Genomic DNA, 144,179 nt, shown 5'->3' with positions numbered 1-144,179 from the left:
CTTTTTTAATGTAAAATACTCTTCTGAAATCAAAGAAGCCTAGATGGCATTATGCCCCATGGTCAGAGATGCAAGATGCTATAATGTATCATTTCCTTTGGAGGGGATGTCCTGACATGGTCAAGATGACAGAAGCCCTAAAAATTCACTCATATGGCACATCTCTGAATCTTTGTATTATGTAAAAGAAGCCTCTAATATACTTTTCTTATTGAGTCTATTTTAAATGGCCTCAAAATAGTAGAAAAATGTGATCTATGGAATGTCTCAATGATCCAAATTCCTTTGGATATATATTGTGACAAACAGTGAAAGATTTAACAGGCCGACGGACAAGATCATGATACTCTTTCTTTTCCTCCATGAATGTGAGCTATTTCTGGTTTTCCTTCCTGATAGTGAGAAAATACATGCATGAGATCAGTGGCAACATACTATGTACTTGAGACTGTGTTAGCCTATGATAACAAAGATTGCTGGGTCATGCCTAATAGCATCATTTGGTTGTTTTGGTGGTTCACTGTTATCCTTTAGAATCCTTCTGGGTTTTGTTGTGGCCAAACTCCATATGGTGAATACATGGCAATATGATGAGAATCACTACCCCTGCACACTCTAGTTCAGCTCATTTCAGTTGCTCAATCGTATCCGACTCTTTGAGACCCCATGAATCACAGCATGCCAGGCCTCCCTGTCTATCACCAACTCCCAGAGTTCACTCAAACTCATGTCTATCGAGTTGGTGATGCCATCCAACCATCTCATCCTCAGTTGTCCCCTTCTCCTCCTGCCCCCAATCCTTCCCAGCATCAGAGTCTTTCCCAATGAGTCAACTTTTCGCATGAGGTGGCCAAAGTATTGGAGTTTCAGCTTCAGCATCAGTCCTTCCAATGAACACTCAGGACTGATCTCCTTTAGAATGGACTGGTTGGATCTCCTTGCAGTTCAAGGGACTCTCAAGAGTCTTCGCTCACACCACAGTTCAAAAGCATCAATTCTTTGGCAGTCAGCTTTCTTCACAGTCCAACTCTCACACCCATACATGATCCCTGGAAAAACCATAGCCTTAACTAGATGGACATTTGTTGGCAAAGTAATATCGCTGCTTTTCAATATGCTATCTAGGTTGGTCATAACTTTCCTTCCAAGGAGCAAGTATCTTTTAATTTCATGGCTGCAGTTACCATCTGCAGTGATTTTGGAGCCCCCCAAAATAAAGTCTGACACTGTTTCCACTGTTTCCCCATCTATTTCCCATGAAGTGATGGGACCAGATGCCATGATCTTAGTTTTCTGAATGTTGAGCTTTAAGCCAACTTTTTTACTCTCCTCTTGCACTTTCATCAAGAGACTTTTTAGTTCCTCTTCACTTTCTGCCATAAGGGTGGTGTCATCTGCATATCTGAGGTTATTGATATTTCTCCCAGCAATCTTGATTCCAGTTGTGCTTTTTCCAGTCCAGCGTTTCTCATGATGTACTCTGCATATAAGTTAAATAAGCAGGGTGACAATATACAGCCTTGATGTACTCTTTTTTCCTATTTGGAACCAGTCTGTTGTTCCATGTCCAGTTCTAACTGTTGCTTCCTGACCTGCATATAGGTTTCTCAAGAGGCAGGTCAGGTGGTCTGGTATTCCCATCTCTTTCAGAATTTTCCACTCTCAGGGTGGTCCTAATTGTTTCCGTCTTCTCATGATGCAATATTGTTCATGCTTTTCAATTTTGACTAGAATAGGAGCAGTTCCAGAAATTTCCATTTCACCTTCCCCCCTAGTTCATATTGTCAGCTCAAGGAACCTGTGGAGAGATTCCGTCAGCTACTAAGTATTTCCAATGATGATTGAGTAGCTCAGTGTGAGTTCAGTGGGTCAGGACTCTGATGCCTAGGACACTTGCACCCTCCACCCTAACATGGGGCCATTGTGAAGCTTCAGGTCAATGCGTAATAATGTTAACCTAAGCCTTTGTCTGAGAGTCTCAAATGCCAGCGTATGATTACTTAAGTAAATGTCTATAGGCCATAGGTAAGAGCTAGGGGTTATGATCTATCCTGATCTTCACTGAGACGGCTCCAAATCTGAGACTATCCCCAGGAATGATAACTAGACTTGAGATAGTGACATTTTATTTTAGCTGTCACCCTTAGCCTTTTGGTCATATATCTGGGTGTTGTTGTTTTGTCTTGATTGTATGGTATCTTTATTTGCTGCCCATCTAATTTGGTCCTGGGAAGACTGTTCTACTAACTATGTCATAGCTCTATGTGGGAAGCTTCACAAAGAACACTTGTTTCCCAAACCACCCTCCTCTAGCCTGACTGCTACTCTGACAGTGCCATTCATTACAATAACTGCAGAAGCTACCTTGCTTCTGCCTGGATTTAGTGCTTCTACCTGGGCTCTGTTATTTGGGGATCCAACCATTTTTATTGCTATTAGAGAGCCCAGGTCTTTTAATATTGTCTCCTACCATCAGCCCCAGCCTATAAAGAATGGACATTACTGTGATTATTGATGCTGGTAGCTTTGTTACCAGTACATCCCTTGTTGCCTTGGTAAAGAAACTGTCTTCCATGGAATACAGAATCTGCTGGGTTTTCTGACCTCAGATAGTGTATCCACTCTAGAAAGCTTACTTCCTTGAGCTTCTCTGCCAGGTACCATGAAACACTGAGCATTTCTACTCAATTAGCATGGACTATCACTTTATCTGAGCTTTCTGGTGGCTCAGAAAACAAAGAATCTGCCTGCAGTGTGGGAGACCTGGGTTCAATTCCTTGGTTGGGAAGATCCCCTGGTGAAGGGAATGGCAACCCATTCCAGTATTCTTGCCTAGAGAATTCCATGGACAGAGGCGCCTGGAAGGCCATAGTTCATGGTGTTGCAAAGAGCCAAACACTACTGAGTGACTAACATACACACAATACTCTATCCAATCTTCCTGAGTTATCTTAGGAGCATTGTTTCCCAATGTTCTTGCTAGGGTGTTCAATTCTGTATCATGGGAGAATGCTGCCAAATTGGTAGCCTCTTCTTTATCCAACTTCAACTTCATATTTCATTCATATTGATCAGCACCTTCAAGATCCAGTTGCAAAAAAGACTGTCTCACAGGATTCAGGCCCATATGCACAACCCCAAATCCTGCCAGTACATGTTAGCTAAATCCTACAGTTCCTTGAGTATTGTACCATGATATCAGCCCTCTTTCCTTTAGTAGGTTCAACGCCTCCCTAGCCAGGTTTTGTTGCAATTTGATTCTAGTTACTGGCCTAGTATTTAGAAGTGGTGGTAGCTCTCAGAGGACCTGTCATCTTGTAACACAAAAGCCTCTGCATTATGTTTAAATAAGGAATGAAACTAAATTTTAGTCAGTAAGCCTGGAATTCTGCAGGAAGCTCAGCATGCTTATGGGATCCTGTGAATTCACTACTTTTAAGAACACGGCCCAGATGTTCCCTCCCTTAGTCTCTAAGTCCCACTCTTAACCTTGGTAGCAGCCTTGGCAGCATTGGGAATTAAACCTTATCTGGGGCTCTGCTTCTGTTATAATTAAGTCTTGGGTCGATCCTCAGCTCTTTCTCCCCTTCGCCTGTCAAAGAGGAGAGGCCATAGGAAGGCCTTCTGACTCTCACACTTTGCCTTATGTTGATGATTAACCACCTTTACCCTTTAGTTGTCTTTCTCCAAGGCACGATGATTGCTGGTCTCCAGCAACAGACATCAGATTCCTTAGTCCTCTCTTTATTTCCCTAGACCTCTCAAAAAGCTGAGGTATTACATCTGCAATGATGAAAGTTTGGGCAATAGTACTGTAGTCAAATATGGGGAGCTGACAGTGCTTGACTTGCCATTTGAGATGAGGGACTCATCACCAGCAAGCTAGTAGGTGATCTGGCTCCAAGGTTCTGTTTTAAAATCTTCCCTAGGCTCCCTTCTCGTATCAACAGTCTTAAGTTAGGTTCCCTGAGACAGAGACTCAGAATTCCGTACAGAAATTTTGATAGGCTCCTGGAAACAATACCTGAGAAGGGACACAGGTCAGGGCAGAGGGTGCAGTTGAGTAAAACACAGCAACACACCAGAGCCCTCCAGCCATCCTTGGTGGGGTTCTGGAGCTAGGATGACCCCTTGTCCCCCAGCGAAAGCAAGGGAACTGGACCCTTATGTCACCATATTGACCAGTTTTTGGATGCATGCTACCCCGGGGAAAGAGGCATAACCTCAAGTGAAGCATTTCAACAAACTTTCACTGGAGAGGAATTTGGCTGTGAGCCATCAGCAGCCTGAGACACCGGGGACATGTCCATATACCTGGGATGGTGACTGCCTTGGCCCTACACAGTTATCTGGGATGTGCACTTTGATGGACCTAACTATTTCCTATGTGTTTAGGTATTTTTATGTGTAGTTGCATGTATTTGTATATATTTCTTCATAGCTCTTTCGTAGCAACCATCTGGACACACAGCCAAATAAAACCACTCATTCTGCCCAAGCCTGATGCGTACATGGATACATTTTTTTAACCTATTTCAGCTTTTCAGTCATTTCCCTGGTGTTATGACATTACCCAAATAGCAGGCTGCAGAAACTAAACAGCATGGCTCAGAGGGGGTGGATGTGGTTGTGCACCATAGGAATTTTGCTGGCTCACAGCTCCCTGATGCTTCTGAAGTGCTTTCGTGCATTGCTCTGCTGCAGAATATAGACTCTAAAACACCTCTATCCTGGAATAGATCCACCCAGGAAAAAACTCTTGTATCTGGTTTTTTTTTTTTTTTTTTTCCTTAACAATCGAAAAGCTGTTGTATCCATGAAGAGAGTTTTGTCATAATGGTTGTGTCCACTGGGATGCATTTTGGGTAGGGAGAGGTACATCGGAGTAACATTTAAGGAGATAGGATAGTACTTTCAAGATCAAGGGACATTCAATAGAAGGGACATTTTTCTAAAGTTCAATTGGTAAATCTATAAAAGTAAGAAATAGTTATAGGAATCCTACTTCCTAGCATGGCATTATGGGGATATGAATTAATCAGTGATTTTCAGCTTCTTCAATTTTCTTTCTTATAGAGACCAGATAACATAAACAAACAACCCCTCCCCCCATACTCAATCTCAAAGATTTAGCCTGAAACAAATAGTAAGTTATCTCTTTTCTTATGTTTTCTCTGTTTTGTGCACAACTTACTAGTGTAACTAATAGAGAATATGGGTCATGATTTCTTAATTGGAGTCCCCTTGCTTTCATCTCCCTTACCACCCAACAATTAATTGAACAAACCAGGTCCAAGGCTTCAGTATTTGCTCATTTGCTATAAATTAGTATCTGAATCCTCAGAGCTAAAATAGACCAATATAAAAATCATACTCATGACTGGTTCATCACTGATGTTTGTCTGTCACTGGTTCATGTTCGCTCTTGACTTCCTCCTTCACCAGAGTCCACATAAACAGTGTATCATGACTCATGAATACATATGAAGACCATCTGCTGTTTTAATAAAATAAGTGATGCACTTAATATGACCCACATTTTCAAATATAATTATTGTTCTGTAAAATGAAATAATAATGTTTTTAAACTTTTTATCAGTCATTCTGAAGTCAAGATCAGTGTTGAAAGTTACCAGATGCCAGGTGTTATTTATCATATAACATTAAATGACTGAGGAACTGAATGATATATTCCAAACATTTAGGATTTGCAGACCTTTTTCTCTCCTCTTTACACAGTACTGCTTGGCTGAAGTACACTGTTCTCCTAAAAGTGCATCCCGATTCTATTTTTTCATCCCTCATCTCTCTTCTGCTCCCTCAGTACACTGACAGATCTGTGACCAAAGTCCTTGAACAATGACTACTGGTCCTGTTCTCCACGACCAGGTATCCTGGATGCTAGAAGCTTGAGCTAATCCAGTCTTCCAATTCAGCAGCTATGAAAGTCAAGATTTTAAGACAGACTTAACTGTATATAGAAATTAAGCATATATAGAAATGAGGTAATATTTAGTAGATGAGGGGGTAATTAGAGAAGTAATGATGGATTTCAATAAATGGTGTGGAAAGAACTGGCTACATAGAAAATGTAAAATTAAATCTTTGTTTTGTGTCATACAATAAAATGAACTACAGATGATGAAAAGATAAAATATGAAAGGCAATGTTTAAAAGCTTTTAGAAAAAAATATGTATGCTTATAATGATATAGGAAACAATTTCTGAAACAAGACACAAAAGTATCAAACCGTAAAGATGATTTTTATTATATTTTGTTACCATTGAATTAGACATACCATTCACAGAGTTAAAATACAAGCCACAGCCTTTGACAGATTTCACAATTGTATATAGCCTGCGAAGATCAGGTGCCTGGATATGTAAATAAGTCATGCAAATCAGTAAAAAAGAGGTAAAGCAAGTCAACTAGAAATGGAACAAGTGGCACAACTAGACACCTTTAGGAGCAGTAAACTGGAATGTTTAATAAGCATGAAGAGAGGCTCAAACCATCATCATCCAAGAAATGCAAGATAAAAATTGAAACAGCCACACCTCTGACCCATCAGATTAGGAAAATCATACGAAAGTCTGACAATACCAAGTCTTGGGAAGACTGTAAAGAAGCAACATACTATTCATATTACACTTATAGGGAGGAGGGTTTTGGGTTGCAATCATGTTTGATAGTGATTTGACAAGATCTTAAGCTAGTGGTGTTATAGGTATCCTACACCTCATAAAGCAGAAAAAAATTCCTTCTAGATGTAAGTATGTAAGTAGAGAGCCACTCTCAAGTATGCGATGTGGAGGGAAGTTCAACTGAACATTGCTTAGTTTAGCAGAACATTGTGAGTGACCTGAATGCCCATTGTGGAGTGGATAAATCCAGCTGCAGCTCATACATATGATGAATCCTGTGCAACTCTTTGATAAGTGAACTCAGGCAATGTGTCAATGTAGGAAAAAATTAAAAATCAGGGGAAAAAAAAAAAGTTGAACGGGGTTGTTGTATTAGTCTGCTAGGTATTTACCACAACCAACTACTATAGACTGGATGACTTAAACAGTTATTTATTTTCTTATAGTTGTGTGGTCTAGAAGTTCAAGATCAAGGTGTAGGTAGGTATCATTTCTCCTGAGACCTCCTTCCTTAGCTTGCTGGTGGCTGCCTTCTTGCTGTGTTCTTACATGGCTTTTTTGCTGTGCCCCTCGCTGGTATCTCTTCTTTTTTTCATACCACCAGTCAGATTGATTAGGGCATTCCATCACAGCCTCCTCACCCTCAATTCCTTAAAATCCTTATCTCCAAATATAGTCCATTCTAAGGGGCTGGGGGCTAGGGCTTCACCATATAAATTTGGAGACAGCAAAATTCATCCCCAAACTTGGGTACCATCACTTATAATTTAAAAACACAAAAAGCTCAGCTGCAAATTGCTTATTAGGAAAAGCACTTTACCAATAGAAAACTTTAGGAGAGTGGTTCTCCCTCAGGATGAAGGTAAAGAAATATCATCTGTATCTATACCAGTTTATTTCTTAAAAAAAAAAGAGAGATCAGGAGCTAATACAGCAAAATATTAAGATAAGTAAAACCAAAAGAAGGTTACAGATGTGTTTCTAATATTATTCTCTGCATGTTTATACCTTTAAAATTTTTCATTAAGAAACTGAAAATGACCAGTGAGTGCTCCACATTGAACAGCAGAGCTGTGATTGAGGGGAGAGAAAAAAGCACACATTTAGACTCCACCATGACTTTCCTGGCTTGGTTCTGCAGTTAGACGTCAGTAAAGCAAATTTGCTGTGAAGGTCAGTAGGAGACATCTCAAAGACAAGCGGTAACATTCCTTCATTCTTCTCAGATCTTGAATCTCCATTTTTCATTTTTTACTGAGAAAAAAATTTTTCTATGCATTAAAAAAGCTTTAAAATGCAAAAACATAGAACTTTAACATGATGGAGTGTTGGTCAAGGTTTCAAAGTTGCTGCCAATGCTTTTTGTGTTTTGATTAGGTAAGGGAGAGCTTTGCAAAGCAGGCAAATGTGTTGTGTTTGGAAGAAAACGAAGTTGTGAGTTTTGAGCCTGGAAAGAGGAACAAGAAGATTTGCATCCTCTCTCTCTCTTTTTTTACTTGATAAGTCTAGCTAAAGGTTTATCATTTTTGTTTATCTTTTCAAAGAGAGGCTTGAGATGTCATGGAAAACTGTCAACTTCACAACTATTGTTGGTTGCTTTGTTTTTATACACTTGCACCCGAGAAAATATAAACTGTGTGCAAATGCTTTCGGTGTCCAGCAAAATTACAGAAACAGGCATGTTCTTCAGACCCTCACTCAGCGCTGACCTCAACCCTTGACAGTCTGTGCCCTCTGGCAGAACACCACCAAGAGCACGCCTCAAGGTCAACCTGTACCCACAAGGTCCTCCAGGGAAATCCACGGGCAAGCACAGTTAATTATGCTAACAGCCAAGGAATTTATATTGGCCTACTGTGGCTTCATAAGATGAGTATCTTTCTTCTTTAGTCACAGGGGGACGTTAATGGTATTTTTATTAACTTGTGACCTGTTGACTACTATTAGAGTATAGATTGTATGCATAAACCAGGTCGGATATTACAGATATGATTATGGGGCAATTACTGTAGCAGCCACTGGACTTCTAATCGTTGTTGTCACAGAGAATTTGTAAGACTTGAAACTGCTTTTAGGAGTTCTACAAGAAGAAACACTCTGGTTCAAAGTTGATATTGTCTCTTTGTGTCTTCTTGAAATTGCAATTTCTGATTTTTATGATTAGACTGGCAAACAAAGGCAGAGTTTAAAAGAGAAGAAAACTACAAAGGATAGATGATGATAAGAGTCATCTTAGATTTCTGCAGCTCAGGGTTGAAAATTGTTCTTATTGAAACTGTTTTTGATTAGAAATATATGCAGTTTGCTAGCAGTTCTGTTTACTCAGTTATCCCTGATAATCGGTGACAAGATTATATTCTGATATTATTTTAGTAATGTGAAAATTCCATGTGATATGAAATATAGCATTAGGTACTTTAGTCATGTTCTTTACAGTCACCTATTAATGGTAATGCCATCAAGGTTGCCCAAGTGTCTTCAGAGTCGATATCTAAGGATGTTGATTTATATTCTGCAAAGTGCATTATTGATAATCGCAAGCCTTCTCTCCCTTAGTGGAAGGAGAGTTTATGCAACCCCTTTTAAACTGCTGCCTTTGCATGCAGGAAGGAATCAGAAGGGGCAAATGGTACCATTAACACAGTAAATTACAGTATTAACTGACTTGACTAGAGGCAGGAAATACTGTATCTGAAATCTCGCCAGCCTAATTTAGAAGTCACAAGTAGTTGAGATAAAAAAGAAAAAAATAATAATAATTTGCCCTTCCAGGTTCTTAGCGCAACTAAATGTTTGAACTCTCTGAGCTAGAGTTAGTTCTCCGTGAACTTTAGACTGGCTACTTTCAAATGGGACTATTCAAGAGCGGAGAGAAAGGAGGTATTGAAAGCAGAATGGGATTGCTTTTGAGTCCCTGGGGTTCTGGGCAAGGAGAACTCACAATGCAGACAATTGATCTTCTGTCCCAGGACTGACACTTTCACTGATCTCTCCATGACTGCCATTGTAACCTTGCCTCTTAGGTACACTGCCAGAAATCAGATAGTCTTGGAGACAAAGCCACTTATTTGGGGATAGTTTGCATTAGAAATGAAGCTGTATTTTCTGCTGTTAGTGTCCTGCTGAGGTAGCTGCAGTTTTCCAAGTTTTTAAAAGAACATGTCTTATTTTAAGGTAAGTTTATTTTCACTGCATCAAAAGTGATAACATACGTAAAAAAAAAAAAAAAACTATGATAATGTGTAATAATACACATGTACTTTTCAGGACAATGTATTGGAAAAATCATGGACTTTGGATCAGACAGCTTGGTTACAGTTTTGATTTTGCTGTATATATAAAAATGTGAAACTGAGGATGTTATATAACTTATCTGCACCTCAGTAAAACTTATCCTTTTACTAAAAAATTATTCTAAAAATTAAGTGAACAAAACATGGAACACACCTGCTAGCTTCTGGGATATAGAATACCCTCAATTCCGCAAATACACTTCCCTTTCCAGCTCATATACCTTTCTCTTGCTAAACTTGAAAGCTTGGTGTCCATTGGATGTCATGTTTTAAATGAATGGCTGGAGGTTAGAAGGAGGTCAGATGGATTTTCAGCCTAATTTTTAAGATGAAGTAGAAAAACACATCTGCAGAATGAAAAGGAAACCAGAGTAATTAAACTTTAATTGTGCCTACTATCTTCGTCTCATTGATTATTTTTCTCTTTTTGTATCTTCACCAAAACATCCAGGGACAAGTTATTCACTTCTTTTGAACTTTGGTCATAATAGGGACGTAAAGAGTATAGGTGTCTGATATTTTCAAAACTCCTAATATTTGAATGAATATCTTAACTGATTTGGTTTTACCTCTTTTATTTACTTTTTTTTTCTGGTGCCTACTATCGAGTAAATTAAATAATCAGACGGAAGTTTTCAGAGAAAAAAGTAGAGCCCCAGAATGCACAGATCCCATGAAGCCCTAGATGAGGGAAGTAAATTTTACACCAATAGTGGCATAAATAGGAATAGTCATCTCATAATTATTTTAGTCCCCATTAACATAATTGAGTAGGATATAATATCATGTACAAACACAATTTACTCTCTCATGATTATTTTTATTTACCCAGCTTGTCTACAGCCCTGCAGGAAGCCTTTTAAAACAAAACAATCAATTAATTCCCTTAGTACTAGGAAGGTGAAAATGAGGAAGGCTAGCACAATATGGGACCTTGAGAAGAGAAGCAAATGGGATTAAAGAATTAGTGAGAATTTGATTGGGCAAAGGACCCTGTTAGGTTCAGCTTTTATAGGTCAAGTCTTCCCTCGTGGCTTGTGTGTTATATGTGTTTATGTATGTTATGGATTAGTGATTATCAAATATACCACAACATGTTAAGTATATTGGCCTGTTCTGTGAATTGGGGTCTGTCTGTGCCATTGCTGCAGGGCTTCTCTTGTGGCTCAGTGGTAAAAGAACTCCTCAGGCAATGAGGAGCCAGGGCTTCAGGCTCTGGGTCTGGAAGATCCCCTGTAGAAGGAAATGGCAACCCACTCCAGTATTCGTACCTGGGAAATCCCATGGACTGAGGAGCTTGGCAGGCTACAATCCATGGGGTTCCAAGAGTTAGACACAACTTAGTGACTAAACTAAGATCTGCCATCACTGCCTTCCTACAGATCCTGCACCGGAATGAACGTTGTGTTGAATTGAAAAAACCAATGATCTGGTCAGCAATACACAGAGAGGAATCCTTCTGATTCAGCAGAAATTGCCTTCCCATCCCAGAAAAAAACAGATTAGTGCCAAAGCATTTCAATCATATCCTATTGTCAAATCTATTATGTTATGGTTTTTGCATTTAAATTGTGAAAGTGGATTCAATATAGGGAAAATGAGTAGGCAACTAAACCAGAAGAAAGGATATCCACAATGAAGGTATGACATTGCTCCCAAGAGTGAAAACTCTCTGCCAGTCTGTCCTCTTAGTGCTCGCTCAAGGACCTGCCGTTGAGGAAGTTATCCCCTGTTATGAAGAGATACTTAATTCCTTTTTGTGACTGTTAGTCTCCATTTCTGCCAAAACGTCTAATACTGGTACACGTAGAGGGCAATCTATTTAGGCTCATTCCTCAGCCCCTATCTACCAAAAATCAGCTCAGGGGTGACAGTTCATTAACATTAATTACAAAGAGCCTGTCATTACAAATGACAAATCAGAGCTAGGGCATAAGAAAAAAAAACAATACATTCTATATTTCAATTAAAATTCATAGTGTTTTATATTTCCGTTGGGATTCAAACTGTTCTTTGACTGTTCAGTTCGGTTGCTCAGTCGTGTCCGACTTTTTGCGACCCCATGAATCGCAGCACGCCAGGCCTCCCTGTCCATCACCAACTCCTGGAGTTCACTCAGACTTGCGTCCATCGAGTCAGTGATGCCATCCAGCCATCTCATCCTCTGTCGTCCCCTTCTCCTCCTGCCCCCAATCCCTCCCAGCATCAGAGTCTTTTCCAGTGAGTCAACTCTTCGCATGAGGTGGCCAAAGTACTGGAGTTTCAGCTGCAGCATCAGTCCTTCCAATGAACACCCAGGACTGATCTCCTTCAGAATGGACTGGTTGGATCTCCTTGCAGTTTGACTGTTAAGTTTTATTAAATCTTTAAATTTTATTCCCTTTGCTTTTATCTATGTAGTAGACGTACCTATTGATCACTGTCATGTGAATGCAGTTTTAATGGGCATATATAATAAGGCCAGGCCAGACTTTGGGACCTACAGCTTTGAATCATCAGCCATCAAGCAAGACTTATGTAATTGATTGTAATAATGAGTGTACATGCATGAATGACCATTTTGTTTATCTGTAATGGAAATGTCCATGCCAGAACATGACAGCACATACTTTAACAAAGCAAATATTTTGAATGCTTACAGTCAGATCATTGGTTTCTTTGTCCTTTTTTTGAGACCCCAACATTAGAGACAGATACACATAGATGAATACTTGCTAAAATACCTAGGAGAACTAATTCAATGCAGAGTGTTCATGCTGTGTCACAAATTACCCCCCAAGTAAATGGGTGTGTGTGGGAACAGAAGGTAATTCTACATTTTACATTTACCCTATCCATCTTTCCTGTGTGTTTTCTGGTTTTCTGAAGGTTGAAGTATCAGATGTTTGGCCATCTTGTAATATCTTGAATAAGATAGGGAACCTTGAAATGACTAAGCATATTGCTGGCATCACTTCTAGTTTATATTTGCAATGTCTTCACCTTTCTGTGACATTTCCCGTTTCCCACATATATCTTTTTAACATAATAGATTTTTATTGAAGTAGAACACTCAGCAAAGTAAAAAAATCATAAGTGGACATCTTGATGAATTTTCACCAAATTAGCAGACTCGTGTAATCACCCCTGAGACCAAGAAAAACTATTGGGTTAACCAAAAAGTTCATTTGGGTTTTTCTGATAGGAAAAAAAAAAAATCTAAATGAACGTTTTGCCAACCCAATACTTTACCAGCACTTAAGAAATCCTGTCTGCCCCCTCCCAATCTTCACCACTTATTCTCTCCATGGACTGCCACAGCTTTGATTTCTGATTCTATAGACTAGTTTGACTTATTTTTGCACTTTATATGAATGAAACAGTATTCACTGTGTTCTTTTGTCTGGTTTCATTTGGTCAGTGTTGTGTGTAGCAGCTGTTCATTCATTTTCTTTGCTATGTAGTATTCCATTGTAGAATCTAACACAACCCATTCATCCATTTATTCATTTCCCTATTTATGAACAGTTGTGTTTCATGAGAACAGCCAAACATTGGGACTGTTATAAATGCTATGAACATTATATTTATCTTCTGTACACATATATTTGGTACATACCTAAGAGTGATGGGAGAAATATCAATAACCTCAGATATGCAGATGACACCACCCTTATGGCAGAAAGTGAAGAGGAACTAAAAAGCCTCTTGATGAAAGTGAAAGTGGAGAGTAAAACAGTTAGCTTAAAGCTCAACACTCAGAAAACGAAGATCATGACATCCAGTCCCATCACTTCATGGCAAATAGATTGGGAAACAGTGGAAACAGTGTCAGACTTTATTTTGGGGGGCTCCAAAATCACTGCATATGGTGATTGCAACCATGAAATTAAAAGATACTTACTCCTTGGAACGAAAGTTATGATCAACCTAGATAGCATATTAAAAAGCAAAGATATTACTTTGCCAACAAAGTCCGTCTTGTCAAGGCTATGGTTTTTCCAGTGGTCATGTATGGATGTGAGAGTTGGACTGTGAAGAAAGCTGAGCACCGAAGAATTGATGCTTTTGAACTGTGGTGTTGGAGAAGATTCTTGAGAGTCCCTTGGATTGCAAGGAGATCCAACCAGTCCCTCCTAAAGGAGATCAATCCTGGGTGTTCATTGGAAGGACTGATGCTGCAGCTGAAACTCCAGTACTTTGGCCACCTCATGCGAAGAGTTGACTCATTGGAAAAGACCTTGATGCTGGGAAAGATTGAGGGCAGGAGGAGAAGGAGACAACAGAGGATGAGATGGCTGGATGGCGTCACTGACTTGATGGACATGAGTTTGGGTGAACTCCAGGAGTTGGTGATGGATAGGGAGGCCTAGCATGCTGCAGTTCATGGGGTCGCAAAGAGTCGGGCATGACTGAGCGACTGAACTGAACTGAAGAGTGACATTGTTGGTTATAGATGTAAGTACATTCAGATTTGTTCATGTTAAACAGTTTTTCAAAATGGGTTTACCAATTTATATGATGTTACTGCATCTATCCTTGATATTGCAATTGGCAGTATTTCATTATGGCTAAGTAATATTCCACTGGGTCTTCCCAGGTTGTGCCAGTGGTAAAGAATCTGCCTACCAATGCAGGAGATGCAAGAGATGTGGGTTCAACCCCTGAGTTGGGAAGATCCCCTGGAGTAGGAAGTGGCAACCCATTCCAGTATTCTTGACTAGAAGATTCCATGGACAGAGGAGCCATGGGACCACAATGAGCTAGACACAGTTGAGCACAATATTGCATTGTGTATGTAGACTTATATATATATATATATATATATATATATATATATATATACACACACACACACACACACAAACTTAGATGTTTTACAGTTAGCAGTAACACAGTAGTAGTACTATAGATCACTGTACTCTGTAGATATACCACTACCTTTTCTCATCATGGTCCTTTCATTCACTTTGTTAATATTTATTAATAATAATCTCCAAAATTTCCTCCTCATTATCTCTTCTTCCCCTAATTCCAATAATTCTCTGCATTTTCACCCAATTTATTTCTCTAAAGTATGTTCCTTAACACACACTCATCTTTTCCTCAAAATCCTCAAGTTCTCCAGTTCCCTTCAAATAAATCTTCCTTAGTATCTCAGCTGGTAAAGAATCTGCCTGCAATATAGGAGACCCAGCTTTGATTCCTGGGTTGGGAAAATCCCCTGGAGAAGGAAATGGTTGCCCACTCCAGTATTCCTGCCTGAAGAATCCCATGGACAGAAGAGTCTGACAGTCCATGAAGGGTCTGACACGACTTAGCAACTAAACCACCACCCTTCAAATAACAACTTCAGGATATTACCAACTCCTCCCCCCAGAACTTAGCTACTCTGTCTTTCAGTCAAAAGCAACCACTCTGTCCAAGTGAGCCAAAAGCTTCCCCACACCCAATGATTTGGACATGTGTACCCTTTCATGGGGTTTCTTCCTTCCCTACAACCCACCCTCTCCACTTCACCTCAAATGCCATTTCTCTCAGCAACCAGATATGCTTTCTTTCCTCCATTCAATCTTCCTGGCACTTTGTTCTGACAACACTTAAATCACCTCCTTTAAGTTATGTCCCTTTAGTTAATAAGTTGTTCCGGTACCATCCTATTAGATGATAGGTATGTTCATTCCTGAAGGAAAGAGGTGAAGCATCACACAAAGCTTTCCTTTTAGAAGGTACCCAGTAAATACGTGTATAATTGAAGTGAACATATACAATGTGTATACATTTTACTGAAACTCCCTGGATTGTTTGAACATGAATTAATCCGGTGAAGAGTGCCAACAGTCTCTGAGTATGAGAGATGAAGCAAATTTAGCCAAAGAATCTGTTCAAAATCTGTTTGAATGATATAGTCCACCCTGTCCCAGATTGCTGCTTCTTACTACCCCAAAGGGATCTATATTTTCCATGGAAATTGACTTCTACAAGGAAAAAGATGGATCTGGATCAATTTACCAATTTGTTCTCATCCAAAATGATACTGATTTGTATTGGATTATCTTCAAAATTCCCTTGGCATAAGTAGTTTTCATTAGACAATGTCAACGGAGTGACGTTTAACATACTGAGGATCCCTGCAAGTTTAGCAAGTAAGCGCAGCATGATTTGCCAGACTGTTGGAGGCATTGTTGGAGACAGTGTGGTGGAGTGGAAAGAATGTAAGTTTAAGAATCTGATAGACATGGTTGAAATATTAACTATGATTCATGTAGCAGTGTGCACTGAGGTCAATGACTTAATCTCCCTAAATCTTGGTTTTCGTCATCCATAAAATGGGGGTAATAATGTATAATTCTTAAGACTTCTGTGGAAATAAAATAATGATAATGATAATATACCCAAAGCAGTTAATACAGTGGTTGGACCTTAGCTTTTCTTGCTTTTTCAGGGAGTCCTCTGTGACCCCCCTAACTGTGTTAGAGGTCCCCTTATATTCTGCTTTCCTAGCACACTGTATTTTTACTTAAAAATTTTTATCAAAGTATATTTATACAGTTATTATTTTAAGTACTGTAAGCACTGTGAGAGTGGTCCCATGTGATAAACAGTCTCCTGTTATATAGCCAGTATAGAGTTCATGGTCAAAAAAAATTATTAAGAAAAAATGTATTAATAAATGAATGATAGTTTCCTTTCTTCCACCTATATACATGATGAGAATATAAGATACAAAGGCTGAGGTCTTTTTATTTTACACAAAATAGAATTTACATATTAATATGAATTCTACCCTTTCAGTTCAGTTCAGTTCACTCAGTCGTGTCTGACTCTTTGCGACCCCATGAACCGCAGCATGCCAGTCCTCCTTGTCCATCACCAACTCCCAGAGTCCACCCAAACTCATGTCCATTGAGTCAGTGATGCCATCCAGCCATCTCATCCTCAGTCGTCCCCTCCTCCTCCTGCCCTCAATCTTTCCCAGCATCAAGGTCTTTTCAAATGAATTAGCTCTTCACATCGGGTGGCCAAAGTACTGGAGTTTCAGCTTCAGCATCAGTCCTTCCAAAGAACACCCAGAACTGATCTCCTTTAGGATGGACTGGTTGGATCTCCTTGCAGTCCAAGGGACTCTCAAGAGTCTTCTCCAATACCACAGTTCAAAAGCACCAATTCTTCAGTGCTCAGCTGTCTTTATATTCCAACTCTCACATCCATACATGACCATTGGAAAAACCATAGCCTTGACTAGACCTTTGCTGACAAAGTAATGTTTCTGCTTTTTAATATGTTGTCCAGGTTGGTCATAACTTTCCTTCCAAGGAGTAAGCATCTTTTAATTTCATGGCTGTAATCACCATCTGCAGTGATTTTGGATCCCCCCCCCCCAAAAAAAAATAAAGTCTGACACTGTTTCCACTGTTTCCCCATCTATTTCCCATGAAGTAATGGGACCAAATGCCATGATCTTAGTTTTCTGAATGTTGAGATTTAAACCAACTTTTTCACTCTCCTCTTTCACTTTCATCAAGAGGCTCTTTAGTTCTTCTTCACTTTCTGCCATAAGGGTTGTGTCATCTGCATATCTGAGGTTATTGATATTTCTCCTGGCAATCTTGATTCCAGCTTGTGCTTCTTCCAGCCCAGTGTTTCTTGTGATGAACTCTGCATATAATTTAAATAAGCAGGGTGACAATATAGAGCCTTGAAGTACTCCTTTTCCTATTTGGAACCAGTCTGTTGTTCCATGTCCAGTTCTAACTGTTGCTTCCTGACCTGCATACAGGTTTCTCAAGAGACAGGTCAGGTGATCTGGTATTCTCATCTCTTTCAGAATTTTCCACTTTCAATCCAATCATATTTGAAAGTGCTATGCCTATTTTCGTGATCTTGGCAAGGCTCAAACAATTGTTGAAGGGTCTCTTAAGGTCATACCATAAAACTCCAGTCCCCATTATGTTCATGTCATCAAACATGGTGAATCTGTCTGCCAAGTGTAGATTTTATTTTTAAGAACAGTTAGATATCATTTGGGATTAACTGTGGCAAATTAAACAGTTTTATATTTCATCTGAAACAAAGTTTGACAAAGTATTAATAAAATGACTTTTTTCTATCACCATTCATTTATAGACTCATTCCAAAAAAAAGAAAACTTTCATAAATGAGTAAGGAAAGGCATCATGATCTCCCAAAGTATATACTGGGAAGGGAAGTGCTTTTTAGAGTGGGTATTCAGCTTATTTGTGAAACTAGCAAACACATACAGAAATACACACCCATATACACATGCATAACAAAAATAATCCCACCCTTGTCTCCTCTGAAAATTGCATTTTTCTTTAAAATCATATCTGATATAAATTTCATTTAAAACTTGTTTCCCACTGGATTTTATAAAGAGTATGATGAAAATAGTAAATATCTTTCAATGAATAAAGCACAATACACATTTAATACCATTACAATTAGTGCCTTCCACCTCCCACTGGTGCTACACTACTTCCCAAAGAAGTAAAATTTTTATAATGTTGTTATTATAGGGATTTTACATTTAAAATGTGATCTGAATAATTTTGGCCTTAAATAAGTTTTGTCTACAGTGTAATATAGAATAGGAAATTCTAGTGAGAATTGTGTAACCCATACATATAGACATATGATTTTTAGTTTCTAACAGTGAATTACTATGATACTATGTTACTAGGATTACCATTTATGTTTTGAAGATGGCTGCCATAAACTGAAAATTAAAGAAATGTCAACACTATCTGAAGCCTCATCTTGAGTCTATCTGAACTGTACATCCAAAGGGAACGTTTCTATGGTATAAATGCACAATATTCTCCCTTCGGGGCTTCCCTCATAGCTCAGTTGGTAAATTATCTGCCTGCAATGCAGGAGACTCAGGTTCAATTCCTGGGTCGGGAAGATCCCGTGGAGAAGGAAATGGCAACCGACTCCAGTATTCTTGCCTGGAGAATCCCATGGGCAGAGGAGCCTGACAGGCTACGGTCCATGGGATCGCAGGAGTCGGACACGACTTAGCGACTAAACCACCACCACCACCATTCTCCATTCAGTTGTATTCCATTGACAGCTATGTTTGCAACTTCATTGACTACTAGAGTATGGGTGTTGAACAAAACAAACTGGGTTTAAAAGGTGGGGCCAAAGACAAGAAAAATGGAAGAAAGAAGTTGGAACCAGGGTGCTAATGAAAAAAGTTGCGTGCAGCCTGACATAAATTTCCTCACTTTCATCAAATTAGCTTAACTTCCTGATGAAGTCATTGGCAACACCTAGGATTATAGGGTTTTATTTGCAGAGTAATTTCCAAATCATTGGGTACCCAAAATTAAATGCCTCTCTTGGCAATATAGGTGAGGGCTGAGCTATGACTTGTAGTAATTAATCCTTGAAAGAGATCACTTTGTGCATTTCAGCAGTTGACTACCATCTTCAAAAAAACATGCTAAGAAACGTTTTACCTATGCTTTCTCCACCAGGTGAAGTTTGGGGAAACTTGCATTCTGCCGAGCCTCCTTTCTTTTGTGTTTACCTGAACTTATTTTTTTTACTTTTTTTTAAAAAGAGGGCACATTGACTGAGACATTTAAAATACAAAATGGTAATTAAGAATGTTGGAGGCAGATCCAGCTGGCTTTGGAATAGCTCCCAGTAGGTAGGCTGACATTTCCACCCTCTAAAAGTCCCTGCTTGGATGCGGTTTTAGAGCAGCCAACCTTGATTCCACCCACCATTTGATTAAACAACAGAGAAACTGCAAATAGTAAAAGTCACTTCTCTTGGGCCAGCTTAAACTGACAGCAAATTCAAGAAACATGAGTGATGAAAAAGAGATTATGAATTAGAATAAAAGCTAGTTGTCAAATGGCATTCTTCAAACTGAGCATCTAGCTGGTCAGTGAGCCTTCGAAATGTAGAAATGGCATTGGCATCTCCATAGCAGAGTCTCCTGAGAGTCCTCTGAAACATAGTTTAATTTTCGCTTAGAATCATGCCCAAGTAAGGATTGAGATAAACAGCTACCTGTCTGCAAATCTTTAGGTGGGTACAGTTTACATGGTGACGGCAAGCCTGAGGTGTTAATGGGACAAGATGACAAAATACCATGTAAGACAGGGTTTCTGCCTCCTGGGAATTTAACAAAGTAGTTGAGAAGATAGAAGTTGTTCATCTGGAACAACTATGTAAAAATAACAGGTGCTGTATGATTAAATATTAAAATGAGTGTGTGTGTGTATATATATCCCTGGTGGCTCAGACAGTAAAGCAGTAAAGCACCTGCCTGCAATGTGGGAGACCTGGGTTCAATCCCTGGGTCAGGAAGAGCCTCTGGAGAAGTAAATAGCAACCCACTCCAGTACTCTTCCCTGGAAAATTCCATGGATGGAGGAGTCTGGTAGGCTACAGTCCATGGTGTCACAAAGAGTCGGACAGGACTGAGCAACTTCACTTCACTCTAGATAGACAGCCCATCACATATCAGTTTTGGAAAATAAATGATAGCAATTGCATTACGACCCAGGTGAGTAATAATGTGTTAGACTTACCACTGTCTAGTAAGCATAGCAACTTCTGGGGTCTTTGTTTTCTTTTCTACACTGTTGATAGAGTGATAGAGGACTTGTTCTATGGATCCACTGAGGTCTTATTAGGTTACATAGATATTTGAACCATTGAATGTGTGACTAGGAGGATGTTACTTGGAAAGTATTCAGTAAGATCATTGGGAATGTAGGAACATTTTTCCAGTAGTCATGTATGGATGTAAGAGTTGGACTATAAAGAAAGCTGAGCAATGAAGAATTGATGCTTTTGATTGATGCTGTGGTGTTGGAGAAGACTCTTGAGAGTCCTGTGGACTGCAGGGAGATCAAACCAGTCAATCCCGAAGGAAATCAGTCCTGAATATTCATTGGAAGGACTGATGCTGAAGCTGAAACTTCAATACTCTGGCCACATGACGCAAAGAACTGACTTAGTGGAAAAGACCCTGATGCTGGGCAAGATTGAAGGCAGGAGGAGAAGGGGACAACAGAGGATGAGATGGTTGGATGGCATCACTGACTCGATGAACATGGGTTTGAGCAAGCTCTGGGAGTTGGTGATGGACAGGGAAGCCTGGATGCTGCAGCCCGTGGGGTTGCAAGAGATGGACATGACCGAGTGACTGAACTGAACTGAAGGAGTGTGATCTTTACTGGGTCTTGACTTTGGCTTAAGTTGTCTAGAGTGAGGAAACGAAAAACTTCAGTTTTCCTGCAAAATAACCTAATGACAATGGCAAATAATTTCCCCTCCCTGGATTTCAGTTTTCCAGTTCATAAAATGAGAGTTCTGGACCAGGCAGTCTCTTAAGGTGTGTTTTCTATGATGTATGTCTGTCCAGGTTGATCTCACCTGCCCCTCCTAACTGCAGTGGAAGCCCTTCTCTAGATACTGTAACACTGAGACCGGTTTCAGGGCCTTTATTGCAGAGTAAATTTTCTAGACGTTCAGTGCTGGACTTCTCAGTTCCTTATTTCCTATCTATTTATCCATGTTCTCTGTTTCTCATTTCCGACAATTATTTTTCCTTCTTGTTACTCTACTCTTCATTCATCCACAATTCTTGTCTCCTTTGGACTTACTTTTCTTCCATACCACTTTATCCTCTAAAATCTTCTCAAAGGATGAAAGGATACAGTGTTTAAAGTATTTTAAAATGTTAAGTAGAGCTTTCTTTGTGCTGGGTTAAGGAGGAGGCAGACAGGGGCCGAAGCAGGTCAGCTGAAGGGCTATGCGATCAAAATACTGCTTCAGTGGGAGAAGTGGAACTGGTGCAGAAGGGCGTACATTACAGCGATGCCGAAACGTGGGGAAAAGGGAGCGGTGGTCGAAGACGCGGAAGAGCCCAAGACTGAGCCAGAGGCGAAGAAGAGTAAGGCAGGAGCGAAAAAGAATGAAAAAGAGGCAGTAGGAGAGGGCGCAGTTCTGTATGAAGACCCCCCAGATCAGAAAACCTCACCCAGTGGCAAATCAGCCACACTCAAGATCTGCTCGTGGAATGTGGATGGGCTTCGAGCCTGGATTAAGAAGAAAGGTTTAGATTGGGTAAAGGAAGAAGCCCCAGACATCCTGTGCCTCCAAGAGACCAAATGTTCCGAGAACGAACTACCAGTTGAACTTCAAGAACTGTCTGGATTATCCCATCAGTACTGGTCAGCTCCTTCAGACAAGGAAGGGTACAGTGCTGTGGGCCTCCTCTCCCGCCAGTGCCCACTCATCTCTTATGGCATCGGTGAGGAAGAACATGATCAGGAAGGCCGAGTGACTGTGGCTGAATATGAGGCGTTTGTGCTGGTGACAGCCTATGTGCCTAATGCAGGCCGTGGTCTGGTGCGCCTGGAGTATCGCCAGCACTGGGATGAAGCCTTTCGCAAATTCCTGAAGGGTTTGGCATCCCGCAAGCCCCTTGTGCTATGTGGAGACCTCAACGTGGCTCATGAAGAAATTGACCTTCGCAACCCAAAGGGAAATAAAAAGAATGCTGGCTTCACTCCACAAGAGCGGCAGGGCTTCGGGGAACTGCTGCAGGCTGTGCCCCTCACTGACAGCTTCCGGCACCTCTACCCCAACACGGCCTATGCCTACACCTTTTGGACCTATATGATGAATGCGCAATCCAAAAACGTTGGTTGGCGCCTTGATTATTTTTTGTTATCTCAGTCTCTGTTGCCTGCATTGTGTGACAGTAAAATCCGTTCCAAGGCTCTGGGCAGTGACCACTGTCCCATTACCCTATACCTAGCTCTGTGACACCTCTTCCAAATCACGTTGAGCCTGGGAAATAAGCCCACCAAGCTAGCTTTAAAATTCTTACCCCCAAACTTCTTTAATAACTGCTATCTGGAGAAATCTGCATTGTATTTCCCTTCTAAACTGAATCCTTTAACCAGGCTTCTAATAACAGATGTAAGTTCTCAAAGAGGGTGTTTGTGTAGGGGTGGTGCTTTTTTCTTTTTCTTTTTTTACATTAAACAAAAGCTACTGATATTTCCTTTGAACTGTCCCTGTGAAAATAAAGAGCCATAGTTTCAGCTTTAAAAAAATAAAATAAAATAAAATAAAATGTTAAGTAGAAAACACTACCACAATAGTAACTTCTTTTTCATCTTTTTCTATTTTGATGAGTATCTTAATGTGCGTTGGTTAATACTGTAAATTAGATACAAATTGCTAGGAAGATATTCCTCCATGCTAGTGAACAGTCTTTTAACTATATTAACCACAGGTTGGAATTTATAAATACTGCAAGAGTATTTAATTAACCTATTCATATTTGGAACTGGCACATTCCGTAAATAGTTTGGCTGGATGAGTACAAGATGTTTAAGGAAGCTTGTGCTAATTATGTTGCATATCTGTGAGGGCTAAAGCAGTTGCAGTCTTTGCCTTTACATATTGTATCCTTCCTTTGTTGTATGATAGTTATACTCTAATTATGTAGAAAATATAGTTTGGTCGTATGGTTCTCTCCATTGTAGAAAGGAACTTTTTCATCTTTTTAATATTCAGAATCACATGGACTATTCCTGGAAAGTCAGCACAGCATTTATAGTCAGCATCCATAGGAAATCTTGCCTTTTGATTTCCTTAAACCTGCCTTCCACCCTTCTCTTTGCCTTGGTTTGCTCTTATCACTAGTATTGCTACCCTGGCCACACTCAGAGATTTTGTCTCTATTTCTGGACATTGTAGCCTTTCTTTTCATTAGATTCTACTCCTTTTTTAAAAAATTTTATTTTTTGGTCAAACTACATGGCATGTGGGATCCTAGTTCTCTGAGCAGAGATCATCCCTTGCCCCCTGACTTGGAACTGCAGAGTCTTAACCATTGGACTACCCTGGAAGTCCCAGATTCTTCTCCATCTTAATTCTTTCCTTAACCTGGTATATGTGCACTCCCCTACTCCTTGCCATATTTTATTAACACCTCCTTGTAAATACATCTTCTTTTGCTGACTTGTTCTCCTTTACCACTAACTGGAAAATCTCGGAATCACTTTTTAATCTATTAATCCATCAGTCTATTAATTTATTGATCTATCTATCCACATGCATTCACCTGTCCATCCACCTATCCATCTTCATATCCAATGAACTTATCCATTCTTAGTTAAAACTATAATTTTCATGTTTGCAGTTCCCAAATCTTCCACTAATTTTATATCTTCCTTCCTCTATAAGATATAGTGACTGGGAAGTTTCTCTAACTTTAAATCTTACTGTGCCTATAACCAAATTTAATTCCCATTTTAATAACGTACTTAGATATCAATAGCATGTCAATTTTAAAAGAGGATTTGGAATGATTTTACAGAAGTACATACAAAATCATCATATGTGCTACTAGGAACATAAATTGGTCAGTCTGAATGGAGAGCAGTTTGACAATAGTTATCAAAAACACAAACACACTTATCCACCAGCGATAAATTCCACTTCTAACAGTCTAACTTAAAATACATGTACACACATGCTAAATGATATAAATGGGCTCCTTGCAGTGCTTTTTTGTAATTGTCATTGTTAGTAACTACATTAAAAACAAATATGCAATGGTAGAAAATTGGTTAAACAATAATTTCCATCCACAGTGGGCCATCATTCAGCCATGGAGAACGCTGAAGAGGCCACATACTGGTATGGAATGGCCTTCAGCAAACTATGTAAATAGGGAACATATTTGGGAGAGGAGAAGCAGCTAGCTAGATAGGTGGGTAGATCAAAAAAAGACATGTCAGTTTACCTTTATGCCTCTTGGGGTATTATAGATCTTTGAGAAGATTCACAAGAAATTGATTGTATTAGTTGATTTGAGAGAGACCTGGATGGCTGCAGGACAGAGATAAGAGGGAGACTTTTGACCATACACCCTTCTGAATCTATTGGATTTTGAACCATGCAGCAATACTATCTCTTTAAAAATCATAAAAAATAAATGATACCATGAAAATATGAAAGTGAATTGGAACAATGGGAATTAAGTATAGAAAAATATGATGAGATGATAAGATAAATACAGTGGTAAGGACAACATATATAATTTCTACCTTATTTTCTCTCAGGAAAGTTAGACCCTTTAATTTTGATGTTTCCATTTAAAAAAAAAAAAAAGAACAAGTAAGATCTAAACATACAAGAGCTCTTATAAATGAGATATTGTGTGAGATTTTGTACCAGACTCTCAAAAAATGCCTACAATGAATAAAGTTCTAAATTTCATGAGGTTTATTCTTATAAAGCCTCTCAAAATATTCCAAAAGTATAATGCCTAAGCTCAACTCAATAAAATCAAATCTTTGAGATGCTACACAATGGGATATAGATTCACAATGCAGTAATAATTTTGATTAACCCAAGAAGAGATTTAGAAATGTTTTTCACATTGTGGGTTGACACCATTTAGTGAATCATAAAGTTAACTTAGTGAGTCACAACTTGTATTTTTTAAAAAGAAAGAAATAGAAGAGAATGCAATATAAGGGGATATCAGTTTTTATAACAGTCAATGAGGATATTTTCATGAAATGTGTGTGCAGCTTGCACATGTGATAGTTACATAAGGCTTTTCTTATTGTAAGCTACAAAAACCTTTCAAAGTGACTGTATTTAGAGGGGGAAGAATGAATTTCATATTCCCCAGGTTTTTATAAGTAAAAATGAATAGACAATTTGAGGTCCATATGCCAATAATAGTAACATTTATTGAAGATGTATTATCTTAATCAGTCCTTATGTTATGCATTTTATAGGCAAGATCTAATTTAATTTTTACAGCAGTATCATGGGATAGGAGATATTAATGGTAACAATTATTTTGAAATTAGAAAACTCAGGATAACAGAATCTTTGCAACTTGCCAAAGATCTCAAAGTTTGCACTTTGGAAGGATCCCCTCAGGCCTAGGTAATCTGACTTCCTAGCCTGTGTTTCAAACTATGCTTCTATGATGTTTTTAGCCTAAACATATTCTATACGTTAAGGGCCAGTGTCATAAATCTTTGATGTTGTTTATACCATTGTTTGGCTGTCCAAGGGGCTCACTGATAAAGAATCTGCCTGCCAAGCAGGAGACGCAGGTTTGGAGATTCTATCCCTGGGTTGAGAAGACCCCCTGGAGGAGAAAATGACTACCCACTCCAGTATTCTTGCCTGGAGAATCCGATGGACAGAGGAGCCTGGCGGGCTACAGTCCATGTGGTCTCAGAGTTGGACATGACTTAGCAACTAAGCAACAGCATATTAGTGTTTACAGCCTCTGTTGATTTTTACCCTGCAGTGTTTAGATCAACCCTCTGCAGCAACAGTTCACAGCTCTAACTTCATCTTTGAACTACCACAGGATTCTTTTCTGAAGCCTCTCTCTCCACTGATCTAGCCGAAGTGTTGACAACAGAGTGTCTTTCTCTAGAGTCATTGTAATGTTGTCATTCTATAGTAATAGCACTGAGTGTCCTAATTGCCTCTTTTATCAAATCACAATACCATGGGAAAGTTGCTAATTTCCTTGCATACAGTTATGCCCCTCTGTAAATAAAGATAATATTATTTCACAATGTTTAAAGGATCAAAAAAGAATGTATGTAAAACAACACACTGCCTGGGAAATGGTAGGGACCCAGTAAACAGGAACTACTTTTACTAAGGTAATAGAATATAATATACATTTAATACTAATTTATCCAACATACATTTAAGTACCTATTCTTAGTGATTTCTTTACCTAATTGTGCTTCCTGGCAGGCCTTTTATTCACTTCTCCTTCTTACCTCTTTTGGTTTTTGTCTCCAAATCTATTAACTGGCCTCTGAATCTGAATTTATCATTCTTGACTTTGACCTTCGAAATGTCTAGTCTGACATGTTTTCTTCACTGTGGGCCATGGTTCATTTCATTTAAAGCTCTATCCAGAACTCAAGGCCTTCACAGAACTTCCCAGCTAATAGCAATTTCTTCAGTAATTATAGCAATTTCACTGCATATGTCTGTGTGTAGCTGGGCTTAGCTCTAATTATATCTCCATATGCTGAAAGCCATGAAAATATTCCACGTGGCATGTAGTTCACTGAAGTTTGTCAAGCTTTTACATTAGATTTAAAATTCCCAGAGAAGGGTCATGTTTATTAGTTATTTATACCTTTTATGGGATTCTATCCAGTTTTCTGAACAGCAAAGTTATCCTTCATAATTCTCAAGCCCTTGGTGTTTCTGTAATGTTCCTTCTTGAGAAGGATATAAATGGTATCACAAAATCTCATTTCCCTTATTGACCACCAACAAGGACTCTGATTTCATTTTCAGATAACATATTCTTATATCCTTCCTTGAACTCTTTTACCACTTTATTCCACCCTAAAATATATGCTTTTGTTCCCTTCTCCAGCAAAGGAATGACATATAAAATAACATGATGTTTTTAATGATTGTATTGATATATAGTCTAATTTTTAGTATTAGGTATTTTGTGATCACTTCAAGAAGCTGTGCCAAAAGGTTGTGTGGGCAGCATGAATCTCAAGGGGCTTCAGCAATATTATCTTGGTTTAGAAGAATAGCATGTTTATTGACTATTTCTCTAAGCAATAGAAAGTCTTTATTGAGTAGTGAATACTTTCAATGTTGCATTTCATATCTGCAGGATTAAAAAGGTTATATGCAAAATAAATCTGGCAATATCAGCTTGGCTCTGTCCCATCCCATAAACCTCAGCTCATGTAAAGCTGCAAGATTGATTTCTCAATATTCAATTTCTCAGTGGAGCAAATAGTCAAGACATGCATTAGACTTTCTCTTTTTAAAAAAAGGCTTTAGCATTTGCCTCTTCATGCATAATGATATTGGCTAGACCTTAATTTGCTTTGGATTTTCCCCATCTTTTCCATGTCCCACATTATCTCCACAGTCAGTGAGAATTTAGTGCATGGAAGAGTCACAGAGGTCTACCACAGAACAGAAATCTATGTATTTTTTTAAAGTCCAAGGTACTTTATAAACTACAAGGCTTAATTTTACCACCTTCTCTCAGGCAACACTCCCATTGAGATCAGTGGGAAGTTGGTTCAATAGGAGCCAGTGAAATCCAATGCAACCAGCATGGAGAAATAACTTTACCTGTTATTCCTGTGCTAATACTGAAATCTAGCTACTTCTGATCTGGATGAAGACATACCAACACTGCACAACAGGTGAAGGGAAGAAACAATACTATTTTCAGTGCTTTTTCAGTATGTTTTATACTTTGAGCTACAAAGTGCCCAGGGAGGTTTGTTTCTTCTCAACACAAAATGAAATTGGAAATATGTTGGAATGCAATTTGCTAAAGGCACAGTATACTGTTAGAACACATTATTCTAGCATTATCATTTATGTGTAGTTTATGTGTAATATCTTAAACCATTCTAGGTGCAGCTTATTTGTACTTTTAAATTCAAAAGCAGTAATTGTTTTCTGTTAAAGATTAAGGGAGCATGCAGTAGCTACTGATGACTTCACTATTTTGTACATATTTGTAAATATACATATATATATGTATATGAATGTTTATATATTTAAAAGGGGACATAGCCTTACAGTCAGAGAACACCCTAGGCAGGAAGGAACCAGTGATCACAGCTGCCTTGTCTCTCCTCCAGGGGCTTCACCTTTCTGTCTGTCTGAGCCTCAGCCTCAGCAGCTGCTGAGAAAGGAAAAGAAGAGCAGTGAATGTTTTCCAGCTGAGATGGCAGGTGCCATCACCTCGCCTGTGCCCTCCAGCTTTCTAATCACACGGTGGAAAATTTTCAAGGGGAAGTTTACTAGAAAAGTAGAAGGAAAACAAAACAAAGCCCCGAGTCAAGATATCAATATAAAGAAACAGACACAATTCCAGAGAAGAGCTCCTTTTAGTCTTAACGTCTGTCCACGGATTGGCATTTCTGGCCTTGACCTCAGCAGCACAAGCCATGCCTCTGCTGAAACGTCTATCCAACCAAACTGTATAGGCCCAAGTCCATTTGTCTTGTTTGCTGTTTGATCCGAATAATTATCCGGACCTTCTTGACTGTGTGCGTTCCCCGCTCCCCTAGCATGGGGACCTTGAATATTCTTCATTAACTCAAAAGGATCAATGCTATGTCCACTTGTTTTTACTTTCTACTTAGACTTCTAGCATCTTCTGTAGGACTTGGCGCAAAGGAGGAGGGAACAGCCCATTCTGGTCCACAGTGTTTTCTTCTTGGGCTTCAGGCCACATGAGATGAGTGGTTACCACCATGAGTGTGCTCCCAGCCTTTATTTTGTCAGATAATCTCAGAATTCTTAAAATTCCTGCTTTATTTCTGACCCTTTTAGGACTTCTTGTCCAGTTGTTCTGAAGTAAAGTTGATCATCTTACTCACTTTGTTCCTTATCTTAGTCCTTGTAACCTGAGTTTAATGCGTGGCTTCAACTCAATTTCTTCATCTGAACTTGTCAGTAGTCACCTGGATTTACTCTCATGAATCACAATCCCAGCTTGTATAATAGCTTCTTCTATCAGACCTTGTACAAACGGTTGGATCATCCATCAAGGTCTTTATCCTTCCCAGAGAAATGCTTCTAACTGTGACTACTTCTGCAGATTTGCTCAGGTAGCACATTTAAGCCTCTCTGCTCGATTTGACTTGCTTTAATTCAGAGCTTAAAAAAAAAAAAAGAAAGAAAGAATGCCATTCTAAAACTCATTTTTTCTTTTTAAATTAAATTGTAATGTGGTGAAACATGATATTTAGAAAGGAGAAAACTCAATACAAGTGTGAAATGTAGATTTTGTAAGGCAATTAGTTATAGGTACATTTTGACACATGGGATAGAATCTCATTTTAAGTACACAGACCCTTGATGTATAAGATTGGACCCACTAGACTTCTCTTAACATCCTTATTTTTGTCCACATAGAAAGCTAGACAAATGTTAGACCTGAAAGTATGGGGATGGTATTTTAGTCAATCCAGTCCTTCCTAATCTATGTTCAATCATAAAAAATGTATTATTATTATTTTTCATTCTAAAGGCTTCTCTTAACCTTTTAAACTTTAGTCCTCTTGTGATGACATTAGTCCTGGCTCTTCCCAAACCCTTCTAGACATTTTCCCTGGCCTCATTTTATTCCTTGCTTTATTCTTTTATTTATATTCTTCAGTATGTCCTTAAAATCATGACTTTTATATTGTTCTTTCAGTTATCTCCATTCCCTAAAGTATTATTTTTTAACTATTTACACTGAATTTCACTATCTTTCCTTTGCCTTAATTATGTTTCTCAATATACATTATGATGTCAAGTCATAGTATTTGTGATTCTCCTTATTCTGGAACAAAATACCTTTCCAGATTCATCTCCCAGGTTTCTTTTATTAGACACCTTTTATATTTCCATTCATATTTGCCATCTCTCATCCATTCAGTGAGTTTTTCTTCCTTTGCTGCCATCACCCTCTAACATACATACCATCCCATTCTCAATATACACAAGTGCTACCCCAGCTAAAAGTAAACTCTTCATCCTCAGATGATAAGGATAAAGATCTTATCATACTCTTCTTTGTATTCCCTGTGCTTAGCAGAGTTTAAACATGCAGTAGGTTTTCAAAATGAAAATAAGATGATGCATGAACAAAAAAAAATAATTATGAACATTATGTTGGTTCTAAACTACTCTGAAAATATGACTTTGGCCTCTCAGCCTTTTCTCAAGCTCTTATTTCATACCCTAAATATGACCTCCTTCCTCTGATAACCTTGGACGAACTCAAGACCCATCCTTCTGTAAAAACTTTTCTTACTGTGCTTCATCATATTCCTTCTCTGCTTCTGCATAAGCTGAGGCATACCGCATGGTCTTGCCCTTGATTACGCACTGTCTTTTATGGTTCTATAATTGTTTCAAAGTATGTAAATCTCAGCTGCTCACATTGACAGCTCTATACCTTGTCAAGGGCAAGGACGGTGTCTGCTGTCTGCCACACACATCTATTGCAGTGCTAGATCTACAGAGGGAGACAGTTGTGGAGATGGCCCTCCAGCTGAATGAGGTCAACCTTCACAGCTTCTAAAAACAGAACGTTGACCTTGCCAACTGAGAGTGTGGTAGCCAAAGCAAATGGATGGCTCTTTCTTCAGCAGCAGGGAATAGCTGCACTCCAGGATCTGGGGAGCATGTGTCCTTGAGGCGACTGCTGTCTGGCTCCTTTTAAAACTCCATTTAAGTGACAGCATATTCATAGCAAAAAATCTATGGCAACCATTCCCAGATTTAGGTTTTTCTCCAGCTACATTAGAACATTTGGAGACCTTTTTAACATATAAATTCCAAATCTATGCTGACTCACGGGCTTCCCTGGTGGCTCAGAGGTTAAAGCATCTGCCTGCAATGCAGGGGACCTGGGTTCAATCCCTGGGTCAGGAAGATCCCCTGGAGAAGGAAATGGCAACCCACTCCAGTATTCTTGCCTGGAGAATCCCATGGATGGAAAATCCCATGGATGGAGGAGCCTGGTGGGCTACAGTCCATGGGGTCACACCAGGAGATTTCTCACCATGACTTTGGTTTCCTCTATTCCAAGCTTTCCTGGATTTCCTTATAAATGTGCTTCCCCAGGTTTCTATTTTGGGACAGGAGTGGTTGTGGTGTGTGGTGGTCAAGAACATTGCCTTGGAAGTCTCACTGTGGGTTCAGCTTCTGTCTTCTTCATGAAATAGCTGCCTACCCTTCATCAAGATACCCAGCTTAAAAGCCTGTTTCTTCATTTGTGTAAAGGGGATATTAAGTGATTGCTTGTTGCTCAGGGACAATTTACGAAAAAACACTTAACCTTGTCTCTCTTCAGTTCAGTTCAGTTCAGTTCAGTCGCTCAGTTGTGTCCAACTCTGTGACCCCATGAATCGCAGCACACCAGGCCTCCCTGTCCATCACCAACTCCCAGAGTTCACTCAGATTCATGTCCATCGAGTCAGTGATGCCATCCATCCATCTCATCCTCTGTCGTCCCCTTCTCCTCCTGCCCCCATCCCTCCCAACATCAAAGTCTTTTGCAATGAGTCAACTCTTTGCATGAGGTGGCCAAAGTATTGGAGTTTCAGCTTTAGCATCAGTCCTTCCAAAGAAATCATCAAGTGTAGTGTCTCTCTTAGAGAGGGAGTTAGATAAAGGTTAGCTACTTTTTATTATCTAAAATAGCCTTATGACCATTTCTTACACTAAAATAACTAATCTTTATTTAATATGAATATGTCTTGTATATTCTATAGAAGTATTGCTGACATTACTACACAGTAAATTTTAACAGAGGAGGAATGATCTTCTTAAATTTTTATAAAACTAATAATGCTTCTACATAAAATCTGCCATAGGTTACAATAATTGTAATAGATTATAAAAAATGATGGTAGGCTGTTTTATCAGATGATAAAAATTAGATAATTCAATTTAAAAAAATTCTTTCTTTTGTTGTCTGAAAGTTTGTAATTAAAGTTTATGATTACTCCCTTTATCTATGTTAACAGGGGAGGTGGAGATACTTAACTTCTCATCCACCTACATGGATTATGGTTTTATTATTTTTAGTATGTCAGTCTTGTTCTCATTTCCAAAAACTTTTTTAAAGAATAGGCTCCCTTACGAAAACATGAATAGTTGTTGAGGTGAATCTTAGTTTGTCAGAAGGTGGTCATTTAATTAATTTTTAAATTTAATTTCGAAAAAGAGATCAGAGATTAGAGATTCATCTAACTAGAGAAATTAAAGTGTAACAATAAAATAACTTCCTCTTCATCCAGAGTCTCCTCTGCCTATTTTTTCTATCCAGTCACAAATAACTATTTAATTAATATGTGTCAGTATACTTTCAAATGTTCCTGATATATATAAAAACAATCATGACTATATATCATTGGATGCATTTTACATAAAAAGGCAAATACTGTGCTATTCTGCACAGTGTTTTGCATCTTGCTTTTTTTTTTTTTTCTGGAAGATCTTTTAGTGGTTTAGGTCATGCAGATCAGTGCATGCAAAACTACTGCATTCATCTTTGCAGCTACATATTATCTCACTATATGGATTTCCATTATTTGTATAGTCAGTTCATTTGAATTATTTACAATTTTGTGTTATTATAAACAACAACATAATGAGTAATTTCATACATAAATCTCTTTTATATGCACTTATATCTGCAGGGTAAATCCTCTGAATTAGAATTGCTGTGTCAAAGAGTATACTCACTTATCATTTTGATAAATATTATTAAGTAGCCCTCAATGGAAGAACACACAAGAACATTTGTCTGTTTCTTCAGACTCACCAAGGTACTATTATCAAACTTTTGGATTTTGCCAGTTAAATGGGCTTTATTAAAAGTAAAATTAGGCATCTATTTATATATTTAAAGGTGATTTGCATTTCCTTTTTATTAACTGTATATTTGGCCTTTGTCCATCTTTCTGTTGGATTGTGAGCCTTTTTCTTGTCAGTGTCTTAGGAGTCCTTTATTATTAGAGAAATTAGCTTTCAGTGATGAGCAGCAGGTATGTCCCCCTTGGTTTGTCATTTGTCTTCTGATAGTTTTTATTTTTAAAAGTTGCAGAAGTCTGTTGTTATTATCTATCATACACTTAGGAATTGTTCTAATGAATTTAGTCAAAGTCAGTAAACTGTGGAACAGCAGATTTTTATCTCAGTTGTATGAACCCTTAGGGTTCCATAAGGCGTGTCTATGGAGTTTCTTGAAATATAGTATGATCATGGTTTAGATGTTAAAAATGTGTGTTGTCTCCATCAGATCACACTACAAAGCAGTACCCAATGGTGGAATATCAAAACATGAAGGTATGTAGAAATTTACACAAGTTGAAAAGCAATCTCAAAAATATGATACATCTCTAAATTATGGGGAAAAGGATTTTAGATTCATTTCATTTCAAATCCTCCAGTTTTATGTCTGAATAGTCTGCTAGACCCCAATATTACCTTTTGTAAAAGCATTTGAGCTTCATTTTTAAAGGAAACTTTACCAGGAGCCCTAACGTGGAACTCCTGTGGTTGGGAGCAGAATGTAGGCAATGGTTGGCAATGGTTCCTTTGTCTCTCCTTTATCTCTGTTCTTTCTTTTCCCCTTCATCTTCCCGTACCTGGCAGCAACTGACTCACTCAGAAGGACCAGAAGACCCCACTGATGCAATTTCAAAGTCATGGCTCTAGTCTACCTTTTAATCCTAAGAAGAATGCAATTTAAGAATAAATCACATTAATAAAAGGTGCCAACTCTTTTTAAAATCTATCCCCAAACTTTCTTTGCTTCTGTATCCTCAAATCTTTCTACCCTTGCTTAATGGAAATCCTTCTTTGGGTATAATCTAAAGCACAATTTTTGTATAATTATCTTCTTAATCTATTTTTATAGTAACCAGTTTCATAACATTTCAAGAGGTTTTGTGGTTAGGGGGATCTTTAGGACTACCACATAAAGCTGCTAGCAATGGAGGAATCGACTCTGCACTGCCGCTGGTCACAGTCACAGTCTAATCATACAGTGTTAACGGCCTCTCAAGCAGCTGCTTTCATGCTGTAGGTCTTACTCCTGGAAAGTTCCCTCTCATATTGAACCTTCCTGTGCCTTCTACTCATTAATCTAACCTTGGCCCTCCACTGAGTAACTAAATGACCACGTGGTTTTAGTTACTGGAAGAAAGGAATCACCTTTTTTCAATAAGGAAAAATTATCATATCCACACTTTCATCCCATTTTCCAATTTTCTGTTCACCAAAGTACATTTTGTTGCTCCTGCCACCATAGTTCAAGCTGGAGAGACCCCTCACATTCCTGATTAGTGTCCCATAGGCTCACTTTGGTGTGCAGACCACTCCTTTCAAAAGCTGCAGGGCCAAAGGAACACAGTACTGCATGTGGGTACTGGCCAGTGCAAAGATCATGGGGTTGGGTAATCCACGTGGTCTAGATATTACCTTTTCTGTCCTTTTAAATTTTTTTTCCCCATCTTTTCTGAGTCTTTAGTTTGCCTTGAAATCTGAATCATCTAAATTTGTCAAGGAGTAGTACATAAAATCTAGTCCATACAGAAGGCATCCCATCCTTTTAAACTGGAAGGGTAGCTAGTGGTCACTTAGTCCATTAGTGGTCATATTACAGATGGAACTAAAGTTTAACAGAAGGTACAGGGCAGGAGAACTTTCTGAATGTTCATGTCTTCCTTAATGGCTGTATACAACAGAGCATTCAGAAGACCTATAGCCATGTGTCTTTTAACAGCAACTTTAATAGCTCACTCGCCCCATTGCCATATGTGGTAGGCAGAATAATGACCCTCTACAGATAAAAGATATCTGTGTCCTAAGCCCCATTATTTGTGAGTATTTTACCTTATATGGCAAAAAAAAAAAAGACTTTTCAGATATGACAAGGTTCAAAACCTTCAGCTAGAGTGATTATCCTGAGTTGTACAGGTGAATCCAGTCTATTCACAAGAATCCCTAAAAGGAGAGAAACTTTCCTAGCTGTAGTCAGAAGATGAAGAGAGAAATAAGCATTAGAAATTGCAATGTTGCTGGCTTTGTATCAATAGATGCAGTAAGCGAGCCAGCCAGGCGCCAAGGAATTGGGCCAACACCTAGAAGCTGGAAAAGGCAAGGAAGCAGGTTACCCCCTAGAATTTCCATAAAGAAAAGGAGACCTACTAACAACTTGGTGTTAGTTTAGTGAGACCCACATGAGACTGCTACCTTACAGAATTCCAAGATAATAAATGTGTGCTGTTTGAAGGCACCAAGTTTGGGGATAATTTGTTATAACAGCAGTAAGAAGCTAATATACCAGAAAAGCGCCAATACTAAGCCAAATGCATTCACAGCTTTTTAAGCCTCAAGCATTAAAAATATGCAGTGTGTGCCAAGTACTATGGAGCCAAATTTGCTTTGTTTGATCACCATATCCTCATAATGAGCGAAGCTCTTGTAGAAATTGCATTAATAACTCAGAGCACCATTTAGTTATCATTACTTCAGTGTGTTAGCTGTTATCCTGCTGCTGATGGCTTAAATCTCCTAAGTCATTCCCAGGGAATTGCTCCTGTGTTGAGAACAGTATCAATTTACATTAATCTTTCATATGATCATTTTTAGAAAGCATGTTTATAGAGTACTTTGGAGCCCTCTCTGTTTTACACCTGGGTTCACATGGTGTTCACTTCCAAAATAAAGGCCAATTTATACCAAGTAAGTACATCTCTAAGCCAAGTTAGGGTTCTGTTAATTTAGAAAATGCTTGAAGATAGCAAAATTTTCCCTGAGAAGTTGAGAGCAACTGAGACTGCCTCAGAACCTTTTGCCAAAAACATTGTTTTGTTAATGCACTGCCACCTGGGTACTCCATCCATGAATTTACACGATCCAGTGGCTTGTGGCCTTGAGCTTTCAAAGAAAACTAATTCTTACTACTTATTGAGTAATCATTTTATACTGGGTTAGGGGCCAGTGTCTAAACATATAGTTGCACATTTAATCACCAGAACTGTATGTAGACGATATTATTAAGCCTTGTTTCACAGATGAGGAGACTAAGACTTGGTGAGAATAAATGGCTTAACTCAAGTTCACAGACTTTATAACTGTTGAAATGGATCTCACACCATGGCAGGTCTGACCTCAGAGCCTGTGCTAATTCGGTTTTTGCATGCTGATTCAATGTGTGTGTGTGCCCATCACATCTTTTTTGATAGGTTTAGAGCTAGTCATTTCACCATTCTGCAGTCTCCGGAATATGGCGGAAATTTGGCAAGGTTTATTGAATGGATGCATGAGTGAATCAATGAGTTCTTGAAGCATAGAAAGGGATAATGAAGAAGAACTTGTGCTTGGATCTTCACAGTAGCATCTGGGAAAGCTGGCATTTTTGATTAGGAAGATCAAATTAAGCTAAAAGAAAATTAAACCAAAAAAAAAAAAAAAGAAAGTAATTATTTTACATGTAAGTTTTTATACCTGGATTTTATCCTCTCTCTCCCAGTCCTGTAAACATACCCACCCCCCACCCCCCACCCCACACACACATACGGTTGGTGAAGTACAGTGCAGGCCTCTGTAAGAGACCAATTCCTTATCCCCATTCAAAATACATAAATAAGATTCCTAAGCAGAGGAGGATGCTTACTTGGTATCTGTACTAAAAAGCATATAGGATTTAGCATTAGCTTTGGAGTAGTCCTTGACACAATGCTGAAACATTAAGCTGCTATAAATTTTGTGTGACAGGTAAGCTTCAGAGATGTTAAAGTTTTTCCTTTAACCAGATTGTCACCAGAAGTCACCAGATTGAACCTTTTTACTGCTGGGATTTTCAACCTGTTTGTTTGATTGATTTTTACCATCAGAATGCACCCTCAGTTTTTAGACAGTTTTTTCAGAATCTAGGCTATAAGACAGATAAAAGAAGAGGAGCTGCTTTGAATGAAATGGGGATGAGGGACCCGGGCCCACCCATATTCAATTCCAACTTCCAAACTGCCTCTGTTGAAATCCAAGTGTTCATGAAAGCCTGTATAAAATCTGCTATAGTAATAGTTTTATCCTTCTGCAAAGTTCTTCAGACTACCATGAGCAGTTGGAAAGTATTGTGTAGGGTTTACTGCATCATGCATTTTATAATCCATTACTTGGGTTATATAAATGTATGCATATTTCACCAGCATAAGTTAAATATTTGATATTTCTGAGGTTTATTTTATGATTTGCTTTTCTGCCTGGAGATCCCAGGAATCAAAGTGAAGTGGCTGCTCTCAGATAGCTACAGTCTGGGTCACATGGAGATTTTTGGGAGGTAGGACCTGCATTGGCACCCCACTCCAGTACTCTTGCCTGGAAAATCCCATGGACGGAGGAGCCTGGTAGGCTGCAGTCCATGGGTCGCCAAGAGTCGGACACGACTGAGCGAGTTCACTTTTCGCTTTCATGTACTGGAGAAGGAAATGGCAACCCACTCCAGTGTTCTTGCCCGGAGAACCCCAGGGACGGTGGAGCCTGGTGGGCTGCCATCTATGGGGTCACACAGAGTCGGACACAACTGAGGCGACGCAGCAGCAGCAGCAGCAGCAGCAGGATCTGCATGCAAAGTTGCCTTAGTAGTGTCGGACTATTTGTGACCCTATAGCTTTGTAGCCTGCCAGGCTCCTTTGTCCATGGGATTCTCCAAATGAGAATACCCGAGTGGGTTGCCATTTTTTTCCTCTGATCCAGGGATCGAAGCCACGTCTCTTATGTCTCCTGCATTGGCAGGTGGGTTCTTTACCATGAGCGCCATCTGGGAAGCCCAGGATGTAGGTCCTACTTCTTCTGTAATGTCGACACTTGGCACAGGCAAACACACAGGAGGAGGAATCCTACCCACTTGTCTTATATACAGGAAGTTCTCAGTTCAGATTTGATGGGTGGATGATTGAGGTCAGAACCCTTGTTCTACGGTGAAAAACATTAAGAATCAAGTTCAACAGTGAATAAATATTTTTGTAAGAAAATTATAATTGATATAGTTTTTCACCCCTTCATTATGTGTTCAATATTGAGAATAATAGGGCCTAGTATTTATTGAGCAGGTCCCAAACATGTCAGAACCACACACTGGCCTATTAGAAATTATATCCCATGATCCTCACAATAACCTTGATAGGAATTACAATTACTATTCGCATTTACAGAAGAGAAAACAAACTAAGAAAAGTGCCCACTAAGTAATGTGCCCAAATCTAGAACCCTGTACTCTGACAGCCTCCTTGCTGAGTCAGGGCATAATTTGTGAAGAATTCAGTGTTCTGTTTTGACTTGAACCATGCTTGGAATTACAGTTATGCCAAAAAACAGCAAAAGAAAATTCTCATCAGTTCAAAGAGCATATCTGATCGTTTATGAAAAGAAAAATGTATTCTAGATTATCCCAAATGTGGGGAAAGACCTAAATCTTGTTAAGTCAATTGTTTACCTTTTCTCTCTCTACCATTATACTCTCTTTCTCTAGAACCTAGAACCATTCTACTGAATTCTAATGCAAATTCTGATATATGTTTTTATGGACCCTGAAATTAGACTGTTTGACAGAAGACATGATGCCCATTATTTTGAAAACCCAGCTGCATCACTGGGTTCATGTAATCCCTTCACATGCAGGAAAACGATGGCATGTCTTTGCCAGTCTCCCTGTTTCCATGGATGATGAAACTGCCCCTAAATTGTCCTGAAACACAGAAAACTCATTAACTGCTGTTGCAGCAGGACTGGGGTGGCCATGGCGTGCCCTTCTGGGAGGCTGGGGGAAGATGGTCTTGCCTGCTGAAGAGAGACAGCAGCGGGACTAAAGTGGCAGCTGCCTGTAACTCTGGAGACTAGCACATTCCCACAGCCTTACATTGTTGTGGCAGGACAATGTGTCCATTGGACTCAAACAATGCTAGATATGCCCTTTCAAACTCCGTGCTGATACTTAATACCCTGAAATTGGGGCAGAGTTTATTGAGCTCATCAAATAATGAGAATGATGCCTTTATTTAAAAGTTTCACACTTACAGAGCCCTTCAAGGAAGGAAAGAGAAATCATACGAGTGGACAAGATAATCCCAGTGAGCGTAGCCTTGTGATTGTTCCCCTCCTTTTCCTTGCTGCAAGAGACACCGAGATGTCTCTCCTCTGCCTTCACATACCGAGGAGTACGTGGGTGGTAAGCGTCTGCTGTGGTACCCAGCAGACTGGCCAGTGTGAGTGGTACAAGGAGACCAGAAGCTGAGATGTGGCAGGAGCAGCTTGCAGGGTGTTGGAAGTCTGGAGTTTTTATTGGCCTTTATGAAAAAGAGTAAAAAAGGGCTGCATCTCTGCAGCCATATTGAACTGTCCTCATAGAAAATCTAAATCCAAGTTTGAACTCAAATCCTCCTCTCTCCCTTTCTCCCCATGCATCCTCCGTTTTATTTTGTTAAGCCTTGTGAAATCTCTTGTCCATCATGTTTTATAGACTTCCTCCTAACCAAGGACATCTCCTTGCCCCTTTGAACCACACAAATATTTGCAGTACTTTATGGAGTCAGCCCCCTTGCCTGGCTTTGGTTAGCAGAATACAGCCTGTCACGATGATAGCTTCCGGTCCCTGGCTTCTCATTCCTGACAGGCTAAAAAAAAAAAAAAAAAAAACAGGTTAGAAAAAACAGGCCCCAAGAAACAGGCCATGCTAAAAATAAAGCAACTAAAATGTAATGACATTCTCCATGCAGATTCACAACATACTATGGACAGCCTGTTTTGATTTTTTTTTTTTTTCAGGCTTTGGAGTTCTGTCTGTACTGTGTTCCTAATAGGGCCTAACAAACAAGTTGCTTATGGGTCTGGAGTCCCAGGGAATAGAAATGCATTTTCAACACGTCTTATAGAAAATAATAAACCACAGGACAAAGAGAAACTAAACTCTTTTAAGAAGCAATGCTGTACCTTTCTTCTTTAGAAAAATCACTTTAGCAATGATTAGGATAGAAATTACTTGAGTAAAGTAAATCTCAAACAAGAAGCACTTACCTATCTCTGGATGCATGAAAATAACAACATTGTGAAGACACCTGTCATGGCTGTTTTTAGAAAAAGCAGCCTCATAATAGCCTTAAAACAGAGGTTCATTAAGTATGAAATTCTTCAAAAATCAGTTTTCTTATCATTATTTGGATGTAAACATTGGCTCTGAGTTTTTATAGAAAGCAGCTGCATTTTTTAAGTAGAGCATTTTAAATCATGACAAGAAAGGGCTGAGAAAGTAGAATCTTGGCCAGAATTGACAAGAGGCCACTTTCTCTTCCCTACTAGAGAGAGCTAGATATTAGAAACAAAATAACAAAATAACAACCCCCCCCCCAAAAACAAGCAAACAAACAAACACTGGGAGAGGTGAGGGAGTTTATAGAGAGTTCATTCCTTTTTCTGCTTTCTTTTCATTTTATTTGTTCCAGCTCTAAAACAGTATCAGTAGATGGTAGAAAGAGATAGCTCTAGTAAGGCATGATGACCAAGTGAGACTGCTTTTCTTTCCTTGCTTGGATGGACTTATCACATTGGGGAAGAGTCTGTTTTAATTATTTTGCTTTAGTAGGCATTTATTTCCATTTACAATTAGTTATGATCTTTCTTAAACGATTTCCGAGTTCGAACATCTTTCAAATGTGGGGATCCACTTGCTTTTGAAGGAAGAAGATAATAATATGAAGAGAATAATGATGAGGCAGCTCTTCTCTCTGAAGAGACTTGAGAATCTAGGCTCGCTACAACATAAAAACACGAAAGGAACTTTTTTTTAACAAAAAGAGAAAGGCTATAGGGCTGATGACTAGTGAATAAGTGGCATCATGAGACCTTTCTCCATTGAGTTCTCTGCCAGCAGACGTGAGAGGTGCATTGATGGGCACCTGATGATGTCAGCACCCTGCTGACTAGGGGGCCATTGATTCTCATGTAACCGTTAGTCAAACTTCGTCTTAGGTGGGGTTTGTCAGAGCCCTTTCCCCTTGGGTACCCATTAAGGATCTGACTAAAGAGCTTCAGAGTAAAAATATTTCTGGAACTATCCTGTGGTCTTTATAGTTATTTCCCCAAGGAAGGAGGGAGAGTGAACTTCTCGGCCACCATTATTTAACTGTTAATGTTGCTTTTCCTTGCCAAGAGAGGATTGAGACAGGCTGGTTTTCTGAAGGGCTTTCAATAAAATATTGGATGGATGCATTCTGCTCCTGTATACCCCCTCTAGCACTTGGCTTTTAATTTTTACATCTGAATTATGAAATGCTACCTCTACCAGCTACTGCCAGGAGCTGGGAACATTAATAATGATGTCCAGAAAGGTTAGAAGTGCAGCTGTGGGATGATTTAAAGATAAAAATTATCAGGGATAGCATCTACGTAAATAAATTCAATATGCAATGTGCTTACCTTTTCACCCCAAATTTTAAAGGGAGTTTCTTTTTAAAGAAAAGAGAAAAATCAACATATGATCTGAGTCCACTGAGTCTAGCATAGAAATGTTTCCCTCATTCCACCCACACTCACCTCTCATCATAAACATGTCTGATTGGCACAAGGCTGCATGCAGCAAGGTGTGTGCTGTGGTGCCAAACATGAACAGAAAAAAAAAGGGAGGACTAGGAGAGATGTAAAGGCCAGATTTGGACAGGATATGAGTTCCCTTGCAAGTGTATACAGTGTATAACCACATCAGTGTACAGAAGGCAAACGGATGCTTACGATATTTGGGAACCATCTGCTGAGCCTAAGGCAAATTTCACATTAAAACCCTATTTCAGTTGTGACCTAAAAATGAGGAGAAATATTGTGTTTCTGAGAAAAGTACACTTTGAATGTCATTTCCCTACCCTCAATGTTGCGAACTGAAGCTCCTGGGACGAGGAGACCTAAATGAAACAAAAGCCACAGGAGGCAAACACAGAGCTCTTCGTCCCCCGGTCACCACTCCACGATTTGCACAGCTGTGGCCAGGTCCACAAATCAGGCTCAAGCCCTGATGTAAGAAATGATCTCGAATCTGCTCAAACAGCTCTTGCTCAGTGGAGCAGACCGTTGCTTCTTTGCCATTTCCAAACATGACTCTACTGCGTATAGTTTGATTTTCCCGTCAGGAACAAAGGTTAGGAATCCTCATACACTATGGGAAAGCCAAGAATAGTTTTTTCTTTGGGAAAACCAAAGCCCAAGAAATGAAGGCTGAAGTAGATTTGATTCAAAATCCCCTTTTAGTAATTATTTCTTTGAGGCTCCCCTACTTCCCATTTGGGATTAAATAAGCAGTAGATTACAATGTTCCAGACTGAAAGGTGCTAATCATGAGGAGATAAATACAAAACAATAGAAAGTCTATGAACATGCTCTGGTACTATTTGAATAAATCAGTGCATAGGTGTGTGCTCAGTCACTCAATTGTGTCCAACCCTTTGCGACCTAATGGACTATAGCCTGCCAGGCTCCTCTGTCCATGGGATTTTTCCAGGCAAGAATACTGGAGCGGGTTGCCATTTCCTACTCCAAGTACACAGATATATGCCTGTAAAATGTCTTTAGAATAGGATGGTGGATCAAAAATGCTTTTATAGAAAATGTAACCATCTTAAAGAATGCAATGGATATATTTTAATGATGCCAAGTAAAGGACTTGCACATCAAAAGTGACCCCTTCTTCACTGCCTGAGGAAGCTTTGCTTGGCCCTTGCATGACCACAGTGCATAGAAGAAGGCTGCAGGAACCCAGTTCAGTCTCACATTCAACTGTACTTCAGAGCACCAGCAAAATCAAGTGGTTGACATGATCATCAGTGTTCTTCTTAGTGGCTCTTCTGTTTTAGTACCTGAAGGAAGCAACTAGTCAGATCCCCGCAGAAATCATTGCCTTCCAAACCTGACTGTGTATGAATGATTCAGGGATTGTGCTAAAATGCGGATTCTTATTCATTCGATTTGGGTCAGGCCTGAGGCTCCACATTTCTAATAACGAGCAGGTGATGCTGATACTACTAGCCAGTGGAGCACATTTTGAAAAGCACAAGTATAGGACCAACAATGAATTACTTTATATAACTCTGAAAATTTCTGTATCAAAGTGGTGTGTATGTGTGCGTGCCTGTGTTAAGCTAGTGATGGTGCTGGGGGAGCTAAAATTGCTGAGCCAGATGTCTTTTGAAAGCCTGAGCTGGCCAGGGAGAACTATGCATGGAGTCTATAGCGTTTGGTATCCCAGTTCCCCCTATCAAACAATAGCATTCTGTTTGGGTCCAAGCCTGGAGTTTTGTACAGGGAGTAACTGTGATACTTTTATTATTCTCTTTTCCCCTGAAATCTCAGTAGAGCAAAACTTGGATTGTATTACTAGATGAATTATGACTAAAAATTCTATTTCTTTTTCTGTAGCAATATAAGTGTGCTCATAACCCCTTCAGAATTCACTGCTGCATGTTTGGGCAGTTTCTGCAAAGCTGCTTCAGGGTCTTTCACAAATCTATATAGGCCTGATCACAGGGGATTCTGTTTCAAAGTCTGGTTGTTAAGCTTTTCTAGGAGTTTATTTCACAATAGAGCATTTTTGTGGCTTTTCTGCTGTTTCAGCGTTCAGCCATTCAATAAGGACATACTAAAGACCTACTTTGTGCAAAAAAGTTCCGAAAGAGTATGAAGACACATAAACCCAGTATGACCTAGGTGTAAATTTCAGTTCTACCACGTAGAAACCACTGGCTTTGGAAAAGTTTATATGGCTTAAGCCTTAATTGTCTTATCTGTAAAACTGGGATACTGATGCCTTTTGTTGACTATGAGGGCTACTCCATTTCTTCTAAGGGATTCTTGCCCACAGTAGTAGATATAATGGTCATCTGAAATAAATTCCCCCATTCTGGTACATGCTAGTTCACTAATTCCTAAAATGTCGATGCTCACTCTTGCCACTCCTATTCTACCACTTTCAATCTACCTTGATTCATGGACCTAACGTTCCAGGTTCCTACGCAATATTGTCCTTTACAGCATCAGACATTACTTCCATCATCAGTCACATCCACAGCTGGGCATTGTTTTGCTTTGGCTCCATCTCTTCATTGTTTCTGGATCAATTTCTCTACTCTTCTACAGTAGCACATGGGGCACCTACCGACCTGGGGAGTTCATCTTTCAGTGTCATATCTTTTTTGCCTTTTCATACTGTTCATGGTGTTCTCAAGGCAAGAATACTGAAAAGGTTTGCCATTCTCTTCTCCACTGGACCACATTTTGTCAGAACTCTCCATCATGACCCATCCATCTTGGGTGGCCCTACATGGCAGCCTTGTAGTTTCATTGAGTTAGACAAGGCTGTGATCCAAGTGATCAGTTTGATTAGTCTTCTGTGATTGTGGATCCCATTCTGTCTGCTCTCTGGTGGATAAGGATAAGAGGCTTGTGGAAGCTTCCTGATAGGAGGGACTGGCTGTGGGGGAATCTGGGTCTTGCTCTGATGGGTGGGTCCATGCTCTGTAAATCTTTAATCCAATTTTCTGTTGATGTGTGGGGCTGTACTCCCTCCCTGTAGGTTGGCCCAAGGCCAAACTCTGGTAGGGGTAATGGCAGTAATGGGGACCTCCTTCAAAAGGACTTATGTCAGGACTGTTGGATTCAGTGCCCCTGACCCCACAGCAGGCCAGTGTCAACCCATGCCTCTGCCAGAGACTCCTGGACACTCAGAGAAAAGTCTGACTCAATCTCCTGTAGGGTCACTGATGCTTTCTCCTAGGTCCTGGTGTGCACAAGGTTTTCTTTGTGCCCTCCAAGAGTCTGTTTCCCCACTCCTGTGGAAGTTCTATAATCAAATCCCACTGGCCTTCAAAATTAAAATCCCTGGGGGTTTTCAATTCCTTTGCTGGATCTCCAGGCTGGGAAATCTGTTGTTGACCCTAGAACTTTTGCAACAGTGTGAGAACTTCTTTGGTATAATTGTTTTCCAGTTTGTGGGTTGTCTGCTCAGTGGCTGTATGGTGGCTCTCACATGCTGCGCCTCCCAGGTCTGCTGCAACCAGACCCCCTGTCCCCACAACAGACCATTGCTGACCCATGCCTCTGCAGGAGACACTCAAACACGCAAAGGCAGGTCTGGCTCAGTCTCTTGTGGAGTCCCTGGGTCTTGGTGCACACAAGTTTTTGATTGAGCCCTCCAGACATCTCTGATGGCATGGAGTTTGATTCTAAATGTGGTTTTGCCCCTCCTACAATCTTGTTGGGGCTTCTCCTTTGTCTTTGGACATGGAGTATCTGTTTTTAGTGGAATCCAACATTCTCCTGCTGAGTTGTTTAGCAGTTAGTTGCAATTTTGGAGTTCTCACAGGAGAAGATGAGCAAATGTCCTACTACCCTGCCATCTTGTGCCAAATGCAATCTCAAAAATGACAGAATGATCTCTGTTCATTTCCAAGGCAACCCATTCAATATCACAGTAATCCAAGTCTATGACCTAACACCAGTGCTGAAGAAGCTAAAGTTGAATGGTTCTATGAAAACCTACAAGACCTCCTAGAACTAACACCAAAAAAAAGATGTCCTTTTCATCATAGGGGACTGGAATCCAAAAGTAGAACGTCAAGAGATAACTGGAGTAACAGGAAAGTTTGACCTTGGAGTACAGAATGAAGCAGGGCAAAGGCTAACAGACTTTTGCCAAGAGTACGTAGCAGTCATGGCAAACACTCTCTTCCAACAACACAAGAGACAACTCTGCACATGGACATGACTAGATGGTCAATACTGAAAGCAGATTGATTATATTCTTTGCAGCCAAAGATAGAGAAACTCTATACAGTCAGCAAAAACAAGACCAGGAGCATACTGTGGCTCAGATCATCAGCTTCTTGTGAAATTCAGACTTAAATTGAAGAAAGTAGGAAAACACACTAGACCATTCAAGTATGACCTAAATCAAATTCCTTAAGATTATACAATGGTAGTGACAAATAGCAACCCACTCCAGTACTCTTGCTTGGAAAATCCCATGGATGGAGGAGCCTGGTAGGCTGCATTCCATAGGGTCGCTAAGAGTTGGACATGACCGAGCGACTTCACTTTCACTTTTCACTTTCATACATTGGAGAAGGAAATGGCAATCCACTCCAGTGTTCTTGCCTGGAGAATCCCAGGGACGGCGGAGCCTGGTGGGCTGCCGTCTATGGGGTCACGCAGAGTTGGACATGACTGAAGCGACTTAGCAGCAGCAGCAGTGACAAATAGATTCAGAGATTAGATCTGATAGAGTGCCTGAAGAAGTATGAATGGAGGTCCATAACATTGTACAGGAAGCTGTGATCAAAACCAAGAAAGACCATAATCCCCAAGAAAAAGAAATGCAAAAAGGCAAAATGGTTGTCTAAGGAGGCCTTACAAATAGCTGGGAAAAGAAGAGAAGTGAAATGCAAAGGAGAAATGGAAAGACACATCCATCTGAATGCAGAGTTCCAAAGAATAGCAAGGAGAGATAAGAAAGCCTTCCTCAGTGATCAATGCAAAGAAATAGAGAAAAACAATAGAATGGGAAGACTAGAGATCTCTTCAAAGAAATTAGAGATGCCAAGAGAACATTTCATGCAAAGATGGGCACAATAAAGGACAGAAATTGCATGGACCTAACAGAAGCAGAAGATATTAATGGTAAGAATATACAGAAGAACTGTACAAAAAATATCCTCATGACCCAGATAACCATGATGAGTGTGTTCACTCACCTAGAGCAAGACATACTGGAATGCAAAGTCAAGTGGGCCTTAGGAAGCATCACTATGAACAAAGCTAGTGGAGATGATGAAATTTCCAGCTGAGCTATTTCAAATCCTAAAAGATGATGCTGTGAAAGTGCTACACTCAATATGCCAGCAAATATGTAAAACTCATTATTGGCCACAGGACTGGAAAAGGTCAGTTTTCTTTCCAAACCCAAAGAAAGGCAATGCCAAAGAATGTTCAAACTACTGCACAATTGCACTCATCTCACACACTGGCAAAGTAATGCTCAAAATTCTCCAAGCTAGGCTTCAACAGTATAAACTGAGAACTTCAGATATTGAGGCTGGATTTAGAAAAGCAGAGGAACCAGAGATCAAACTGCCAACATCTGTTGGATCATACAAAAAGCAGCAGAATGAAGCCTGGCATGCTGCAGTCCATGGGGTGGCAAAGAGTTGGACATGACTGAGTTATGGACTGACTGACTGACTGAATGCCTTTTTATGTGTAGGAGCTCACCAGATAATGTATATAAAGTCCTTAGCATGGTATCTATAAAGACTAAATAAAATTAGTGATGGTGGCAGTTATATTATTTTGGTTTACATAGAATAATAACAAAGACTTAGCACTAGATCCTAAATTCTACAAACATTTTAGTAGCTCTTTGTAGGAAACATATTCTGAGATATACTCTGCTTTATATAAAGAGTGTGTGTGTGCACGCGTGCATGTGTGTGCGCATGCGTGCGTGTGTGTGTGTATTTCCTCTCATCTCTAGAAACTGACATATAGTCTTATAATCTTGTTTAATATTCAGAGGAAAGATTTTATTTGAGAAGAAAAATGACTGGGAAGGGGAACACTTGTTTATGAAATTAATTATGTGCCACAAGGTGTTCTTAGAAATGTGGAACTCTTAAATTCCTAAAGTCTTATCTCATTCTTTATTTCTTCCTACAGTTAGACAAAAGAATATGCTGGCATTCAAGCAGTAAATGTTTATTTTGGTCTTATTAAGGTAACCTAATTGAGGAAAAGATAATTCCATAGGTAAGATGTAAAACCTGATGAACTAACCTAAGAGAGGTGGGACACTGTTGTTTATTCCACCTTATCATTCCCAATATCTAGCATTTGGTGCCAGGACCAAATTTACTTAAATGAGTTAAACTAGATTTTTCACTCATGATTAAAATATTTATTTCATTTAAAACCTGTATTTCTGCATTTAAGCTTTGCAATAATTTAAATGAGCTTCCCTGGTGGCTCAGATGGTAAAGAATCTGCCTGCAATGTGGGAGACCTCTGCTCTGCTAAGTCATTTCAGTCGTGTCCGACTCTGTGTGACCCCATAGACGGCAGCCCACCAGGCTCCCCCTTCCCTGGGATTCTCCTGACAAGAACCCTGGAGTGGGTTGCCATTTCCTTCTCCAATGCATGAAAGTAAAAAGTGAAAGTGAACTCGCACAGCCGTGTCCGACTCTTAGCGACCCTATGGAATGCAGCCCACCAGGCTCCTCTGTCCATGGGATTTTCCAGGCAAGAGTACTAGGCTAGTATAAATCTTAAGAACCAGCTAAGAAAGTTCAGTAGCAAAGAATCTGCCTCCAGTGCAGGAGACATAGGTTCAATTCCTGGGCCAGGAAGATTCCCCTGGAGAAGGAAATGACCACTCACTCCGGTATTCTTGCCAGGGAAATCCCATGGACAGAGGAGCCTGGTGGGCTACAGTCCATATGGTCACAAAGAGTCGGATGCGATATAGCAACTAAACCACCAACTACCACCACCTAAGGCCTTAAAAAAAAAGCTCATTTGGGCTTCATAAAGTAACAGCTTTTTTACTGATGGAGAGACAGCTAAAAATGGGGCATAGGAGTAGAGCAGACCTGTGTGGAGCCTGATTGTTATGATAAGAGTCTGGAATGACATCTTTGGACAAAGTGAGTTTTCACTCTCAGAAACTGCTCATGAGAGATCCTCCACCAGATATGTGAATTTGGCCCTTTTGGGGGGAGGGGCGGGTGGTGGCTTCAGTTTTCCCATGTGTTAAATGAGAGGATTGTACTAAAATGCATACACGTTTAAATCCATTTCTACCATTAAATAATTATCATATTTTATGTTCTATTGGGCAAGGTATTTTGAGGATTTAAAACTTCTATCCTCACACTATTTTTGAGTCTTCAATGCAATGCCTAAGACTTATTCATCTAGATGACCATTCCTATATCACTAATGTAAATAAAATACAATAAGTAGAATGTTATCAAAGATAGTTAATGACACTTGTGGATACTATTATTATTGTTTCATTTTAACAAGTAAGGAAATATAAGTAGGTGAAGTAAGTTGCCTAAGGTCATGCATCTATAAAAAGGTGATGTCAGAATTTGAATATGAGACAGTTTGCTTTCAGATACTACACTTGAAACCTGTTTGCTGTTCTGACTCCTAAGTTTTTCAAGGCAATGGTGGCAAATCAATACAAGAAAGCACACTTTGTTTCAGAGGTACCAAGTAGATCAGCTTGGTCTCAGTAGAATAGAAATATTAGAACATAATGAGAAATGATAAAGTGATGCCAAAAGGAGATGACAACTAATGGATAAAGAGTATGGTGGAAAGAGTAGAAGTTTATAATTAGGCAGAGCAGAACTGCAAATGCTAGTTTTGCCACTTCCTTAGATGTAGCATCTTGCAATGGTGTTTTAATCATATCTCAGACCTTTTATATGTAAAGTAGTCATACTATTATAAACTGCTCAGAATTACTATGAGGATTAAGTGAGATTAGGTGTGTGTGTGTGAGTTAGTCACTCAGTTGTGTCCAACTCTTTGCAACCCCATGGACTGTAGCCCGCCAGGCTCCTCTGTCCATGGAATTCTCCAGGCAAGAATGCTAGAGTGGGTTGCCATTCCCTTCTCCCAAAGGAGATCTCCCAACGGATCTTCCCAACCCAGGGATCAAACCCAGGGATTGAATCCAGGTCTCCTGCATTGCAGGCAGATTCTTTACCAGCTGAGCCACAAGGGAAGCCCAAGAATACTGGAGTGGATACTGCAGATCTTCCCAGCCCAGGAATCAAACTGGGGTCTCCTACATTGCAGGTGGTCTCCTACATTGCAACTGAGCTATCAGGGAAGCCCACGAGCCACTACCAATGCCTGCTATGTATAACACTGTGTGTCATATATAGAACATATATACTCATTATGTCATTATATACATCTGTTCAGTTCAGTTGTTTACTCATGTCTGACTCTTTGCGAACCCTTGGACTGCAGTACACCAGGCCTCTCTGTCCATTACCAACTCCCTGAGCTAGCTCAAACTCATGCCCATCAAGTGAGTGATGCCATCCAACCATCTCATCCTCTGTCGTCCCCTTCTCCTCCCACCTTCAATCTTGCCTAGCATCAGGGTCTTTTCAAATGAGTCAGTTCTTCACATTAAGTGGCCAAGGTATTGGAGTTTCAGCTTAAGCATCAGTCCTTCCAATGCATATTCAGGACTGATTTGCTTTAGCATGGACTGGTTGGATCTCGCTGCAGTCCAAGGGACTCTCAAGAGTCTTCTCCAAATCACAGTTCAAAAGCATCAATTATTTGGCACTCAGCTTTCTTTTGGTCAAACTCTCACATCCATACATGACCACCGGAAAAACCACAGCTTTGACTAGATGAATTTTTGTCAGCAAAGTGATGTCTCTGCTTTTTAATATTCTGTCTAGGTTGGTCATAGCTTTTCTTCCAAGAAGCAAGAGTCTTTTATTTATATGTGTGTGTGTGTATATGTGTGTGTGTGTGTGTGTGTGTATATATATATATATATGCGCCTGATATAATTATATGTTGTCATTATATGTCATTATACAAAATCATTATGGAATGCAATTATATATCATTATATACATATATGACTGATCTAAGAGTGTGCATACTCTCCCCATCGGTATTGTAAATCCCTTGAAGACAGAGAAAAGCCCTTCCATGGTCTGTGTCCTCACAATAGCAAGGTGGTACTAGATACATGACAGTAATAAGTTAATAAATACTTCATGAGTGATGTTTTGAAGGCATGCCTACATATCTGTGTATTGAAATGAGGCAGAAAGAGACTGGGAAAAAGGAATTTAGCCAGGGGTTGCTGGGGACAAGAGAAACATTTCCACTTCAAACTTACCAAGTCAGCAGTTCAAAATCTCTATTGATTTGCTTTTGAAAAAGAATATTAATTTTCCTTTAAAAATGTGGGTGAGAGACTAAACAAATTGGACCTTGGATTTATTTACTAAGATTCAGTCCCTGATTATTCTCCTCTTTAAATCACCCTGCTGGCATACTTCAGGCCCTTCCAAACATTAATATTCATGTTGCCTTGCTTCTGGTCGAGGCTGGTAGATATGGCATTTCATAATTCAGAAGCAAAATTGTAAAGGTTCTCACAGTTTCAACTCCAGTGCTTTTACTGTACCATGCAAGGATAGGGGAAATTGGAGTATACAAAAGGGTTTCAGTTCTAATGAGGTAGATGAAACTGGAGCCTATTATACAGAGTGAAGTAAGCCAGAAAGAAAAACACCAATACAGTATACTAACACATATATATGGAATTTAGAAAGATGGTAACGATAACTCTGTATGTGAGACAGCAAAAGAGACACTGATGTATAGAACAGTCTTTTGGACTCTGTGGGTGAGGGGGAGGGTGGGATGATTTGGGAGACTGGCATTGAAACATGTATAATATCATATATGAAACGATTCGCCAGTCCAGGTTCAATGCATGATACTGGATGCTTGGGGCTGGTGCACTGGGATGACCCGGAAGGATGGTACAGGGAGGGAGGAGGGAGGGGGGTTCAGGATGGGGAACACGTATATACCTGTGGCAGATTCATGTTGATGTATGGCAAAACCAATACAATATTTTAAAGTAAAAAAAAATGGAATAAATAAAATAAGCATTATTACATTAAAAAAATAAAGAAATTAGTATTTTTCTTAAGATATTTAATCCCTTGTGAGAACGTTCCAGATTTCTGTTTGGTCAAAAGAATGCTCAGTGTCAAGTTTTGGTTCTAATCACATTTGTGTAGATGTATTTTAATACTGCTTCTTTTAATTTAATTCATTCTTTCATTCATTCATCCAACAAATATTATTCTGTGCCTGGGATTCACCAAGCTGAGGATAGCTGTGAACCAAAGTCCCTGCCTCAGGCACAGTTTGAACCTATTCCTCTCAGTCTAGTAGAAACGAGCAACACAAGGTCAAACTGTAATTAGGGCACCCAACTGATGATAATTGAGTGCCCACATAAATCAGGTACTTCTCTGAGTACTGGAGTTATCTACCAATAAATAATGTGGGATCTCCCTCATCTATCAGTATAGTGGAGGTAGCTGACACGCAAAGAGAAAACAGAGGGTTATAAAAGGTATCCTGGAGAGAAGTAGCAGCTAGTTAGGGGACTGTCCAGGAAGGTGGGAGGGGAAGGGTATTTCAGTACAAAAAGTATCATTTGAAAAAGATGACAACACAAGAGTGTGGAGAAGGCTAATAGAGAAACAAAAGTAAGAATGCAGAATGAGTCTAAGAATGGAGTGTCAAACCCACAGGAAAGTGGTCTAGGAGGTTGGAGAGATAAGAAAGTTCTGGAATGTGAGCCTGGTGTGCCACATCAAGGCATTTGGACTTAATTGTAGGAAAAGTTTCTCCTGTAGTGCAGGAATCAAGCTTGTTCTGCTTTGTTTCTGTGCCCTTGATGCCTCATAAATCCTAAATAAGTCCTGAGTGAGAGAGTGAAAAGGCTGAGTGCAGAGCTGGTCAGGCAAGGTGTGGGGATGGTGATGACTTAAACTGGTTTTTGTTCAGAAAGAGTGTTCTGTGTGGAGGATGTGCTCATGGGACCCAAAGCTGAGGCCAGCAAGCATCTTAGCAGACTGTTGCATTGATCCTAGCAAGACAGTGTGCTGTGTAAACTAGGATGGTGATGGTGACAAGAGGGTTTTCTGCCAGTTGGGAGTACAGATGCTTCTTTGCTGTCTTCTATGTAGTCTTCATATGGTTGAATTTTTTGCTGTTGTTTTTTATTTAATTTCTTTATTCATTGTTGTTTGTTTTGCAGAGTTACTGAATTTTTATTTCTTCCCTTTTTCTCTCTTCCTCCTTAGAAGTCCCACTACCTCCAAAGTGGCCTTGCTTGGTCTCAGTATCAATGTTAGGCACCCAGGAGACACTCTGAGGACAAATTGTGTTTTACTAACTGAGTATCATCTTGAAGTATTTAGTCTTCAGTTCCACAAACATTCCCCTTTTATTGTCATTTAGACAATCAATATTAACTTGGTATTGAGCTGTGATTCAGAAGTCCTTGCTTACGCTATGATCTTTAGTCCCAAATCTATATTAACAAAACACTTTTTCAGGCCCTGCTTTCCTCCAGTAGGATCTGCTTCTTGGTTGCAGAAGTGGCTGAGTAGCAAGCATCTCTCTATACACCTAATGTCCTGTGTCTGTCTTCCCTTTGCTAGCTTGTTTCCCATTGATAAAATACACATTCTGTGTACTCCCTGATAATGACAAGGGAATCAGAAAGTTCTTGTGGTGGGGAGTTACTTCCTGTTCGAAGTCCAAACTGTCTATATTTCAGATTGCCATGAAGTTCTCCATGTAAACCTACTACAAAATGTCTCTTGAGACACTCAAAGCAAACTATTAGGGCCAAGAGGAAAAAAAAAAAAGTTCTAGGGGGACTTTGCCGAGAGTCTTAAAATTTCTTCCCTCAAGTAAATTTTAATCTTTCCACAAAATTAAATATCTGTGCAGGTGATATAAATGATATCAGGTTTAACAGAGAGAGATCATATCCTACAGTATTTGTAAGAAGGAACGGGATGTTGTGCTGGCCTTTGATGGATGGGGTGCTTGGTTACTGAGCATGGGAGGAGAGGAAGGAGATGGAGCAGAGGGGAGGAGAACATGAGGTTCAGTAGGATGTGGCTGTAGGATCAATGTGGACAATGGTAGGAGGTGGAATAGAAAACTATGTTTTAGGTGATAGAGTGGAGGGTCTTGTGTGAAGGACTGAAGGGTCTGCTTTTAATTAGCTAAGAGTAGGTGCAAAGTGGAAAAGCAATACTGTGGGAGAAGCAGTCTCTATGTGCTCTGGTTAGGAATAGAAAGTTCCATGTGGGAGATGGGGTCTTCATAATGGTCCTTGATGGCTGACATAAAGCGTGAAGCATTTCACCCAGATGGCAGAATAGCGTGCTGAAAGACCTAGAGGTGTCTGCACACCAGGTACTCTGGGGAATGTTTAAATGAGCGTTTGCGACCTCCATGTGGGATTCCAAGATGGTTCAGTGGTAAAGAATCCACCTGCTAATGCAGGAGATGCAGGAGACTCAGACTCAGTCTCTGGATTGGAAAGATCCCCGGAAGGAGGAAATGGCAGCCCACTCCATGGAATAATCCCATGGACAGAGGAGTTTGGCAGGCCACAGTTCATGGGGTCACAAAGACTTGAACACAGCTGAATGAGCATGCACGCAACCTCCATGTACACCTCTCTGTGCTTGAATCTTTGCAGTCCTTTTATTTAGTGAGCCAGAAATTTGAAAGCTAAGCAAAAAGCCAGAAGCTCCTGGCATCAATTCAATTCAGTTCAGTCACTCAGTCGTGTCCAACTCTTTGTGACCCCATGAATTGCAGCAAACCAGGCCTCCCTGTCCATCACCAACTCCCGGAGTTCAGCCAAACTCATGTCCATCGAGTCAGTGATGCCATCCAGCCATCTCATCCTCTGTCGTCCCCTTCTCCTCCTGCCCCCAATCCCTCCCAGGATCAGAGTCTTTTCCAATGAGTCAACTCTTCGCATGAGGTGGCCAAAGTATTAGAGTTTCAGCTTTAGCATCATTCCTTCCAAAGAACACTGGTTGGATCTCATTTCAGTCCAAGGGACTCAAGAGTCTTCTCCAACACCACAGTTCAAAAGCACCAATTCTTCTGCACTCAGCTTTCTTTATAGTCCAACTTTCACATCCATACATGACCACTGGAAAAACCATAGCGTTGACTAGATGGACCTTTGTTGGCAAAGTAAGATCTCTGTTTTTTAATATGTTATCTAGGTTGGTCATAACTTTCCTTCCAAGGAGTAAGTGTCTTTTAATTTCATGGCTGTAATCACCATCTGCAGTGATTTTGGAGCCCCAAAAAATAAAGTCTGACACTGTTTCCACTGTTTCCCCATTTATTTCCCATGAAGTGATGGGACCAGATGCCATGATCTTCATTTTCTGAATGTTGAGCTTTAAGCCAACTTTTTCACTCTCCTCTTTCACTTTCATCAGGAGGCTTTTTAGTTCCTCTTCACTTTCTGCCATAAGGGTGGTGTCATCTGCGTATCTGAGGTTATGGATATTTCTCCCAGCAATCTTGATTCTACCTTGTGCTTCTTCCAGCCCAGCGTTTCTCATGATGTACTCTGCATATAAGTTAAATAAACAGGGTGACAAATACAGCCTTGACGTACTCCTTTTCCTATTTGGAACCAGTCTGTTGTTCCATGTCCAGTTCTAACTGTTGCTTCCTGAACTGCATATAGGTTTCTCAAGAGGCAGGTCCCTAAATCAAGACAACGACGTTATGATAACAGGTTGGGGTGTTGACTGCCAACATCTATCTCTGCCTCAGTCATCAAGTGTGATTGTGCCCTGGGTTCCCTGATATGTTGACTCAAAATCTCAAACATTTGCTTGTCATTGTTCTCTTCCACTGATGCCTTTTCTTTATTTACTGCCCATTGCCCCTTCACCTCCTGTCACCTCGGCACAACGTCCCCTCCTCCTGGGACTTCGATTTTTTTTTTTTTTTTAACCACCTTTCTCTCATTTGGGCCTCATATGACCCTAACTCCATGTCTATAATGAGGCCATGCTAATCCGTGCTGTGAGCTGATGAGTTTTGTTTAAACATAGAAAGAGGTCATGAGACCTGGCAAAGGGATGTTTCTTTCTTCCTCCAGCTGCTGCCCTGGAGGTCTGACCGATTTACTCTCTCACTGTCCTTCGGCGGCTTCCTGGATAATCGAATGGCCAGATCTGTGTTTGGGTTACAGGCAGGAGGAGGCTGTACAGGGATGGCAACTGCTGAGAATGGGAGTAGGGCAGGAGCTAGGTGGGACCAGGGGCAGTGCCATTCGGCCTATTGGAATGCCATCCTCTCTGTCAACGAGCGGCAGAGGCCAACAATTTGCATGACAATATTAGTACAGGAAAGCAAATTAAACAGTTATTAGAAGGAGGCAATCAATTGGTACCTGGCAGTAGGCTGTGAGAAGATCTGTCAGCCTCCTTTATTAACTGAAGAAATGCCTTCAGGAGAACCCTTGCTAAATATGCTTACTTAGTTACACTGAAGGACCAGTTTCTTAGCAAGTAACCTATCATTATTATTAGCAGTAACACAATAATAATAATAAAAACAATAATATTAATAGCAAATATTTTCTCTGGAATGGTAGTTCTTATAGAGTATTTTATTACTATTATGGTTATTATTGTTATTATTAGTGTGAGAAATGTACCTCTCTCATGCTGGGCTCTAACTGCCATCTTTATGAATACGATACTGTATTCTCATACTTAGGCAAAAGGATTTGTTTGTGAGGGGACGTTCCCCCTTGTTGCATCACTTCTTTGAAACTGAACTGTTGATGAGAGAAGCATGCCGGACTAAGAGGAGGTTGATAAATGTCATCAGTGGAGTGCTGCACTCTCGAATAATGAGTGAGGCAGCTGCAGTGTCACTGAGTGCTTGGTGTATGCATATGAGCATGAATTTTGAGGTTTCTTTCATTTGTTTCCTCCAAGCATAAGCTGGGCAACGACAAGCTGACTTGTGGCAGGAATTTCAGCATCAGATAAGAATATGAACTGGTCCTTTAGGTTCCTTCTAACACTGAAAATCAACAGTCCTCAGTTTGATGGAGCCACATGAAGAATGCCCAAGTGATCAAGAAAAATATGTGCCACTTCTGGAAAAATAGCACTGTTGGATTCTTGCTTCAAATAATCAAAAAGAGAGCTTCTTTCAGTGAGCTTCTTAACCCTTGGCCAGTGAGGGCAATGTTAGGGAGACAACCTCTATCAAAACTAATGCTTGGGCTAAGGAAGAAAGTGGAAGATTATTCGCTTGCTGCTTAGGACATCATGTGAATAGCTAAGGTAGGAATAGGTGTCTACATACCCAGCAATCATTTGAGAGGAATTTCTAGCAGCTGGGAGATCCAGAGTGGGCTGGAAAAATACAGGTTGAGGGGTGTGTGTGTGTGTGTGTGTGTGTGTGTTTGTATGAGATGGAAACAGACACCCAAACTCCTCTCTTTTACCACCATCATTTTCTCCTGTCTCCAAAGAAAAGTTTTTAACCCCAATTTATGAGCCACTTTCTTTCTTTGTCCTTTGTCAATGGAAAGAGTCACCTTCTAAGCCAATGCTTCTCAAGTTTATCTCAATTTTAGTGTGTATATAAATCACTGGGGACTTTGTTAAATGGAGGTTCTAATTCAGTGCTTCTCAGGTGGGGCTTGACATTGTGCATCCCTAACACACTCTTAGGTGATAGAGATAATGTTTGTCAGTGGACCACTCTTGAAGTAGGAAGGCTTTAAACCAGCTTAACTGTCTCTTTTATTTTGCCTTTTCTAAAGAGTGACTAAAGAATAAGTTGACCTTCCTTTCCTCTCCTGGGCCTTACCAGAGACCCAGTAAGAGGAACAGCTACATGGCTAAGCCTAAATGATTCACTCAGGAGGAAACAGCAGTGAACTAGGGTACCAGCTCACAGGTCTGACTGGTGAAGATGGGAGACAGAGAATGATTCAGCATTTTGTCAGTTCAGTAACCATAATTGTTGGTGAAAGTGTATTAATGCCCTAAAGACTTCAGATTCTGTAAGCCTACACATCTGAAAGCCATATTGGCAAAAGATCTCAAGACATGTGTGTCGGGGTCCAGCCCCGGTGGATCCAGGGTGATTCAAAGGTGGGAACAGAGTCGGTGTCCTGAAAAAAACTTATTTAATTACAGATATAGAGGGAGATTAGAAACAGATAGTGTAGTAGGAAAATTAGTGGAGAAAAGAGGCTGAATAACTTGTTTACATGGAATACCAATCACCACCTACATAGGCCACAGGCGTCTTTCCATTCTCCCAAAGGAGAGGAGGCACTGAGGCCTCCCCGGTCTGATCTCAGAAGCCCAGGCAGAATAAGCAGGCTTGGTTGAGTACCCACATTTCAGATGGGAATTCAGCCAGGAAAGCGGGGAGCGAGAAAGAAACGACACGGGGGAATCAGTCTTTCCAGAAACGGATCCGATTTCTTTATTTTTCAGGTTTGTTTATATACCTTTTTGTTATACATAAGGATGAATACAGAGTCACGTGGGGGTTAGCAGACCTGACCCTTGTCACAATCAGGTGCTTCATATAAAATTATACAAGGTCTTATGAGTTTCATCATCTTTTAGCCATGAGGTCTGCTGACATTTTATGGCCCTTTCTGATACTGGTCAGTTAACCAGAAAACTTATTTTTCCAGGGGTGATTTTTTCTTAAATCAGGCGCCACCCTCCAAATAAAGTTACATTCCTATAGGGTGAGGGTGTAGTGAGTTACAACCAAGAAAGGAATTTACTTAACCTAAGGTTTAACATGATTAATCTTAAAGGTTAATACTTATTTTTCCTATATGCTAGTTATATTCATTATAAGGGCAGGAATATGGAGATTTAGAAGCAAATATTGGCTCAACAAATGTAAACCCTTCACCAATGTTCCCCTTAAGATCTATTTTGTTTTAAGATAGTGATAAAGTTACATAGCATAGTGATTTATAGTGATTTATAACAAAGTACAGTGATCTATAACAAAAGAGAAGATTCATTAACTCAAAAGTCTAGTATTGCTAACATCAAAAACTACTATATTTCCTTTTCTATATTCCAAATACATTGATTAATATATTCCCAGGTGCCTAAGGATATGGAGGCCTGATGGCAATCATTGACTCATCAATGAAAAAAGCCCTACACTAATACTCCAAACTCTCTGTGCTGCTTATGGTTGAGAGGTTGTCACACAAGCTAGTCTGTCAGCAGAGAGGTTTGACCTGAGACATCCTTGTCACACCCAGGGCAGGGAATTAGCAGTAATTATTGGCACGACAAATGAAAAAAAACCCTTCACCAATATAATTCCTAATCAACCCACTATACTATACTAATCATCTTCTAACTTCTCAAAAGAGTCTGTATTTAGAAAGTTTTAAAACATCCCGTGCCTCTCACAGTTGGGAGGCTGTAAACAATCCCATGCGGCCGGACGAGCCTGATCAGGCAGGCCAGAGAACCTTCAGAGTTCGTAAGTTGAAACACTCCTATCACGCCCAGGAATTTTTATTAACTGGAGCTGCAAGTTAACTCCTCTGAGAGAAATGGTTATGGGGGAGAGCTCCCCGTAAAGTACTCTGGTTTTGGGGTGGATGCTCAGGAACAGGGGGTTTCCTGAGGCTTGATCACGCCTTTGCGTATGCCAAGCTTCCTTCCTCATGACCTTTGCCATGGGCAGAGTTCCTCACGCTGGCTCCCAACACATGTGTTTTATTATGTTATTAAGAAGCAATCCTCTGTAAAACCCTTACTATCAGTTTATAGGAGATTTGACAGTAGGTGGTATGTTCTGCCCTGTAATTTTATTTTTATATGATCTTAAACTTCTTTTGCAAAGTACACAAAAGAATTGTGCAGAAATAGAGACAAAAAGTGGGTAGAAAAGTTGTACCTCTTGGACTTAAATTGCTACTCTGGGTGATGAGAAGGAATAAGGGATCCAGCTTTAGATTACAGAAATTCAGAGAAGGTAATTCTCATTCTCTATAGTGAAACATCTATGAAGGAGTAACTCAGGGGAAAAAGATGGAAACAAGGACTATGGGAGGTTGGTGAAAGTTCATGGAGAGGTGGAATCTAGGGGCTGATGCAGAAGAGACGAATTCAAAGGAGAATACTCTGCCTTACTTGATAGCAGCCAGTTGATAACTTGCTCAGTAGGTGAGAGAGACCAGGTTAAAGAAATGAGTTCCCATTTTAAAAGATATGTTTCTGCATATAACATTTTGTTTCAGTAAAATACATTAAGCACAAGAGAGTCTCTTACCTTAAACTTGTCTTTGGGTCCCCAGAACTTAGGATGGTACTTGGCACATGCTGCTGCTGCTGCTAAGTCGCTTCAGTCATGTCCAACTCTGTGCGACCCCATAGACGGCAGCCCACCAGGCTCTGCTGTCCCTGGGATTCTCCAGGCAAGAATGCTGGAGTGGGTTGCCATTGGATGCCAAATAATTGTTTGATAAGTTAAGAGTAGATAAGTGGATAGTGATGAACCATCAAAATTCTTGGTGATGATCAAATCTCAATGCATTGAGTATTATTAAAATGGAGCAGATTTTTGAGCAGGTACTTACTATTGTTATTCTCATAGATTGATAGGTAAGTAAGTAGATAGATATTATTCTAATGTAATAGAATTTAATCTGTCTTGATTTAATATGGGTAAAGTGTTCAGGAAAATCAGGATGACTTGGAAACTGTGTGGCTTAAAAAAAGCAGATACTCATGTTAAATGGTTTTACCACATACACAGACGAGAAACAAAGGGGCAAAAGGAAACTTTGGGGTTGATGGATATTTCTTACCTTGATTGTAGTGAGTTTTATGGGTGTATGCAAATCTCCAAGCTTGTTAAATTAAATGCATTAAATATGCTTTGTATATTAATTATACTCAATAAAGCTATTTTTAAAAGTCAAACATAATATACAGGAGAAATGTATATAGAATTCAAACCAAGAAAATAAAAAGTACTTATCTTCCTCTTCCCCCAGAAAACTACCTTCCCCAGATACTTAGTAGTGGAGTATGCATGCTCAGTCATGTCTAATTCTTTTTCACCCCCATGGACTGAAGCCAACCAAGCTCCTCTGTCCATGGAATTTTCCAAGCAGCAGTACTGGAATAGATTGTCATGCCTTTCTCCAGGGAATCTTCCCAACTCTGGGATCGAACCAGCATCTTTTATGTCTCCTGCATGGACAACGGATTCTTTTGGTGCTTTGTTAATGATCACAGGTATCAAGGAAATAGAAGAGGAGTAGGCTTCTTATTTTTCCTGCGGAAATAACAAGGAAGGGAGTGATCTCTGGCTCTCTACTTCTCATTTTTTTGAAGGAGAAGAATGACCTCAAGGTGTCTGCTCTGTAGCCCTTCAAAAACTCTTTATCATGCTAGAATGCTGACATAAGACTGTGGCATAAAGAAATTTCAAGAATGTTGTTTGGATGTAAGTTGGAGAAATCAGTCCAGATGGCAAAGATTCTTGCTAACTCTGTCTCTCCTGCCTATCCTCCCATCCTAAATAATCGAGAGGAAGAAGTAAGGCATCACAGTGAGGACCACCAGCAGGAACCTGACAGAGCACAGCATACTATATTCTCTGAGACCCACATGTCCCATTTGATTTCAGCCCCAGAAATATAATGCATTTCAGTGGCCTAAATACATAATAGAAACATTATCAATTGAATGACAGCTGCGAGAGGAACTGAGGGAGGGGCCTCTGTGGAGTTATTCCAGACCTCCCCTGAGACATCAAATTTGGCTTACATTGCAAAGAAGATGCAAATACTTTACTTTTTAATGAAATAAGCTTTGTGATATTCTCCATGTTGTTTATTGATATTATCTTTTTCTAAGTTTCTGTTTTTCCATATCTCTTTGCATCTCACATCAAGAAAACTTGAAAATCATTTCAGTAATCTCTCAACAAGTTTGTTTTCACAGTCTCTTCAATTAATTATGCTCATAAAGATATTTCTATAGATAAAGGCCACATCTTTCTGCCACCATTCCTACTTCAATTTGAGTCTTGCTCAAACAGGTCATTAGCATAATGCCCCGTCTGAGGTGACTTTGAGTTCCCAGCAAACATCTTTGGTTACTTAAGGGAAGAGGGTTAATTGCCAGCCTCAATGCTGAAACAAACAGGGAGGCAAGCGTGCCTCACCAGCTCCCAAATTCATGGAAATCAAATTACCAGCTAACAGGCTAGATGTAGTTTGGGGCTTTATCCTCCTATTTGTAATATGTACCAACAGATAGAAAGGTTAAAGATGTGACAGCTGGCCCACAGGGAAAATATCTTTTCAATTATGGAGTGTTTTTAGCTTCATCTTAAAAATTTGTTGTTTATTTCATTTTTTGTTTGTTTTTTGTTTTCGGGCTTGGGAAATTAGCCATTTTCTCTGGAAACCTCAGAGAGTGGACATCAATCGTTCAATCACTAGGTCATTCATTTTAAACTTTCTCAAAGTTCTTCTCACTTCCCCAAGTTCTTATCATCTACTGACTGAGGAAAGAATGGATTGCTACCCTTTTCTCAAAGATACAGTTATTTATGTAATTTAAATTCCCACCAGACATGTAATAATACATCATCTCCCCCTTAGTGCCTTAAACCAAGAAGGCAGAGATAGAAGCTGCTTCAGATGACATAGTGAAGGGGCCTAGGCTGCCGCATTAGAAGAGCTGTTCCTCAGAATGTGACTATGTATGGGTATAGCCCTTTAAAGAGGCAAGTTTAAAAAGGAGGCCACTAAGGTGGGCCCTCACCTAATCTGATGGATGATCTTATAAGTCAAGGAAATTTGGACACAGAAGAACACATCAGGGATGTGTCCACAGAGGAAAGACCATGTAAGCGTCCAGCGAGAGGGTGGCCAACTGTGAACCAGGGGAGAGGTCTCAAAGAAACCAGACCTTTTATTTTGGTTATTTATTTAATTTTTATTAGTGTATAGTTGTTTTACAATTTTGTGTTACTTTCGGCAAGAAACCAGACCTTGATCTAACTGTTCTATCCTCCAGAACTGTGAAAAAGCAACTTTCTGTTGTTTGAGTCACTCAGGATCTGTGATATTTTATGCCAGCCCTAGAAAATTAATACAAGGGCTTTTATCATCAAAGGATACATTTTCGAATAGAGGATTTGTGTGTTCAAATTGAGCCTTTAGAAGTTGAAATAAATTGACACTGTGATCCTTTAATCATCCCAGTAATCTGAGGTTTGTTTTGTTTTGTTCTACAATCTCTCTTTTTGGACCTTAGAAAATACAATCACTTAAGATAACTAACTTTGCGACTTTAACCAAAAAGTCAATGGGTCTGGAAAGTGAACCCCTGAGTACTCAAACCAGTTAGTGCAACATTAATTCAGTGTTCCATGCAACATTTCCCAGGGTGGAAGAGATGTGATTTTCCTCTGGCAAAAGAGGAATAGAACAATCAAATCTGTAATAAATAAAAATCCTTTTACCTTTCACACATTTTCATAATTTCCCCCACTGCTTCAACTAATTAATTATCAATGCTATTTGTGTTTAGACAAGGGGTTCTGTCTCCTTCACAGCCCATCTGCTTCTTGGTAACCTTTCTGTCAAGTCATTGCAAGTGGAGTTGCTGATAAAGCTATCATCTCCATGGCAACTGCTGCTATGTCTCAAACCCAGGAGTGTGACCTCACTACAGTTAAAGGGAGAAATCAAACTGGTGTCTGTTGTGTGAGGCGATAAGAGTTTTTAATCAGTCACATAGTTACTCATTTGTTTATTTATTTATTTATTTATTTATTTTAGAAATCCAGGAGAGAAGGATCCTTCTAGAGCAATGTTACTGCAATAACCTTGCTTCTAATTACTAAATGTTAAATGAGCATCTTACTATTAGAAGTGCAATATGAACAGGCAACTGGTTATACTTGAGGAGAAAATGTATTATGTAAATATGGTACTGATTCAGAGAGATATTCTGGCCCATAGAATATGAATTTCATCCTTCTTCAGTTGCCTTTGTGTGTATTCTGTTGCCCCCTTACTAATGATAACAACTAACACTGAGTACTTACAGCCTACCAGATCCAGCAACCTGGGAGGTAGTTACCATCACCCCATTTTACGGTGATGGAACTGAGGCTTAGTGAGGTCAAGGGCTTGCCCGAGGGCAAGTGATGGCATCCTGTGGAACCCTCGATTTTATGCTTGCTAAATGAGGCTCTTCTCCTCTGTGTTCTCCTGCCTATCCACTCCTCAACAGAAGCTTTGCCATAGATTTTTTTGTTCTTGCTGGAAATAGAATTTCCAGAATATCTCTTGTTTTTTAGACTTCAATGACATTTTAGTAGTAAGTGAATTGCGAGACACCAGAATAGGTTTTGTCCAACTCCTTTATCGATGAGAAAGCTTAGCAGCGCAAGGATTATCTGCTGCTACTTTGATGGTTCAGAATAACCTTTTCTAAGCTTTTCCTATGAAAGTCTGTATCCATCCCTCATCCTCCAGCATGGGGATATGACTTGGTGTTACAGCGTGGCTAAGTGGTCTCTGTCAGAACACCCCCAGACACATCATCTCAAGTGTATAAGAAGGATGCTTGCTCTGTTCAGACAGCTGTGAGGCAAATTTTCATCCTTCTCCTTTAATCAGATGACCTTGAAATCCCTTCCTTTTTAGACACTCAGGAGCCAACAAGGGGGTAAAGCAAAACAGAAAAAAACAGTCCCGGATAAGCATAACTGGCTTCAAATACCAGTTCTGTAGTTCCAGTTACTTCCTTGACCTGGCCAGTTAGGAGGAGTCACAGTTCCTTAAAAAATCAGCTTGAACTTCTACCATAAGGGAAATTGGTACATTGCCTATTTTATTAGCTGTGATTAACTGAGTATAAGTGTAATTAAATGTGGACCTAGTTCAGTGATTTTTCCTTTGTTTCCCTATTGGCTCTGTACAGGTCCAACTAATGAGACCCTGACTTATCCTGCAAACATTCTACGACTGTTATGTTCTGCATTTCTTAGGAAAAACGACACTCCGTGTGTGATACTTACTGAGCTTGAGGAAGTCAGCAGCGTCTTCCTTACTTACCGCATCCATTTGTACAACAGCGCGTATACTGATGTGACAAGCAGCCACAGTGTCCTTCCTAGAGAAAGAGCTAAACGTGTGAGACACGTGTGAGAGCTAAAAGAGTGAGACACTGAATTCTGAAATCGACCCACAGGAACTGTTGTCATAAGTCCTGATCAACCTGTGATTCTCTTCCTTGGATGGCTGGTTAACTAGTTACTCAGTTGTATGACGCAGGCAGTAAATATTATAACCTAGAAGTGCTGCATCCCTCTAGCTGTCAGAGCGCCAAGTCAACCACATTCACTGGGAATTTGCTGTGTGTGTGCATGTTCATACCAGTAAGAGGAAATCAAGAGACTGTGTACAGCCTGTGCGCTATACTTGCTTACAATGTTGTGGGAGGTACATAGGACCAGCAGGTGTATAACAGCACAAAGAAAGAGACATAGAGTCAAAGGTCATGCCCATTGCCACGTTTCACCGTTTCTGTAAGTGGTAGGTGTAAGAATAGAAGAAAGACATCAGTCAAACCCTGCATTAGGTGACATTTTTTTCAAACAGGTGATTGGAAAGAAAATATAAAAATAACATTTTCCAAGCATTCAGTATGTGCTAGGCACCCTTCCCTGATGATCAGTGGATAAAGAATCCACCTGTAATGCAGGAGACAAAGGATATGTGGGTTCAGGCCCTGGGTTGGGAGGATCCCCTGGAGGAGGAAATGGCAACCCACTCCAGTATCCTTGCCTGGAGAATTCCATGGACAGAGGATCCTGGTGGGTTACAGTCCATGGGGTCACAAAAGGCCAGACATGACTGAACCAACTGAGCATGAGCACTCAAGCATTTTACATTTTTTAAAAAATCATTTATTCTTTTTTTTTTTAATCTGGGACATAGGTTTCATAGTTTACCAATGAAAGGATTGAAGTTCAAGGATTTAAATGACTTGTCCAAATTAGCAGTCTGTAAGTCAGCAGATTTCAGAACCTGTGTATCTAGGACTTACAAGTTTATGCCACATTTCTACTGCCTGGAAAAATCAGATAGGAAAATGGCATAGTTCTAGCACAGAGAAGATAACATCCTGCAGAGGACAGTTCAGATCCCTTCTATCCTGCTTCCTCATTTTGATTGACTGAAGGCATACAGGATGAACTGGCTTCCCTAGGGCTTGTGCAGGGTTCCTTTAGGTTCAAACAAAATTTTGTTGTTCTTGTAAAATTGGAGAGTTATGCCAGCATACATTGCTTGAAAGATGCACTGCCTTATAGTTGTCCACCTTTGAACAGGTTGGTTTTTTGAGAATTAACTGTTACATTGATTCAGCACGATTTGTGTTGATTATATTGGTAGATCTTATTATTTACTTATGTAGCTGGGTACTTAAGACTGTAATTGATAATAGACTGCTATTCAGACATCTTTGCCACTATACTGAATTGGCCAAAAAGTGTGTTCAGATTTTTCCATAGGCTGTTATGCAAAAATCCAAAAGAACTTTTTGGTCACCCCAATATGACTTCTTTAGATCTGTAACCCTCATATGTTCTCTGATATGAATAATTCATTCAATGTCCTTGCTTATATTGTGGTCTCATTTGTTCCTGGGAACATTAAAGAAGGCAAATGCTTGAAGAGTTAAGAGACTTCAGTTGGATGTCCTTGTGGCTGAATAAATTAGATTTGGATAGATGGGAGCAGGAATTACTGGTTGGCCTTAAAGTTCAGATTTTCAGTCGGAGGCAACTGGAGGCTTCCAGACATTTCTTATCAGGGATGTTATGTGAGTTAAAAGAAGTATTGTTTAGCTTTTGTTTAACTCTAGAAGCTTACATATAATTTATAGTTTTCAGAGAAGAAAGCAGAAATGGAGTTGAACTATATACACTGTTGTACAATTTTTTTCTCACACAACGCTGCAGTTAGAATGTTAGCATATGTTATAAATAGATTTACTTCATTAATTTTAATCACTGCATAGTAATTTAGTTTCTTTTGATGGTTTTAAATTGTTTCTAGGGTTTTTATTTTATCATATGGTTGTTCTATTTTGTTTTGTTTTGCTATTACAAAGAATGTTACAATGAACCTCATTATACATCTATTTTGCAAAATTGGTGAGTGTGTCAGCAGGATGAATTTCTAGAAGTCCAATTGTTGGGTAAAAATATAGGTGGACTTTATATTATAATAGATATTGCCAAAGGCTGCCCAAAACACAACAATTTAAGCCTCCACCAAGATATATCTAGTGTTTCAATATATCCGTTCAACATTCAATTCAGTTCAGTTCAGTTCAGTTGCTCAGTTGTGTCCGACTCTTTGCGACCCCATGAGTTGCAGCACATCAGGCCTCCCTGTCCATCACCAACTCCCGGAGTTCACTCAGACTCACATCCATCGAGTCAGTGATGTCATCCAGCCATCTCATCCTCTGTCGTCCCCTTCTCCTCCTGCCCCCAATCCCTCCAAGCATCAGAGTCTTTTCCAATGAGTCAACTCTTCGCATGAGGTGGCCAAAGTACTGGAGTTTCAGCTTTAGCATCATTCCTTCCAAAGAAATCCCAGGGCTGATCTTCAGAATGGACTGGTTCAACATTAGGTAACATCAGAGTTTAAAATTGTTATTACTTTGATGTGTAAAATATAGTCAAACATTTAAGTTAAATCTCTTTAATTACAAGTGAGTTTGAACATTTTCTTATGTGAATTGAGCATTGGTGTTTTGTGTTTCTCTGAATTGTTTGCTTGTGTCATTTTCTCCTTTTCCTGTCACATGCTTAGTTTTAAAATTTTATGTGTAAAATTGCTTTAATATTAAAACTGCTTTAATCTTAGACTATCATATGAGCTCCATAGTTTTCTTAGTTATCATTTCTTTTGACTTGGTTTGTGGTTGTTTTGAGGGTGGTAGAAGTTTTAAATTTTATATAAATTTATGAGTATTTTATGGTTTTTTTTGGTTTTAATTCTCTACCGCAGATATTTAAGAAAAAAAAAAAAGCTTTCCTTTTGTTCTTAAGCAACTTTGTTCTTTTCTCTTCCTATGTACTTATTAATTCTTTGATCTGTTTGGGATTGATTTTCATCTAAGATATAAGAAAGTGATCCAACTTTTGTTTTGTTTTGTTCTTGTTTTTTTTTTTAGCCACTAGTCAGTAGTCTTAACAATGTTTGCTACATAATTTACTTTTCCTTCACCTTTATCATACACTAAATTTCTTTGAGTATTCATCTCTATATATGATTTCACTTTTCCATGGTTCTTCTGATAATCTGGGCCAGTGTAAGCTATTTCAAATGTTGTAGCTCAATATATTTTAATATTTGGGATTCCCAGGTGGCACTAGTGGAAAAGAATCCACCTGCCAATTCAGGTTAATAGACATGGGTTTGATCCCTGGGTCAGGAAGATTACCTGGAGGAGGAAACGGCAATCCACTCTAGCATTCTGGCCATAAAAATTCCATGGACAGAGGAGCCTGGCAGGCTACAGTTTTTGGGGTCGCAAAGAGTCAGACACAAATGAGCATCTGAGCATGACAACAACAGGTGTTAATATTGAGTAGTTCTAGATTCCATTTCATATTATCTTTTGATTATTCTGACTCTTCTATGTGCTTTTGTTTTCCATAAACTACTTGAGATCACCTTGGTACATTGGTTGAGACTGCTGATTTTATAGATCAGTTCAGAGGAAAATGCTATCCTCATTACCCAACAATATCATTATTACTAGAATTTTACCCAGAGATAAAATATGCATTTCCACTTATTCATTTTCAATTCCATGGTGTAACTAATTAGAATATCTTTTTAACATAATCCTTTCTTAATATTCTTTATAACCTGTATAAATTCTTAGAGAAAACTACATTATTCATCTAACATGTTTTGCTTTTCAGTACTCATTCCATTTTCCTAGTGTCATTGTTTTCTCTTCTCTTCTCATTTAACCTTGGACATTTTGAAAGTACACAGCAGAGAATTAATTCTTCCAAATTCTGGAGGCTCGCCTTTTAGCTGTGGAGGGTGAATGACAACAGTATTTGAATAATAGCTAATATTACAAACAGCCTAGAACAGCTGCTTCTCACTGCGTTTTACTGGTGTACAGTCATTACTAGTGCAGGATTGAGTGATTTGGGTGAAGTTTACTTAAGGATCACTGTCATTATATATTTATGAATAACAGCAAACACTATTTAGGCTAAGCCATTCCGTGAGAATTGACATGCTACATCAGGGACTGGGTGATAGAGTTCCTCGCCCTGTGTTTATGGCACTAACAATCTGTTTCATAAGCCAGCTTCTGCAAGCTAATGATCACAGCCACTAACCATTCTATTCTCATTTTAATAAAAATTGCAAAGAGAGGAAAGAATAATAAGAGAAAAAGGTGATGGATGTACTATTGAGGCCATCTGTAAACAAATAAAATCCATTTAACCTTATTTGGAGGAACAGCAGAAAAAACGTGCAAAGCTCTAGTAGGCAAAACATTTCCATTTGTACTCATATGCTCCCTTGTATTCTAATCTCTTTCTTCCAAAAGAGGAGAAAAAAGGATACTCCTCATGCTTTTTCTCTATGTTTGTTGTCATTGGTGGTATGTTTTAATGAAGGTTACAATCAACTACAGCCTTCTGAAGCTATTCAAATAAACTGATGTTCTTTTCTATTACCCATTTATTTTGTTACAGAGCAATTCTATTTAGGGTGGAAGGTACTCTGATTTTGTGGGGCACGCAAAGGAACAAAGGACTAACTTAAACTCTAGTCACTGACTAGACCATGCCTCTTTATAAGGGTCTGTCTGCTCCCCCGACCGCATCATTTTCAATCTTATCTCTTGCTCTGTGCCTGTTCCTTAATATCAAGTCTAGCATTCCCAACCTTGCCAGGTCAGTAAGTGACCTTAGTCATGGAACAAGGGGAATGAGATTACTTTTGGATGTTCATTAGGAGTCTGATGTGTGTTAACCCTCTATTTTGTCTGCTAACCAGAGCCAGAGCTGGTTCAAAATCTGGCCACTTATATTATCTGAATCACTGTGATATTGAATGTCACCTGCGGAAATGTTTTGTTGGTGTGGCTTTAGGACACAGAGATTGAGAAGGCTGAAGAGATAGGTTTTGAGCTGTGTCCCATCCAGCTACTCCTCCTTTCACTGATCTAGAATCACCACAGTGGTAGGGTTGGAGGAAAGCAGGGGCAGGACTACTGAAGATGATTCCCTAACACTACTTAAGAACAATGGAAATTCTAAGCTAGAGGGTAATGGGCTTCTTGGTGCTTAATGTGGTGAGGCATCATTTTTTAATGATGACTGCATGCTTGTGAGATGCCAGTTAGCATGAATTGGAATCTCTAATGGAGTTTATCAAGAGAGCCTCTTAATAAAAGTGAAAGAGGAGGGTGAAAAAGTTGGCTTACAACTAGGCGTTCAGGAAAACACATCATGGCATCTGGTCCCATCACTTCCTGTCAAATAGATGGGGAGACACTGGAAACAGTGACAGACTTTATTTTGGGGGGCTCCAAAATCACTACCGATGGTGACCGCAGCCATGAGATTAAAAGATGCATGCTCTTTGGAAGAAAAGTTATGACCAACCTAGACAGCATATTAAAAAGCAGAGACATTACTTTGCCAACAAAGGTCCATCTAGTCAAGGCTATGGTTTTTCCAATAGTCATGTATGGATGTGAGAGTTATACTTTATAGTAATAAAGAAAGCGGCTCCAGTTTCATTCACCTCATTAGAACTGATTCAAATGTATTCTTTTTAATGGCTGAGTAATACTCCATTGTGTATATGTACCACAGCTTTCTTATCCATTCATCTGCTGATGGACATCTAGGTTGCTTCCATGTCCTGGCTATTATAAACAGTGTTGCGATGAACATTGGGGTACACGTGTCTCTTTCAATTCTGGTTTCCTCGGTGTGTATGCCCAGCAGTGGGATTGCTGGGTCATATGGCAGTTCTATTTCCAGTTTTTTAAGGAATCTCCACACTGTTCTCCATAGTGGCTGTACTAGTTTGCATTCCCACCAACAGTGTAAGAGGGTTCCCTTTTCTCCACACCCTCTCCAGCATTTATTGCTTGTAGACTTTTGGATCACAGCCATTCTGACTGGTGTGAATTGGTACCTCATTGTGGTTTTGATTTGCATAATGAGTGATGTTGAGCATCTTTTCATGTGTTTGTTAGCCATCTGTAAGTAAGCCAGAAAGAAAAACACCAATACAGTATACTAACACATATATATGGAATTTAGAAAGATGGTAATGATAACCCTGTATGCAAGACAGCAAAGGAGACACAGATGTGTAGAACAGTCTTTTGGACTCTGTGGGAGAGGGAGAGGGTGGGATGATTTGGCAGAATGGCATTGAAACATGTTTAATATCATATAAGAAATGAATTGCCAGTCTAGGTTTGCTGCAGGATACAGGGTGCTTGGGGCTGGTTTACTGGGATAACCCAGAGAGATGGTATGGGGAGGGAGGTGGGAGAGGGGTTCAGGATTGGGAACATGTGTACACCCGTGGTGGATTCATGTTGATGTATCGCAAAACCAATACAGTATTGTAAAGTAAAATAAAATAAAATAAAGAAAGCAGAGTGCTGAAGAATTGATGGTTTTGAACTGTTGTTTTGGAGAAGACTCTTGAGAGTCCCTTGGACAGAAAGGAGACCCAACCAGTCCATCCTAAAGGAAATCAGTCCTGAATATTAGTGGAAGGACTGATGCTGAAGCTGAAACTCCAATACTTTGGCCACTTGATGCAAAGAACTGACTCATTGGAAAAGATTCTGATGCTGGGAAAGATTGAAGGCAGGAGGAGAAGGGGATGACAGAGGATGAGATGGTTGGATGGCATCACTGACTCAATGGACATCAGTTTGAGTAAACACCAGGAGTTGGTGATGGATGGACAGGGAGGCCTGGTGTGCTGCAGTCCATGGAGCTGCAAAGAGTCAGACACAACTGAGCGACTGAACTGACTGATGGGGTTTATATAGTTTCTAGGAATAAAGATGATATTGTACATTTAATTGAGAATTGGAAGAAAATATAGAAACATCACAAGGGCCAAGGATGGATTCTAAGAATAACTCAGAAATTTCCAGTATTCTCTGTTGGGTGTATTAGCAAGCTACTTGCAGTCTCATCAAAGAATGTGCTGGGGGAACAGACACCTGTGTTTCTCTCACCTGGCAGAGCTGTGAGTCTGCTTGCTGGGAATCCTGTGGGCACTACGACTGTCCTTCAGATGTCAAAATCCATTTCAGTAGCATACATAGTGCAGGAATAAACCAGAGAACTAGAATTTCTGATTGTCCATCTGATGCTGTCCTGTCTACACCCATGATAAACTGTACAGAAATGAGACAGACAAGAAAATTTTACCAGTCCAGAGAAGAATCTAGAATAACAGTAGAGCTATTGTTTTTCAGTCAGTAAGTCATGTCCAACTCTTTGCAACCCCATGGACTGCAGCACGCCAGGCTCCTGTCTCCACTGTCTCCTGGAGTTTGCTCAAATTCACGTCCATTGAGTCGGTGATGCTATCTAACTATTTCATCTTCTGCCACCCCCTTCTCCTCCTGCCCTCAATCTTCCCCAGCATCAAACTCTTTTCCAGTGCGTTGGCTCTTGGCATCAGGTTGGCCAAAGTATTGGAGCTTCATCTTCAGTGTCAGTCCTTCCAGTGAATATTCGGAGTTGATTTCCTTTAGGATTGATTGGTTTGATCTCCTTGCTGACCAAAGGACTCTCAAGAGTCTTCTCTTGTAATAGAGCTCCTACATGACTGTTTTCTTCTCCACACTGTCTAACTCTGGAGAAGTGTGCCTCAACTCTTTCGTTGTCAAGTGGAAGGGGATTGGTAAGTAAATCTAATCATGCAGTCTCATTCCTGATTTCCTTTGCACTTAGGATAGAGATGAAATTTCTTATTGGGTCAAAAAGGTAGTTGGCTTCTACCAACACCGCCAGTCTCATCTCCTCCAGGATCTTCTTTTACTTTATAACCACAGTCTTCATCAGCCCCATGTATCCATGTTACTTCCTGCTATCACAGGGCATTTTCATGTGACATAACCTCTACCTAGATTCCTTTCCTTTGCTTTTTTGTTCTTTACTCTGACACCCTTTAGATCTTAGGTTAATCATTAATTTCTCGGGAAAGCTCTTGGACCTCCCTCAACAGATCAAATAATATTGTAGATTTTTCAAAGAGAATGTATTTGTCTATAGTGGCACTTGTCACTGTTGCATTTTCACATTTATTTTTATGAGTTGATCCATGTCTGTATTCCCCACTAGACTCTAAGCAATTATGAGAGGAGGAAACTTACCTGTGCTGTTCATTATTCTATCCCTAGTGCCTGCAGTGGTTCCTGACACGTAGTGGGTGCCCACTTTAACTCATGTCTATAATCCTCATCAAAAATGCTTAGAACCTTTGGGGAGCAGACGAACTCCTGCAGAAATGGTTCATTGGCCTGGTTCCAGAGAGAATATAGGATATAGATGGACTCTGCTGCCCTGAAAGTACACCATCAGCTGAGCTGAATGAGAGATGCTGAATTCAGAAGTTGTGATACTGCACAAAAAGAAGCAATATAATCTAACAGTTGCCGAGATAACACTTCAGAATCATGAAGAAAAGAGCAACAATATAAACCTATCAAAGAATCTTAGGATGTTAAATCTAGAAGGATTGTCCAGTGTTGCTTAACAATAATATATAGTCAATGGGAGTTTGCTGTGTGCTGTAGGAAGTTCAGCTCAGTGATCTGTGACAGTCTAGAGGTGTGGGATGGGGTAGGATATGGAAGGGAGATTCAAACAGAGAGGGGAGATACGTATACTTGTGGCTGATTCATGTTGATGTATGGCAGAAACTAGCACAATATTGTAAAGCAGTTATCCCCCAATTAATTCTCTTTTTTCTCTAATGAGAAAGCAGAAGCCCAGCAGTAGGATATTAAGACAAAAATCCAAAGTTCCTTACCTATAATGCATACTTTCTTGGCCACACCATTCTGCATCTAAAAAATAGTTGCTCTCTGAGATACTTGGACTTTCAAAAATAAATTGGGGGAGGGAAGAGGTCAATAGGATTTATGTACTGTACAGAGATAATATGTAGCCTTTTTTTTTCCTTGCTATAGAAATGCAAAAAAAAAAAAAAAAGACTGAATATTATCTCTGAAACGTATTATGTGGAGAATGGCAGTATGGCAGTCACCCAAAAAAGCTTTTACTGTTTCTGGAGTGTTTGTTTGGATACATTAAAACTATTTTTTAAAATATAAAAGGCAGTCCCCCTCCCTGCTCCTACTACATGAGAGATGAAAAATGACAGGGATGGGAATTACAGATCAGACCCCCATTCCAGAAGTTAGCCAATCATCTAGTCAGTGATTCTCTGCACCTTATGAAAAACTCTGCTTCTGTAGCTATTCCATATCAGAGAGTTAATTTCTGCCAAGATTCAGCATACATATCCAGAGTGATGCTTTCAAATTGTGGTACTAGAGAAGACTCTTGAGAGTCTCTTGGACAGCAAGAAGATAAAACCAGTCAATCCTAAAGGAAATCAACCCTGAATACTCATTGGAAGGATTTTGCTGAAGCTGAAGCTCCAATACTTTGGCTACCTGATATGAAGAGCCGACTCATTGGAAAATACCCTGATGCTGGGAAAGATTGAGGGCAGAAGGAGAAGGGGGCAGCAGAGGGTGAGACAGTTGGATGGCATCCCCAACTCAATGGACATGAATTTGAGCAAACTCCAGGAGATAGTGGAGAAGAGGGGCCTGGTGTGCTACAGTCCATGGGGTTGCAAAGAGATGGACATGACTTAGGACTGAACAACAACAACGAATCTAAATCTAAATTCGTTTAAATTCTGAACCAATCTAAATCTTCAAGCTACAGTGATTTGATGTCCAAAATGCTAAAGCTGTATTATTTCTATGTTAAAACCAGAAACTTCAACATTGAGCTTGATTATAAATTGAAATGCTTCAAAGGTCATAAAAAATAAATAAAAACAGATGTAAATAATACAGAAGGAGAGAAAGTTAAGGGAAAGTCAATCACCCAGGGTTCTATAATAGTAAGGCAACATCTGATATAGTAACTAGTGACTGTGCTATGAATATAATTTGAATGATTTGGATCAATTCTTCCCCCCACTCCCCTACCTGCCACACACCTTTGAGAAAGATTAGAAGGGAATACAATAGCATGATTCTTGTGATTGTTCTTTGCATTTCTTCATTTCTCTGATTTACTTTTTATTGTTATTTTTATTACTAAAAATTACTTCTTTTCTCCCATATCACACTTTCCAGTGCAAACCTACTAGTCAAGTCTTGACAATTTTTTTCTTTGTCAGCCCCCAATTTAGCAAGATATTTATAGGGAAGGTACCCAGAGAAAGCATTCAAGTGTTATTCAAAACAACTCTTAACCAGAGGTAGATGTATTATCAGACTAATGATCCATAAGCTTCTTATTTTTGTAAGCCCCTCCTAGCCCCAAGGAGGGATGCTGGTAATATCATATTCCAACTATTGAATTAATTTTCTTAAAGAGCCCCTCACCCAGGTGAGTAAGTTTTATGTTCCCAAAATTTAATTTGGACCCTGCTTTCACAAGAATAACAAGTGTAGGAAACCCTATCTGGTTGTTACTTTTGCCATTAACTTGAATCCTAGTGAATGAATGTCCTCTCTCTCACAGTTTTGACATGTTCAGTCTTGAGTATCCTCTGCAAGTCCATGTCTGAGTGTTTTCTTGTGTTATCTATTAAGCACCACCCACAAATGACCCAGTCAGTGATGGATTGCTCTGCAATTAGCTGATTTAACCTAGGAATATTTGTTAGACTTCCTCTTATTTCCCCCCAATAGTTGATTTCTATATATCTTTTTTTTTCAGCAAAATGTTGAATCCTTATATATGTTTATATGTAAAAGCATGCTCCCCTTTAATGGCTTTAGGCAATACTATGCTGAATTTACCACTGCTGCCTTCAATGGTATAGTTCTGAGGGCAGTATCTCAGTCTGAAATGTTGTTGGTAAACTTGTTACTCTCACATTTCATAGTGGATTTCCAGGAAACAACAGCAAAAAATCAATTCCTGACCCCTAATGGGACGTCCTTTCATCTCTCTCATGTCCTCATTCTCTGTTTCTTTTGTCAAAACCCAAGAAGGGAGCAGTGAATGAGTAGAAGTTCTGTATCCCATTGAGTCTCTGACTCTGTTTTGGGTCAGCTTCAAAGGTGCCATATCTCTAGGGAAACATGAAAAGAATTCTCATAAGAAAAGTGTTTTAAAAAATACTTTACAAAGACAGGCTTTAGTGGAAATGGCAAGTGACACCCAGAAGAGTCTCCAAAGGTTGATTCTTAAAATGAACTTGACATTGACCTGACACTGAATGATGAAAACAGAGCTAGTGAGACATTTTCTTGCCAGGGAGATGTCACTGGCTTGGCACAGCTTCTGATGGGAGACCACATTTAAGAGGGATACTTCTGTCTATTCTAACTGGAAAGACACAATGGTTCATATTGCAATGTAGCCAGTGGGAGCCGTTCTCCCAAGGGAGCCAGAGCTCTCTGTCCAAGGAGATAGAAATGAAAAGGATGAGTCTTTGGATTCATTCTTTCTTTTTCCCCCTAATTTGAAAGAGAAAGAACTTGACAGTTTTTTAAATCATTATTTTGAAACCTTCCTGCTAGGCATAGTTATTCTCCTATAATAGCTCAACATAAATGGACCTAACAGCAAAGCTATTTTCTGGTGGAAGTACATGTTAAATCTTGAGCACCTACTGTGTGTCTCTGGACCAGTTTCTTTAGGAACTTTACGTGTAAAATCTCCATTTTCTCCACATGATTTCCGTGTAATCTCCATTTACTCTTCACATTAACTCCGTGAGATGAATGTTGCCCTTTTTCATTTCTCCACTTGGAGAAACTGAAATCTCAGGAAGTTATGCAACTTATTTGAGATTTACCTGATAAGTGGTCAATCTGGGATCTAAACGTGACCCCAAGCACACGTCTCATGAGGCCACACGTGGTCTGTCCTCTTCACCAGCAGGTCAACACTCACTTTCAGGACATGAGTGTTGATCAAGTGTTGGCTGTATTACATCTACACTACACATGCAGAAACCAGTTAACAGAGGAGACCGACAACCATGCAAGACCCTTGAGAAAATCATGCTGGAAGATTGAACATACCAAGGATTAGTGCTAGTGTTGGAACACAGGGAGACCGGGTTTCATAATCACAGCATTCAGACACAAAGGTTAAATCCACTTCTTGTTGCGACCAGATTCTACCTTTGCTGTTGAGAATTTCTGTTACTGCTAATGCCAGTAACTTATAGAGCTTCTTAAAGAAAAGGAGAGGAAAGGAAAGATGCTCTATCTAGAGGCAAAATCAGAATGGACTGTTGCAGATATTGACCTGAAGGTATTGCATCAGCTTGTGACAATAAATGGGAGTGTCTGGGGACAAAAGTAAGCCCATTAGGTTACATTGTACATGCTGTAATGAATCCAGGAAAGGTTGGTGTGAGCAAATTATGGCTGGCTCAGCAGATTTCTAGAAGGTGGTAGATTCCCAACACTTTCAGATTTTCAGTTATGTCCTGAGGTGTATTAATGAGCTACATTCTGTAATCTTGGAGCTGAGCAGATGAAAAACTCTAGAAGTTAGAAGTGGATTCAGTATCTCCTTTCGTGCCTTGTGGTATAGCTCTTAACCTGTTGCAGAGTGGGTTTGAGAATAAAGGTCAAAATGTAATGCGTTTGAGAATGAAGGTTGAAAATATAACAGTAGCTTCCTAACATAGCAGAATATTTTTTTCTGTATGCATTTTTTTCTCCAGTTTAATTTCTATGATAAATTCCCTAAGATGCAGTAAATAGTTTACAGTGTTAGTATCACAGCAACAGCAGGTCTATGTGGGTTGGCTGTCGATTTATATCTAAAATAAATGGCATCTTTCAGAAAGAAGGATGGATGTGGCAGGATGTGTTGTCCTATGTTCTCACTGTTGTCAGACTGTGCTTTTGTGCCAGCATGTCTGTGTAAGCAAACTTGATCATACCTGCAGCTGTCCATCTGTCCATGCCGGATATCTTCATGAAACTGTTTAAAAAGAGTACACACACCTACTCACATCTCACAGAAATGCGGGAGGAACTTACACCAGTGTAGTGTCCCCCAAGGTAGACCCTCTGTTTTAGCCTTTCCAGAGAATAAACCACTCTTTTTAGAGGGAGGAAGTGGGGAGGAGAGCATAAGGGAGGATCCGATACTTCCTAAACATAATCAGGATGAAAATTGGAAGATCTAGCTATTGACTCAACAGAATTTCAAAAACACCTTCCTGTTTCAGTTCTGCTTTTACATCACTTCCAGTGGTTCCGGACACTACAAAAACCTAATTTCTTGAAGGAAGGGGTTATTTCTACAAGGCAGGTTTGGTGTCCCTTAGTTTGGACTTTCTCGGCACAGTTTACATCAACTACCACCAGCTGTTTTGCTTTACCTTTTTTCCAAAGTTGTACTAAACTAGTTGCCTCTTCTTTTTGTCCTTTATGTCTTTTATTCATTTTGTCAGTTTAGTGAGGTTTTGGAAAGAAGCAGGTGTATTAATAAATCTATGTTCAAATTCCCATCACTAATTAGAATTGTGTTTTATTCTCTAGCTTGTATCTCTTCAGTCTCCATCTTTATTTAGGGATTCTGGTATGATACTATAGTATGAATCTCCCTGAATTTTGTTGCCAAGGGAGAGATAGTCTAGATTAGTTTTTGAAAATGTATTCAGTTCTTCTCTGACCAGCTATGAAAAGAAACTGCAGATGAATTAAAAACTGCTGATTACCTTACCCTACAAAAAAACAGAATTTCTGGGGCTAGACCGGGGACTAAGAATTATTTTTATCCTCAAAAATATATGTATCCTTTGTTACTAGGCTGGGGCTATATTAGATCATTTTAAAAATGATTATTCTAATCCAGTTTATTGTCTGTGTTCTCAACTGGGAGGTGTTGATGTCATTGCCTTGATCCTGAAGATAAGTAAATTCTACAGTGTACCTAAATCCTTTGTTTGTTATATAAGGAACACTTGTTTGTGAATTTAAGAAGCACAGCTTATGTAAGAAAAATTAGACTTCTAGAAATAATATAAACTAAAATTGCACTGTGATAGTTGAAAGTTTGTGATAGGTGAAAACTGACTCAGGGATAATATCTCATGGGAACACTGAGAAATGCAAAAATTGACCCAAGAAGATTAGACATATGAGAAACAAATGGAACAAAATATAGCTGAGAATGGCTGAAACTGCACATAATAACATTTTTATTGACTAAAAATTAATAGAAAAATAAAATATTCTTGACAAAATTTAGATCTGCAAAAAATGACTGAAAAGTAGATTTGATGGAACTAATAAGCACATGCATACAAACACAAAAGCCCTACATGCAAAATGCTGACACTAATTAATGTATTTCAATATGAACAAAAGACCTTGATCTTTCAATTAATCATTGTACAGTTTACACAGAAAAATCATTGGTAACAATAAAGACAGTTTTAGCAAAGTGAGCAAGAAAAAAAAAATGTAAAAAATGTAAAGGCATTATATAGAATATTGATCAAAGAATGAAATTGGTAATTGGAGTTTTGTTCAGAAAATACTATCTCTACAAAAAGTCAATACTGTTCATAAAATCTTGATTAAAATATTTGTATGTGTATCAAGAATTTGAACATTCTTTCTGTCAAAATCTCACTTGTCCTTAACTCATTTTCAAACTAGTGTTCATGGCTAGAAAATTGTTTTCTATGAATAATGCCATATGATCACACAGGTAGAAAAGTACAGAGTGTATAGTTTGTGGACAGAGAATGTTGCCTGCTATTCTGCTAAACAGTAAATGCTGCCATCAAGCCATCAGCCACTATAATTGCCTGAGGGGAATTCAGGATGGAGGGAAAACAGGACACTAGCCCTAGATAGTTAGGATGCATATCACAGGAATAATTTCAATGAGCCCAGAATCTCGGATCTTCCCATACTTAGGAAGGCATGAAGGTCATTAACTTGAGATGTCTATTTTTTGTGATTAGCAGTAACCTTTTGATGTTCAACTACATGCTTTTGTTCTTGTTTTTTGTTTTTGTTTTTGTTTTACTTTACAATACTGTATTGGTTTTGCCTTGTTTTATCAGTAAACCTCCTACATAACCTAGCTTCTTCCTTACCTGTTTGGAATAGTTCTCAGAGCTGTCCGCTGTCTCCCAGAGTAAGTTCCCTGAATAAAACAAGACATACAATTTTTAGGTTGTGTGGGTTTTTTCCAGTTCACAGGTCTGACTAAGTACATGACATTGAAATTCACTATAAGCTAGAAATTCTGCTGAATTGAACCAGGAACCTGGCTCTCCCAGCTCTCTGATCTAAGACTGCGACAGATGCAGCTGGGAGAGTATTTTGCATATAATAGTATATCAGAAGGGTTTCTTGAATTATGTTTTACTGAACTACCTAAACAGTTTGCTCAGTCCTTGAGCATAATTCGTTTATAGCCCAGATTATTATCTGTTTCTTTTCTTTTATTTTTTTTTTTTTTACTTTACAATATTGTGTTGGTTTTGCCATACATCAACATGAATCCGCCATGCGTGTACACGTGTTCTCAATCCTGAACCCCCCTCCCGCCTCCCTCCCCATACCATCCCTCTGGGTCATCGCAGTGCACCAGCCCCAAGCATCCTGTATCCTGCATCGAACTTAGACTGGTAATTCATTTCTTATATGATATTATACCTGTTTCAATGCCATTCTCCCAAATCATCCCACCCTCTCTCTCTCCCACAGAATGCAAAAGACTGTTCTATACATCTGTGTCTTTTTTGCTGTCTCACATACAGGGTTATCGTTGACATGTTTGTATGTTCCCCAGTTCTAAGGACTTTCTACTTTCACCCTATTCTGAGTCTCCTGCCCTGACAATCTGACTTGCAGATGCCTCCTGACCCCTGGCAGATCCTTAGATCAGAAGTAGTATATCCCCCTTTAATTCCAATTTAACTTATTTATTCTCTTTCTCTAACAAATCTGCCTTAAGTCTTGTTTTACCTTTTATCTCTTTTCTGTCAATCAGTCCTTGTATAGTATTCAATTTAGTGCTAGATACAAGATAAGTTAAAAATTGCATGCAAATGTATGATAAAAAATAAATCATAAATCTGTACATAAAAGCAATACCATAGTCCTAAGGGGATATTAGGAGGTGGAATTTGTCAGAGCAATTATGGTGAGATGTATGGTCTTTGTTCAAGAAAGACTGCCATAAGAAGTCTATGGTGGTGTTGTTTAGTCACTGAGTCATGTCTGTCTCTTTGTGACCCCATAGACCATAGTCACCCAGGCTACCCTAGCCATGGAATTTCCCAGGCAAAAATATTGGAGTGGGTTGCCATTTCCCTTTCCAGGGTAATCTTCCCAACCCAGGGATCGAACCCACATCTCTGGCAGGCAGTTTCTTTGCCTCTGAGCCACCAAGGAAGCCCTATAAGAAGATTGTGTTGGGCAGCAAAACCATCCTATTTCTTAGACAAGCTTTCAGTGTGCCTCCACTTTTTGTTCAAAATACAATCCTAGGACACAAAGGAACCTGTGTACAAAAGCAAATACATAAACAAATCCTATGCCAAATATCAGTTATTTGAATTGTGTCACTTTTCATTATACTCCTCACTTTGTTTTTCCATTCATGTGAATCTTTGAAGATTGATTCTTCTGTAAAACATCTTCAATTTTGCAATAAATATGTACATATTAAGGAAATCATATGGGAAGGAGGGAAGACCTTCCTAACATGTATATTTATGACTGCTTTGTAAACAAGTGTGGTAGAAAAAAAAACATTTGTTTGGTTGTGAGAATGTACTATGTTGTTGGCAGAAGAAAAAAAAATTTTAACTTCAGTATTTTGAAACAGTCAATTCACAGTTCAAGAAAAATACACAAAGTAAGTTAAATTAAAATCATTACCCTGTACCTGATAGAAATATGTAAAGCAGAAATGAGAAAATAGAACTTAGAATTTAAAAGAGCAATTAGAGATCATTTAGAACAATTTCCATATGTTATAATGAAGAAATTGACACCCAAATAAGTCAGATGGTTTGCCCAACCCCAGGAAGCTAATGAATAATTGTCTATTTTCTGGGACAAACATCTTGCACATGTTAATTATTTTTCACTTAAAAGAGATGTTCCTGGTAATTCACCCTCTGTTACCTAAAGCAATACAGAGTGTATAGCTGATAGTCATTTCAGAAGCTCAATGAATTTGGGAGACAGTGGAAGAGGAGGTAATCAAATTTAATGAGCATTTAATATATGCTAGGTGTTGCCTAAGTTCTCTGTTATTGCATTCAGAGAGTTGATATGGCAATGAAACAGTTCATGTATTTGCTGGTGAGGGGTTTTAGGATTGAAAGAGTATGTGGAAATGTGCCAAATCTCCTAAAATGAAAATTGAAGTTAGGATCTGAACCCAGATCTCTGCCTCTGAAGTGCATTCCACTAAGCTAAAGCACTGAGAGAATTCTCCATTCTTCTGGTATGTCTGCAGATCTTCTGAGACACTGGAAGATTATTTGCTTTACTGCTACTGCTGCCAAGTCACTTTAGTCGTGTCCAACTCTGTGTGACCCCAGAGACGGCAGCCCACCAGGCTCCCCTGTCCCTGGGATTCTCCAGGCAAGAACACTGGAGTGGGTTGCCATTTCCTTCTCCAATGCATGAAAGTGAAAAGGGAAAGTGAAGTCGCTCAGTTGTGTTCGACTCCTAGCAACCCCATGGACTGCAGCCTACCAGGCTCCTCCGTCCATGGGATTTTCCAGGCAAGAGTACTGGAGTGAGGTGCCATTGCCTTACTTCAAAAGCTAGTGTCACTGTCTTTCTAAAGATAGAGATCCAGCTAGACCTTCAAAAATAGTAAAGTCTCCCACCCATCTCTACACAGAGAAGGTTTGCCCTTACTTCCCATGGTAGCAAACAAACCCCTCCAAAACTACTCTGTCTCCAAAGGGAAGGATGAGCTGGTTTGCCAGCAGCCATCTCTAAGACTGGACTTCCCTGGTGGCTCAGACGGTAAAGCATCTGTCTACAATGCAGGAGACCTGGGTTCCATCCCTGGGTCGGGAAGATCCGCTAGAGAAGGAAATGGCAACCCACTCCAGGACTATTGCCTGGGAAACCCCATGAACAGAGGAGCCTGGTAGGCTACTGTCCATGGGGTCACAAAGAGTCGGACACAACTGAGCGACTTCACTTTGTTTCTTACCCTTAGTGTTTCCAGGTTTTGGCATAGACCTGACTGCGCAGCACCTGCCTGGGACGGTCCCACATTGTCCTCATGGAACTTGGGGGGCAAGATAAACTGATGTGAACAAACCTTGCCATGAGTGAGAGATTGTCTAAATTTGTATGAGTTCATTGTTTCCTTACCAGAGAAATTCATGGAACTATAGTGAGCAAATATTAGGAGCTGTGTAACTATTTGATATACACTACTTTTCCAAATGGAAAAATTTTCCTGCCAGCTTGGCTAAAAGAGGTCCTATTCACTCCCCAACAAAGCCTGTGCTCAAACAGTCAGATTATTTAATTGTGAAAAAAATATGTCATTTCTCAGGTTCATTGGTGATAGCTTAGATTCCATGCAACTCATTAAAAGCCAAAGGAGACAAAATAACAAGCATTAATGAGATACTGTAACAAAGAGAACAGCAGTTATGTGCTAATTTAATTTGGTTAATTTACAATTGAGTTAATTTCTAAAAGCTCTAATTTTCTTTCTGATTCTTTGCTGTTTGCTTATCATTTAAGAAATCATTCTGTGAGATTTCTTTAATAGTCCAATCAGCAAGCTGGTTACCATTTCCAAGCAAATGCCCACCTTTTGCCAACTTAGTTCTTTTTATGCTACCCACTCCTAGCATTCTTGATGAAAAAAATTCACCCACTTTCATATATGCTTTCAATTATTGGTAAAGCATAATCATCTCTACCTCATGGCCCAGCCAACACTTGACTATGGTGCATATATTAAAAATGCTTTAACCTTTTCTCATAGTTGTTGCAGTTTTCCTTTTGTGAACTTCTTTGCATTGAAAAGAATCTTCCAGCACTGTCGCGCCTGAATCTGAAAAGGTACATGCTAGAAGCGTGGGTACTAGGGTGGCCACCAACTAACCTGTAAAAGGGGCAGCTCTCTGCTGCTCAGAGTAAGCCTTGGCCCTTTTGGCTGCCAGCTTCCATAATTCTTTTGAGTGCTGTCTGTCCCTCTGTATGAACATGTACCTGATCTGACCAACTGTTGGTCCTCTCTGACTGCTACCTGGATCTGAGTATGTGACTCCCCCATTCCCCCACTTATATACTTGCCTGAGGTGCCCTTGCATCATCTGTGCCTTCAATTGGTTTTAAGAACAGAGAGAAAAGGCAGATGTTCAGATAGCTGTGCGAGATGCAGTCCTCCAGTCTTTTCAATAACAACCGTGATAAAAGGAAGACGAATATGAAGGGCAGGGAGAACTGTTTGTGTGCAAGCAAGAGTTCGTGGTTAATTTCTTTTCACTGAAAAAGTCTTTTTCATGAATCAGATCATGGCAGACAGAAGTACTTTATTTCTTGTCAGGAGAATTAACTAGATTTTCATTGTGGGGAGATTGAAAAAAAGTTTTCAGTCATCAGAAGCAAAATGGTCACAGTTATTTTTTGTACTCTATTCATATCTTTGTGCCAGGGGGTGAGGCCAATTGAAGATATTAGCTCATTAATTTCCATAGTATCCTTGTGAGGGAGGGCAATGGAAACTAATTATCCTTATTTTATAGATACTGAGAGAAGCAAAGTGACTTCTCTGCAGCCTGTGTAATTCATTGGTAGTAGAACCTCAAACTTCAGTTTAATTTCACAGTAGTTCATGGGTTTGATCAAGTCCTAAGGAAGCACAGAGGGGTCATGTCACTGAGCACACTTCCCTACCTTTAAGATCTATGGCCCTTTCTCATATTCCCCAAATGCTGTTGACTTACAAGAAGGCAGGACAAGATCGAAGCAGAAAAAGCGGAATTGGGAAGTTCGTATATGTTCAGAAAGAAAACCAGTTCAGTTCAGTTCAGTTCAGTCACTCAGTCGTGTCCGACTCTTTGTGACCCCATGAACTGCAGCACTCCAGGTTTCCCTGTCCATCACCAACTCCCGGAGTCCACCCAAACCCATGTCCATTGAGTCGGTGATGCCATCCAACCACCTCATCCTCTGTCATCCCCTTCTCCTCCTGCCCTCAATCTTTCCCAGCATCAGATGCTTTTCCAATGAGTCAGCTCTTCCCATCAGGTGGCCAAAGTGTTGGAGTTTCAGCTTCAGTATCAGTCCTTCCAATGAACACCCAGGACTGATCTCCATTAGGATGGACTGGTTGGATCTCCTTGCAGTCCAAGGGACTCTCAAGAGTCTTCTCCAGCACCACAGTTCAAAAGCACCAATTCTTCGGTACTCAGCTTTCTTTATTTCCAACTCTTACATCCATACATGACCACTGGAAAGGTCATAGCCTTGACTAGACAGATCTTTGTTGACAAAGTAATGTTTCTGCTTTTTAATATGCTGTCCAGGTTGGTCATAACTTTCCTTCCAAGGAGTAAGCTTCTTTTAACTTCATGGCTGCAATCACCATCTGCAGTGATTTTGGAGCCCAGAAAAGTAAAGTCAGCCACTGTTTCCCCATCTATTTGCCAGAAGTAATGGGACCGGATGCCATGATCTTAGTTTTCTGAATGTTGAGCTTTAAGCTCTCCTCTTTCACTTTCATCGAGAGGCCCTTTAGTTCTTCTTCACTTTCTGCAATAAGGGTGCTGTCATCTGCATATCTGAGATTATTGATATTTCTCCCAGCAATCTTGATTGAGAAAACCAGAGAAAGCATTTACAACAAGTGACTGAGTCACTGGAATAAAACCATGGTCAGTGCCTGATATTTTCCAGGTTTTAGAAATATCACAGACAATTCCCAAATGCATCAGCTTCAAAAATATATACATTTATTGGCTGTGCTGAGTCTTTGTTGCTGCGTGGGTTTTTCTCTAGTAGCCGAGGGTGGGGGCTGCTCTCTGGCTGCAGTGCGGGGGCTTCACATTCTGGTGATTTCTCTTATTGCTGAGCACGGGCTCTAGGGCTTCAGTGACTGTGGTTCCCGGACTCTAGAGCACAGGCTCAACAGTTGCGGCGGACAGCCTTAGCTGGTCCACATGTGGGATCTTCCCAGCCAGGGACTGAACCTGTTTCTTCTGTGTTGACAGATTCTTTACCACTGAGCCACCAGGGAAGCCCTCCCCTCATCAGCTTCCAGGTTGATAAAGTGGGAAGGTTGCCATGCAGGGTCCATTAAAAGTGACAACAGTTGTCGATGCCTCACCAGATTCTCTCCATCTTCTCTGAAATAGAGCTTCCTTGGGGTAGAGATTGTCCTTGGGGTCAGGGGACAGAGGAGGGGAAGAAGGTAGATATAAGGCTGTAAATAAGACTAGGAATAAGTATGTGCTCAGTCATTCAGTCATGTCCAACTCATTGATGCCCCAAGGACTGCAACTCACCAGCTCCTCTGTCCATGGGATTTCCCAGGCAAGAATACTGGAGTGGGTTGCTATTTCCTTCTCCAGGCAATCTTCCCCACCCAAATCTCTTGTGTGTCCTGCATTGGCAGGCAGAAGAATTCTGTTAGGTGATTTTAAAATCATGGAAGTGAATTTTCCTTCCTAGAGCCCCAGGGCAGGGAAGGAGGTACATAGTGTGGCTGGCTGCACAAAGAAATCCTGAAGAACATGTAAGTGGTTACAGAGAACTGATGACAAACAATGTGGCAAAAATGAGCAAATAAAAACTCCTCTTTCTATCAAAGGTGAAATGATCAGAAGTTTGGCGCATAGAATTAAAATGGGAGGAAAAATTGAACAAAAACACAAAAACTACTAAAGGAAGTTGAAGTTCTAGTGTTGTTGTCTACTGTGCTTTGCTATAGTCTAGGCATGTGTACTAGACCTTCTGAGTTAATATATATATATATATATATATATATATATATATATACGTGTTTGTACATATAAATACATGTACATTTATTTTATACACACACACACAGGAGGAAATGTGTACAAAATCCTGTCTTTGCCATGTTCACCCAAAAAGCCCTCATGGAAAAACAGCTGATTCTGAATGGTCTCCAGTCCCACATCCAGGCCAGTGGAGCAGGTCGGCTGCAAGACCTCGGTGATGAGAAGTGGAGAGTGGAAAACCCTTTGCAGTGAGGGCTCAATAATTAATTAAAGCAAAAATTCTAATGAAGGCAGAAGCCACACCAGAACACAAATGAAGCATTTATGGAGCTAAGGCTAAATGTAAGAGAACAAAGAAAGAGGCACAAAATTCATGTTTTCCCTGAATGAGAATGTCAGAGGTCTGAATACTTGACTTTTCAAGGATCCTGAGAGCTGGGTGGGGCAGAAATTCATGTTCATTATCTCGTCTCCTCAATACATATGTACTCAGAGCATAGGAGTTTGATGTGTTGAAGATTTAATCTCATGCCCCCAGGAGCCTGGATGCTTTCCTGAGAGCTGGTGGGGTTGGCCCAGCCCAGAGGCAGCCTGAAGTGGGCTTTTTAATCACTTCATTATCTCCTGACACCCAGTAACTCTATTTTCTGTGTAGCTGTACAAGTAAAGCACACATGGATTTATATTATATTCACAAAATCACTCATTTAGTAATCAGTAATTATTGAGCAAATACTGTATAGTGTAGGCAGGAGAAAGAAGTGAGCATCAGTCTTAGCTCCTAAAGAAAATAAAAAAATTAGGTTGAATTTAGTACCCTGAGAGACTTGGAGACAAAGTAACATGGAAATCCAGAGGAAGGCAAGATCAATTTTTCTTTGAGAGAAACCAGAGAAGGCTCAAGAGAGGAGGGGCCACTGAAGTTGAGACTCAGAGAATGGTTGGATTTCTCTAAGGAAGCTATGATAGCCTCAATGCAACACTAAAAAAAGAGAAATTAAGCATGACTGTGTTTTTAATCATGTAAGGTTATGCTCCTCTAATTTATCTGCTCTATATAGCCACATTTACTCCCTCACTGCACTGTAAAATAATTTGAAACCACTAAATAACTAACAGTAAATTGTATGATTCAACAGAGAACAGCCACAGGGAAAAGCAAATGAGAACATTGGGGAACACTTGTCTTTATTTTGAATGTTTTGTGACAAACTCTGGTTTTGTCACTGAGGATGCAAACATGTGGAAGACCTCTTTCAGTGGCCACACAGTTCCTCAAATGGCCACAGAACCACTTGAAACCTTCTCTTTGGGCAGCTGAGGAACTTGCCATTCTTCACAGATGACCTAAAATGGCAATCCCTCCTCGAAGAAATTGCATTTTGAGGAAAGATAAATATACATATATTCACAGGTAAGTAAACATGAGAAATATTCACTAACTGGTGAGTGCCGCTTTATGTTGTGGCATATTAATAGTTTGTGAAGGGTTTTTACAATGTCTTGTCCAAGTTGTGGCATCTATGAAATAACCTGGGCAAACATTATCCTATCCTTTCCTTATATAAGATCAAGAAGAGTGAGTCTCAGCAGAGAGACCTGTCTAAAGTCAGGCAACTAGAGATGAGGCCACTCCAAATATATTCATCTTGGTTTGGTGTTTTTAGCAATACCAGTAGGAGTCAGCCATCCTACAGTTCATTTCAACATATATTTCCAACCATATTACATAGCCACACCCAAAGTCTCTGGTTTTGACTGTATCTTAACTGAACTAACATGGCTGGTGTGTATAGCAACATCTTTCTGATTGGGTCAATGCTTGCTTTTCAGATTTTTCTTAAAAAATCTTAACACTTCAAACCCAGATATGCTCTTCAGAGGGGGCATATTGAAAATTATCCAAGAATAATATTGTCTAAACAGCCCAAAGGCTCCCTGCTCTTCCCTTTTAGATTTTTTACTTTTTGTGGCCAGGGGTGTAGTGGAAGCAATTTGGGATGTCTGGAAGAAGGCCATAGACGATATTGCAGCATACATTAAAGCAATGGCTCTTTTCTGTTATGGTTTCTTTTATGGTTTGTGTGCCCAAAGCATATTTCTGCCTGCTAGTATGTATTGCTATTACCTTTAGCACAGAGCCTAAAGAAGAAATCAGACCTAGAATGTCCTTGCCCCCAACTCCATCAAAGTTCCCTTGAAGTTATTAGTGACAGTGCTGCCTCCTTGATCTTGGATTCTCAAACTCCATGCAGAGTGCCTCACTGCATGCACATGCAGGGCGTGCTAACTTGCAGTAGCCACAGAGCCTCTAGTTTTGTATGGTGAAAACCTATCTGTTGGGGTTGGCTGTAGACAGGTCATGATGCTCTCTGATCCAGGTTAGGAGATTTTTCTCCAGTTGTAAAGAAATAGCCAGCTATACTTTATTTATTATTATTATTTTTTTTTTCTGATTGCCTCTAGTTCCTCTTGAAGCCCAGAGAAGTTCCAAAGGCCTCTGAAACCATGCAGAGACTCTGGGGTGAGAGCTCAGTGAGAGCTTTTCCTTTCATGAACTAATCAGAGGGCAGAGGGCTGGCATGAGTCTCTCTCCCTGCTGGGTGCTGTGGGGCTTTATTTAGGAAAGAAGACCGCCTAGTGGGCCAGGCTGGCCAACCTTTTCTCCTGGTCTGAATGGTTTGATAGCTGAAAGGGAGTAACAGTTTCTGAGAGGTGAAAAATGAATCTCTCCAGCATCTTGAGAAAGATTCTGAATGCTGTTCCCAATCCCAGAATACCAGTCCTCTTTCAACACTTTGCAAAATCGATCAACATGTGCTGTGAAAATTTAGCAAAAGTTAGGGTCACAGGAATTATTTGAAGGATTAAATAATCCTATTTATACTAAAATAAAACTTTCAAAAGACAGCAGAAAGGGACTTCCTGTTGCTAAGGATGATGAAACTGCTCTTCAGTTATGAAAATCACACACAGCTCTCCACCCCATCACAAAGGATTAGCATCAAACTTGAGGAAGATTAAAAACAAACAAACAAAAACTTTCTCTTCCCTTTCTCCCCATCAATGGACCTCTTTCACATGTTTACATTTTTTTTTTTTCTTTTGTAAGCTATGGTTCTTGTATTTTGAGCCTCATATATGGCTTGTGAGATAATAGAGCCTCCCTGCCAGGTGCCATTGTGAATAGTCCTCATCGCCTTGCCGTCTTTCATTTTTGCCTTCCCAGTAATCTCTAGACTGTGGTTACACATCACAGGTCATTTTCCCTAGTAAAGCTTTCTCTAGGACAGTTTATCTTTTACCCCTTTCCCTTAAAATTCTAGGATGGCTTGTGTTTCTGATCAAAACTATTCCAGCTGTTAACATTTCAAGAGAGGAATTTAAGAGATTAAATTAGAGAGAAGAGAAAGGAAGATAGAGTGTAATTGGTAATTAGGTGAACTTCACTGTAGCCTCCTCAGGATAACTCTCTGGTCTTTGAGCTAGATTTTGGAGAGTAATGAGTTTTTATCCGAAACCCACTTTGTAGCCAGTTGGAGTCTTGTTCGCTCCGCTCAGTGGGAGCTGTCTTTGGTAAAAGGCTTATCAGTGGTAATGGGCCAGCCACTCACCCCTGCTCAACACATCACTGCTGACTGCTGAACCTGGAGTGCACTGCCATTGAATAATGAGGTGGAGATCAAATAGAAACTGGTCACAGCCCACGGAAAGCCTAGAAGGGCACATTTTCACAAATTATTCAGGGACAACACCTGAATTGCTGTCAGCTAAGTGGATAAATTGGGGGAAAGTGAAGAATAGCATCCCCCTTCTTTTCACTGCCCAGTCATTCAGGTGATCTTTCTGTTCTTAACTCCTTTTATGGAAATATAGCCTAAAATCCAATATGCGTCCATGTGTGCTAAGTTGCTTCAGTTGTGTCCAACTCTTTGTGACCGTATGGACTGTAGCCCAGGCTCCTCTGTCCATGGGATTCTCCAGGCACAAATACTGAAGTGGGTTGCTGTGCCCTCCTCCAGGGGATCTTCCTGATGCAGGGGTTGAACCTGAGTCTCTTACATCTCCTGCATCAGTAGGTGGGTTCTTAACCACTAGCACCACCTGGGAAGCCCAAAATTCAATATATCCTTAGTTAAATATATGTTAATTCTTGGGCTTATTTTGGATGCTGGGCAAGGATTCCCTTGATTCTTTCATCACACCATCAGATCACATCTCCCACAAATAAAATGTGTGAAGAGAAAAGCATAGGTAGTTGGGGCTATATGTTGCATATCTGGAGTATATTTTCTCATTTTGACCATAATTTTTGTTGCATTACAAAGAAATCCGGAACTAAATAGATTTAAACAGTAACATGGACTGCATTTTAGCTAGCTGTTAAAAAGCATAGGCTCTGAAGCTAGACTATACAGATTAAAAACCAGCCCCCACTGTTTCTGGTTAAGTAATCTCAAGAAAGTTACTTTACTTCTTGGAGATTCACTTCCCTCATTTGCAAACTGAGCACAATAATAATACTTTCTTAGGTTGGTTTCTTGAGGATGGAATAAGATAATTAGGACTAAAGTAGCCAGATCTGGCTCATTCACTGAATTTTTCTGTTGATATGATCTCTAATCACACAGTCACACATGGTCTTCCGTTCTCTTCCCATGTGTTTGACTGGAAATTTCACAGCACAAATATGCAGATACTGAGAGTAGCATTCCCAGTTAAGTCAGAATGATCTGTGAGCCCAAGGGCACAGTGCAATTCAGGATGCAAATGTGTCTCTAGGCAGCTCATCCCGGGACATTTTCAGCTAAGTAAGCTAAAGGCCTGCAGAGCTCTTGAGGTATAAAAGATCGAGAGCACTGCTCACATCCATACAGTTCTTTAGAAGCTTTTCTGTACCATAGTAATAGCACCTTTTAGGCTCTAATACTCTTAAAATTTAGAATTATTAGACTGAACTCCTTACTCTGAGCCAATTGAAAAATAATTCTCTCCATATCTTGACTCACCTTTACCTCTTGATTAAAAATATTCATTCTGCTATTACTTCTCCCTACCCTTCAGTCTTTGGCATTGCTTCCCTGGATCTGAATTCATTTTCCTCCCTAAATACATATAGAACCTCCTGGTACAGTCACTGTCTTAAACACAGCTCACAGACTAATTATTTGAGTCTGGCCCAGACCCTAGAATTCTGAGCTTCAAAATTTCTCCACCACATGAACATCATTTTCCTTTTTTTTTCCCTTAATTTTTAAAAATAAACAATTTTAAAGGTTATGCTCTATTTGCAGTTATCACAAAATGTAGGCTTTATCTCTTGTGTTGTGCAGTATATCCCCATAGTCTGTCTTACACTTCATAGTTTGTGCTTCCCACTCCCCCATCCCCTCCTGGTAACCACAAGTTTGTCCTCTGCATCTGTGAGTTGAGCATCAATTCCTTCGAGTTTGCTTTGATCCCTTAGCAAGATGTAAACATTATACTATTGATACAGGTCTATCGAGCCTTTTGCCTAAGTCCTTTAGTTCCATACCTAACCTAACTTAGGTCAGCTGGACTGAGGTGCTTCCTTCTTATGTCTGTTCTGTACTATACTCACACTTTGTGGGGGAATGGCTTCCTTTTAACCTCATTTCTGTGAGGATCGCTATATTAATACTTGTATCAGTTATGACAAACTAGGTTATGCTACAGTAGAAAATGACCCCCAAATCCTAATTTCTTGTAGTATTAGAGTATTTCAACTTACTCAGCATGGTGTCATGGATTTACTATGAATTCTCTTCCATGTCATCTTCATCTCAGGATACTCCAGCTGATGGAGTAGCCTCTATCTGTTACAGCCTCTATCTCTAACATTGTCAGTTGGGAAAACCAAATCATTCACTCAGTTCTTCTTCCAACAAGATGGGAATGGATAATTTTCCTACAAAAAGAGGGGCAAGTAGGGTAGGCAACCAAATATGAATGAGCAGTAATATGACCTATACTGAAGTCAGTCACTAGAACTATAGGAAAGACTCTAATGCAGACTTAGACAGTCTTCAGATTCCTAACATAGGGAGCTGGACTTCTGGCTTTCCACATCTCCAAATTACATAAAAATTGGTAAAATCTGGTGATTCACAAGTTGTAGTTTTTAAGTTAATATCAAAGTAGGCTTACATCTTATTTTTTAAAGAATCCTTATTCCAGAATTTCTTTGAAGGAAGGGTAGCAACTACTAGAGAAAAATCACACACTGTTGTCCTTCTTTTTACCTTTCCCTTCAGCTATAAAGAGCAAAAAACAAAAGCAAATCAAAATCATTCTCTAAATTATTGATCTTTTTGATATTAAAAAAATATAATATAAATACACATCAAAAGCTGAGCTTGGTTATAAAAAGAGAGTACCTATTCAATAAATTTATTCAGATCAAATGGGTATGGTGAAAGCTTTAAATAAATAACTGATAAGAAGGAAATATCTAACAATAAAGTAGCTAAAAATGAGTGTAAATCTCATGTGAACCCATGGGAAATATAATGTTACAGTAGAAGAGCTGACAACAAAATTAAACTAATAAATGAGAAATACATAGTGTATCAATTCAGTAACTCTACAGTGAATGTGCTAGTTTACTTTCCCAATAAAGTGGCTTATTTATGACTAATTTTTTTTTTTTTAGGTATAGGAATAAATATCAAGATTCTAAAAACCAGAGCTCTTTCAAATTCCTTTGAAGGAATAAAATAAGAACAACGTAACTTATTTCTAGGGATGATAGAAAACTTGTTTAAGTTTTATAAGAACGAAGGTGTTCCTAGTTCAGATATCAGCTTAATTTCAGTGGAACTGCAAGAAAACAGAATAATTTGGGCCTTGGTGAGACAAGGCTATATTCCAGAGAGAAGGAAAAATAATACATTTCTATTTCTAAGTTTCTTTTTATTTACAAAGGCTTTGTTATGTCATAATTTTTTAGTTAAGTATACATGAGAGATTAGTGTTTAGTGTATCATTTGCTATCGAAAATAAAATAAAATGCAATAAATAGTTCACAAATTGTGGCAGTCAATGGCAAATAGTTTGTATCAGAAAATCACGAATCTCTCAGTTCAAACGATAGACAAAGGATGTTGGAAAATAATCAGACTAGATGATCAGATGTGTGAATTCACCTGTACTTGTCTTTTGCCCTTGCCCAGCAAGGAAGAATGCCCTCTTTAACTAATTACCTATCAAATATTCCTGGGAGCATGTTGCTAGGACAGGTATTTCTAACACTATCTTGCATATGGAGAAAATGAAATAGTGCTTTAGGGAGAAGTCAGTACAACAAAGTTGACAAACAAAATCTAAAAAGCTCAATTCTAACTCTGGCATCTTCCATCAAAGAGCCCAAATTCATCTCCATTAAGCATAACCCAAAGAGTGACTTGTAAAGTCTAGCTTACTTATTATCTACAGTCTCCAAACTCAGTCATCTTCATAATGCAGTTGCTAATGGAGGATTAACAACCCTAAATCTCCTGAAGTTGGTGAGATGTCATGTGGCAAAAGGCTAATTAGAAGAGCTTTGATAGATTTCAGAGGGAAGTGTGGCCATACTTGTAATACCTCCGTGGCTGATCTTCAGTTCCAAGCACCTTGGAGATATTCTGAAATGTTTTGCCATTTGGGAAATTAAAATTTACTGTGACAAAATTGCATATGTTAAAAAAAGAAAGCAAAACCAAACCAAAAGAATGACTTCAATTAATGGGTCAGCCTAGGGAAATGGATTTTTTATTTGTTAAGAACCAAGGGACTGAATAAAGATCCATCAATATACAGTACCAGGTAATTCTAATTAACTACAGTAAGCAAAGAGTTTGTCTCACTTAGTTTAGGAGTCGCAGGGGAAAACAGCACTTTCTTCTTAATGCACAGGCATTATCTAACTTTCCACGAAGGAGAGAATCTTGGTTTCCCTGGAAATCTTTGCTTGTTCTTCTCCCACTAATATTTTTATTAATCAGTATTTGATTATATTTTCATTTTCAAAATACTTTAAAATCTTAAGTTTTATAATGAGAGCTTTCTTGATTATTATCACTTTATTCTTAAAAAAAAAAAAAAAAGACAGGAGGTAGCTAGAACTTGGCAAGTAAAGGGATCGGCAAGAGATTATTGATTTTAAGGGTTCAAGAATTTGGAACTTCCCATTATATGGGAATATAAAGAAAAAGTCTGTCACCTGACTTCCAGCTTTGTCTGCCTAAGTTATATCTTGTGTCCATTTGGGGTCTTTTATTATTTTTTAGGGTTTCCCTGGTAGCTCAGCTGGTAACAAATCTGCCTGCAATGCAGGAGACCCTTGTTTGATTCCTGAGTCGGAAAGATCCCGTGGAGAAGGGATAAGCTACTCACTACAGTAAAACTGAATTTTAAAAATTTACTAAATCAACAATTTAGTTAACCTTAAAAAACTGCCCTCTATATTTCATGCATAGATGTATTTCATATATGTAAAAAGATAACTCTTACTATCTATTCTGGAAGTTTCACTTAACATACCAACTGTTTTGTCATTTATCTAAGTATTAATCAATTTTTTAGCTGTACATCATTTTGTTGTATTAAAATGATATAATTTATTAACCTATATTAGTGTGAAATACTCAGATTGTCTCTGGCTTTTTTCACTATTATTGATAACACTACAATGATCATCTTATTTACATACTAAATTATTACTTTAAGATAAATTCTAGGAGTAAAATTTTTGAGTCAGAAGATGTACCAGTCCTTGTGGTTTTTTGCTACATAATTTCACTTTTCTTTATATATGAATTGACCAATTTATAATGCCAATATAATGAATTAGTATGTCATTTTCACTATAACCTTGTTAACTGTGAATTCTGTCAAACAATTGATACTTCATTAAATGCAATATAGTGTTTCAAGTTCACTTAAATTTTCTTCTTTTTTTGGCAATGAAAAGAATTATATGTAAGCTAATTAAAGCTACTGGAATCATTAAACCTATATGGGTTGTTACTGTAGTTTGATTAATTAAGCTTCAAATTTAGTTATATGCAGATGAGTTTAAAATTTTAGGAATTCCATGAGTGAAACTTGTTATACAATGACATATCACTAAATAAAATTATTTATAAGGTTGAACTGACTCAATCTCATATAAAAGTACCAAAAGAACCTTGTTAAAAAAAATGATCTCATTTGAAAGAGGCTTGAAATGAACTCATTATAACAAGGCATGGACCCTGGGGGCATGGCTGCAGTATTTCAAATTTTATTTGTCTTTGATTGAAAACTTGATTTATTAATAGCATTTAACTGATTCTTTTATCCATGTGCATAGCATAATTCATATTCATCTTCCTTTCAGAAAGGCCACTGGAATAAAAGCTTGTTTGTTTGCTTGATCTTCCCCTGATTTCAGAGTTTACTGTTGAACTCTATAGGGGAAATAAAATAACTTTCTAAATATTTATTAGAAGTCACCTTAGGCAGAGTTGAAAAGTGAGAGTGGGGTCACTATTTTGGGACAGTGATATCTCATAGTTCTGAGGTGAACATTACATCACTTTTTGGACCAGGGATCAAATACCCCTTGCAATATTTGTGTTCAATGCTCACAGAGCCTACACAGGGCCGTCTCTGTGGAGTGGATGTCCTTTGATAGTTTTCACCTATTGGTTCTGAAGTTTCATTTCATCTATACAATAATCCTCATTTAAAAAAGAAATTGAAAGTCAGGGATGTTACATAATCACATAACAGCTATGTATTCATTTTATAGATGAAGAAACTGAAGCATAGGGATTATATAATATTCCAGAACCAGAAATTTGCAGGGGAGAGATTCTGACACAGAACCCCTGTGACAGCGCAAGCTTTTAACCATGGTGCATTCTGAAAACTCTGAGTCTGGTGTTACTAGTGCAGAATAAAGAGAGGTGATTAACCCCCTCATTCTAGATATTACAATTACTACTGTGGCATCTAAAGTTTTCTTTAGAATTTCTTTCACAGTGTCATTATGGATGAGCCTCTGTTAATCTTAATGTCATCTAAATCTACCAAATCCTGTTTGTTTGGCTTCATTTTCCATATTTTTCCCCTTAAACTAAGTTGTCTACTGTTGGTGTCTGAATCCTTGTGGGAGAGTTCCTTACACCACCTTTATATAAGAAGGCATCTGGGGTTACCATAATTACAGACACCCAGAGCCTTTCACTAAGATTGAAATCAGATGCAAAATTTTCAGAACATCCCTGTCATGGAGAAGATAAACAATTTAAACATATTCTCCAATAAACTGAAATCCTTGGTTAAAATCAGAGTGAAGATAAATATGTATTTTCCTTTGTCAGCAATTGAAACTGATTTGTTTACTCACCTGTTTGATAATGTGATAATGGATATTGCAAGATACAGTACTGAACAGAATAGAGGATTCTGTAATGAAAAAGTGAAAATCAAAATTTTAATACGATGCTTTATGTGTATTGGGGAAGATCTGGCATTTACAAATGGCCTGGATTCTATTATTGTTTGAAATGTTTCTTTGTATTCTTGGTGTATTTTCTTCACCTTGCATTTTTCTAAGTCTGTTGATAACAGTGCTAATGAAATGTTCTTCATATGCAAATCCTTTACATGTTGGGAGAGCAGACATGAAAGAAGTTGGTGATGCAGCAGTGTAAGTGCCAGTGACAATATTAGTCATGGTAATGATAGAGAAAGCAGTGAGAGCAGTGTCTTATGGCTCCACTGGGAATTCACAGCATCTTCAATGCATACGTTAAAGAACCCAGAAACAAAAGATCTGGCCAGTGCATAGACTCTCTCATCTCCTCCTTACCTCTGGGCCAAACCATTTCCTTCAAAACCATAGCACCTTAATTCCACATGGAAATGAGATGAGTTGATATCATCTCATTTTTTCTTTGTTTTGTAGATTGTGTGCTGGCAGTGAGAAAAGTAGCAGTTGGATTGGGACTAAACAAAAGCTATATATATAAAAAAAAATGAGTATATGAACCAGGGTGTCAACCATGGTTATGCATTGAGAACTGACAATCGCAGCTTATACTGAAAACCAGAACACACGGTGGCACACATTTATATACCTATTTGATTTTCTTTAACTGGACTTAGCAGCCCGGATATAGATATAGAAACTGATTTTGTAGAATTGGTATGTAGTTGGGAGTTTGAAAGTATGCAAGTGTTTAGTCACGTCCCACTCTGGCAACCCCACAGACAGTAGCCCACCAGATTCTTCTGTCCATGGAATTCTCCAGGCAAGACTACTGGAGTGGGTTGCCGTTCCCTTCTCCAGGGGATCTTCCCATCCCAGGGACTGAACCCAGTCTCCTGCATCATAGGCAGTTTCTTTACTGTCTGAGCCACCAGTGAAGCCCAGAGAGGAGTTTACATGGAGGTAAGATACCAGAGAGCAAAGTAAAGTGGGAGCAAGTGGTCTAGAGTGCTCAGAATAATGGAACCAAGCTGGTGGTGGAAGGAACTGAAATAGGGGAAAAAAACTGATAGAAGGAAAATTGAGGTCTTGTAGAACTAGACATCTTAGTGAGCTTAAATAGTAGATCTAATGAACCTAAGGAACAGCAGAGGGGACAGATAAAACGTAGGAACTTGTAACTGGAGGAAGACGATGAAACACGTGACTTTGAAGTAGAGTGATGAAGTCAAGTGAGGGTAGATAGAGATAATGGGGAAACCCAGGGTGAATGGATGACTCAGATACTTGGGAGGCTAGATTATTCAACAGGTGCAAGCAGAAAATGAAGAGTTACCTGAGTAGGGAATGACACAACCCCAGACAAGAGGGAGGGGAAGGGCAAGGTTTTAGGGATGGTGAGAAAATAGAAGACACATGTGTTAATTTAGTGGGAGTAGATGATTTTGGGGCTTCCCAGGTGGTGCTAGTGGTAAAGAACCCACCTGCCAATGCAGGAGACATAGAGATGCAGGTTCGACCCCTGGGTTGGGAAGATCCCCAGGAGGAGGAAATGGCGACCCTCTCCAGTATCTTAGCCTGAAAAATCCCATGGACAGAGGAGCCTAGTGGGCTAGTGGGCTACAGGTCACAAAGAGTTGGACACGACTGAAGCTACTTAGCACACGTGTGCAGACAATTTTTAGAAATAAATCTTGTGTCGTTCCCCCTACTCCTCTTTCTCCTCTTCCCACTCTTGTTCCTCTTCCTCCACTTTTTCCTCCTCTTCTCCTTCATCTTTGACTATAAGTTGTATGAAAAAATACTGATTGAGATTTTAAGACTGTATGGAGTTCATGAATTTGCAGCCCAGCTCCCTAAACAAAATAAAGCTGGTTAAAGTACAGGGCTGAGTACTGCTATCATTATGCAAAAAAACAGTGTTGTGTGACAGGTTGGTCAATTGTATACATTTCCCAAAGCCACTTTTACAGAGAATGTGTAATGGAAAAATGATCTCCACCTTCAAACAATAATGTATCTAATGCTTTTCTTCTCATTTGGGCAATATAGCAGAACTCAAGATTTATGAATGTACTTTAGTATATTACAAAGGAAAATTACTATAGTTTCTAATATACATATCTGATGCTTCCTCTCTTTATGTACCTAAATAAACATATATATTCCAAGTGACAACTGATGTTTGGTCTCCATGGCCAAGAGAAAAAGGAGACTTTAAGGAATTCATCAGGTGGTACTTTTTGTTTTACTCTCGTATCACTTCATCTACATTATCTATATAGCTATCTAAAATTTATTAAATATATTTATATTTAATAATATATAATTAAATATCATTACATATTCTTAACTTTGTGGAATATGTATATTTTTATTCTAGAATATATAGCATATAGCAATGCATAATATATAACCTATATATAACTTTATGCATTTATATGTATTTTATATATATTATAAATAAAGTATGTTTATAGATATACACACACACACACACACACACACACACACACACACACACAAGCTGATAGAATTTTGACTGGATTTAGTCTACTTAGCATTATCGTATCTTCCCAGAATCACAAAGTCAGCCAGAGATAACATGTTAGACTTTACTTTGGATCCTGTTTTCTTCAAGTTTTATATTATTAATTTTCTTCCATCTCTTAGATTTCTTTAGGAATAGCATAACTCATTTCTTCCCTTAGGAACAGAATAAGCTACAGACATATTAAAATCTGCCCCCTCCCATTCACAAGAGTAATACATACATACATTTATATAAGCTTTGGGGTTCCCATCTACCACTGGGGGACTCTAACAGTAAAGGCACTCTGAAATATGAGTTGGCATTTCAATTTGGCCCAATTTCACCCTAAAGTTAACAATTCTGTGCTCACATTTCAAAAAAGGTTTAAGGTAGTGCTGAAGATGGAATCTGATAAGCAAATTTTTGTATAGTTCCACTTGCTCTCTCATTTTTCTTTTTCTCTTTTCATTTTAAATAATGAAAGCAGTATGACTGGAAAGGTCAAACGCTTTAGATTTTGTCAGGCAGTTTGGGATTTCTTCAGTGAAGAACACATCCCAATTCTCTAGAATGTCAAATCAGCGGCTTAGTCGGTCACTAGAACCAGGACAGACGGGATCCCCCAGGAGGGTTGGCCCATTTTCCTTCTTACTTACACAATTAAAACTTGAAGATGTAGATTAATTTGACCTCAAAAAAATTTTTTAAAGAAAACTATTGTTTTTCACCTCTGAAAGAGTTTAAGCCAACAATTTGAAAAAAAAAAAAATTGAACTGTTCTCTAGAGATAGATCAAGAAGAGCAGCAGATGAAGAAGTGGAATGCCATATTTTTATATAGGTTATTTAATTAGGAAATTGTAAATAAATATTCATTGTGTAGACAATTGCATGTGTTTGATCAGCAGTGCCATTGCTAATATCAGGATCCAATTGTTGCATTGAAAGTATGTGGCTTGGTTGTGGCTTAGTCCAGTTGAAAAAAAGGATTTTCTTTTTAATTTTTGCATTGAAAAGCTTTACAAGCCTTGTCTTTGGACAGGCACATAATATGGTTTTGGAAATAAGTTGTGAATACAGAGTTCTTGTCTGATTTACTCATGACAGTGTCCAGCAATATCCCTGACATGTTACGGGTTCCTAATAAGTGCTGACCAACCTAGATAGCATATTAAAGAGCAGAGATATTACTTTGCCAACAAAGGTCTGTCTAGTCAAGTCTGTGGTTTTTCCAGTGGTCATGTATGGATGTGAGAGTTGGACTGTGAAGAAAGCTGAGCGCCAAAGAATTGATGCTTTTGAACTGTGGTGTTGGAGAAGACTCTTGAGAGTCCCTTGGACTGCACGGAGATACAACCAGTCCATTCTAAAGGAGACCAGTCCTGGGTGTTCATTGGAAGGACTGATGCTGAGGCTGAAACTCCAGTACTTTGGCCACCTCATGCGAAGAGTTGACTCATTGGAAAAGACTCTGATGCTGGGAGGGATTAAGGGCAGGAGGAGAAGGGGACGACAGAGGATGAGATGGCTGGATGGCATCACCAACTCAATGCACATGAGTTTGGGTGAACTCCGGGAGTTGGTGATGGTCAGGGAGGCCTGGAGTGTTATGATTCATGGGGTTGCAAAGAGTCGGACACGACTGAGTGACTGAACTGAACTGAACTGAATAAGTGCTTATTGAACAAATGAATGGATAAATAACTGACTTTTGTTTAGAAGGCTTGAATTTTGCGATAGACATTCTGAATGGTTATGTCCAAATTATTTAATTCCTTTGTGCGGCTTCTTCCTCTTAAAGTTTCTATGGCTATTATAAAGATTAATAATATTGGTTATTATTTATTCAGCTAGGGTTATTAGTTTACTTAGGAACACAGTTCATTAATAGTATTAGTATTGTTTGTATATTACTATTATCACTCATTTTTGATGTCCTTACTGTTTCTATCACACTGCCATCTTCAATTTCAATCAAGACATCTCAACATAGAGTTTTTTTTGGAAAATAGTCTGATAATAGTATCATTTGTGTTGCTGTTACTATTGTATTATGGCATAAATTATGTAGTACATATGATATAGTACATAATTTTTATCAATATAAAAATTATTCAAATCACAATATTGTTTTGAATACCTACTGTATCCAATTACTATTTGAGTCATGGAGGGTATTACAATAAACCAGACAGTCACAATCCCTGAACTTATAGTCTAGTTGAGGATAATAGTGTACAGAAAAACAGATACAAAGGAGGTGAAAAAAAGATAATGATAAATACTTAGGAGAATATAAATGGGTCAAATGTGAAAGAAAGTGATGGAGAAATGAGTACATTAGATTGGGTACTCAGAAAGCTCTCTGAGAAGAGATGGTTTTTTTAGCTGAACCTCAAATAAATATGGAACCAATGCAAATGTCCTAATAGAAAATGAATTTGGAAGTTTCTAGAACAACAACGAATTCATTGTGGCTGAAACACAGACAGCAAGTGGATAACAATATTTTGTACCAGGATTTGATGCACAAAAACAAGTAATGAATTTTTTCCCATTGTCCCTTTATAAAGCTGTTATTTTTTTAATTACAGTAAGAGGAAGAAAAGCTAAACTAAAATGTGAGTTTAGAGTTTATTTCTAGTACAGTTGTTCCAGTCTAGTTGTTGGGCATGCTGGGTGGTGGTCAGCAGACTGACAACATGTAAACATGTGGACATTCTCTGGCTTTGCAAGCAGGAAGTGTGTTCTGAGAGGGGACTGAGTTTTGCATATTTTGTTGTGCTTTTTTTTTTTCATAGTAAAAGGAAGATGCACTTCAAAAAGAGGGTATTAAGAATGGAAAAATGGACTATGCATATATCTGTATGTCTCTGAAAATAAAAACATGTTCTTACACATGCTTGACTGTCATAAAATGTCATAAGAGGTAAAAATAGATGCATTTTATAACATCAGAAATGATTATGGATTGGGATTCATAAATACTATTAAATGGTAACTCAAATATTAGGAAGAAAATTTAAAATGTAGATTTTTAGTAGGCATTTGTGTCTTTCATTATGAAAATTATGAAACACACTCAATACCAGTAAGGAAAAAGTAGTGTAGTGCACCTTATATACACATCATCAACTTCAACATTTATCAATGTTTCACCTATGTTGTTTTATATAAATTGCTGCTTTACTTTTTTTTCAGATTACTGCAAAGCAAATACTAATTTTGACATTTTTTCACTCATAAATAATTTAGTATGTTTCAGTGTGCTTTAACAGAGAAGGGCATAGTTTTAAAATACTACCACAGTAACATTATCATATCTACCAACATTAAAGACATTGGTTCATATTATTTAATAGCTAGATGTATTCACATTCCCTAATTGTCTTAGAGGTGTCTTTCTGTAACTGGTTTGTTCCAGTCAGGATCCAAAAATGGTCCACAAATTGAATTTGGTTGTGATATCTCTTAAGTCTCTAGTGTATTATGGCCTTCCTTCTCCAAAGTTTTTGTTTGTTTAGAAAATTGGGCCATTTGTCTTGTGAAATATCCCATAACTAGATTTTATTTTTTTCCTTCATGCTCTTGTTTAAATTGTTCCTCTATTCCACATAGTTTATATAATTAGAGTCTGATTAGATTTGGAATCAATTATTTTTTTTCAGGAATATTTGATCGGTGTGCCTAGTGCATCTGCATCACATATGCAGGAAAGCACCTAATAGCTGTGGTCACACTTTTAGTGACATTAAGATTAATCAATGAATTCCGCTATTATCCATCTGGTCCTATTATTAAGGTTTCCATTAATATTTTACCTAATAGCTTTAGTTTCCATTGATGAGTATTGCCTAAGCCATGATTTTATTAAGGGGTTATGAAACAGTGATTTTACTTATATATTGTTTTCCACCCAGAATTCTTCTATGAAGAATTTTTCTTATCAACTATTTGATTGCCATAAATTGTGCTATATAATATTCTCCTAGCATCCATGTAGTAAAACAAACCAGCCAAGTAGAATAGTATCAATAAGTACAGAAGATGGTCTAACTGTCTATCTGTTTTAAGATGCTACCTCTGATCAAGATCATACGGAGGCTTTACAGAGAAGTTAATGTTTGAATTGACTTCTTTCCTTTCCTTTCTGTTCTTCCTTCTTCTCTCCTCCTCTCCCACCTTCTTCTTTCATCTTCCTTCCATCTTTTTCCTCTTCTTCACCCCATTCTCTCTTTTTCTTTCTTCCCCTCCATGCAATTAAGCTCACAGTTCTAAAGGATACAGTTTGGCATATTTTAACAGATCTGTGTAAATTGCTGTTGTTTAGTCACTCAGTTGTGTCCAACTCTTGCAATCCCATTAGCTAGCCGAGCTCCACTGTCCATGGAATTTTCCAGGCAAGAATTCTAGAGTGAGTTGCCATTTCCTTCTCTGGGGGATTGTCCCAACCCAGGGATTGAACCTGCATCTCCTACTTGGCAGGTGGATTCTTTACCAATGAGCAACCTGGGAAGTCCTGAGTGTATATATGTAAGAAAGAAAGTGAAAGTGAAGTCGCTCTGTCGTGTCCGACTCTTTGCGACCCCATGGACTGTACCCCACCAAGCTCCTCTGTCCATGGGATTCTCCAGGCAAGAGTACTGGAGTGGGTTGCCATTTCCTTCTCCAGGGGATCTTCCCAACCCAGGGATCGAACCCAGGTCTCCCGCATTGCAGGCAGATGCTTTAACCTCTGAGCCACCAGGGAAGCAGTAAAAGTGAAAGTTGCTCAGTCATGCCGGACTCTTTGTGACTGCGTAGACTAAAGAGTCCATGATATTCTCTAGGCCAGAATACTGGAGTAGGTAGCCTTTCCCTCCTCAAGGGGATCTTCCCAACCCAGGGATATGTAACTTTATTTTAAAGCAAGATATATTCAGTTCAGTTCAGTTGCTCAATCGTGTCTGACTCTTTGCGACCCCATGAATCACAACACAGCAGGCCTCCCTGTCCATCACCAACTCCTGGAGTTCACCCAAGCTCATGTGCATCAAGTTGGTGATGCCATCCAGCCATCTCATCCTCTGCCGTCCCCTTCTCCTCCTGCCCTTAATCCCTCCCAGCATCAGAGTCTTTTCCAATGAGTCAACTCTTCACATGAGGTGGCCAAAGTATGGGAGTTTCAGCATCAGCATCAGTCCTTCCAATGAACACCTAGGACTGGTCTCCTTTAGGATGGACTGGTTGGATTTCCTTGCAGTCCAAGGGACTCTCAAGAGTCTTCTCCAACACCACAGTTCAAAAGCATCAATTCTTCAGTACTTAGCTTTCTTCATAGTCCAACTCTCACATCCATACATGACCACTGGAAATCCCATAGCCGTGACTAGATGGACCTTTGTTGGCAAAGTAATGTCTCTACTTTTGAATATGCTATCTAGGTTGGTCATAACTTTTCTTCCAAGGAGTAAGCATCTTTTAATTTCACGGCTGCAATCACCATCTACAGTGATTTTGTATATTAGGTTGGTGCAAAAGTAATTGTGGTTTTTGCATTGTTGAAATTTGCCATTTGATATTGGAATACATATTTAAATGTGGTTATATTATACAACATCTCAATGTGCATTTCTTGCTTTATGTTTTTTTGCTAATGATTTACTACTTGCTATTTATTTTATATGCATTTTAGACTATGGAAATGATGTTAGACAAAAAGCAAATTTGAGTAATTTTCTTATTTGAGTTCAAAATCGGTCATAAAACAGCAGAAACAACTCACAACATCAACAACGCATTTGGCCTAGGATCTGCTAATGAACATACAGTGCAGTGGTGCATCAAGCAAGCGTTGCAAAGGAAAGGGGAGCCTTGAAGATGGGGAGCATAGTGGCTGGCCATCAGAAGTTGACAGTGACTAATTGAAGGATCACAGAAGCTGATCCTCTTACAACTACACAAGAAGTTGCCAAAGAACTCAATGTCAACCATTCTGTGGTTGTTTAGCATTTGAAGCCAATTGGAAAGGTGAAAAAGCTTGATAGGTGCATGCTCCATGAGCTGACTGCAAATCAAAAAAATAGTTTTGTAGTGTCCTCTTCTTTTATTCTATGTAACAACAATGAACCATTTCTCAGTAGTTGGGCTGAGAAGAAGCTCCAAAGCACTTCTCAGAGCCAAACTTACACCAAAGAAAAGTCATGGCCACTGTTTGGAGGCCTGCTGCCCATCTGATCCACTGCAGCTTTCTGAATCCCAGTGAAACCATTACATCTGAAAAGTATGCTCAGCAAATCAATGAGATGCACTGAAAACTGCAAAACCTGAAGCCAGCATTGGTCAATAGAATGAGCCCAATTCTTTTCCACAACCACACCTGACTGCGTGTTGCACAACCAATGCTTGAAAAGTTGAATCAATTGGGCTTCAAAGTTTTGCCTCATCTACCATATGCATCAGACCTATGATCAACTGACCACCACTTCAAGCATCTTGACAACTTTTTACAGGGAAAATGCTTCCACCACCAGCAGGATGCAAAAAACACTTTCCAAGAGTTCATGAATCCTGAAGCACAGATTTTTACACTACAAGAATAAACTTATTTCTTTTTGGCCGAAATGCACTGATTGTAATGGTTCCTATTTTGATTAGTAAAGATGTATGTGAGTCTAGTTATAATGATTTCAAATTCATGGTCCAAAGCTGCAATTACATTTGCACTAACCCAATAGAATGTTTACATTGTCACAGAAAGTCCTCTGGCTCTTTTCAGTCACTTCCAACTCTCTCTCTCAAGAAATGACTTTCTTATTTCTGATATCTATCTCTGTAAATAATTGTGCTCTTTCTTGGAGTCTGTATCAATGAATCATACAGTATGGGACTTTCAAATTTTGCTTTTGCATGTGAATAAAAATATATCTTGGAGAAGGAAATGGCAACCCACTCCAGTATTATTGCCTGAGAAATCCCATGGACAGAGGAGCCTGGTAGGCTACAGTCCATGGGGTCACAAGAGTCAGACACAACATGGTGACTAAACCACCACCACCAAAGATATATCTGGATACTTTTGCTTAACATAATGTGTTGGAGAATCATTTGTCTTGTCATGTGAATCAGTAACTCATTATTTTCTAGTCCCAGATTTATCACATTCTCCAGTTGGTGGACATTTGCTTCTTCCTAGCTTTTAACTCAAAGGGATAAGGTTGCTATGAACATTTTTTTATTATTTTTTTCCCAAATCTATTATGTGGACATATGGCTCATTTCACTTCATATTATCTCTTGGATAAAACCTTTAGGAGTGACAATTCTAGATCTACACAGTGAATTAATTCACCTTTATTGTGGTATAATTGAAGTATACCAAACTTCACTAGTTTGGGCATATATATACACACTCTTGATCAAGATAAATATTCCCATCATTTTCCAAAAGTACCCTGTGTCAAGTATCTGTAATCCATTTACATCTAAACACCCCATCGTAGGAACACGTGATTTGCTTCCTGACATTATAGTTTGCATTTTGTAGACTTTCATATAAATGAAATAACATGTGTTTTATTTTTCCTGGCATAGTTCGTTCACTCAGCATAAAGATTTTGAGGAATCGTGCACATTGTTGTGCATTTCTGTAATTCTTTCTTTTCATTGCTGAGTAGTATTTCATTGATATACCACTATTTGCTTATCTGTTCAACTGTTGATGAATATTTGGATTTTCCCAATAGTTTTTGGCTATTACAAATAAAGCTGCAATGAATATTTACATATATAAGTCTTTGTGTGGACGTTTGCTTTCTTTTCTGTTAGGGAAATAACTAGTTGTAAAATGATGGAAACTAGTTGCAAAATGATGGATGATAGGAATATATTGAATTTTTAAAGAAACTACCAAACTTTCCCCAAACATATCCCAAAGTGGTTATAGCATTTCCATTCAAAGAATATGAGTTGCAGTCGTTTCACATCCTTATTAGGACTCAAAATGGCTAGATTTTATTTCTTGTGGTGGTAGTGGTGGTTTTTAAGTTTTAACTTATCTAGTGAGTGTATAGAGCATATCTCCTTGTTTTTGATTTTTATTTCACCAATGCCTTGTGATACTCAGCATCATTTCATATGCCATTGGCCATTCATATCTTTTCAAATCTTGTATCTATTTTCTTGAGTTGTTAGCACTTTTATAATTAAGTTCAAAAAGTTCTGTATATATCTTAGATTCAAGCTCTTAGTCTGATCACTGTGAATATATTCTACCAGTCTGTAGCTTGTCTTTTTGATTAATTAATGGTGTCTTTGAAGTTAAGAATTTTTTAATGTTGATGAATTTCAATTTATCTTTTTTTTTCCTTTCTTACATGACTCATCCTATCATATCCTAAGAAATCTTACTTACCCCACAATCACAAAGACTTTATCCTAGGAGTTTTACAGTTTTAGGTTTTACATTTAGGACTATAATCAAGTTTGAGTTAATTTTTATGTGTGGTATAAGGTAATGGAAGATGTTTACATTTTTTTCATACAGGAATTCATTTATTGAAAAATATTCCTTTCTCATTGAATTTCATTGGCACCTTTCTCAAAAATCAATTCAGATATGTATTTGTCTATTTCTCGACTCTCTTTTCTGTTCCATTGATCTATGTTTATCTTTTTCCAAATATCCAAACTATCTTGATTATTAGAGTTTTAACAGTAAGTCTTAAAATCAGGTCAAATAAATCTTCTAACTTTGTTCTTCTTTCTTTTAATTGCTTTACCTATTCTAGAGCCTTTGCATTCCTGTAAAGATTTTTAAGTCAACTTGTCAATTTCTATTAAAAAAAAAAAACTCTGCTACAAAATGGTCCCACAAGGACATTTATTACTTAGTGGTAATGGGTAATCATGCATTACTTATTTCCTTCATTCAGCATTAACTGTGGGTGTGACATATGCAGAGACTTATAGTGGAGATACAAATATGTATAACTCTAAGTTATAAATGTACCATCTTTTAAAAAATGACACTTCAAATGAAGGAGAATAGTAGAAAACATTACACTTTGCCATATGTGCTATGAAGAAAATATGAAAACACTATTGTAGGGACTGAGACTAGGTTCTCTGTCTGGGAATGAGGGAAAGTATTTGACAGAGTGATTAATATATTGTTGTGTTCTATGTGTTTACCTTAGGATTTTTGTAGCTTAGGTCATTCAATTTCATTATTATATAGATCACACATTTGTTTTTATTATATATTTACGTTTTGCTCATATTCAGTGGTTTTATCTGTCCTTATGTTAAAAAAATGCTTTATAAATTTGATTCTCTTCATTACAGATTTTATATACAATAAGAAAATACTTTAAGACAAAAATAAATTTAATTTAATTTTTAAAATAAAGCCTGCTAGAATTTTGATTGGAAGTATGTTGAATCCTTAAATCAGTTGAGAATCAGTTTGGGAATAATTTCCAAATTAATATTGAGCTTGGTCAATCGATTTTTGACAGGGGCATTATGCTAATTAAATGAGAGAAGGTATTTTAACTAATGATTCTGGAATAACTGGATGCTCACAATAGGAAAAAAATGACTTCTATATCTACTTTATCCCATGTTCCAAAATTAATTTAAAATGATCATACATTTAAAACTATAGCTATAAAGGTCTTGAAGAAAATGTGAGAATTATTTTTAACCTTATAGATGGCAAAGATTTCTTAGAATCCAAAATGTACAAGCCATAATAGAGAATAAAAATCCTATTAAGTTTGAGATAATCAAAATTAAAAACATCTGCTCGTCAAAAGGCATCATTAGGAAAATGAATAGGCAAGAAAAAACCTAGAAGAAAACACTCAACATTCATTTCTCACAAATAAATTGTATCAAGAAATAGAAAGCACTCCTAAAAATCAATAATAAAAAGACAAACAATCTAATTAAAAATGAGCAAAAGTATTGAACAGACAATTTACAAAGGAAGATGTATGAATGACCAGTAAAAACGTGAGTAGGTGCTTAACATCATTAATCATCCTGGAAATGCAAATTGAAAACTCAATGAGGAATGCAAACTGAAACTCCAATGAGATACTATTTCACACTAGCTAGCATGGCTAAAATTAAAGAAAAATAAGACAATATAAAAAGATCTTGAGAATGTGGGGAGTAATTACAATTTCATATGTGCTAGAAACACGTACAGCTTCCCCTATGTTTCAGGGGTAAGGAATCTGCCTGCCAATGCAAAAGACATGTGTTGGGTCCCTGGGTTGGGAAGATCCACTGGAGAAGGAAATGGCAACCTGCTCTAGTATTCCTGCCTGAAATGGACAGAAGAGCTTGGCTGGCTACAGTCCATAGGGCCACAAAGAGTCAGACACAACCGCACACACAGCTAACTAACTAGAAACATTAATATGTAAAGTGTCACAAGCATTTTTTGAAAACTATTCGGCTATTTCTTAGAAAGTAAAATATATCTTGATCCTTGAGTGTAACTGTAATTCTTATTTCAGCCTTCTGTTGGTAAGAGAGGCAGCCCAATCTCTTGACATTGTTTAGAGCCACAGATAAACGTGGCTGTATTGTTTGTCACCAGGCGCTGATTAATGTGCCTCTCTTTTCACACAATTCCAGACCTTGCTTAAGACAGGGGGAGGTGGGGCGGGAAGCATTAGTACTCACCTGGAAAACCATGCCACGGTATGCTCACTTTCTACCTCATTGAGCCTCTGGGAACATAGAAGATTCTTAACCTGTGATATAGACTGACTCCCGGGTCATTTTAGTTGTAGTTCAGTATGACTCTTGTTCTTTCTTTCTTTCTTTATCACTTTCACCATTAGTATCAAGACTAACCAGGTGACTGATTAGGCAGAATAAAGCTTGAAGAAAGTTAAAAAAGACAAGGATGAAGAAAGAAAGGAATAAAGGCGTAAAGAGGGAGGACTAAGTTGGCCTGGTGGACAAGGATTAATGCATCCTAGTGCTATATTTAAGGAAGAAAACAAAAGAAAAAGGGGGAAAATTAGACTTAATTAGTTCTTGTCCTACTTTATTCTAATAGTGAAATCAGTTGAGTATAGCGCATTTTGCTGTAGAATTCCTATATCTGCAACATGTCACTTTCTCTCTCTTTCTTTTTATCATGATTTCCACTGGTCCCTGTTAAACTTCATTTTGTTGATTTCTGATTACTTCTCCAATTTAACAATGTAATTTTGAATTCAGATGCCGTCCTCTAGAGTGCTGCCCTCCCTGAACCTTCCTGGGTTTCATTTGTAAGTTTGGGAATAACTCTATTACCATTTCATGGTTGGATATATTAAATATGCAGTTTGAAATGCATAATAAAATTCCCTAAACTATTTCAAGGTTTCACAAACATTAAAAATGATCAAACCCATAGAGTCCTCATGATTCAAGGTTTAGAATTTTCATTTTGTGCTAAAACATCAGACTCTGATATGGTATAAATTGTTATTTACACCTAGCTAGGAGTTCTGATGACGAGACCAAAAGCAAAACCTTGGTATAATTCCAGTGTAAAGTCGGCAATAAGGAGCCAGAACCACTTGCTAATTAGGGAATATGGGTAGAGCTGCACCTAAAAACCTAATTGATTCAGAGATATTTGTTAAATAACAAATCAAAACTGCCAAGCTCAGATTTTTTTTATTGCTACATGTAAACAGGTTTTTTTGTGTGTGAATTATATGCTGTTTGAAATATATGAAATGTTTTAATTTACATCTGATGTTTAAAATATTTTCTCAATGAGGAACAGGTGTCCATCGTACTTAAGTAAGCAGCTTTGTTTGTTGAATCTGACAACAGTTTTCAGTGAAAGGGGAGATTGTCTCATTCACCTCAGATGTTATAATAATATGTTGAGAGTCTTCTCCCAGTCTCTCTTGCTTCATCTGCTATTAAGACACGTGATACTTTCCTAGTCTCCCTTCCAATGTAATTTGCAGCATTTCCCAGAGCTGCACACTGTCAACACAAGGCTCCAGAGTCTCTCAGCGGAAGAATTGAGTCATGAGACCCCAGGATTCCTGGTTGCTATTTCTAGTTGGCCCCAAACTGAATGTATAACTTGTTCAAGTTGACACTCTCTGCTGTGCTATGCTGTGCTGAGTTACTCAGTAGTGTCCAGCTCTCTGGCCCCATGGATTGTAACCCATTGGCTCCTATGTCCTTGGAATCTTCCCAGCAAGAATACTGGAGTAGGTTGCTACTTCCTACTCCAGGGGATCTTCCCAATCTAGGGATCCAACCCGTGTCTCCTGTGTCTCCTGCAGGTGACGCAGGAGACACGGGTTTGATCCCTGTGCAGATCTTAACCACTACCACCACATGGGAAGCCCTGAAATCTCTGAACACCTTTAAAAAAGTTGTTTGTGCTAAACAATTTCTGAATTCTCTTCCACTCATGAAGTATGTTCCTATTTGTTCCTTCCACTTATGAAATATGTTCCAATTCCTAATTGTTATCATCCTGCTTTTGAAAAATTCAATGATGTATTATTCCTCAATACACAAAATAGTATCCGAATATTACTCAATGACAATAAAGAAGGTACATAGAGGTTCTGATGCTCTTTCTAACAATAATGATAATAATATTAATAGCAGCTGACATTTATTGAATGCTATGTGCCAAGCAGTACTGTAAGCCATGAACATATTCATGTAATCTTCAGAGTGGACCTGATTGACACAAGAGTAAACTGAGTAGAGAGAACTTAAATCTCTTTCTGAGCAAGTAGGTAACTGAACTGATGTGACAGGTTGTAGAACTTCACCATCTGAATCTGAAGGTCATGAACTTGACCCCTTCATACCCTGTCATTCAATGTTATGGACTAGGTTGAAGAAGGCACTTTCTGGTATTTTAAAGTTGAGAGACCAAGGAGCCTAAGTTAAGCAAAAGATCTTCAACATCACTTCAGTCTAAAGTGAAGACACCACCTCAGCATTTATGAAGAAAGGTGAATAGATTAGAAGACAGACAGACTGGAAGCACCTAGGAAGGGCTATTATACTCAGTTTCTTATGAAGCATATAATTATCACATGGCAAATGGGATTTGATGTTTTAGAAATATTATTACTAAATTTGTAAAATACTTTGAAAGTTGAATTTCATGATTCCAGTAAGTTCCCCTTGGATTTTATAAGCATCTATCTAATCTTTTAGCTATAGTTGAAAACTACATAAAATTAGAAAAAGTTAAAGAAAAGTACTTGCTCCTTATGAAAGATAACATTTGCTCTTGTGTTATTTTTGCTAAATAGAATTTAAATTCCCTTACTATATTCCATTGAATAAGTATACCATAATTAGCCATTCCTTTTCAAGAGGGCATTTAGGTTCTTCTGATTTTTCACCATTATCAGTCATGGGGATAATGGACATCTTTATATATGGATCTTAATCCATGGATACTTTGGCTGAATTTGTAGAAATGGATTTACTTGATTAAAGTTGATAATAGGTTCTCTGGCTTTTAATACATTTTGTAGGATGCACTTTTTGAGCACTTTTTTCATTCTTTTTTTTTTTTTTCCCTGCTGAAAATGGGATTGTGCCAATGAGTATAGTATAACCAGCAGGTTTGGTTGAGGGGTCCTGTGATGACTTTCAGATGTTATTTGGCATAAGAAAGTTATCTCCCACTGTCTCTCCAGAGTGAGATTCAATGACTAAGCTCCTCTTGTTTTTGCCAGGAAAGATTACCTGGGGAAATCCAATACAGAACTTGAAACAAACATCTGAGAAATCTATTATTCCTGACTAACCATTGACATTGTAACTTCTCATAGATTGTCATTTACAGTAATTACTTACACCCTTTCTTCAGACATCCACTTGAAATTTGACCAATAATTTCACACCTTCTGGGTAAATATAGAAAGTAATTGTGTCAATACTGCTCAAAATTCTTTTTGACCCTTTTAAGGAGTTTCAGTTATAGAAAATATCATATATATGATGTCAGCATTTACAATGAGATAAAGTTATATGACTATTTTATAGGTTAGAAATGAAATAATGAGTTAAGTTAATGTTTACATGCTAAGTTGCTTCAGTCGTGTCTGATTCTATGCAACCCTATGGACTGTAGCCCACCAGGCTCCTCTGTCCATGGGATTCTCCCAGCAAGAATACTGGAGTGGATTGCCATGTCCTCCTCCAGGGGGATCTTCCTGACCCAGGGATTGAACCTACGTCTCTTATGTCTCCTGCATTGGCAGGCAGGTTCTTTACCACTAGCACCACCCTAGGTTAATGCTTATGTCATTTAAAAATATTTTATTATGAAGACAACAGATTTTCAAAGTGCTTTTCAAATTTAATAATGATATAATATCCCTAAAAAGTTTGATTGTTTTGTATCCCTCCTTGTGCAAGTATGTAGAACTGAGCTTTCTATAATGAAGCACTTGCCATAAGTACACCAAGTTCTGCCAGACCTCAGTGTTTGGTTTCTGTGGCTGATTTTCAAACCTACTTATTTGCCTCAGAATCTTCTCCATTTCACTACTATATGTGACTAGCTAAAATATGTTTCATGTCTAAAGGGAAATGCAATGTTCTTTGAACCTAAGAAACCCTTTTAAATGGGGAGAGAGCCTGGTTTCTTTGAGTCGTCTTTATGTTGTTGCAATGCAGGACATTAAAGGACCCCAAAGTCAAAACAACTCTTCCTTTTCCAGATTTAAATGCAGCACTAATATAAAAATGAGTTCAGATATACTAAAGAGAAGGTCCATTATTAGCTATAGACATGAACTTTCAGATTTGCAAAATCCTTAGTTTTATGGAACTTGGAAATAGAAATATATGGAAATTTAGATTTAAGAATATTGGCAAAATTATATTTGCAAACTATACCTATTGGCTGTTTTAAATAGGGAAGGATGTCCCAATTACTCACACTTTTGTGTGTGTGCTAAGTCACTTTGATTGTTTCCAACTCTGCAATCCTATGGACTGAAGTCTGCCAGGTTTCTCTGTCCATGGAATTTTACAGGCACGAATACTGGAGTGGGTTGCCATGCCCTCCTCTAGGGGATCTTCCCAACCCAGGGATCGAACCCGAGTCTGTTGTGTCTCTTTAAAACCAGCACCACCTGGGAAGCCCTAAAAAGCCCTTATTCACACCTTAAAAGTGTTTACAGGAGGTGCTATGGACTGAATGTTTGTGTCACCCCAAGATTCATATGCTGAAGCTCTAACTCTGGTGTGGCTATATTCAGGGATTGTGCCTTTAGGAAAGTTAAGGATAAATGAGGTCATAAATTTGGGACCTTGATTCAATAGAATCAGTGTCCATATAAGAAGAGATACCAGAGAGCTTGTCGTCTCTTTTACCCTCTGTACACACACACCTAGAAAAAACCATATGAGGATAAAGATGGCCATCTACAAGCAAGGAAGAGAGTTCTTATGAGAAACTGAATTGGCTGCACCTTGATCATTAATTCCCAGTCTCCAGAACTGTGAGGAAATACATTTCTTTGTTTCAGCCACCAAGACTATGGCATTTTATTATAGCAACACAAACAGACAAATACAGGTGGTTCCAAAGCAAAGGGAAGAGTCTGTAGATTGGCTTAGAATTGTGGGATACTTAACGTAGGCAAGTTTTGTTCTATTAGCACTCCCTGGAATCCTTGTATATGGTTTATAGTTAGTGTTATTTTATAATTATACTTATATTTTTTTCTTCCTGTGTAGTCCATGGGAATAAAAAGAAAGAAATTAACATTTATTAGACACTTAACATGTGCCAGGCAACATTTCACATGTAGTTTTTCATTTAATCATTAGAAACATCTTGTAACTTAAGTATTATTATTCAAATAATTATAGTTAAAGAGATGAAATAACTTTCCCCTATATCACTTGATTAGTTAGTAGGTAGATTTGGGATAGAGGCCCATCATATTTTTCCTACAAAGCCATTATCTTTTTTCATATTCTTTTCCATTATATTATATTATAAGATATTGAATAGTTCCCTGTGCTATGCAGTAGGACACAACTGAAGCAACTCAGCAGCAGCAGCAGCAGCAGCAGGACCTTGTTTACTTCCTCCTCGGAAGTAAGTTATGACTAACCTATATAGCATTGAAAAGCAGAGACATTGCTTTGCCAACAAAGGTCCATCTAGTCAAGGCTATGGTTTTTCCAGTGGTCATGTATGGATGTGAGAGTTGGACTGTGAAGAAGGCTGAGTGATGAAGAATTGATGCTTTTGAACTGTGGTGCTGGAGAAGACTCTTGAGGGTCCCTTGGACTGCAAGGAGATCCAACCAGTCCATCCTAATGGAGATCAGTCCTGGGTGTTCATTGGAAGGAATGATGCTAAAGCTGAAACTCCAGTATTTTGGCCACCTCATGCAAAGAGTTGACTCATTGGAAAGAACTCTGATTCTTGGGGATTGGGGGCAGGAGGAGAAGGGGACAACAGAGGATGAAACGTCTGGATGGCATCACTGACTCGATGGGCGTGAGTCTGAGTGAACTCCGGGAGTCGGTGATGGACAGGAAGGCCTGGCATGCTGCAATTCATGGGATCGCAAAGAGTTGGACACGACTGAGCGACTGAACTGAACTGAACTGAGGACCTTGTGTTTTATTTTATGTGTAGTAGTGTATATATGTTAATCCCAAACTCCTAATTTATCCCTCCCCCTTTCTCCTTTGGTAACTATAAGTTTGTTTTCTATGTCTGTGATTCTGTTTCTCTGTTGTGAATAAGTTCATTTGTAACTTATTTTAGATTCCACATATAAGTGGTAACATATGGTATTTGTCCTTCTCTGTCTAATTTAATTCACTTAGTATGATAATCCCTGAGTCCATCCGTGTTTCTGCAAATGCCGTTATTTTGTTTAACAGAGTAGTATTCCATTGTGTGTGTGTGTGTGTGTGTGTGTGTGTGTGTGTGTACCCACATCTATAGCCTTTTCATTACATAATATTAAGGATCCAGTCAGAAAATGGATCTGGAAGGGAATTGATTGTACTGGGAGTTTAAAAAAAATGTAAAGGCCAGAAAGAAGACACGGAAGCAGCCCAGTGAGTACCACAAGCAAGGCATAGGTTCTATTTATTACCCTTGAGCTGGAGAATCTAAGGGAGTAAATAGTATCACCAGAGCCCAGAAGCATCCTGGTAGACATTTCTTCCCTGTTCTGTGTCAGATGATACTGTGGAGGGGAGGTTGTCCAATACCGGGCTGCAGACCTGCATCTTCTGTCAGATCAGCAGCTGCATAAAATCAGAAATAAAAAGCATGTTAGTCACTCAATCATGTCTGAATTTTTGCAGCCTCATGGACTGTGGCCCATCATGCTCCTCTGTCAATGAAATTCACCAGGCAAGAATATTAGAGTGGGTAGCATCCCCCTCTCCAGGGGATTTTCCCAACCCAGGAGTCAAACCCTGGTCTCCTGCGTCGCAGGCAGGCTCCTTATCATCTGAGCCACCAAGGAAGGCCTCACTCAATCATAACCAACTTTATGTAACACTACAGACTGTTGCCCACCAGGTTCCTCTGTCCATGGGATTCTCCAGGCAAGAATACTGGAGTGGATTGCCTTGCCCCCTTTCAGGGGATCTTCCTGACCCAGGGATCAAACCTGCATCTCTTACAGCTCCTGCATTGGTAGGAAGGTTCTTAACCAATAGTCACCTGGGAAATCCAAATTAGAAATAAAGTGCATACTAAATGTAATGATCTTAAATCATCCTGAAACTATCCCCCAACCCCAGTCCATAGAAAAATTCTCTTCCAAGAAACTGGTCCCTGATGCTAAAAAGATGTGGGATCACTGATCTAACAAGAGCCAGAGCTACTGCTCTAGACACTATCCAGGCAGAGAAACAGAAAAAATAAATCATTCTGGCTTCTTCTCTTCACATTCTCCAGTCTTATAGCAGTGTCTGTCATTAGTCAAACTTCAGGAAGAAGCAAAAGGCTCAGGAAATGTGGAACAAGACAGAAAAGGAGCAAGTAATATTCATATTAATAGATGTGAGAGCAAATAAGCAAACAACCTGGGCTGGCTGTTCACGTTGTCATCCAAGTGGCAGAGAGTCTCAGATCATGTAACTTTTTTACATTCCTCTTAAATCCCAGGAAAGTGTTATGTTCGTACTCACATCTCGATACCCAAAAGGGCCTTCCTACTTGTGTTGACTTTCATTTTACACGTTGAAAAACCGTGATACAAAAAGGTAAGTTTATTTAGTAAAAGTCAAATAGCAGGTAACTAGCAGAGCCAGAATCAAATCCAGGAAATCTGAAACCAAGTCCAGTTTCTTTCCATTTCAGCTTAAAATGCTCAATAAATACTTGTCAAACTGAACTGAACTGAACTGATTCAGCCGAGGTGATTATGGTGAAAGGAAAATTGCAAGTTTCGCAAAGCACAGCAATATGTTGTCATACAGTACCACAATGATACTGTTAGATAAAGAAAATTCCTGGTCAAACCCTCATCATAAGCCTTTCTTATCATTAATTATTGCTCATCTTTTTATTTTTTTCTATATATACTTTAAATTTTGTCTTGCAGTCAGTAGAAACAGAACAATTTTTAATTTATTTTGGATTACTGCCTGGTTTGTTTAAACAGTCGACTATAAAGCTGATGACTATCAAAACTATTAATACAAACTGGGAGTCAATCCATATACCAATCACATGTAAGGAACATGTAGTTTTTATTCTGTTTTTTTCTTAAAGGAACATGATTTGAGCATTTTTCTTGGCTGATCACATCTGAGATTAATCCCCCCTTGTCCTTAGTTTCTCATAACTTCAGGGTAGTAACTAAAAAAGATTCCTTTCACCCCCCTCAAAAAATCTATGTTTATTTCACCTCATAAAAATTCACAGTAATTTCTTCTCAGAATTCTTTTTTATATTTCTCAGTAAAGTCAGAAGAGAGATGAGGTTATACTTCTGTTTTCACAAAACTTGCCTTGGCAAAGGAAAAGAAAGGTGAAACTTTATTTTATATTCTTTCTTTGTGTTCTCCAAGGCCACCAGACTACAATACCCCAAATCATAGAATTCAGGTACCTTAGCTATGGAATTGAAAATAGTGAGTTTTTGTGGACTAAAACTTACATATTAAAATAAGCTCCCATCTAAAACTGACTGCCCCCCACCTCTTCCTCCTTCTAGTTGATCACCTCTCCTCATCCCTTCTCCTTTCTTGCCCTCCCTCCCTCTCTCCCTCATCCCCCTCTCTTGTTTTTCCCTCTCTCTCTCCCCCTCTCTTCCCCCTGAGAGAGCACCCATATGTTACTATAAGCTCTATCCTCAAATGACAGTTTGCAGTTTAGATAATCCTGAGAAACCGTCAAGCTAGGTTCATTATGTGACTCTACTGTACATTGCCAGTGTCTTCTCCTTTCCTCCAGATTTGTTTCTAACCCATAAGGTGGGAGTTTCATTTATTTGTAGCAGCATAGCCTCATCCCAGTTGTCATTCACAGAGAGTTAGTAGCTCTGTCTGTTGTTCATGGAATTAGGAATATCACTGTCCCCACTCACTCCCCACCATCATATGTATACACCCTAATTCTCTATAGCTTTCTTAAGTGAATAGTGACTTCTGTCCATTTATGTACAGAGGCAGAAATATTTGACTAGTAAGAGTGAGTCTATCAGTCTCCATACTGCACATTCCAGGAGTCACCTGTCACAGAATGGTCTCTGTGAACTGCATCCCCACAGCATTGTGCAGTCCACAATCATTGATGTAGACTCCCAGGAGTTATGCAAAAGGACACCTTAGCAATTGTATAAACAACGTGGTCTCAAGCAATTAAATGGGATACAGACAAAATCAGTGAAGCTTTGTTAAGATTATAAGACAGTTCTGATCATAATTCCTTAGGCTATATACCAATATCTAACTTCCAAGTCCCTTTTGCCAGGCATCTTGGAAGTTTACATGTTCTCATGGCATCCAACTTTGTATTCTTTCATTCGAGGGTTCCAGTCCCCTTTCAGCTAGTCCTAAGCTTCTTCCTGACTCCTCCTCGTTCTCTTAACAGTCCTCTACCTCCTACTGGACTATCTGTGTTCACCTTCCATTTGTTATTTCCACCACGTAGAACTATTTATGTTATGTCCAGAAAAAGACAAAGGTCTCTCTCGTTTATCAGCTATCTATTAACCTTTGCTCATATAAATAATTACATGACAGTAAACTGATTACTTCCAATATGTATGCATAAGAAACTCAGACAGTATCATTCACCAAAGCTTATTTTTCATGAGAACCTGCAGGAGCAATTTTTATTAATCAGACTTACAAGGTATCTATCCTTTAAATTGTTAATGGAGACCTAAAAATGCATTAAGAAGGTCCCACAAGTATGAGTTTAGTTGTCCTAGGGCACCTGCTTATGCTGAAAACAACTATAATTATTTTCTTTTCAGGAAAAAGGACAGCAGTAACTAGCATTCATCTTTGCAGACATTCATTCAGAACTATTCACAGTGTTAGGCAATATCCTGTCCTATCACTGTGCTTTTTCCAAAAGATCATTTATTCAGCATAAGGGACTACCCTGGTCTACAACAATTTAAAAACAGTTCTAGATCCAGAGTGGTTAACTATAACCCATAGTCACTTGACTAGTTAGTTAATCACAGAGTGAGGTCTTGAGCTCAGACATTCTGAATATCCATAGTGTTGTATTATTTATCTTTTTAAAACAGTGTAAACTAAGCAATGTCCCTTTTATTTTCTCAATCTGAAAAAAAATCTAATTAAAAAAAAGAACAACGCATGTAAGAATTAAAGATTTTAAAATTAAAAAAAAATAATAAATTAAAAAAAAAATTTTTTATAAAAATAAAAATACTGTTGTATGATTTCAAAAAAAAAAAAGAACTGTGTTAAAATAACACATTTTCTCTTCTTTTTTGGGTTTTCCATCAACTGGTACCTTTTATGTGAACCTGTGAAATCAGAAATAGGTCTGCTTAAGTAAGCCTTTTCACCATTGCTGCAATCTCCCCAATAATAATAAAAGTCTATTAAAATGTCCTAACTGTGAGTGGGTAAAGGATTCACCTGCAGTGCAGGAGCACAGGAGACATGGGTTCGATTTCTGGGTTTGGAAGATCTGCTGGAGAAGGGAAATAGCGATCCATTCCAGTATTCTTGCCTAAAAATTCCCACGGACAAAAGAGACTGGCAGGCTACAGTCCAAAGGGTCGCAAAGAGTTGGACATGACTGAGCGACTAAGCACACCAGTGATATGACTTCTCCAATACTGCAGAAGCCATGATAACTCTGATAGACCTTTGAAATTTATGGGCAACACCTAGAGATCTGTATGGATCTCCATACATATTAGGGTTTATCCTATAATTTTTTTTATTTTCTGGTTGGACACTAATGCTAGCTTAGATATGCTCCCCTTTCCCTTCATCATCTTCATGAGAAGTTTTTGTTGTTGTTACTGTCATTTTAAAGGGAATGGCGAGGGGTAGAGATTCCTAATGAAACAGTTTATTTTTTAGTACTTCAATAGAGAACAACTAACATGGACTGCAGTCAAGATGCTGGGTGATCAGCTAGATTCACTCACTGATCAAGCAGTGTTAAAGAGTTTATGTCACAGATATTTTAAAATAATTTTTCTTGTTATTTATTTGTCATTTGGGGCTGTACTGCGTCTTGGCTGCATCGCACAGGCTGTTGCTACACACAGGCTTTCTGTAGTTGTGGCAAGCAGGGGCTACTTTCTGGTCACAGTGTGCGGGCTTCTCCTTATGATGGCTTCTCTTGTGGCACTCAGGTTTAGTAGTTGCAGCATGCAGGCTCTGGAGTACGTGAGCTCAGTAGTTGAAGTATGAGTTTAGTTGTCCTAGGGCACCTGGGATCTTGGTTTCTGGACCAGGGTTTGAATCCATGTCCCCTGCATTGGCAAGTGGATTCTTAATCAGTGGACTACCCAGGAGGATCCTATGTCACAAATTTGTACCTCAGTAATGTTAAAATATTTTATGCATCTGAGAATTTTTATTTCTTGTTAAAGTATAGTTGATTTAGAATGTTGTGTTAGTTTCTGGTATACAGCAAAGTGATTCACTTATATAGACATGATATATGTGTGTCAGTTCAGTTCAGTTCAATCGCTCAGTCGTGTCCGACTCTTTGTGACCCCGTGAATCGCAGCACGCCAGGCCTCCCTGTCCATCACCATCTCCCGGAGTTCACTCAGACTCGCGTCCATCAAGTCAATGATGCCATCCAGCCATCTTATCCTCGGTCATCCCCTTCTTCTCCTGCCCCCAATCCCTCCCAGCATCAAAGTCTTTTCCAGTGAGTCAACTCTTCACATGAGGTGGCCAAAGTACTGGAGTTTCAGCTTTAGCATCATTCCTTCCAAAGAAATCCCAGGGTTGATCTTCAGAATGGACTGGTTGGATCTCCTTGCAGTCCAAGGGACTCTCAAGAGTCTTCTCCAACACCACAGTTCAAAGCATCAATTCTTCGGCCCTCAGCCTTCTTCACAGTCCAACTCTCACATCCATACATGACCACAGGAAAAACCATAGCCTTGACTAGATGGACCTTAGTCGGCAAAGTAATATCTCTGCTTTTCAATATGCTGTCTAGGTTGGTCATAACTTTTCTTCCAAGGAGTATGCGTCTTTTAATTTCATGGCTGCAGTCACCATCTGCAGTGATTTTGGAGCCCCCAAAAATAAAGTCTGACACTGTTTCCACTGTTTCCCCATCTCTTTCCCATGAAGTGATGGGACCGGGTGCCATGATCTTCGTTTTCTGAATGTTGAGCTTTAAGCCAACTTTTTCACTCTCCTCTTTTACTTTCATCAAGAGGCTTTTTAATTCCTCTTCATGTGTGTATATATGTATATATACATACATTCTTTTTCATATTCTTTCCTATTATGGTTAAGATATTGAATATAGTTCCTTGTGCTATACAGTAGGACCTTGTCATTTATGTATTTTATACATAGTAGTTTGTATTTGCTAATTTCAAACTCCTAATTTATTTCTCCCCCACCTCCTTTCTCCTTTGGTAACCTTGAATTTGTTTTCTATATACATTAGAGAATTTTACGTTGATTTTTAAATTGCCAAAACTGTAAATGTTGAATTCATAAATATTGAGTAGCAGATATATCTGGCACTCATTCAACTGAAATGACCACATCTAGCCTTTTTACCATTACCTTCTTTAGTGTTTCTGGGAAATAATTCTTTTTTAAAATATAAATTTATTTATTTTAATTGGAGGCTAATTACTTTACAATATTGTATTGGTTTTGCCATACATCAACATGAATCCACCACGGGTGTACACGTGTTCCCCATCCTGAACCCCTGTCCCACTTCCCTCCCCATACCATCGCTCTGGGTCATCCCAGTGCACCAGCCCCAAGCATCCTGTATCATGCATCAAACCTGGACTGGCGATTCATTTCACATATGATATTATACATGTTTCAATGCCATTCTCCCAAATCATCCCACCCTCACTCTCTCCCACAGAGCTCAATAGACTGTTCTATACATCTGTGTCTGTTTTGCTGTCTCACATACAGGGTTATCATTACCATCTTTCTAAATTCCATATATATGCATTAGTATACTGTATTGGTGTTTTTTTCTGGCTTATTTCACTCTGTATAATAAGCTCCAGTTTCATTCATCTCATTAGAACTGATTCAAATGTATTCTTTTTAATGGCTGAGTAATACTCCATTGTGTATATGTACCACAGCTTTCTTATCCATTAAACAGTGCTATGATGAACAATGGAGTACATGTGTCTCTTTCAATTCTGGTTTCTTTGGTGTGTATGCCCAGCAGTGGGATTGCTGGGTCATGAGGCAGTTCTATTTCCAGTTTTTTAAGGACTCTCCACACTGTTCTCCATAGTGGCTGTACCAGTTTGCATTCCCACCAACAGTGTAAGAGGGTTCCCTTTTCTCCACACCCTCTCTAGCCTTTATTGTTTATAGACTTTTGGATAGCAACCATTCTGACTGGTGTAAAGTGGCACCTCATTGTGGTTTTGATTTACATTTCTCTGATAATGAGTGATGTTGAGCATCTTTTCATGTGTTTATTAGCCATCTGTATGTCCTCTTTGGAGAAATGTCTATTTAGTTCTTTGGCTCATTTTTTGATTGGGTTGTTTATTTTTCTGGAATTGAGCTGCAGGAGTTGCTTGTATATTTTTGAGATTAATTCTGCATCAGTTGCTTCATTTGCTATTATTTTTCCCCATTCTGAAGGCTGTCTTTTCAACTTACTTATGGTTTCCTTTGTTTTGCAGAAGCTTTTAATTTTAATTAGGTTCCATTTGTTTATTTTTGCTTTTATTTCCAATATTCTGGGAGGTGGGTTATAGAGGATCCTGCTGGGATTTATGTCAGAGTGTTTTGCCTATGTTCTCCTCTAGGAGTTTTATAGTTTCTAGTCTTACGTTTAGATCTTTAATCCATTTTGAATTTATTTTTGTGTATGGGGTTAGAAAGTGTTCTAGTTTCATTAGTTTACAAGTGGTTAACAGTTTTCCCAGCACCACTTGTTGAAGAGATTGTCTTTTCTCCATTGTATATTCTTGCCTCCTTTGTCAAAGATAAGGTGTCCATAGGTGCGTGGGTTTATCTCTGGGCTTTCTATTTTGTTCCATTGATCTATATTTCTTTGTCTTTGTGCCAGTACTATACTGTCTTGATGACTGTGGCTTTGTAGTAGAGCCTGAAGTCAGGCAAGTTGATTTCTCCAGTTCCATTCTTCTTTCTCAAGATTGCTTTGGCTATTTGAGGTTTTTTTGTATTTCCATACAAATTTTGAAATTATTTGTTCTAGCTCTGAAAAATACCGTTGGTAGCTTGATAGGGATTGCATTGAATCTATAAATTGCTTTGGGTAGTATACTCATTTTCACTATATTGATTCTTCTGATCCATGAACATGGTATATTTCTCCATCTATTAGTGTCCTCTTTGATTTCTTTCACCAGTGTTTTATAGTTTTCTATATGTAGGTCTTTTGTTTCTTTAGGTAGATATATTCCTAAGTATTTTATTCTTTTCGTTGCAATGGTGAATGGAATTGTTTCCATAATTTCTCTTTCTGTTTTCTCATTATTAGTGTATAGGAATGCAAGGGATTTCTGTGTGCTGATTTTACATCCTGCAACTTTACTATATTCATTGATTAGCTCTAGGAATTTTCTGGTGGAGTCTTTAGGGTTTTCCATGTAGAGGATCATGTCATCTGCAAAGTGAGAGTTTTACTTCTTCTTTTCCAATCTGGATTCCTTTTATTTCTTTTTCTGCTCTGATTGCTGTGGCTAAAACTTCCAAAACTATGTTGAATAGTAGTGGTGAAAGTGGGCACCCTTGTCTTGTTCCTGACTTAAGGGAAATGCTTTCAATTTTTCACCATTGAGGATAATGTTTGCTGTGGGTTTGTCATATATAGCTTTTATTATGTTGAGGTATGTTCCTTCTATTCCTGCTTTCTGGAGAGTTTTTATCATAAATGGATGTTGAATTTTATCAAAGGCTTTCTCTGCATCTATTGAGATAATCATATGGCTTTTATTTTTCAATTTGTTAATGTGGTGTACTACATTGATTGATTTTCGGATATTAAAGAATCCTTGCATCCCTAGGATAAAGCCCACTTGGACATGATTTATGATCTTTTTAATGTGTTGTTGGATTCTGATTGCTAGAATTTTGTTAAGGATTTTTGCATCTATGTTCATCAGTGATATTGGCCTGTAGTTTTCTTTTTTGTGGCATCTTTGTCAGACTTTGGTATTACAGTGATGGTGGCCTCATAGAATGAGTTTGGAAGTTTACCTTCCTCTGCAATTTTTTGGAAGAGTTTGAGTAGGATAAGGTGTTAAATCTTCTCGAAATTTTTGGTAGGATTCAGCTGTGAAGCCGTCTGGACCTGGGCTTTGGTTTGCTGGAAGATTTCTGATTACAGTTTCAATTTCTGTGCTGTGATGGGTCTGTTAAGATTTTCTATTTCTTCCTGGTTCAGTTTTGGAAAGTTGTACTTTTCTAAGAATTTGTGCATTTCTTCCACGTTGTCCATTTTATTGGCATATAATTGCTGATGGTAGTCTCTTATGATCCTTTGTATTTTTGTGTTGTCTGTTGTGATCTCTCCATTTTCATTTCTAATTTTATTGATTTGATTTTTCTCCCTTTGTTTCTTGATGAGTCTGGCTAATGGTTTGTCAATTTTATTTATCCTCTCAAAGAACCAGCTTTTGGCTTTGTTGATTTTTGCTACCGTCTCTTTTGTTTCTTTTGCATTTATTTCTGCCCTAATTTTTAAGATTTCTTTCCTTCTACTAATCCTGGGTACTTCATTTCTTCCTTTTCCAGTTGATTTAGGTGTAGAGCTAGGTTATTTATTTGACTTTTTTCTTGTTTCTTGAGGTATGCCTGTATTGCTATGAACCTTCCCCTTAGCACTGCTTTTACAGTGTCCCACAGGTTTTGGGTTGTTGTGTTTTCATTCTCACTTGTTTCTATGCATATTTTGATTTATTTTTTGATTTCTTCTGTGATTTGTTGGTTATTCAGCAGCGTGTTGTTCAGCCTCCATATGTTGGAATTTTAAATAGTTTTTCTCCTGTAATTGAGATCTAATCTTACTGCATTGTGGTCAGAAAAGATACTTGGGATGATTTCAACTTTTTTTAACTTACCAAGGCTAGATTTATGGCCCAGGATATGATCTATCCTGGAGAAGTTTTCGTGTGAGCTTGAGAAAAGGTGAAATTCATTGTTTGGGAATGAAATGTCCTATAGATACCAATTAGGTTTAACTGGTCTATTGTATCATTTAAATTTTGTGTTTCTTTGTTAATTTTCTGTTTAGTTGATCTATCCATAGGTGTGAGTGGGGTATTAAAGTCTCCCACTATTATTGAGTTATTGTTAATTTCCCCTTTCATACTTGTTAGCATTTGTCTTACATATTACAGTGCTCCTATATTGGGTGCATATATATTTATAATTGTTATATCTTCTTCTTGGATTGATCCTTTGATCATTATATAGTGTCCTTCTTTGTCTCTTTTCACAGTCTTTGTTCTGAAGTCTATTTTCTCTGATATGAGTATTGCTACTCCTGCTTTCTTTTGGTCTCTATTTGCATGGGATATCTTTTTCCAGCCCTTCTTTTTCAGTCTGTATGTGTCCCTTGTTTTGAGGTGAGTCTCTTGTAGACAACATATATAGGGGTCTTGTTTTTGTATCCGTTCAGCCAGTCTTTGTCTTTTGGTTGGGGCATTCAACCCATTTACGTTTAAGGTAATTATTTAGAAGTATGATCCTGTTGCCATTTATTTCATTGTTTGGGGCTCAAGTTAATACACCCTTTTTGTGTTTCCTGTCTAGAGAAGATCCTTTAGCATTTTTTGGAGAACTGGTTTGGTGGTGCTGAATTCTGTCAGCTTTTGCTTGTCTGTAAAGCTTTTGATTTCTCCTTCATATTTGAATAAGGATTTCCCTGGTGGCTCAGATGGTAAAGCATCTGCCTACAATGCAAGAGACCTGGTTCAAACCCTGGGTTGGGAAGATCCTCTGGAGAAGGAAATGGCAACCCACTCCAGTACTCTTGCCTGGAGAATCCCATGGATGGAGGAGCCTGTCAGGCTACAGTCCATGGGATCGCAAAGAGTCAGACACGACTGAGTGACTTCACTTCACTTCATATTTGAATGAGATCCTTGCTGGGTACAGTAATCTGGGCTATAGGTTATTTTCGTCACTTTAAGTATGTCCTGCCATTCCCTCCTGGGCTGAAGAGTTTCTATTGAAAGATCAGCTGTTATCCTTATGGGAATACCCTTATATGTTATTTGTTGTTTTTCCTTTGCTGCTTTTAATATTTGTTCTTTGTGTTTGATCTTTGTTAATTTGATTAATATGTATCTTGGGGGTGTTTCACCTTGGGTTTATCCTGTTTGGGACTCTCTGGGTTTCTTGGACTTGGATGATTATTTCCTTCCCCATTTTAGGAAAGTTTTCCACTATTATCTCCTCAAGTATTTTCTCATGGTCTTTCTTTTTGTCTTCTTCTGGGAATCCTATGATTCGAATATTGGGGCGTTTAACATTGTCCCAGAGGTCTCTGAGATTGTTCTCATTTCTTTTGTTTTTCTTTTTTCCTCTCTGATTCATTTATTTCTACCATTCTATCTTCTGCCTCACTAATCCTATCTTCTGCCTCTGTTATTCTACTATTTGTTCCCTCCAGAGTGTTTTTAATCTCATTTATTGCATTATTCATTATATATTGACTCTTTTTTATTTCTTCTAGGTCTTTGTTAAACCTTTCTTGCATCTTCTCAGTCCTTGTCTCCAAGCTATTTATCTGTGATTCCATTTTGTTTTCAAGATTTTGGATCATTTTCGCTATCATTATTTGGAATTCTTTATCAGGTAGATTCTCTATCTCTTCCTCTTTTGTTTGGTTTGGTGGGCATTTATCCTGTTCCTTTACCTGCTGGGTATTCCTCTGTCTCTTCATCTTGTTTTTATTGCTGTGTTTGGGGTGACCTTTCTGTATTCTGGCAGTTTGTGGAGTTCTCTTTATTGTGGAGTTTCCTCGCTGTGGATGGGGTTGTACGGGTGGCTTGTCAAGGTTTCCTGGTTAGGGTGTTCTGGTGGGTGGAGCTGGATTTCTTCTCTCTGAAGTGCAATGAAGTGTCCAGTAATGAGTTATGAAATATCAATAGGTTTGGAGTGACTTTGGGCAGCCTGTATATTGAAGTTCAGGGCTATGTTCCTGGAGAATTTGTGTGGTATGTCTTGCTGTGGAACTTGTTGGCCCTTGGGTGGTGCTTGGTTTCAGTGCAGGTATGGAGGCGTTTGATGAGCTCCTGTCAATTAATGTTCCTTGGAGTCAGGAGTTCTCTGGTGTTGTCAGGATTTGGACTTAAGCCTCCTGCTTCTGGTTTATAGTCTTATTTTTACTGTAGCTTCAAGACTTCTCCATCTATACAGCACCATTGATAAAACATCTAGGTTAAAGATGAAAAGTTTCTCCACAGTGAGGGACACCCAGAGAGGTTCACAGAGTTACATGGAGAAGAAAAGAGGGAGGAGGGAGACAGAGGTGACCAGGATGAGATGAGGTGGAATCAAAAGAGGAGAGAGCAAGCTAGCCAGTAATCACTTCCTTATGTGCACTCCACAGTCTGGACCACTTAGAGATGTTCACGGAGTTACACAGAGAAAAGAAGAGGAGGAGGGAGACAGAGGTGGCCAGGAGGATAAAGGGGGGAATCAAAAGGAGCGAGAGAGATCCATCCAGTAATCCATTCCCTAAGTGTTTTCCACCATTTGGAACACAGAAAGAAATTCACAGAGTTGGGTAGAGAAGAGAAGGGGGAGGGAGGAGACAGAAGCAACCTGGTGGAGAAAAAGGAGAGTCCAAAGAGGGAGAGAGTGGTCAAGCCAGTAATCTCACTCCCAAGTAAAAATGGGTACTGAAGATTGGGTTCTTAAAGGTACAAAATTGATAACAAATACCAAAAAGCAAAGATTAAAAATCTAGAGTAGAGGTTGGATTTTCAAAAATTCAGTATTAAAGAAAAAAAAAGTCACAAATTTATAATATATATATATATATATGAAGTTTGCTTTAAAAAATAGGATCTCTCTCTTTTTTTTGCAAAGTAATAGTACATTATAAAAATGAAAATTAGAGTAATAGAGGACTTTAAAATTAAAAAAAATTAAAGAATGATAGTAAAAATAGTAAAAATATATCTAGGAATTTTTCTGGTGTTGTTGTGGGCAGTGTGGGGTCAGTTCATTTTTGGATAGTTCCTTGATCTGGCTTATATTTCTCAAGATTTATAGTGCCCTTCTCGGAGAAGGCAATGGCAACCCACTCTGTTACTCTTGCCTGGAAACTCCCATGGACGGAGGAGCCTAGTAGGCTGCAGTCCATGGGGTTGCTAGGAGTCAGACACGACTGAGCAACTTCACTTTCACTTTTCACTTTCATGCATTGGAGAAGGATATGGCAACCCACTCCAGGGTTCTTGCCTGGAGAATCCCAGGGACGGCAGAGCCTGGCAGGCTGCCATCTATGGGGTTGCACAGAGTCGGACACGACTGAAGCGACTTAGCAGCAGCAGCAGCAGCATAGGCCCCTTCTGATTTAGTTGATACTAACTACAGGGTTTTAATCTATTGCACCTGTCACTTCCAAGGAGGTTCCCTCTGTTGTAGCTTCTTCTGTTTGCTGGTCTCTTCAGTGTCTAATTTATACCCTGACACAAGAGGGTGGTGGTGGACACTTTTTTAGGCTCACTTGTTCAGTTGTGCTGTGGGGAGGGAGGGACACTGCAAACAAATAACAGTGGCATGTGCTCGCAGTGTCTCAGACACTGGGCCTGCCCCTGCTCATGGCACGTGTGTCCTCCCTGCCCACACTGCTCAGGCTCTAGGTTGCTCTGCTGGGAACCATCTGAGGCTGGCCCTGGGTTTTATGCACTTCCCAGGTCTAAGCTGCTCAGGTTCAAGCACTCGGGTAGTCCTCAAAGGCGCAGACTCGGTTGGGCCTGCGTTTTGTGCCCTTCCCAGGTTCGAGCAGCTCAGGTGACCAGGTTTTTGGTGAGTGCGGTCGCTGCGATTTATCACCTCCGCCATCCCTGCTGCTCAGTTTTCTGGGTGTATAACTGGCACACCTTCTCAGGCAGATGTTGACCATCCAGAATCCCAAGAAGTCTTGGTTAGGAAAAAAGCCTGCTTGCAGTTTGGTAGATAATGCCTCTCTGGGGCCGCAATTGCCCCCTTCTGGCTCTGGCTGCCCTCGCCTGCCTGTCACCAGAGGGGGATGGGCCGGCCTGCAGCTGTCTAGCCCTGCTCAGTCCTTTGTTCTGTGACCAGGCCTGATGGTGTTTCAGGTTAGAGTTTTTCACGTGGTAGCTGTCCCACAGTCTGGTTTGCTCTCCCAAGTTAGTTCCCTCAGATTGCCCTCAGGGCATTCAGGCCTAGTCCTTACTCCAAGCAATGCAGCCTGTGCCTCCCTGCCCAGCCCCACTTGCTAGTGGTGCATTCAGGCCTCTGCGCTGCTTCTCCACTGGGGGAGTTACCATTGGGCACGTAATCTATGGGTTTTAATTATTTATTTATTTTTCCTCCCGATTGTGTTGCCCTCTGTGGTTCCAAGGCTCGCCACAGACTCAGCAGTGAGAGTGTTTCCTGGTGTTTGGAAACTTCTCTCTTTTTTAAGACTCCCTTCCCAGGACGGAGCTCCATCCCTACTTCTTTTGTCTCTCTTTTTATCTTTTATATTTTTTCCTACCTCCTTTCGAAGACAATGGGCTGCTTTTCTGGGTGCCTGATGTCCTCTGCCAGTATTCAGAAGTTGTTTTGTGGAATTTACTCAGTGTTCAAAGGTTCTTTTGATGAATTTGTGGGGGAGAAAGTGGTCTCCCTGTCCTATTCCTCCACCATCTTCTGGAGAAGTTTTTGAGAGTCCCTGTGGTCCACACTCCTCCACTCCGCTCACTGGGTGCCAATCGATGGGGACCCAGGCGTCCACGAAATGAGTGTTCCCAATCACAATGGTGACCCCTCTGGGAAATAATTATCAACTCCAGGCTCATGTTCTGGTTGTGCCATTTGTGACCTGAAGCAGCAGGAGGGAAATTCTCCGTTCCCAGCCTTCACTTTTCTGCCTGGTTCTGGGGTCCATATATATATATATAAATGGGAAGGAAAAAAAATTGAAAGAAATCTATCGTGGGGAAGCCTGAAGCTGCAACACAAATAATGATTATTCCTGTCAAGGTTTAGCTGTGGTTGCTAAGTTACTGGCTTGTTCTGAAAAACCTTGAAGTATGGGACACATTAGGAGCTCATTAGGTCCCGGTGACTTGCAGTAAATGTACAATTTGTCTCTGTGCTAAACACACTTCAAACATAACAATAAAAAAATCCCATATGGCTTAAAATTGTGACCTTTCTCTTTCTTGTTTCATTTTTCCTCCCCCACCCCAACATCTAGTCTGGTGTTATTACAAAAGCAGCATTATTGAAAAAATAAATAGAAACATTTTGCAATGGATGAAAACAAGATATGTTAGCTTAAAGCCTTTGGCATTTAATGAAGGTATTTACAGAGAGAACCTCATGAAGGGTGGAAGAAAACCAAGAGAATATTCCATAATAATTGTTTACAATGCAAGTTGCAGGTCCATCAGCTCGCTTTCAGAGTGTACCTATAGTGTGTGTACACCAGACTGCAAAACCTTTGGGAACTTAAAGCACTTGATTGTGTTGTCTTATATTTGTATCAATTTTCTGTTTACCCCACTAAACATTGTTTGTCCAATTCATAGATCTTGGAGTTAACCTAAAGACTTGTATTTGCAATTCAAAATTATGATATGTGGGGAATACCACATTCTTTCAGCCCAAACTCAATTATAATTTCAGTTTACTAAGCCATTTCCATGGGTAATTGGGCTTCCTTTTTCTGCTTTCAGTTACTGCAGCCCTATTTCCATTCACACTGTTAATGTCCTTTGCTGCAGAGTTGCAGCTTTCTAAAGTTTTGACATGATAATGTTAGAGCAAACTAATGGAAAGAAAGCAGTTGGGGGGAAAGGATGGGACAGACAGGGTAAGCAGGGATAGAGTGGGTGTCAGAAAAGGTGGGGAGGATGAAAAGAGGAGGTGCTAGAAACTACTCTGGGAAAGTCTCTAACTGTGGCAGAGCTAGCAAATGGTAAAGACAGGAAGTAGCTACAGTGGATTTTTTATAAATATGCAAACATTTCAAATAAGGTTCTAAGATCATTTGGGAAGTGGACTCCAGAGAATTACTTGCATTTCCTGTGTCAAGCTCATAAATCTACCTTAGTTTTTAGCTGTGCTGGCCTAAGATAAAGGATACTGTTTGTCTCTCAGAGAACTTCCAAAAATGCTTAGATCTGAACTGCTTCAGAAGCAAACTCTTTTCTGTTCTTGTGCTAGTGATCAATGGGAAATCAAATGACATTCAAAGGAATCTAAATAAAAAATAATGCTCTAGATGAAATTCTTTCCTCATTTCTTATGTATATATTTCCATGCACATCCGAAACTGTGTGTGTATATGCCTTTCTGTATATTTTCCTTTCTTAATAAATCTTTGTTTCCAAGTTACTCCCATACATGACCGTTCTCTTCTCTTCTTAGCCCCAATGCAACAGTCTGGATTCCCTCAAAGTCTTCATGCTATTCACTTCAGATAGTCACATTCCAAAGTATCTCTCCCTTTGCCCTATAGTTCTTTAAAAACCACACCTTCATCTGTGATATGTTATTGTATTAAATATTTTCCAATTAAACAAAAAGCTCCACATCAACTCCTATTCCCTTTAGTGAGGAAAATAGAACAAGGAAGACTATGTACTTTGGAAGGTGAAAGATACTTGCACCATCAAGAGCAGACACTGATTCCTTTCTCAGTTTTCCCAGATATATCTGTTATTACAATAAAATATTTTTGTAAGTAGTAGGGGTTTTATTTGTTTTAAAAATTATATTCAGTATTGTAATGGATTTGGTTAATTTATTATATTTTTCTGCCCAGCACACAATATATTCTGTTAATAGATACCATTGCCTAGCAACAGGTATAGACATGCAACTTAAGTTTAGCCATCAATTACTACTATTCAAGTAGAAACAAAATTCTCTCTGGACTTGGTATACAAAAGTTGAGAGAAGAAAATTATCTTTGTATTAGGGAAAAGACCTTCTATTAAGTTCTATTAGGTTTGCTAAATTGGGGAGGATATAAATCTGTAGCTGAGAGTTACCATCTTGGAGAAAGCTTTTTGCTACAGCATAAAGTTTTACAGAGAAAAGCAATAATGAAAGACAGGGAGTGTGACTCTTGACAGCACAGGATCAGAATTCTGGTACCTGAAGCCCAGATTCCACAAGCTTTCTCTGTCTTGCTTCCTCTATTCCTCCCCTCGCCCCGTCCCCCCACCTCACACACCCTACCCCAACCCCCACCCCCCCGCTTTAAGATTCCCAGCAGCATAGAGACATAATTTAATAATTTTTTCTTAAAAACCAAGGCAAAAAGACTTTAATTTTATAACATCTTCAACCACTAGCCCATTTCCCTAGAAACTTTTCAAAATAGTCTGATTCCAATTCTACCCATACCTTTCTTCATATTAAGTTTTAATAATGTTATCTTTGGTTCATTCAGAAGATTACATATGCTACCGAGTCCAACCTCAGTCTGCTCACAGTACAACAGGCCATGAATCAGAGATGAGGTACTGAGGCAAGGAATATAACTTTATTCTGAAAGCTGTAGGCCAAGAAGATGGCAGACTAATATCTCAAAATAACCATCTTATGGGGTCACGTTCTTTTATAGAGCAGAGGGAGGAGGAGCTGAGGAAATAAAGTAAAAAGGCAGAATAGAGAGGGAGAGGCAGTGAGGAAGTAAAGTAAAAAGAGCCATCAGTTTTGAAAGACATCTCTGGGAATGGACACCCTATGGAAGAGATGTGTTGATCTCTTCTTTCCTGCAGCCATTCACAGGTGGGAAGGGTCAGATTATCTCCCTATGAACTGATCAAAGACACGTTAGTTAAATGGTCAGGCAAAGGGGCATGGTTCTCTGTGACAGGCCATTATATATGATTATAATAATACTTGTAATTAACAGCAAATCAAAGAAAGTTCCAACATGGAGTGATAATTGGCTCTTCCCTGAAACATATATAACACATTTTATATTATAAAGCAGAATAACCCAATTTAAGAATTATAACATTACCAATTCTGTTTTATGTGCCTCTGTGTTCCTTTATGTCCCATTTCATTGTTTTCCCTAGGGAAAAGGTTACCACTGTCTTAAATGCTGTGTATATGTTTCCTTGCCTTTAATAGCTTTATCCAGATAGTTCTCAAACATGATAATATCTCCCCTAGTTATCTCCACATTGTCAAGTCCAAGAGAAAACCCTCTGTCACCACTTTGACCTACCAAGAGCACTTGACATGCTCCATTATTGCCTCTCTTTTGAATAGTTTCCTTGGTCTCTGGGGAACAACTCTGTGTTGGTTTCCTACTTATCTCATTGAGTGATATTTCTCAAGTTCCTTCCTGAATGTTCCCCATTTTTTTAAAACTTACTACTTAACTACTAGAGAGTATAGGGCTCAGACTTTTTCCCTTATTTATTTATTCTTACTTCCTGGTGATCTCATCTAGGTCACAGCTATAAAGTCAATGATTTTGAAATACTGATCTTTAGTTGTAAACTCTTTTCTGAATTCTAGGTTTATTTATCCAACTGACAATTAAGTCTCATTTGGACATACAGTTCAGTTCAGTCACTCAGTCTTGTCTGACTCTTTGCAACCCCATGGACTGTAGCACGACAGGCCTCCCTGTCCAATACCAACTCCCAGAGTTTACTCAAATTCATGTCCATTGAGTCAGGGATGCCATCCAACCATCTCAGGTTCTGTCATCCCCTTCTCTTCCCACCTTCAATTTTTCCCAGCATCAGGGTCTTTTCAAATGAGTCAGCTCTTTGCATCAGGTGGCCAAAGTATTGGAGTTTCAGCTTCAGCATCAGCTTCAGCTTCCAATGATTTCCTTTAGGATGGACTGGTTGGATCTCCTTGCAGTCCAAGGGACTTTCAAGAATTTTCTCCAACACCACAGTTCAAAAACATCAATTCTTCAGCACTCAGCTTTCTTTATAGTCCAACTCTCACATCCATACATGACTACTGGAAAAACCATAGCCTTGACTAGACGGATCTTTGTTGGCAAAATGATGTCTCTGCTTTTTAATATGCTGTCTAGGTTGGTCATAACTTTCCTTCCAAGGAGCAAGTGTCTTTTAATTTCATGGCTGCAGTCACCATCTGCAGTGATTTTTGAGCCCCCAAAAATAAAGTCTCTCACTGTTCCCCATCTATTTGCCATGAAGTAATGGGATCAGATGCCATGACCTTAGTTTTCTGAATGTTGAGTTTTAAGCCAAGGTTTTCACTCTCCTCTTTTACTTTCATCAAAAGGCTCTTTAGTTCCTCTTTGCTTTCTGCCATAAGGGTGGTATTATCTGCATATCTGAGGTTATTGATATTTCTCCCAGCAATCTTGATCCCAGTGTGTGCTTCATCCAGCCCAGCATTTCTCATATGTTCTCTGCATATGAGTTAAATTTTCAGGGTGACAAGATACATTTTTGTCATACTTCTTTCCAGATTTGGAACCAGTCTGTTATTCGATGTCCAGTTCTAACTGTTGCTTCTTGACCTGGACACAGATTTCTCAGAAGGCAAATCAGGTGACCTGGTATTCCCATCTCTTGAAGAATTTTCCACAGTTTGTTGTGATCCACACAGTCAAAGGCTTTGGTCACAAAGTCAATAAAGTAGAAGTAGATGTTTTTCTGGAACTCTTGCTTTTTCGATGATCCAAAGGATGTTGGCAATTTGGCCTCCTCAGACAACCATTTTGCTTTTTTGCATTTCTTTTTATTGGGGATGGTCTTGATTGCTGCCTCCTGTACAATGTCATGAACCTCTGTCCATAGTTCATCAGGCATTCTGTCTATCAGATCTAATCCCTTGAATCTATTTGTCACATCCACTGTATAATTGTAAGGGATTTGATTTAGGTCATACCTGAATAGTCTAGTGATTTTCCCTACTTTCTTCAATTTTAGTCTGAATTTGTCAATAAGGACTTCATGATCTGAGCCAGTCAGCTCCCGGTTTTGTTTTTGCTGACTGTATAGAGCTTCTCCATCTTTGGCTGCAAATATAATCAATCTGATTTTGGTGTTGGCCATCTGGTGATGTCCATGTGTAGAGTCTTCTCTTCTGTTGTTGGAAGAGGGTGTTTGCACTGACCAGTGTGTTCTCCTGACAAAACTCTATTAGTCTTTTCCCTGCTTCATTCTGCACTCCTAGGCCAAATTTGCCCATTACCTCCAGGTATTTCTGGGCTTCCTATTTTTGCATTCCAGTCCTCTAAATAGAAAGAACGTCTTTTTTGGGTGTTAGTTCTAGAAGGTCTTGTAGGTCTTCATAGAACTGTTCAACTTCAGCATCTTCAGCATTATGGGTCGGGGCATAGGCTTGGATTACTCTGATATTGAATGGTTTTCCTTGGAAACAAAAAGAGATCATTCTGTCATTTTTGAGATTGCATCCAAGTACTGCATTTTGGACCCTTTTGTTGGCTATGATGGCTACTCCATTTCTTCTAAGGGATTCTTGCCCACAGTAATAGATATAATGGTCATCAGAATTAAATTCACCCATTCCAGTCCATTTTAGTTGACTGATTCCTAAAATGTCGATGTTCACTCTTGCCATCTCCTGTTTGACCACTTCCAATTTGCCTTGATTCATGGACCTAACATTCCAGGTTCCTATGCAATATTGCTCTTACAGCATTGTAGTTTATTTCCATCACTAGTCACATCCACAACTAGGTGTTGTTTTGCTTTGGCTCTGTCTCTTTATCCTTTCTGGAGTTAGTTCTCCACTGATCTCCAGTAGCATATTGGGCACCTACCAACCTGGGGAGTTCATCTTTCAGTGTCCTATCTTTTTGCCTTTTCATACTGTTCATGGGGTTCTCAAGGCAAGAATACTGAACTGGTTTGCCATTCCCTTTTCCAGAGGGCCACGTTTTGCAGAAATCTCCATGACCCATCCATCTTGGGTGGTCCTATACAGCATGACTCATAGTTTCATTGAGTTAAGACAAGGCTGTGGTCCATGTGATCAGATTGGTTAGTTTTCTGTGACTGTGGTGTTCAGTCTGTCTGCCCTCTGATGGAGAAGGATAAGAGGCTTATGAAAGCTTCCTGTTGGGATGGACTCACTGAGGGGGAAAGTAGGTCTTATTCTGATGGGTGGGGCTATGATCAGTAAATCTTTAATCCAATTTTCTGTTGAAGGGCGGGGCTGTGTTCCCTCCCTGTTATTTGAGAGTGAAGTTGTTCAGTCCTGTCTGACTTTTTGTGATCCCATGGACTGTAGCCCACCAGGCTCCTCTGTCCATGGAATTTTCTAGGCAAGAGTACTGGAGTACTCTTCATTTTCTTATCCATGGGATCTTCCCGACCCAGGAATTGAACCCAGGTTTCCTGCATTGCAGGCAGATACTTTACCTGTGAATCACCTGAGGCCAAACTATGGTGGAGGTGATGAAGATATTGATGACATCCTTCAAAAGGTCCCATGCATGCACTGCTACACTCAGTGCCCCCAAACCTGCAGCAGGCCACCACTGACCCACGCCTCCACCAGAGACTCCTTGTCATTCACAGGCAAGTCTGGTTCAGTCTCTTGTGGGGTCACTGCTCATTTCTCCTGGGTCCTGGTGTGCACAGGGTTCTGTTTGTGCCCTCCAAGAGTCTGTTTACCTAGTCCTGTGTAAGTTCTAGTGGCTATATGGTGGGTTAATGGCGACCTCCTCCAAGAAGGCTTCTGCCATACCCAGGTCTACTTCACTCAGAGCCCCTGCCCCCAGAGTAGTCCACTGCTTACCTGTACCTCCTCAGGAGACACCCAAACACAGTTCTATCTCTGTGGGGTCTCTGGGTCCTGGTACATACAAGGTATGTTTGAGCCCTCTGAGTGTTTCTGGTGGTATGATTCTAAACGCAATTTTGCCCCTTCTACCATCTTTCTAGGGCTTCTCCTTTGCCCTTGGATGTTGGATATCTCCTCAAAGTTGCTCCAGTACTGCTCAGCTGCTGCACCAGCACCTACCATCTTGCTGGAACTTCTCTGCCCTTGGACGTGGGGTATCTCCTCACAGTCACTCCAGCACCATGTAGCTGCCACTCCTGTGCCAAGCAGCAGACAGTAGCATGTTAAGTTTAGTATGTGCAAAACCAAGCCCTTTATCGCCTCATTATTCCTCAATATTTCCACCTCAGTAAATGGTAACTTGGAAAAGACCTGGATGCTGGGAAAGATTGAGGGCAAGAAGTGAAGGGGGTGCCAGAGAAGATCATGGAGGACAGGGAAGCCTGGCGTGCTGCAGTCCATGGGGTCTCAAATACTTGGACATGACTGAGTGACTGAACAGCAACAGAATGGTAACTTTATTCTTTCAGTTGCTCCATACAAAATTTCTGAATCAAACTTGACTCGTCTCTTTGATTCACATTCATACCCACATTCTGATGGTGGTTTAGTCGCTAAGTCATATCTGGCCCTTGTGACCCCATGGACTATAGCCCACCAGGCTCCTCTGTCCATGGGATTTTCCAGGCAAGAATACTGGAGTGGGTTGCCATTTCCTTCTCCAGGGGATTTTCCTGACCCAGGAATCAAACCCTGGTCTCCTGCATTGCTGCGAGATTCTTTCTTTCTTTTTTTAAAGATTATTTTATTATTCTTCTTAATATATTACTTATTTTTATTTTTTCGCTGTGCCATGAGGGCTGTAGGAACTTAGCTCTCTGATCAGGGATCAAACTCAGGCCCCCTACATTGGAAGTGCAGTCTTAACCACTGGACCACCAGGGAAGTCCCAGATTCTTAACTGACTGAGCTATGAGGGAAGCCCTTACCTACACTCTAAACATTAACTTTTTTTTTTCTGCCTCAAGATATATCTAGAATCCAACCTCTTTCTACCGCTCTTTTGTTACCATTTAGTGCACATAACCATCCTCTCTGGTATTAGTCAGGAATCTCCATTGAATCAGCTTCCCTGGTGGCTCAGAGGTTAAAGCATCTGCCTGCAATGCGGGAGACCTGGGTTCAATCCCTGGGTCGGGAAGATCCCCTGGAAAAGGAAATGGCAACCCACTCCAGTATTCTTGCCTAGAGGATCCCATGGACAGAGGAGCCTGGTAGGCTACAGTCCAAGGGGTCGCAAAGAGTCGGACACAATTGAGTGACTTCACTTTCACTTTCACTTTCCATCGAATCAGAACTAACAGAATGAATATATAAATACAGATGTCAGTTCAGTTGCTCAGTTGTGTCTGACTCTGATCCCATGGAGTGCAGCACACCAGGCCTCCTTGTCCATCACTAACTCCCAGAGTCTACTCAAACTCATGTCCATTGAGTCAGTGATGACATCCAACCATCTCATCCTCTGTCACCCCCTTCTCCTCCCACCTTCAATCTTTCCCAGCATCAGGGTCTTTTCCAATGGGTCAGTTCTTCGCATCAGGTGGCCAGAGTATTGGAGTTTCAGCTTCAGCATCAGTCCTTCCAATGAATATTCAGGACTGAATTCCTTTAGGATGGACTGGTTGGATCTCCTTGCAGTCCAAGGGACTCTCATATATAAGAGGTGTCAAAAATTAGATGTAAGAAGTGTCCAAAATTCAAATGAGTAAATTTGAAGATTGAATTTGCTTTATGAGACAATTCATGAATCAGGCAGCATCCCATCTAGTTACTAGAAGGGTGCTCTGAGTGGTTATACAAAATGAAAGGATTTTATAGGAAGAAGGATGGAGCAAGGGAGCTATTTACAGTGAAAAGAAAGAATTGTTTTGGACCAGAGCTGCTTCTGAGCATTGAGGGAATGGCAATAGTTTTCTAATATAGTTACCTCTTCTTCCTCTGAGGGATAGGGAGGACCAATGTAACATATTACTTCATTGATTCTGACCAGAGACATTCTAAACTGGTTGATTATGATTACATTTCTGGGGAAGGTTGGAACTACAGTTAGGTTAGGTATTAAATCTAAGTTAGTTATAATGGGCATTAGCACAAGTGACACCATTTTGGGTCTGTGGTTTTTCTCTTTAACAATTTCCTCCTTTTGATCAGACTCTCAGTCTATCTGAGGGATGTGGTAATACTTTAAGGCATTAGCAGCACTCTTAACTATCGCTCTACAGCTTTGTTGATCTTGGGATCAAACTCATGTAATATTACAGGACATGACTTCAGTGTCATATATTTTTTCCTTCATTCTTTCTGTGACACTTCAGCCTGAGGGACATCATTTGCTTGGAAGTTATTGGCTGCAAACTTGCATTTAAAGCTTTTGAGAGAATGTAGGAGAATTATGATAATCTCTGGGATTATAAATCTAGGGAGATTATTATGATAGCTATAATCAGGTTAATTCCCAATGTCTGGAGTGTACTTAGGAGTCATGGTTCCCAAGATTCAAATCAAAGAAAGACCCCTTAAAGAAGTCACCTTTTTAAGCCAAATGATTTACTCAAAGATCTTATATAACTGAGTTTCAGCTTCCCCAGAAGTGTCAATCTAAGTGTAGTAGGCAGTGGTGGCCATAGCCCAGGCACCTCCTTGCTCAGTTATAAGATCATCAAGAGCTATTCTGTTGTCAAAACTTTGGCCAGAAAGTCTAAGGCTCTTTCTTGGGAAGCTGGTTTCTTAGCAATGAACTGTTTCCGAGAGTTAAGGAAAGGTTCCTAATCATACCTTCATTTGCATTTACCCCTAATCAGGGTAATAGGGCTCTGTCAAAAAAAGTGAACCCTGAATTATGAAAGGCTTCCTGGTAGGTTTTTTTCTAGAATAGTTAGGGATACAGTTAAATAACTTAAGAGGCATGATACAGTTAAATAACTTAAGAGGCATGGTCCAATTATATGCCAGTCATTAGGCATTTATAGTCCCAATGAGAATAATAATCACCACAGACAAGGACAAATTTCATCAAAGCACAAATTACTCCCACTAAGGTGGCACTGTTAATAGATTCTTTCTCCAGAGTTACTGAATTCTCCCTGTCGAGCCAAGGGTCAGTGTTGTTTTCTGCACATTGAAAAGAGAATCTCCTATCTTGAAATAGTCATCCTCAATGCCTTGGAAAGATGGGTGCTGCTGTTGAGAATCCAGTGGGGGCAAATCTGATCTAGATAATTATTCATAGATTGAACCTTTGGTAGAAAATCACTTTCTAAAAGATTTATTCCCCTCCCCTTAAGAGTATCTTAGGAAATGCAGATGATGTTATTAGCTATCTAGATCAATGTCAGAGTAAAGAAAAGAATGAAAAGAGTAAAAGAGTTTCATGGATAACTAAAGTAGGAAGTCTTGATCCAGTGTCTTGGGTAGGTGTCATTTTCATCAATGTCAGTTACTTTTTCCTCAGCAATTTGATTCAGAAGTTTCCAATGCTTGTGCAGTACCAGGTGTCAAGTGGGACTTTTTTCAGCTCTGAAATACACACCAAGTCCCTGAAGTTTGACTGCCATGTGGGTACTGAGAAGGACCTAGTACAGACCCTTTTAAGGAGATTTAATCACTTTCTGTTCTTACTGATTTCAAATCAGAAGGGTGGAAAAAAACCCCAAAACTGGAAATGTTAGTTTGGTTAATTATAGGCCGATATTTGAGGAAACTAGAAGAATTCAGGATCCAGTTCAATTTACAGTTATATTAAAATAACCCCAAAGACTAAAATCTAACATCTACAAAAGTGTAAACATAATTTTACTCTCTACAATTAGCTCTATTTTTTAACCAAAAAGAATTATAGTAAAAATAACTTTTTGCATAAAAATTTTCCCTTATTATGTATTTAAGTACAATAGGAAAAGTGATTGACCATTTAATTTCTTTTTAAGACTGCTTTGTGGGCACAGTTTATAAAGAGTTTCAGATTTTATGTGGAATATCATTTCAGTCAAAGTCTTAGTCATATAGCCAGTGTTTCCAATTGTGTCCTATCATAAACAACATGAAAATAAGAATATTCACTGACAGTTTCTGAATTCTAAAAGTACCAGGTAGAGAGAAAAAGTAAATGTTTCTTATTTGTTCACAAAAGTATATCTTATCAAGTTGTAGGTAGTTTAAGACAAAAGTTTGTTTTAAATCTGGGAAAAAAAGGCCATTAAAGAACCAGGAATATTTTAAACACAAATTTATAAAATTATAATTATTCTCAACAGTACTTTCATTCCTATGTTAATAAGTTTTGTTCTGCTTGAATCCAGATTTTCCAGTAGTTTTCTTGACTAATAAAGGGTGATAGAAACTTATAATTCCAAGAATTTTGTGAGGTTTTTTGTTTATTTGTTTCAAGGCTCATGTGATTTGCCCAGTAAAGTTGGTACCTCAGTTACTAGAGCTTTTAGGTAAATTCTATAGGAATAATTGTGTTTTAGAAATGTCTATTTGAGGGTGATCTCTCCAAATATTTGGTAACATAAAATTTTAGAGCTGTGTTAAATTAAGTGAAATGATGGAAGTTTATTGAATAGCTGGGTCATTCTCAAATAAAGTGAGATTTCTAAGACATCAATTACTAAACAGAAAAAAAGTTAGAACTATAAATGAATATGGTGCCACCCTGAGATGCTCTCAATAAGAAAGCAAATGTTTTAGAAATTATCTCTGGAATTTATGTTCACCAGTCTATCTACATGGTTCATAATTACTTCTTCAATTTAGTTCAGTTCAATTGTTCAGTCATGTCTGACTCTCTGTGACCCCATGGACTGCAGCGTGCCAGGCTTCCCTGTCCATCACCAACTCGTGGAGCCTACTCAAACTCATGTCTCAGTTTTCACTAAAAATTAAGGTTTTTAAGAGTTGACGATTCTAATTTAAACAGGTAATTAAAGCTA

At 39.1% G+C, this 144,179-nt stretch overlaps 1 protein-coding gene across 1 annotated transcript; it reads left to right on the top strand.

Annotated features, from left to right (window-relative positions):
* The first annotated feature begins 21,734 nt into the window (after window positions 1-21,734).
* On the top strand, window positions 21,735-22,736 carry LOC128055427 (DNA-(apurinic or apyrimidinic site) endonuclease-like). The gene has a single exon (XM_052647994.1). The coding sequence runs from the start codon at window positions 21,783-21,785 to the stop codon at window positions 22,734-22,736; it is 954 nt and encodes a 317-aa protein (XP_052503954.1). The 5' UTR covers window positions 21,735-21,782.
* Window positions 22,737-144,179: the final 121,443 nt, after the last annotated feature.

This window comes from Budorcas taxicolor, chromosome 1, assembly GCF_023091745.1.
Source record: "Budorcas taxicolor isolate Tak-1 chromosome 1, Takin1.1, whole genome shotgun sequence".
Taxonomy (NCBI): domain Eukaryota; kingdom Metazoa; phylum Chordata; class Mammalia; order Artiodactyla; family Bovidae; genus Budorcas; species Budorcas taxicolor.
Note: the sequence above shows the minus strand (reverse complement) of the source record. Positions and strands in the feature narration are given on the sequence as shown.

What these genes read in the sequence shown, in the direction of transcription:
- LOC128055427 (XM_052647994.1), top strand. Translation starts at nt 21,783, where the DNA reads ATGCCGAAACGTGGGGAAAAGGGAGCGGTGGTCGAAGACGCGGAAGAG.